Raw genomic sequence first — 144,179 nt, 5'->3', positions numbered from 1 at the left:
ACAGAAAAAAAACCAAGATATGCACCTAGTTTGAACCTTTGATGATTATATAATAGTACAAAATATTTAGTCAGAAAATCAATTTTGATCTTTTGCAATATAATTCTTTTAAGGAATTTTTGTATAATCCGAATTTTCATATTGTCAATTAAAATGTAATGTATCATCTCGTATTTCCATTCCATTTCAGAAAACTAAATCAATGTTTTGTTTGTTGGTGTTGGTCTATATGTTATAATGTCAATGGCATAATGGTATTGGGTATACTGCCCTGACACCAATTTAATCATCTAATGCGTGTTCTAGTACCCAAATGTACAGAGAATGGATTTATGCCCCGATTACAACATATGCACTGACCAATTGACCCCTGACAGTCATTTGTGTAAGGGTGACTTTGGGAGTCCTCTGTACAATAAGGGATGTAACCACGCCAAATACCCTCGATGTCTTATGGGAGTTGCCAGTCACTATGTTGAGGATAAAAACGATAGAAAGCGCAAACAATCTGTTGACTACTTCAACTCCGGCAATTATTTCTCCAACATTCCTTATTTCTATGATTGGATTCTTGAAATTGTGAGCGATCATAATCTGAACGATCAAATGTATCCTTAATTTTTCTCAAAAACATAACTTTTGCGATTTTAAGTATTTGAAATAACTCCACCCACGGATTTGAGTCTCAGAGCGTGTCAGCGCTGAAGCAGCATTTTTCAAGAGTAAAAACTTAATTCAGTTCTGAAACATTGCATCTCCAGAATATTTAAAGTTTCTTTATGTGCAGTTTGTCTTCCTTATGATTATATTGAGGTCATAGCGTTGACCCACGCTAATTTTTTCCTGTAGAGTCTGCTAATTACTCAAGCGCCAATTCAATTTTTATTAACTGCAACTGGTAGTTACTTTAGTAGTATACACGCTCTTTATTCTTAAGCTAGGTGGTAGGTAATTGCTACAAAAACCACTTAGCTCAGTGGTTGCGACTTGCTACGCAAATTAAAGCTAGAAGAACCCATGCGGAAGCTCGAATCACATATGAAGCAAACGTTATTGGCGGGAGTTAAGCTGAAAATATTATTTTTCATGCACTAAATATTACTCAAAATCAACACTATCCTTGTGACATGAGCAGAGTAGTGCCCATCAAGAAAAACAAAATGACTTCAAACTGATTTAGTGCTGATTTGCTCTGCCACCAACCTCCGAGTCGTGAAACCATAAGTGATCAAAAAATGATTATTGCTCAAACAGTACTTGTAATGGGAAATACATTGCAGGCCGACTTTTTTTCTGCAGTCGAAATCGTTTTCTAAACATTCTTGAAAAGAAAAGAGATACCATACCATATGAAAGCTCATTAAGCGTTGAATTAAAATCCGAAAAATATATGATATTAAGAAAATTTCGACACCTATATATATATATATTTATATATATATATATATATATATATATATATATATATAAACATATAAATATACATATATATATATATATATATATATATATATATATATATATATATATATATATATATATATATATCTGCTCTCTTTCTCTCTCTCTCTCTCCATCTCCCTACTTTTTGTCTCAATCTGCTACTTAGACACATACACACAAAAACGCAAAACAAATTATCACCAAGCCGTCATCCCCACCCTCACTAAGAGTTTTCTGTGTTTTGAGATTTGGTATCTATGCAAAGTCTGTCGTAAATCTTGTAGGGGTCATGTAATTTTGAAAACGTTAGAGGAAGGAGTTTGAACGGACTTTAAGGTCAAAGAAAAGACACAAATATGACTATAATTCATGAATTTTCTCAGAAAATCTGATTTTGTTATTATTTCAGTGTCTTGATGTTTGTGTTAACAAAAATTGTAGTTTTTAATGATTCTTAAGAGTTTTGGGATGTTTTGTCATTTCCTAATTTTTTAATTTCAAGGCCGATAAACATATTAAGATTGCGCTATGAAGCAGTGTTAAGCTAAACTCTTGTGACTTTGACTTAACGCATAGAACCGTTAGTGAAACTAAAATAAATTTCATAATTTTCAAATGTTTTCATAGATATTAGTTGTTTTGGCCATACGATGGCCTGCATCATGTTTATCTCTGATTTTCGGCTAGAAATTGTGGCTCTGGAGAACGTTATACAAAAAGAACTGAATGACAAAAGGAATGCTAATGAAATTTGCAAATTTCAAATTTTGAGCTTCTCCACTTGGTTCTAACGGCTCGCGATGATTCCTATGAGCTGATGACATCTGTTGCTTGGCATCAAATCAATGTATTTAACTCAAATTTTTTTGTTGTTAATATTGTTTTTCTGCTTTTTTTCTACTTTTGAAGTCGGTCAGAGTTTTTTTCTACCTAAAAAGTTTTCCTCTATAGAAGCAATTTCTGTAGTAAAACAAATTTATAAAAACAAAATTATATTTTATTTATCAAAAATAGTTTAAAAATTTGCAGGTATCAATATTTTCAGATGGCAAAATCGTTTGAAATTTGGAACATTTTTTAAAAATCGGTGGAACTAAAATGAAACCTTTTTGAATTATTGCAATCTGCGTGGTCTCCATTACTCAATAATGGTTTATCTTGATCTAAAATTTAAATGTTTGCGGATTATTTCTTATTACCAATCTTAAGGTTTTCTCCGATCTTTGATGTTTCTTCCTTTCTCCCTCAGCCTTTTAACTCTCGGTTTTTAATTTCCTCGTGTTAATGAACTGAGCTCAAGTTCCCTCCTGTTAAATGAAATTGCTTAAAAAAACTGTCGTCTCATTGGGTGAGTTCAGTAATAATTGGGGCATGTTTCTAATTCATCAAGAGAATGATTCAGCTCAACACTAGCGTCTAGGAAAAGCTATCTTCACATTGTGTCCTACACAATCGGGTCGCTATTTATCAGACAAGTTCAGTTAATTGCTGCGTTCAACTACGGAGCTCGCGACAACAGCATAGTAGCTGATCCTCGTATAATGACAATAGTAAGTAACTGAACTGCTCTGTCGAAGGCAATAGAATGTCCCACTGACTGATTTTTTCTGCTATCAGCTAACAACGGCAAGCGCATTAAGGCTTTCTTCAGTGTCCTCGACAGACACCCAAAATATCGACTGCCAGAAGGACGAACAAAATTCTTTGTTTAGCACAGCTATTTTCATATTGAGCATATTTTCTATCTTCAGCGGCTTCATTTTCATAGCCAGACTTCTCTGCCGCATGAGAAACAATGTTCGGTTCCAGAAATTACGGTTAAGTCTAGAGCAGCAGATTGGTCAGATTTCCAAGAATGCAGACAGATGTCTCCTGGGCGTTAGTTATTTTCCGCAATGAGATTGCGTTTTTCAATTACTGGAGACAAATTAGCTGAACAGGCGGAAGCTATATGATTGCGAATTTTATCGTGCCTTGATATTGCATCTATCCTTCCATGACAGGCAACTGCATGGTCACCAAATTTTTCCATTGTACCTTTCTTGTTTCTTGATCAAAAACCGCGATCTCGAGCCTGTACTTGACACTGACTTGAAATTCCTTAGCCGGAAGTTGTAGACCTATTGCGGGAATTGGAGGTGCAGCAAGCCACGCGCCGGAATGAGGCAGGCATAGTGATTGGAATTCTGCTTTCTCGCTGGTTGACGTTTGATTTCTTTTTAGGACAGCAAGTTTATCTTTATCAAGTGCTTCTTGGAGCTTCTTTTGCGTGTGCAAAAGTAGATTGAACGGTTCCAGACTCTGGTGTAACTCTTTAAAAGTGTCATTTTCTGAGGGACGCCTACTTGTGATTTTGTTGACCTGTAAAAAATTGCAAAAACAGATAAAAAAGTCGCAATGAAAACAATTTCTTGCTACTTTATCTGAATTTACAATATAAATAAAATATCCCATCTTTTTTTGTAATTTGACAGAATAGAAAAAGTTGACAATAATCACAATTCAAAAGATAAGTAAAGCATCCCATATTTTTTCTAATCTGAAAGAAAAGAATTCGCAAGACATGCAATTAAGTAGAAGATCTGTCCAAAAATAAAATGAGGCAACAGTTGTCTAACATCAATTTTTTTAACCTTTTAAAAAGAATTTAAAAAAATCAACAAGAACAGATATGTATCACAAAAAAAAGTAAAAATTATGGACCATATTGTTCTTATTGGAAACATTTGAAAACAATTGATTACCATACTTATCGCGCATAAGTGAAATTTGGACTCGTTGTCTACTCATGCAGTATTTTAAGAAACAATCGACGCTGTGTTAGCTCAATGTATCGAATCAAGATTAAATGAGAATTTTTCAAAATATAGAACTTCCCCGTATTAGAAGTTCATACTAGGACTTCACTTTTAATTTAATTTCCACTGTATGCAGTGATCAATAAGGTTTGTAGCACACTCTTATTTAATTTGTTTTTGCATCACAAACAACTAAAAACGAAAAAAACGAAAAGAATGGTGCAAGAAAGTGTGTAAAAACACGAATTCAGCTAAAAAGTTTATTATGATGATACAAGGTAGAATAACTTACTGACAAGTTAATTTTGACAGAGAAAAAAGTAAAAGGGTTTCTTAAAGTGTAAACTTAATGCTTTTGTTTCATCCAGTTTATGATCAAAATGTCTCTCCAAAAACATTTTCACATGAATAAGTGTACTAAGATGGTCCTACTGATTAGAAATAAGAATAACTTCAAGTAATGACACCCATTTTAGCTGCATTAGTTTTACACATGAAAACCTAAAACACAATACGCCCCAAAAACCTCAATTAGTATTTAAAAATGCTAACTATTGGCGTCGTGGTAACACGCTTAGTTGGAAAAGGTAGAAAGAACAGAAATAATAAATGGAACGAAATCATTTTAGGGCAAACATTTTGTGCAATTTGATCAGAATTCTTTTAGAATACGAATACGATTTAAATCTTATAATATATGCTTAATTGTTTTTATTCAATTTGCACCGAGTTCACAAAATGATACAAATTTATGCTCAACTATCTTAAATAAAAAGAACGCTTAGAATTATCCTCATTCACTATATTACAGAACACGGTTAAAAGTTCAACGACCTCAAGTCCATGATCAACGTTTATAAATGGACCATTGTCTTTTTTACAATTCCTTCAAAGGTCTTTTTATTGCGTGTCGTTCCTTATTGCATTTTCTGCAGCAAGAGCCGCATTTCTCTCTTGTTTTTTCTCTTGGCCTAAATCTATTAAACTTATGTTTTTGTCACGTTGGAACGTTCTGTTTCTCGCGCAGACTCGAACGAACCGCCTTGATCACATTAGTATAACCAGATTTTCAGAAGTTCAAAGGATAAACAAAACATTAAACTTACAAATTCCCTGGGACATATTGTACCCTTCGTCTTTTACTGATCTCAGAATTTTGCAAAAGTAATAGCAAATTTGTTTCCTATTGTAAATAATTTAGCTGTTCTCAACAGTTTTTTTTTAAATACCATTTTAAACATTTTACGTCAATAACTCTGGTTAGCGCATCTGTGATTTCTATCTTTCGAACTTCAAATTTTCTAGACTCAACAATTCTGCGTCTACGAATCTAAATTGAATTTAAACAGAGAACATTGTGCCGTGCAATGGTTTTCTATCCCTAATTCGCCATATTTAGAAAGCTTAAAAACCATTACCCAAAAAAATGTCTCAAAATTACAACTGTAAGCGTGCCTGGATATTTGTTCACTAAGGAAACTTAGTTCAAGTTTGCCTCAAAACTAAATATATGTGCAAATGTTTTCCAAGGATAGTACACAAAAAATGAAAGATTTGACAGGGTGATTAATTTCAGAAATTTCCCTCTCGACGCCAATTGTGGATTATTACGAAAACTATTAGGTTCGCAATTACCAATAGCACTGTGTAGAAGAACAATTAAATCATTGCATTTATTCCAAGTAATTAAAAACAAAAATTTGCAATATTTTTTGGAATAATTGCTTGCTCAGAAAAGTAAAATTGGGTTACGTTTATCCGAGAATACTAGTTACAAGTGGTAAGTTTTGTATAAGAGAAAGGTAAATTATTTCCACGTTTTTTGTATCTCTACTCTTTTGTGGAAAATCTTTACGATAAAATGAAATACGGTTGCGAAATATGTTCACTCGTTTCCTTAAAACACAAAATTTATTGATGTTTGCTTTTTCTGACATCGGCCGCGTATTGTAAACTTGAGCCGAACGAGAAAAAAAATTAAAATCAAAATACAAGCATAGAACTGATTATCTTGTTGAGCATTTTCACTCTATTCAGACTTAAAGATGAATGCCTTCATCAATTTTGATGCCCTTTTACACACAGGCTCTTTTGGGCAGTAATTAAGTGTGATAATAGAACAAGAGAGCCTGTCCGATGATCAAAGAACCGGTAAAATTTAAGACTGATTCTCCAAAAAAAATAAGCTAGCTAGCAGGTGGTAATAGCCAGATATAAACAACACCTGATTGGGTTTCATTTTCGAATCAACATTGGGTTTCATTTTTTCTCCATCATAAATATTATTCTTGGGAATATTTGATTTGTTGGATAAACAGTACATTTGCAGAAACATAAGGTTAAGAAATTGGGAAGGCCTTTTTTACAACAAAATCAGGATCTTATCCGTTAGTTCCCTCCGTACGTAACCCGTCATCAGCATCATAAAATACAAAATTAGCGTCGTTGCAATTCAAATCGTTATACGTTATTACAGCGAGTACGCTTTTGTTGTTGTAAATAATGTACATTCACTAAGCTGGGGGAGACATCGGAAGGAAAAAAAATCCCGATTTCAAATTTCCTCCTACGAATTCATTTTGAGGGTAGACCAGTATTAACCACAATAAGCGCTGGTAATAATCATCGTTGACCCCGAAGTAGAGTTACTTTTTTCATCAGTCTTTTGGCAGGAATGTGAAAGTGCGTCAAAACCAGTACCAGAATGACAGAGTTGATGAGACTGAACATCCTAGCCAGAGTGTGGAAAGCTTCCATAGCAGTCGAGGCTCTCATCCAGGAAATATGAGTGGTCACTTCTTTGTCAGTTTGTAGAAAGTGTCGATTTCCAGAGAACGAGTCTTAAGTTGAAAAAATCAATGAGCGAACTAATTCAAACTCTATGCAGTGTTGCACTATTATAATGCTGATAGCTATTAAAACTATTAAAACTTGAGAAATGACGTCACTTTTCAGATATAACTCTTAATGTTAAAATTTTTCTTCAATTGAAACTCTTTGCTCAATTAATTTGGTTGAAAATTAACCTGCGCTGAACTATCGAAACGTACTGAAAACATATACTGTTAAATGTTGATACCAACATATTTTGGTATATGGTTTCAGTACGTTTCGGTCTTCAGCTCAGGTTAATTGTTAACAAAATGAACACAACATACAAAATATATACCACTGCTGTTGAAGACTATCATCTCCGGCAAACATGAAACTGGTTCCCAGTTTTCTCATAACTTAAGAAAAAATTGAACAAACTTTTTGTTTGAGACGGTACTTTTTCGGGAAAACAGGAATATAGGAAATCTCAAATAGTTACCAAAACCAGGCGAATGTTTTGTCACTCATTGAGAAATCAACTCACAGATATATGCCTAAACAAAATTTTAAACATTAGCAGATTGTAGCTCAAATAACAGAGAAATCTGATGGAAAATTCTTTTTTTGTAGCAAACCTTATCACTACAGATAATTCTGGAACAAACTTCACAGTGGCCATCAGATTAAGTTATAATAGATTTTAAAACCAAAATTGAATTGTCCTTAAGTGTCTTACAAAACGAAAGACATCGTATCGTAAAGACATTGAAAGCCTTAAACTTTGCTTATTGGAAAAAACCTGAAATCCGATTAAAGCTATAAAGCTACAAAATAAAATACCTTAATTTAAGTTTCATGCAGGTTTTAATATTTTACTCGTACGCAAAATTTGAGGAATATTGTGATCTTGATGCCCAACTCTTTAAATAGGGTTTTTACGACCATGAACTGATACGGCATCTTGGTGACGACAATTGGAAATTAATAATGTGTTAAAAGCGTTTAGTTTTTGCTATTATTTGTGATTCTGACTTACACATGGTTGTTTTTCTATCTGCAAGTCATTCTCAGTTTTGTTTCCTTGTAATTTTCTCAAGTCCTCATTTTCTTATGCACAGTTTTTTTGCATTCTTAAAGGATATGAGGTTTGTGTACAGTAAATCATTATCATTCGCTTTAATGAGTAATAGCATAAGTAAGGTAAGAATTTAGTTGAAGAATCTTTTTTTCGGTTTTATAAATTTTAGCCTGCTTGTTTGAAAAAGTTTTGAGCCTTTTTCACCATGAGATAGGCATTAGCAATTTCATGATCTTTGAGACACATTGTTAAAAATATGTGTGGTTAAACAGCTTATTATTCGTAATAATTGCACGTGCTAATGGGCGGCGTGAAGGATATTTGCCCACTAAGATTAGGTGAAACTTTAAGATTAAGTTTGCCCATTCATTCAAAGGAAGTGTAATAAGTTTGAGGAGAAGCAGGATGAAAGAAAAACATTCAAAGGAAAAAGCTGAAAGTTGATGCCTTTTATGCGCCATATCCAGTTACTTATGGTTACGACAATGCAAACTTAAGTAAGAGAATTAGCGCCTACAAAAGCCCGAGGCAAAAGCAATTGTGGTTTAAATTAGCGGCAAGATGTAATTATAAACTAATTTTGATATCTGTTTAATTTTTAAGTTAAATGATTGAAGTTAATCTCAAAAATCAATATAGATTAAATTTTTCCATATTTGTTCGAATGCAAGCCAGTCAAAACTTCATTTATATAAAATCATATATAAAAAATTTTAAAAAAAATTACGCAAAAGTCAACCGTAAAAATTTATGTAGTTCTGCGAATTTCAATGCTTGGTTTCAAAATTTAAACTGTTAGAAATTGCCGTAAATTGTGTCTAATGCGCCCCGCTACATTATAATTAAGGTTATACAGCATAATACTATGTAAAAGTTGAACCTTTTTCTGAGTTCTGATTGTAAGAAACACAGCGAAGGCAGGCAGCGGATTATGTGTTCTTAACAAAGGCAATATTGAAATTTTACAGTTTTTTTCTTGATATTTTTTAAAGAAAAGAAATGCAAAACTTCACTGCAATTTTTTTTAGAAACAATTCACGGTAAAACAAATCCATTTTTTCAAATGATAAAAAGATGCGCCAAATGGCATCGAATGGGATGAATAAAAAATGAGCATTAACACCATCTCCCTAGGTTGCCCCTTCTTAGTAGTCATACAAAGTTCACATTTGATGTCATACAAATCATAAAGTATTTCCTAGTACAATCCTTGTAAGACTACTAAGAAGTCAAACATGATCCTTGTATGATTACCATATTTGAACCTAGTATCATTACCAAGAATCATTAATGTGTTTTTAATAAACCTTTTTATCCTTTATGTTTTTCAAGATTAGTTCGGTAAGGCATCACGTATGTGATTCCCCGGCATTACTTTGTGATCCAGCAAAAGACCATTTGAATATCATTTGCAAATTAGGCACTAACTAAAAGATTAAGTCCAAAATGATAACTAAAGTTTTTGACATATTCCAAAACCAGTTAATACCTAGAAATGCTCATTTATGAGAAATATTTTTAAAAAAAATTTGCAACCACAAATTCGTTTCACATTCGTGAAATTGTTTTAATTGCATAACTGTTCTTTTAGTGCACGCAAAGAATCAATGGGAGACTGGAAATGTGATATAACCAATTATGTCCTCTGACTCTATTACATGAGAAATTGTGGCATGTTGGGTTATGGACTTTCGCAAGCGGAATAAAAAGCGTTTTTAACTAAGTAAAAGAATTAATTTCTCAAAAATGAGAGAATAACAAAATGATATTTTACAGTAGAATTTAGAGATTTACAGGAGAGATCTGATTATTAGATCAAGATGGTGATTTGAATTTGGGGATGAAAAAGGACTCAAAAATCAGCTGTATATATACCCATTATCAGTGTGAAAAAGTCAAGATACAAAACTAATCTTAGCACCGTGATTTATAGTGGGGGTCGCAAGGGTTACCCAATATGGTTTGCTTCTGCAAATCAGTCGCAAAGGGAACCATAAATGGAATGCATTTGCACTTTTCTAAGAATTCATTCACACTTCTGGAGATATCATCATCATTTAATACGTGCTGGGAAGATTTTACATCAATTAATCTAACTCTAATAATAGTTATCTAGATTCACCAATTTGAACCGAATATTGATTTTCAGCACCATTTATTGACGATTCATTTATATAATTTCTTTGATCAAAATCAAATTGCTTGTCTTTCTAATCTGGTAAGTCAAACTTTCTTTCTAATTCTCACTAAGTTTAAGACTATAGTTTGATCGAAATTCTAACACCCCCACTCAGACTTGAGCTGATTGCGTAGAGTCTGTTCCCATCAAAACTGCTCTGAATAGAAGTTGTTTCAGGTAGAGTGCTTCCTGAACTGCTGCTGCCATGCCCTGATATTCTGCTTCTGATGAAGAAAGAGCAACTGTGGCCTGCTTCTCGACACCCCAGCTGAGTGCTGCGCCACGTCCGTTGAGCTTGAAGTAATAGCCCGTTGTTGATTTTCTGTCGTTCACGTCTCCAGACCAGTCTGCATCACTTTCCCCCACTAAATCATAACTAGCCTCTTTTGTGTAAGTAAGTTTTAAACCTTTTGAACCTTGAAGATATCGCAGAAGTCGTTTTCCGCATATCCAGTGTTGATTGGTAGGTGAATTCATGTGTCTGGACAGAATGTTGACTGTGAACATGATGTCTGGCCTCGTCTGTTTGGCCAGATACAGAAGTGATCCAACCAAGCTTCTGTAGATCCTCTGGTCCACTTCTTCGTCTCCGTTCTGTGCTGTCTGAAGTTTCAAATTCAAATCAGCTGGAATTCTTGAGGGTTTGCATTGATCCATTTGAAACCGCTCAAGCATTGTTTCTATGTAGCGTTCTTGGTCGACTGTGACTTTGCCCTCTTCTCGTCTGATTCTTAGACCCAGAAACCAGTGTAGTCTCCCTCTGTCTTCCATGTGAAAGGTTGCTTCTAGTGCCTTCTTGACATCAGAGATCACTGTCATACTTCTTGATGCTACTATGATGTCGTCAACCCAGACCAAGATGAAGGTGTGATCCTCTGCCTCTGATCTTGCGAACAAGCAGTGATCGTTCCTGCTTCTGGTGAACCCCTGTCTCAGTAGGAAGTTTGCCAGCTCTTTGTACCAGTTGTTAGCAGCCTGTTTCAAACCATAAATTGATTTATTTAGTCGATATACTAACTTCTCCCCATCTGATCCGCGTTTTACAAACTCCTGTGGCTGTTCCAGATACACTTCTTCCTCGATTGGTGAGTGCAGGAAAGCAGTCTTGACATCAAATTGGTGCATCACATGGCCCTGCTTCGCTGATAGTTGAAGTAGAATCCTGAATGTCTCTGGCTTACAGGTAGGCGCAAAAGTCTCAAAGTAGTCCAGTCCTTCCACTTGCTTGAAGCCTTTCGCCACATAGCGCGCTTTGTATTTGTCCACTTGACCACTGGGTCCCAATTTCACTTTGTAAACCCATTTGCCCGGTATGACGTCCCTGTCTGTGGGTTGTCTCACTAGGTTCCAAGTCTCGTTGTCTTGGAGTGCCTTGACCTCGTCCTTCATTTCCCGGTGCCACTGGTCCCAATCGTCACCTTGCTTGGCTTCGTAGACTGTTTTGGGTTCCACATAGTCGCCCTCAGTCAAAGCAAGATGGGTCCTGACTTCTCCAAAAAATTGCGGAACATTCCTTGCTCGTGTCCCTCGTCTGGGCTCCGCTCTGTCCGCGTGTTCCAGTGCATCTTCATTGAAGCCAACTGTCTCTAACTGTGAGAAGTCTTCTGTGTCACTGTCTTCCAGTGAATCTGAGTCTCTGTGACTCCCTCTTGTTGCAGTAGATTCTTCATCTAGTGCTGTTTCTCCAACATCCGAGGCCTCTTGTCTCAGTGTTGTTTCTTGAGTATTCACGCTCCCTGCGTCATGCCACTCCTCCTTTATCGCAGTAGATGTGTCCTGTCGTTCTCTGTTGTCATCGTCTTGATGACCATCATCTGGGTGCCAGATTCCCAGTTCCGACCCATCATCTAGTAGGTCCGCCGTTTCTTTGTTGTCAGGGATTGAGCCCACTTCAGACTCCTTGATGATCACATCTCGAACTGCCATCACCTTGCGTGTGTTGGGTATGTACACCAGGTATCCGTTTTCTCCTTCAGTGTAACCCACAAACTTTCCTTCCAGTGCCTTGGGTTCAAGTTTGCTGACTTCTCTGTCCCTCTTCCTCATGAAGACTGTGCAACCAAAAATAGATAATTTACTAATTGGAAGCTTAGGTTTTATACCTCTCATCAGCTCTGCTGGGCATTTTTCTTCTCCTCGTCTCACAACCAAGTTTCTGATCCTTGCTGCGTGAAGAATTGCTGCTCCCCACATCATCTTTGGAAGTCCTGAGTCAATGAGCAAACATCTTGCCATCTCCAGCAGTGTCCTGTTGCACCTCTCAGCTAACCCATTCTGTTGTGGCGTCTCTGGTATGGTCTTCTCCTGTAGAATGCCTGCATCTAAGCAGTACGTCTCGAACTGCTCTGAGAGAAACTCCTTCGCATTGTCTTGCCTCAGCTTCTTGGGCGTCCCCACACTGAGAACAAATTTCTTCAGGCTGGCCAGTGCTTCACTCTTTGCCTTAAGCAAGTCCGCAAACACAAACTTCGTGTACTGGTCTGCAAACACAATGCAGAACCGGAACCCTGACAGTGACTCTACTCTGAAAGGTCCCATCACGTCTGTGAACACCCTCTCCAGCTTCTCTTCTGCTTGGGTCTCTGCCACTCTTGGTACTGGAGTCTTTGTGATCTTGGCCAATGCACACACATTGCATACATCATCGAGTTCCCCCACTGTCTCTGGTGCATTCCTGACCACATCTGCTTGATTCAAATAACCCAATCGTCTGTGCCACTTCCTTGCACTGTCAAGTTTCACGCTGTTGGAACTCATCTTGAATTCTAGAACGCTGCAGGGTAAGTAAAACAAATTATTTTCTTGTGTTAGTTTTACCCAAGTTCCCTTCTGGAGTTTCATGCAGCTGTTTCCTCTCTCGAAAGTGAAGCTATGTCCCCACTCCGTGCATCTTGAGACTGATAGGAGGTTTGAAGAATAGTCCGGCACACACAGAACATTTTTGAGTTCGCATTGGAATTCCCCTTTGTTTGAGGGTATGCTGATCCTCACACAGCCTCTGCCCACCACTCTGGAAGCCTCTCCGTTGGGATTTCTGACCACTGATTGAATGGGCACAAAGTCCAGGAACGCATCGATGTTCGTCACTATGTGATCTGTACAACCACTGTCCACTAGCATGCCTGCTGTCTTCCACTGGGTAAGAGCTGCCCAGCATTCCTCGTCTGGTGTAGCCAATGTTGGACCCATTGCCACTGACTCATGTTTGCCTTCATCTCTTTGTCTCTTGCATGCCCTGTCTAGGTGACCCTTCTCACCACACTTGCTGCATTGTGCTGTCTCCTTCCTCCTGCAGTCCTTGGCAAAGTGTCCAGGGATCCCACACACAAAGCAGTTTCCTTTCTTGGGTCCCTTCTTGAAGTCACGCTTCACTGCCAGTGCCACTGAACCACTTTGTCCCTTGTGTCTCTGCACCGTGCTCTCATGAAAGTTCTGCAGCCTTTTCCTCAACTCTGTGAAGTTCGTTGCCGGGTTGAAGCTTTCCTGTATAACAAAACTTTCATACCTCATTGGCAGACCATTGAGGACCAAGGCGTTGAAGAGGGTCTCTGAGACTGCTTCCCCTGCTTCTTGTAGCTTTGTGAGCAACTCCTGTCCTCTGATGAAGAAGCTGTCCAAATCCTCAGAATCCTCGAGCTGCAGTCGAGCAAGCTGTGCCACTAAAGTCACCACTGTCGGCGTCGCCACACTCTGAAATCTCTCTTGCAAAAGCTTCCAAGCCTTTGCTCCATCTCCAATGCCGTCATCTCCCACACAGTCATGTCTCATCAGCATGAGGGTTGTTGCATCTAGAGTCAGTGCCAGATGGCACCACACATTGTTCCGTTTCTCCTTGATGTCTGCAACTTCCTTCTCATATGCATCCTTCAGCACCTTGTGGTTCTTCTTTTCATCATTGGTTGCCCCATTGGCCAGTGGCGCAGGCGGCTCCTCTGTCCCCAGTAGTGATTTGTAGAGTCCCTTCGTCTGCATCATCGCCACAAATCTTGTGCTCCAGATTGGAAAGTCCTGTGCCTTTCCTGTGTAGGTCAGCAGCTTCACTGTCTGTTGATCCATTGAAGTTTGAGCAGGCAAAACAGTTGTGAAAAGAAAAGGTACTAAGCAGAAAAGGATTATGACCGTCAACAACAAATTAGTTTTGTTTTGGAAATTAATTTTATGACTTAGAAAATTGCTGGGCCCATAACCTGTTGGGTTATGGACTTTCGCAAGCGGAATAAAAAGCGTTTTTAACTAAGTAGAAGAATTAATTTCTCAAAAATGAGAGAATAACAAAATGATATTTTACAGTAGAATTTAGAGATTTACAGGAGAGATCTGATTATTAGATCAAGATGGTGATTTGAATTTGGGGATGAAAAAGGACTCAAAAATCAGCTGTATATATACCCATTATCAGTGTGAAAAAGTCAAGATACAAAACTAATCTTAGCACCGTGATTTATAGTGGGGGTCGCAAGGGTTACCCAATATGGTTTGCTTCTGCAAATCAGTCGCAAAGGGAACCATAAATGGAATGCATTTGCACTTTTCTAAGAATTCATTCACACTTCTGGAGATATCATCATCATTTAATACGTGCTGGGAAGATTTTACATCAATTAATCTAACTCTAATAATAGTTATCTAGATTCACCAATTTGAACCGAATATTGATTTTCAGCACCATTTCTTGACGATTCATTTATATAATTTCTTTGATCAAAATCAAATTGCTTGTCTTTCTAATCTGGTAAGTCAAACTTTCTTTCTAATTCTCACTAAGTTTAAGACTATAGTTTGATCGAAATTCTAACATGGCACCAGTTAAAGTTTTAGGTGTCATATAAGACATTGAAGTACTTCCAAGAAGTTTCCTCAGCTTAAATAGAAAATTTTACTTTTAGAGTTTTCGGGCTATTAAATTTTTTTTGTTTGATCCCTGTATGATTTCTTGTCGGTATGACAAGAGTTCAGACAAATCATATATGACCTATTATGATTGCTAATGGTCATATATGACCTATCACGACTACTTAGATGAGTTACCCGTGTTGCTTAATTGTAATAATAGCAGTAAAAGACTCAATTCAAAAAAAGGAATACCCAGGTTGATTGTCCGCTCTAACGTCCTCCCATTTTGAAGTAAGAGTGGGTGTATTTTGATGCGCTTTAGTTAGCTGTATCTGGCACTTTTGGCTCTTTTGGCTTTGAAGGGATTTTATCTGGAAGAAAACGTGAAATCGTTCAAAATTTGATTTGTCGCTTCATCTCAATTTCTTCATATTTTTTTCAAAGAATTTCATGGACAGGATTGCGAGAAGATGAGCAGATAATTGATAGTTCACAGCAGTTCCTCTTAATTCTTGGACCACAAACTTTTAATTAACCGAAGTTTTTTGCATCCACTCAAGATTTTGGGTTTAAGTGAGATTTTGCCTATCTCGAACTTTTCAAAAAAATATGAATTATTTTGATTCGTTTCGAAGTCGTATTTAAATTTATTCCGTATATGTATACGTTCTGTTTTCCCTTTTGTGTGAACTTTTTATGCTGCACTGATGTTTTGTTTTTCCTTGTAGTGTATTTGACAATATTGTTGTTAATTTTATTTTAAGCAACAATTTCATCTTCATGTATTGCAAAAATTATTCGCGTTGCTTTAAATTTCTTCCTATACTCTGGTAGCAGTCATTTGCTTTTGTCAAAACTTAAACAGTCAGCTAATTTTGCAGCCAATCCTGCTGAGACGATTTCTTCATTAGCAATTTTCGGTAGTGAAAAATTGCTATTTTTGACAACGGGCCGATAGTTTTTTTCTGAAGTGCTTCGGCATAGGTGAATCGTTCATTTACCTAACTGGTATTCGGTGAAAAAAATAATTCACGATAATTACTTTCACAGCACGGTTTTGCCATTATAATTTAAATACATGTTAACTTCCATCCATAGAATATGAAATTGTTACAATGGAAAAAGATGAGAATTTGATGAAGGCCAAGTCTCGAGTGAAAAAAACTTTCGTAATAATTGTGGATGTTCCAGTGTACGTACATCCTTGAAGGTAAGGTCCACGGCCTCACGTATCCTTGAAGAAGCAAACTTCTTTATTGGTTTATATAATAAACTGAAAAAATATTCCATATCTAAACAGAGCTGAGCGAATTTGAAACAACGTAGGTATAAACTTTTCTACAATAAGTTTTGAATAATTTTCAAAAGAACACACCCTGGTGAATCTTGCACCGACAATTGGAAGCCCCGAGATAATCAGAAAAAAGTTAGTACGGCCAGACTTTCATGGGCTCCCCGTTCAGGCATTCCTGCCATCGCAACTCTACAGAAAACCATGAAGCAATTAAACTTAAACGAATTGATCTTGAATGACAGGTGTGCTGTTACAGCGCTTTTCAAATTTATCTTTGAAGTGAGGACTATCTTGATCGCTCCATTTTCGAAATCAAATTTAAGTTACTTTATCTCCTATTAATCTTACTCTCTGGAATTAAGCGACAAGATTTTTAACTGAATCAATTATAGGATGTTTATAATGCAAAATTTTCAGTGTTAATTGTAATATGTTTTTCAGATAAGGGTGTGAAATCAAACAAGTCAAAATTATTTAAAATAATAAATATATTTTCCTGCTAACAATTAAATTAACAAAAAACTTTAATATAAAATTTCTCTATGAGGGTTTTATTTATCACAAATGGAGTTGAGTGGTCTATGCTTTCAAATTTTAAAGTATCAAATAAACTTTCATCAGAATGAACCAAATCAATTCAAAACAACAGAATTCAAGTTTGGGCGTGTCTAAAATTACGAAAAACGGTTATAAAAGGCCAAGAAAGCTAAAATTAGAAAATTTCGTTTCATATGGTTTTAGCTTTTGATTGTAACTACTTATTGTTTAAGTACCGAAGATATAGAGGTACAATATGTAAATGGTGAAAATTTTTTGCAAGAAAATCGCACTGTAATGCAACAAAATGAACGCAAGTAATGTGTTATGTGAACCGTCAATTATTGGATAATGTGAAAAAACGAGAAAACGGCTTTAAAAGGGATTGAATGCTTTTTAAAAAGTTAAATCTGTTAGTATCACAACCAGAAAACCATAATTTAACGCGTAAAACATAAAAAAGGTTATATTTTATTTCGGAGGAAAGAAGAAGCGTTCTTTCTTTGCTGACATAAATGATTTTAAAAGTCTAAATTACCACCAGCATTTGATTAAAAACTAGCTACAACAACCTGGAAATGTTTAGGAAGCCAATTGGACCTATCACCAGAGAGCTTTGATTTGAATTGTTCTCTTCTTTAATTAACATAAAAAACGACTTGTTTAAATTAAAAAGATCAACTGATTACAATACGAATGAATTGTGGGTAGTAACATTCCAAGATTATTGAAAACTAGCCCTTTTAACCCTCTCGTCCATTAAGGACTATTAATTGTTTCGAATGTTATAGACACAGATAATTTGTTAATAACAAAATCAAAAACAAAAGCTTCGTTTTTTAAAAATCATAGAGAAAATCATAGAAAATCATAAAAGCTTCGTTTTTTTAAAAATCATAGAGAAAATCATTTTTAAAAATCATAGAAAAATCATAGAGACAAAAAAGCACTCTCTTTCAGTGCACTCTCAATAGAAGTGGAAGTGCGACTAGCTCCCTTTGTAGTTTACAAAGATTGTGTTAGTTGATTTTGGGTGTGTACTTCCGGAAAATTTAATCAAAGTGGACTAAAGAAGTTTATTTGGAGCAGTTTTTGATGAAAAAGGCAGACTTTTGAATTACTTGCCCAAAATTTTAGCCAAAAAATCAAATTAGTCAACAATAATTTTTCGTCGTTAAAAAAATCATCTTTACTAGTGCTAAAAATGTTTTACCTAATTCAGCAAAATTGTCGAAATTTTAGGCAAAAAGTCCTGCCGTCGCAAAAACTATGAAGCAGTTAAAATTGAACAAATTAATGTTGAACGACAGATGTTCTGTTACTGCCGTGTTTGGAAATGATCTTTGAAGTTTGGACAGTTTCGCTCAGTTTTCGAAATCAAATTCAAGTTACTATACCTGCTGTTAAGCCTACTCTCTAAAATTATGCAACAAGATTTATAACTGAATCAATTATAGGGAGTGTTTCTTGAACTGTACCTAACGGATGGTTGTCGTTTGAACTTCCTTCATCTAAAATCCTTCTCGCAATGTTGATCTGTTCATACTTTACCTCTCTCGTTCTTAGAGTGATGACAGATCTTCGTTTATCCAAATTTTCCAGATGTGCTTCAATCGTTTTTGCGATACAAAGATGAATTTTTGCTCATCGATGATTGCGACCCAGGTTGAGGTCGCGCTCGAAATCGCCTCTGATCAGACCGTCCCAGACAAGTGGGACCTCTGATCAGACCGTCCCAGACCGAAGTGACCTCTGATCAGACGAGAATGCGCTCGAAGATCATTGTGCGCTCGAAGTACGCTCGAAGCCACCTCTGATCAGGCGAGTTCCAGACCGAAGTGACCCCTGATCAGACAAGTTCCAGACCATTGTCCAGACGAGTTCCAGACCATTGTCCAGACTAAAGTGCGTTCGAAATAGTCTGATCAGAGAATGATTTTAAACATGAACACATCTCTCAATATGGTTATAATATATTCATTTCATCTATCATTTTTATCAATCTTATTTTCAACTAACAAAAAACCAATCCTGAAAGTATTGTTAATGAAAGTAAATCGAAAAAAAAATGATCAAAAAAATTACTGAGTATGCCACTTTTTTCTGCTTTTAACTGAAAAAATGAACTTAGACAGCTCTGCATAAAAACGTCTTGATCTACTTTGATTCAAAATCTTTTCTTGAGGGGACCGGCAGTTGTTATCAGCTGGACCCCTTGGTTCTGATCAAACCCATCAGATTTTCAAATGGAGTTCTGATCAGAATGCTGTTTTATTGTTGACTCTTACGAGAGACAACAAAAGTTGGTAAGAAAACAAAAAAAAAACTTGAAAAAAATGTCGCTCGAATGGGTCTCTGGTCAGACTAGTGTGCGCTCGAATTGGCCTCTGATCAGACTTTTGTGCGCTTGAAACTGCCTCTGATCAGACCGTCCCAGACCAAAGTGACCTCTGATCAGACTGTCCCAGAACAAAGTGGCCTCTGAGCAGGCAAGTTCCAGACCATTGTCCAGACAAAAGTGCGCTCGAAGCCTTTTCCAGACCATGTAATTCGAGCGCACCGGGAACATGTGTGCGCTCGAAACTCGTCTGATCAGGGGTCACTTCGGTCTGGCCACCTCGACCTGGGGAGGCCAAGAAAGATTTGGATCAAAAATGACAGAATTATTGTGCGTTTTTGTTTCTAAGAAATCCATTGCTTAAGTTGTCATTGTTTAATGCTGTAAGTGGGCAGTTAATGAGTTAATGGTCTGTAATACAAATAAGATTAGATACTTTCAGAGACTCTTTGCCTAGAAAATTAACGATTGCTCTCTTTGCGGGCTTAACCTCTTATTTCCAACCTCCATCAAAGTTTGATACTCCAGGATGATTAAAACTCCCACACTTTTCTGTGTTGTGCCAACTTCTTCTCAAATTTCTATTGATCAATTGACGCAAATGCTGCTTTGCTTTCGTTAGTTGAAACAACAACGTGCGTGTAATTATCTGAGATCACTACTTGTGGTTTGCCACGTCTTACTAAAAACTGTATAGCACCTCAACAAAATTGAGAATCCAAAAAATATACAACTTCTAAATCTACAGCTCATACACCTAAGCTCTTAAAGGGAAAAATCTCTGCCTATTGGTTGTTCTTCTGAACAACTATACCGTTGAAGGCGCTAACATGGTCAATCATTACGACGCAGAGGTATACCCCAAAGTTTCCGGCTGAGTAAAATTGGCTCGAAAATTAGATACATACAATGAACGAAATTAGGAGACATCCTTTGTATCTTACTTTTCGCAAAAGGGGTTCCACCAATTTTTCGAAAGAAAAAACATTCGGAAAGAACAGTAGGTTACAAGTCTTGTAGCACGTTTCCGCTCAATTTAGGTATCTATTATTCGCGCGCATTTTGAGCATGCAATAAGCACTTTAATAAAGATTTAATTGAAGCTTTCAAAGCTTTAAAGTGCTTTAAATACATGCAACCACAAAAACTGATTTTTTTCCCGAAAAATCCCTCGCACATCAAAGGCTTTTTATATCAATGTGGGACTGGCAGATTTAAATAATCGTCCAGTCCCAAATTGATAGTAGTAAATCCTTTTTTTCCTCTAAAGCTTTTTTTAAACGTTCTTGAGCCCCTGCTCCTCTTTTCTCATTTGCATTTGTTGTTCAGTTTTTATTTGTCCAGTTTCCATTTCTGTTTTCAAACAACATTTTTCTGTTTGTCTCGGTTTTTAGGTTTGCAGCTTATTAGTCTCTATTTCTTTTTTCCTTCGTTTTTGTTCAACGAAATTTCAGTCTTTCAATTCCACGTATCGATTTTGGATTTTTGGACAGCTCTCGTTGTTACTCAATCTACGCAAGTATCTCTTTCGAAGCAGTGCCTCTGCGCTTTCTTGTGTAATGATCGTTTGTCTTTTTGATCCTTATTCATTCAATGACGACACAAAGACAGTTTTTTAGATGCAAATATTACTTCATCCGGGATTCCTGCCGTCTGTGGTTTTCTGTCCCACAAGATCAACATATTCTGTCGTAATTTCTCAAGCTGTTCACGAGTCACTGCAACGTCGCACTTCAAATCTAAAGTGCTAGCTCTACGACCGCATTTCTTCATTCCATCTACAATATTATAGACTTTAATGAGAGGTAATGCTTCAATTTAGGGTTGATTGATTATGCCCGTGCAACTCAAGAGCGCATATCAGATTATATTGCGTATTTTCTTTCTCTCACATCAAGAACATTAGTTTTGTGTTTCGAAAGTTGACGGCGCCATCGATCGGAAAGTAATGAAATGCTGGCTTCAATCCGCGGTTCAAGACTACCTTCGCCCCTAGAAGTTTTGATTCTTCCCGTTTAATGCTGAAAGAAAAACATTCGCTGGTTCTTTTCTTCTTTTTACCAAACATCTTGTAGGACTTGAACATTCCAGTTGTCTGTGTTGAAGGTGGACCAAAATGAGAGAAATTAAAAGTAGATACTATGGCTTAAAGTTGATTTTGAAAAATGAGCGAACCAGGCTGCCTAAATTTTGAAGATATATTTCGAAAGCGGCAGTAACATTCGGTCTGCCGACTCGGACAACTGGATGTTTTTCTTCTTACCAAACTGTTTGAAAGAATTGAAAATTCCAGTTGTCTGGGTAGGCAAATCAAATGCTAAAGTCACTTTGGGAGGAATTTATCTTCAAATTTTGAGAGAGCCAGGCTCGTTAAAATTTTGAAAATCACTTTTCAGTGACTGTATCTCCTACTCATTCTATTTGTCAGTCAATCAAATTAATGATGCCTATAAAGTTAGGTTTACAGAGTTAATTGTAATATACATTTCAATTATAGTTGTAAAACCAAACAGCTTACTAATAAAGCTATATTTCTTGCCAACAACATTTCTTGCCAAGTTTCACTAAACTTCAGTGTTTGTAAGCGTAGATCTTACATAATTTTGCTTGTTTTTAGCGATAACCTTACCTAAATTTTTTTTCGAATTGTTGTAACTCTTATTTGATTTTTCTTCAATTTTTGTATCTATTTTTCTCTCTTTTCAATTTTTTCCAGTTTCTCTTGCACGCAACGGATTTTTGATTTTTTCTATAATCAATCACAAAAAAATGCCTACGTACTTGGTTCCATCACCCAACTATCCCCTCCCACGTACCTCTTCCCCCATCACTTGAAACCCTACCCCCCTCTATATACCCCGCCCCACCCCACGTACCACCAACCCCTTGTATCCCCCACCCCCACGTTAGCCCCCCCCCGCGTGAACCACCCCCCCCCCCACGGTCCTACCCCGCGAACCCCACTACGTACACCCCCACCACGTACCCCCATCATCCACGTACCCACATACTCACGTACATCCCCCTACTACGTATCCTCCCTCCCCCCCCCCCCCCCCCCCCAAATTTACCCCTCCCCCGTACCTCCCCGTTAAAATTATGTAAGATCTAAGCTAAATTCAAAGCAAAATTATGTAGAGATCGGCGGTGAAGGCGTTCAATTCATGTGAGATCTAGGATAAATTTGACGCAAAAAAGTAACAACTACGCTATATTTATTGCAAAATTATGTAAGATTGGCGACGAATATTGTGAATTTATTTAAGATTTGTGCTAAATTCAACGCAAAATAAGTAAGATCTTTGCTAAATTAATCGCAAAATATCTAAGATCTACACTAACTTGAACACAAAATATGTAAGATCTACGCTAAATTCGAGGGGAAATTAGTAAGATGTACATTAAATTGAACGCAAAGTATGTAAGTTTCGCTTTGAATGCGTTGAATTTATGTAAGAGCTACTCTCAAGCGTTCATTTTACATAATTTCTACTCATTCAACGCCGATTTTCCTTTAGAGTTTAGATTTTTGGGATCTTCTGGTCAGATTTGCAATTTATCACGATATTAGAAAAATTTAGGAAGTTAAAAAATTTAGAAATAAAATGAAGAAGATCTCCACAAAAAAGAATACTGTTTTCAATGACTTAATTGAAAAAGTGAAAATATTTTTCAGGTTAGCTGAGAACCGTATCCAGGAAAAAACGCCCGAAATCTGCAGCTAGCTTGCACCTTAAAAGGAAGAATGAAACCACCTCAAAGTTCAGTAATTAGAATTGAAAAACAAAATGTTTAAAATATTATTGCAAACTTGTCTTTTGTAGCTCAGCACTCGGCATTGAAAGAGAACAGTGACGCACATGGGTTTGTTTTCACTAAATAAAACTGAAAACATAATTACGCAACATTTAAAACTGATAAAATTGAAATAAATGAAAAACTCATAGAAATATAAAAAGTCACTATTTTTTCTCAAACCTTCGTTATTTTGTGAGGTTAAAAATGTCGAAAACGACAAAACAGTTGAAACAATATCATGCAACTATGCCGAAGTTGAAACCCGTTAAATTGAAATAGTCTTGCTAGAAAATCCTATCTTGATAATGTTTAGATTATATCTTATGTTTTCCACGAAAATAAAACTCTGTACATAAAAAGCTCATATATAAATGAAAATCTCTCTTGTCGATGAGTGAAAGCGCTACCGTCAAAAATGAGTAACGATTTTTTTTAAAAAATCCAAAATGACTCTTGGTCATAGATTTTTGAACCTTCGTTGAACTTCATTTCACACCTACTTTTATTGCGTTTTGTGAAAAAAAAATGTCATGAAACAACACACGCTTCTTTTTTCTCCCATTTTGAATCTTTTCCTTTTATTTCTGAGTTGCTCAGCAAAAATATTTTTACGCATTGCTTTCTCATTGCCACTCGAAAACGTGAATAAAAAGAAAACAACTCTAAGTTTAATTTGCACTTCCAAATTTTGTTCACATCAAAACTATTTCAAAAATTATTTACTTCTGAAAAATTAATTACTTCTGAAAACTGGAAACGAGAACAGAACGTTTCTAGGACTAAAATGGAAGCTCCACCAAAACTGTTTTTTGAGTCCCAAAAAACGGATCAGCCTAACGCTTTGGTTCACTCAGGACAACAATGATTGCTTAAAATTTTGTACAAGTGCAATTAATTAACCGTTTACTTTATTGTTTTTGTGCTATTATGATCAGGGTTCCGAGCTTCAAAAAGATACGTTCAATCTCACCTAAAATATTTTCTAATAATTTTTCAGATTTGTTCCGACCCCACTTGTGGGGGGGAGGAACTATATATACTCAAATGGATTTTTTTTGTTCAGTCAATTTTGGCCGATCGATATATTCATGGCAGAGAAATGTGAGTGGTATCATTAAAAAGCTGGTCCAGTGTAGATTTAAAAATTAAAAAGATTTTTTTGATTTTCATTTTGTTCGAGGAGTTATCGAGGATTGAAGTTTTGTGTGAACACGGGGATATTTATTCACTTTTAGTGTGATTTTTATTCAAATTGCGATATTTTCTATAAAAATAGTAGTTCAAACTTAAATTTCTTGCCAAAATTTGAACTAATTTCTTGTTCCTTATAGTCTAAAGGCGATAAAAAAGATTAGTTCTGGTCTCATAGGGAGCTTCAATATCAAAAAAATTCGAAATCTATTTGAGAGTTCTTTTTTTATAAAACATTTCTACTTTTTTGGCTTTTTTAAGTCACCTAGAGACAAGTCACTTTTCATATCGAGGCTCCGTTAATGACAAACCTCCTGTACAGTCAGATGGAGCCCAATGAACAAAAAAATCGTTTTCAAGGAATTGCTCATGTTTTTTTTTTTAAATCGACTCTGAGTTTTCGTAATTTTAAATGAAATTTTGAATTTCAATTTGAGGTATTACTAATTTTTTGGAGTCTTATGGCATGGACTCATTGACTAACAGTGCAATATTTTCCGTAATGAGGTGTAAGTGGGCATATCGAGTGCATTGAGTGGACAGCTAATGGCTGTTAAGACTTTAAAAATATTTTTCCGAAAATTTTTTTGAGCTTTAACCAATCATGAACTTATTATCGTGAACTGTAAGTCAGTCTCTGTGATGACAGCACAATACTGTGATCAATTTTGATCTAGTTGACGGTTTTATCTTCTAAATTTTAGCAATATGACTTCAATGATACAAGAATTCAAAAAGTTTTTAAAGTTTTTTTAGATACTTCCGTATTATTGGTTACTTTTGAAATCTTATCACATTATCCTAAAATTGAATGCTCCTATTGGCTTAAAGAAGATCAGTGGACCGCAGATAAATTTTTCAGAGAAAAGCTTATGGTTTTAAATGGCTTCGACTTTTTGTTCTCGCACTTCTCTACTGAATTTTTGGTTTTTGCCTGATTTTGTTGTTGTTTTCATAGTCATAGGACTTGTTGTGATTTCTTATTGATCACCTATGCATAACAAACATCCTTATACATACTCATTTTGAAACATATTTGAGCGTATTTATTGACTTCCGTTGATGTTTATTGAATTAAATGGCTGTTAAGAATTTAAAAATAATTTTTCGAAAATTTTTTTGTACATTAACCAATCTTAAAATTTTCGTAAACTTTTAGTCATTCTCAGTATTGACTGAACCCACTTGCTTTCTACTGAAACTAAAATAAGTTTCGTTGGCGGTTGTTTTATCTTCTCGCTATTGATTAGATGACTTTAATAACACAAAAATTCAAAATTTTTAAAAAAGTTTTTGGATATTTTCGTATTATTGGTTACTTTTGAAGTCTTATCACATTATCCAAATATTGTACTTATTATCCAAATATTCTTCTAATCCAATTGACTTGGAAAAAGCATTCAGTGGATCACAGATATAGTTTTCAGAGAAAAGCTAATGGCTTAAATGGCTTCAAAATTTTCTTCTCGCACTTTTCTACTGAATTTTGGTTTTCGCCTCTTTGTTGTTGTATTCATAGTCTTTAGACCTATTGTGATCTCCTAATGATTATCAATGCGTGACAAACATCTTTTTCCTGCAATCGAGTTTTTTTAGCGTAGTTTTTGACCTCCGTTTAAAGCTTTTGAGGTTAATGGCTGTTAAGACTTTAAAAATAGTTTTTCGAAATTTTTTGGAACATTAACAAATCCTTAACTTTTTTCCTGAACTGTCAGTCAGTCTTAGTTTTTTTAGGATCCCTTTTTGTTTATAATGCAGCCAAAAATAATCTGGTTAGCCGTTTTGTCTTCTACCTATTAGTTTTAACACTTCAATGCCACTACTTTTCATATATATTTTTTTTTAAATTTTCGGGTTCTTTTTTTTATGTGTGGATCCTTTTGAAATCTTACCACATTATCCTAAAACTGACAGTTCCCAATGTTTTAGCGAAGACTTTCAACGGATCATATATAAAGTGTTCAATGAATTAACAAAAGTGATTTAAATTGCTTCGACACTGTCTTCTGGCACTTTTCTAATGAAAATTTGGTTGTTGCCTGTCTTTGTTGTTGTTTTCATCTTCAATAACGTGTTGTAAGGTCCTATTGACTGAATATGAATGGCCAACAAACTTGTTGTCCCATGGAGGCATAATTTAGCGTATTTAGTGGATTCCGGTGAAAGCTAATGAAACTCATGAAATTCAAGGCGTTGATACTACGAGTTTTCTTAAAAATTTCGTTGCTCTAATGTATTTGTTCATATTTGATTTTTTGAAACAATATTGTTATAGAAGAGAAATTCATTGCTCTTAAAAATTTAATTGAACATAGAATCGTTTTTAGTGGAAAGTTCATTTTTTATTTTGTTTGACAGTTTTCTCGCTCAATTTTTTTCTTTAGGCGGCCGTAAATTGCTGACAAGTCTCTTAAGCTTGTAATTGAGGGTTGAGTTAATGACGTGACCCGAATCAAATAGTCAGTTTATAGCCTTTAGTCTTAAAGTTCATGATATACATTATCAAACATTTTTCAAACTTTTCAGTTTTTGTTGTTCTTTTCGTCAAATTGTAACTTATTTTCATCAATGAGAGGTCACATCCATTTTCTTGTATTCCAAAAAATAACATATCAACCGATATTATCTGTCACCGATGCTTTGTTTGTTGGACAATATGTGTTTTTATAAACGTTTTTTGAGTGGTCATTTTTTGCGCTTCTTTTTCTCTTCTTTCCGAACAATCGCGTAGTAGCAGATCCCAATGGTTTACAAATGTGGCCCGTATAAACTTATTTAATCACTCAGTATAATTCCTGTAGCTGAATAAGTAGAAATAAGAATTGAATTAAAAATACCAAATATTCAGATAATAGCCTATGATTTTAATGGTGGCAATAGTTTGTGTTTTCGAAAATCGTTTCTAATTTTTTAGATTTTTCTTTAGTTCGTTTCTAAGGCTTAAACTACCCAAAGAGAAGGCATTTTGGTTTTTTAGTAACATTTTAGTGATTCATCATGGATAATTTTGTTAAAAGCTAATGATTTTTAAGAATTTTGAAATTTCTTGGTTTAAAAGATGTTTATTAATTTTTGAATTTCGCCTCGTTGATCATTCTTTTTGTTGACTTGTAACATAGTCTCATTCAGAAAACTTTCCATCCGCTTTTTAGTTAGCAGAAATTAAATTTGGGTAGTTAAGGTTTTATCTGACTGCATGTTGACGTTGTTACTATGTGCTTTCAAATTTAGAAATTCATTTTTTGCCGTGAAGTTTTTGTTTTTGCTAATTTTTTTGGTTGTTTTTTTGTCTCGTAGTCTCCTTAAGGTCATATCTCATTGGCGCTGTAATAAGTCATGCCACTATGTAATTTAATTAGTAGATAGGTTGTGTAACAATTGTTTTAAACTCGAACATCTGTTTTTCTTATTTCTTCATTTATTTGACAATTAAGTAAAAAACGTAGATGAGCTCGGGTCGGAACATCTTGTGCGAACGCACATTAACGAGCCGCCTTGTTGTATGGATATTTACAGAAGAAATGTTTACTTATCCAAATTATGTTTAAAAAATCTCAAATTTTTTTCAATGTTTCAGCTTTTTTTTTTCAAAGTTTGCCTGTTGGTGTAATTGTCAGTAAAGACAGAGCTGTGCACAGAAGCATAATAGACATAGACAGCTGCAGAGATAACGTAAGGCGTGTAGCACAGAGAAAATGCAACAGATATCAACCCAAATGCTTTAGCTAGCATCTTTTTTCGCTCCTGCAAATCTGAGGTTCCAGATCCTACCTTCTTGCGCAACTCTTTCCATGTCAATTTGTAAATGTAACTTGACAGTATAATTGTTGGCACGACAGAGAGAAAAAAGAGAACAACAGTCATGTAGAAGCGTTGAAACCAACATGAGGAACATTTTCGGATATTTTCCTGGAAAAAAATGGCAGATGGAAACCAAAGCTGTCATTGCAAAATCCACATTTATTCACTCAATTATTTTGAAATATGTAAACCCAAATTGCAAATTCATCCAGAAAACTACATGCTTCTGAGAACGTTTTCTCTACTTTTATTGATTTACGTTGTTTTGATAATGAAACGACCGGAACGAACAGAATTTTACCTGCTCTAAATTCTGTAAAGATAGAATTTTTACGCAGAAAATCCAGATATAAACCTGCGTTTTCTGTAAATATCAGTAAGCTGTCAAATTTGCAAGGCAGCCTCAAATAGTGGAGGGTCAAAATAGTGGAGGGTTAGAAGAAGGATTAAATTAAACAGATCTCTTGTGGGATCTATATGTAGTTTCTTCATAAGTACTTTTACCATCTTTCCAGAGTTCCTATCGGTTGAATTGGATCGTTCATGCTAAAAAAATCAAATCCAATAATTTGATTGGTTGAATTTTGCTAACCCGGACTGAATAGCCAGTCGATATCAGTACTGGGCACGTCTAACTGCAAGTCTGATATCAGTACTGTATCAAAGATATGATCCTGTCACTTTTTATGCTTGTCAGTCTAAATGCAAGTGTTGGCAAGACCTGCAATTCTAGATGCAAATCTTGGCCAAGAATTGGCAACTCTAAAAGCGTCACAAATAGCTGAAAAAAACTGTTTTAAAAAAATAGAGGAAAAACGTCAAAAAGTCGAAAAAGCATCAAAAATAGTCAAAAGACCGTAAAAAACAGCAAAAAAACGCTAAAAATAGCCAAAACAAAACCTAAAAAATAGTCGAAGGAACGTCAAAAATGACAAAAAACGTCGAAAATCGCCGACTCATATCAAAATTTGAGCCTGAATTATTATTCCAACAAAAATGTTTTAGCGGTTGAGCATTCGGCATGAGCCAATTTTTCGGGGTACAGAGATTGAAATCTTTACTACTTCTCAAAATAATGAACCGATCAAGGCCAGACCTAGCTCATTAGAACCGTCATGAATTAGAATTCAAAACTTTATAAACGACTCTTAATTTTGACCAGTGGTCCACGAAACACAGGCTAGTGAGCAGAGGTCAAGTTGACCCCTGTCAATCGCTAATAACTGCTCGATCGCTAATAACTCAGTATTTTTATTATAACCCATGAAAATAGCACATTATCTTTGACTCCTGAACAAGCTGATATGTTGGCAAAAAAAAGTTTGGACTTAGCTGGTTTGGCGGGAATGGCCGTCCTCTAGTCCAAGATAAGATCTGGCCCCAGGTATACTTGTTAAATTTTGTAGTATGGGATCCAAACTGGGTCGAATAAGATGCCTAGGGATATCAAGGGCACGCTCACGGCGTTTCGCCTATTTTTTATTATATCCCTCGTGGATATGTTCTACATTTTCGCTATCTAAAAATCCCAGAAATGAATTTTTTTGGCTTAAAACGGCTAAAACTGCCTATAAACACCTGAAAACCAATTAGTACTGCCTACTCGAACCCCCTGGCGCACTAGTTGTTAGTTTTGAATGGTTTTGCGATGTTTTTCTGAAGGCAACCGGGGAAAGTGACGTCACTCGTGCTTGCAGGCGGAAGGAGGCGGAAATGACTTTGTATCGACCAGTCAGCACAAACTATAGCACCATTCTACCTGTGTTTGTGATTTGAGCTGGTATGCTGACTTCTCTCTTCACGCGAACTTCTCTTGTCTCCAGGACTAAATATTAACCCCAAAATTGTGGCACGTTTATTTTTTTTTTGAATTCGAAATTTGCGGACGAAATTTTTGAAAAGTTGGTTTTGATTTGAAAATCAACTTGCAAGTGTAATCCAAGTCTCAGCTAAGACTTGTCAATTTTGAAAACTTTCAGTCCGGGAAACGCTTTATTGTTCAGTTTACTCAACGGTCAGATCTGACGTATCCCGTACTTAACGCCAATTCAATATCACTACTGGGCAAATCTAATTCCAAGTCTAGATATAAGTACTGTTTCAGAGCTATGATCATAACATATTAAAGACTTGTCAGACTTGGCAAGTCTTAATACAAGTGCGAAAATGAAGTGCCGTACGGGGATCGAACCCACGCTCTCCATGTCCTTAGGTGTTTGTCCCTCTTACTGTGCCACCGTGACTGTTGAAATTTGTTCTTTTGCGCCGTTAAAGTACGCTTGAAAGAAGCAAATTTCAAGCGAGAAAGCGAGCAAATTATTTTACATGGGAGACTTGCATTTACAATTGCCCAGTACTGATTAACACTTGGAGTTCCGTACGGGATCAGCATTGTTCATAAATAATTAAACTTTTTATTAAAATCTGTTTATTACCCGTCAGTCATAAAAAAGTTCGACATCTCGTTGCGAAATCAATTTTGGGTTATAAATTTCGAGATAAAAAATTTAAAGTAAAAAATGAGGAAACCATGCTTTCATTGTCATACACAGAATGGATCTTTACAATGTTGTTTATCACAAGATGTCTGTCTTTGTGATTAGTACTCTGATCTCTCTTCAGAGCAAAACTAGTAAAATTTGCCGGAAAATTTAGGTAAACTTTAGTTAAAACTACCTGAACTGTTCAAACTACCTGAACTATTTTTTTACAATTTCAGGTAAGTTCAGGTAAAAGTTCAGTCAGTGATACCTGAAATTGTCAGGTAAATTTCAGGTATTTTCAGGTGTGTTCAGGTATGGTTCAAGTGAGACAAATCTACCTAAACATTTCGGATAAATTCAGGTGTTTTTTCAGGTAAACTTACCTGAACTTTTATTTGAGTGTAGACTGTCATTGAAACCTTTTGGGACTCAAATCTTGTATGTGAAAGCTCTGAATGCTTGAACGAGCTGAATGCTGGCGGATTCAGTCCTGCTTTTATTTGAATTATAGTCTGATTTAAATCCGGAAGTGCAGTTTTTTGGTGCCCACTTTTTTCTTATTTTTTATCCATCTCTATGTATTTCCTTGTTTTATCATTACTTCTTAAGTTTCTCGCTCAAATCTTTGCTTTACATTTATAGAAGCAGTTAACACAGTGAAAGAAAAAATGACTTCTTAGTTTCCAAAAATCCATTGCGAAACAGTAACAGGGGACTTACTATAGGTAAAATTAGATCGTTAGGTCACAGCAAAAAATAGGTTTCAACGAAATGGTATAAAACACAAAAACAATGAACTAAAAATTTGTAGAATATTATCCCCAAATTCTCATTATCTTCAATAAGCCAGTAACTCAAATCTCTAACGTTTGTTACCGCAAACATAAAAGTATAGCATCCTTTTTGTCGATGCTAATTTAACTATTACAAACTATTAATTTCGCTGCACAGAAAGTGGTTGACACCGTTTGGGAGGATAAACCGCAAAAAAAGGTTTCATAAAATTTTCAATTTCATGGAATATTATTCACATTTCTACCTTAAGAATATTAAACAAAGCTTGGCAGTAAATTTGAAATCCTGGTGTTTTTTTGAAACTGGAATGTCTACAATTATCGCTCTTTTTACCGTGTTTTAAAGCCTTGTTGGAAAACACAAAAACTAAAATTCTCAAACTTGTTCTTAACTTTCCTTATTGGTTGCGCTTTAAATTTTGCGAATCATCCAATTGGTTGCAGAGATCCGGATAGATTGATGTTTTTATGACTGAAGATTTTCAATATAAGTCGGCGCTTTTTGTTTTTACTCCACTCCTCAGAAGCACGTACTTTAAGAATACATAATGATTTGGTATGTAATGACACGTCCACTATAACTGGGGGTGGTGGGGGGGGGGGGGCACGAGGGAACGAAGAAAAACCCTAATGACCACTTACAAAACGTTTGTGATGAATCAAAACATCAAAAAGCATGCAACCAAACACAACAAGGAAGACCGTCACAATAACAGTATAAAATGTGAAGCGATTTTCTGAACTCAATTTTGTTTTTGCGTCCACGGGTCGACATATTAGGTAGAACCTTTCGATTGCCATTGATAAGACGACAATTCCTCCGAGACATTCACAGCAAATCACAACACAGTATATCAAGTAGTTGTAGTCGGCATTTGTAAGATCTCGCCTGTTGCTATACATAGACAGAAACTGTCCAGCGTTATTCGAATGGCAATCAACTGTGTATAACACTTCCATATACTAACTTTAGTTCTGTTTTACTCGATTACTTTTGCACAAGTCAATGGAGTCGCGAATGCTTTCTGAACTAGTTAGCCAAGGCAATTGCGCCGCATTTGCAAGTATCTTTAAGTTATTTGAATTCTCATTTCGCGAAACGGGTATTCGCGGCGCGAATGGCTCAAAACCAAATGAACAAGCGTATTTGAAAAGCAGTTTACTAATGTTAAATTAGAACTGAATCTTACCAGTGCAAATTGGAGAATGAGAAATAAAATTAAACAAATTGAAATCAAAAGGAAGTAACATTATTTCACAAGTTAATCACATAACAGGAAAAACTCAAGAAATGTTTACAAGCGTGATCAGACAGTTTCCGGTCTAAGATATGAACAAACAATAGAATAAGTAGGATGAACTGAAACAAGAACTAAATTGAATCCTTCAAATGACCAACATGAACTAGAATACGATGATGGATATTCTAAGGGCAATATCGATCCCATACGACATTTCCCCTTGTTAGAGAAGAAAATTAGCAGATAAAATCAGAAAATTAGTACTAATTCACCGGTTAAATACATAGTAATATATTAAATGATAAAGAGATATAAAGTTCAAAGAGTTTTGAGTTTAATCCGACTCAGAATGTTCCTCCGCTTCTAAAACTGTCATTTTTCTAGGTAGATTTGGGTTAGGATCGATGGAGCATCTCTCATTAGGATTCCGTGGCGACAACTCCCCAATAAACGTTGTGTCTGAGATAGGTAACTCAGCTGAATAACCTTCCGTGCTCTGTATATTCTCTACGATTGATGACGATGTTGTTGACTTTTTCTGTTTTTTTTAGTAATCGTTTGCTTCTTTTGAGCGATGATGTGTCCGAATCTGATGTAATGCTCACCGTAATTTTACGCTTCTCTTTGCGCATAATAGGTGTTAGTTGTTTTGATGAAACCACTTGCGGTGCGGATGGTCAAGCTGTTATAGTTTGGGTAGGCGGTGCGGCAAGTGGTACAGGTGGACTGAAATGGAGGATTTGAGTTGTCCTGTCTATTAATAAAAACATCATCGTGTTTTGGATTACGTGTGGGAATTCTCCTTCTGAGTGCGCGTGCAACGTTGATGAGGTTGATAGACAAGATCTTCCTGACGAGATGACACTGACATCTTCCGATTATCGTTTATTTTGCTTGATGTTTTTGCTAACCAGATTATTGCTGACTAAAACTTTTCGATGATTTGTAATTTTCTGCTCGAGTATTTTCTCGTGAATTTTCTGAGGTCTTCGTCCGATGTACTGTCCCAACTCAGTGTCTCGTTCATTCTTTGTTACAAATTTCGCAATATCGGAATTTCTGACTCAAACTTCCGGTCTATTTGGCTCTTTAATTATGCTTGCTGTTGGGCTTATCTTACCAACTTTGCTGCCTAGGTCAAGAACTTCGTATAACCCATCCAAGTTCTTTTTCTCTCTTTGACTTGCGTGAATTTATCGTGCGATTTTGACGTAAAAAATCCGTTTGCTAGGCGGGATTGGTCTCGCTATACCTTCCGACCAAATGAGCCGCGATTCGCCATCCTTCATTTTTCTCCTGTTCGTCGTGGGCTCGACTCTTCGCTGCACAAATCACTTTCTCTTTTTCTGTGTCAGAAAAAAAGGCCGTGTCTGTCCACTGTTCTTCTGTCAAGTATGACCTGCCCGGAATTGTATCTTCATCTAAAAAATGTTTGATTATTTTTTTATATATCAAATTTTTATGTATTGCTTTATTTAATACTTTAGAGTCTTATGCTAATTTTATAGATTGATCTTTTTCACTGTAATTACGATTGGAGATATGAAATGTTCGTCCGAGCTGCTAAATAATTCTTCAAAATGAATTTCATTTTGTAAACGATTTAATTCTACCGTGACCTTAGATTGTAAGCCAATGGGAACGCGTCGACCTTTTCATGCTTTCCTGTAAACTTTTGATGAAATTTGGATTTTGCTACATGTGTCTTTGAAAAACCAATTCTTGAGACTAGATGGGGAAATTGTGCTGCAATTGTGTCTTTATTTTACATGTGGAATTATTAATATTAATAACACATTTAGCGCTTTCGTCTTGTTGTTGGACAATTGCGAGGCCAAGACTAGTGAACACGTCTCTTCCGATGATGATTTTATGTCCGTCTTCCACAACTGTTAGATAGGCTGCTTTGCATGTCCAGTTATTGCATATCACCATTGTTGCGAGTTGTCCAAGCTTTTTGATTGGTTCGTTTGAAATTTTTTAAGTTCCTGTTTTGCTTGGTAGGATCCATTTTACAGAGGGTGTAGTTCGGAGTATTTTGTTTGCAAGCGTTTTAGTGATGAGACTAACTACACTTCCAGAATCAAACATTGCGTTTGCTTGTACTTTCTCAAACTGTATTTTAGCGTTTAAAGGTTTCCGTTGGTTTGCCGAATGACAAGAGATGACAGCCACATAATCATCTGAATCACTATCGTAGTTGGAGTCATAGACTCGATCATCTGGTTTTTGATAGCTAGTTATATAATTGACGGATTCTGCATCATCACTTTTTCAGCCGTTTTGTCGATTTGATTGACATTCGTTTGTGGATATTTAGATGATTGTCCTTTTGGTTTTTTTCGGTTTTCTGCATTTCCTCTCGAGTCTTTGCGCGCTGGTTGGTAATTCGCGTTGCAATTGCGGATTTGAAAACAGCCTTAACTGAGTGTGTGGTGGCTATATTCAAATTTTGATGTATTTTCTGCTGTTTCTGTGCCCCCATTTCCATTTGTATTGCAACCCCGAGTGCCTTTGTAGGTGAAACGGTTTTTTTCAACCATTCTTTTTGAGTATCATGGTCCAACATGTTAAGTATAAATGTGTTTCTGATTAGAGTAGTTTCCTCATCCCCGAGACTGCAGTTTTCGACTTGTTCAATTAAGCGACAGTAAAAAACTTTTAACGGATTCACCCTTTTGTTGCTTAGACGACCAGAATACGAAACAATCAAACGTGATATTCCTAACTTTAGTGAAGGAATCATCCATCGCCCGCCAAAATTCCATGAATGGTTCTTTCTCGATTTGAAAGTGGGGTTGTTTAAATTTAAAGATACGACGTCCTGCTGTTCCGATGCTTAAGTAAAGTAGTGATGCAGATTTCTGCTCGCAATATCCCCAAGGTTTATCCCCGCACAATATGCCAATTTCACTGATCTTTTTACATCGATTTTGCCACTTTACCTTTAATATCTGATTGCGAATTTTTCGGTCCCTTTTTGTTGCTTGTGTATGGTTCTCCACAGGCTCCTCGTATGTCGGTTCGGGCGGGTATGTTACTGTTGAACGTTTTCCATTCAACATGTGTTCCAGTTGAATCCCTATTTTCGCCAACAATGCCAACTTCCATTGTTGCGTCCATTTGTCCAACGAAAGTGGTGGAGTGACCTTTGGTTTCTCCCAGAATGCGTCAACGTGAGGGGGCGTCTTTCTAGACACAGCTGCTGACTGCGTCATGTTATACTCGATTACTTTTGCACAAGTCAATGGAGTCGCGAATGCTTTCTGAACTAGTTAGCCAAGACAATTGCGCCGAGTTTTCCAAGTTTCTTCATGTTATTTGAATTCTCAAACAGTGAAACGGGTATTCGCGGCGCGAATGGCTCATTATCGAAGGAGCAAGTGTATTTGAAAAGCGGTTTACTAATGTTAAATTAGAACTGAATCTTAGCAGTTCAAATGGGAGAATGAGAATTAAAATTAAGTAAATTGAAATCAAAAGGAAGTAACATTATTTCACAAGTTAATCACATAACAAGAAATGCTCAAGAAGTGTTTACAAGCATGATCAGACTGTTTCCTTTATAAGATATGAACAAACATTAGAATAAATAGGATGAACTGAAATAAGAACTAAATTGAATCCTCCAAATTACCAACATGAACTAGAATACGGTGATGGATATCCTGAGGGTAATATCCATCCCGTATAACAAGTTCAAAAAACCCTCAAAAACATTTTCAAATATGGCTCAGAAATTGCATTATGCTCGAAAAGATTTACTCGGACTCAAGCATAAATATTGTCGGACTCAAGCATAAATATTTGTTGGTTTTCGTCGCTTTTCCTTCGCCAAAACCAATCAAAAGCCCTTAAGTTTTTTCGTCGTTTTCATCTGTCTTTTTCCGTATTTAAAGGTAAGAAATGTCTTGTTTTCCACGATAGCTGCTAGCAAAGTGACAATTAAACGAAGAGATTGTACTCCTAATTTGTAAATGAATACAAAATGCCCTAAGTTGAATTTTCTTTGATTTCAAACAAGGATCATATCTGATTTCATACTGCCCATGCTTGATATTTTAGTACAATCCTATTGTATGAAACCAGGAATCATTCTTGTTTTTTACCTTTAATCGATAGGGATCACTTGTGTGATTCCCGGCATCACTATATGATCCGCAAAAGACCCCGGAGTGCAACATTTTTTTGCAAAGGTGGTTGCTATATTAAATAATAAGTCTAACTATCTGACTAAAGTTGTGAAATTTTTCTAAGTCAGTTTTTAATTATATAAGCTCCTTTATAAGAAATATACAAAAAAAACTTGGAGAGGAGATAACAATAATTTTCTAAATATTTATAATTAAATGACATGTGACTACATTATATGGGAATTTGTACCAGCAGTCCAAGTTTTGCGAGTAATAAATGACCCTGTATGAATTCCTCTTGTTTGATAACTAAAAATCTTATATGACCTGGTGTGAAAGAAAGTTGTATTTTGGGTGACCCGGGGTCCTCCCATTACTAATTAAGGGCAAGGCAGATGATTATCACTTTTTAAAGCCATCAATATGATGGCCATTGAGATAACTAACAGTTTGTCTTCGAACACGAAATTGCCTATTCTTTCCAGCTCTACGGCTTATGGATAGGGTGTTACAACCTCTCGTTTATCAATGCCAGCATAGTTTCAAAAGTTGGTACATGAAAATGATCTACTTGGTTTACCGACATGGTTAAGCAGAATTCAAGCAACAAATGATCGTTCTCCTATATCCTCTGCGGATGAAAGATACAGCATCAACCTCTCCTTATCGGAGAAGGCACAGCCTTGGTTGATTTATCTTTGTATTTCAGTCCCAGACTCACCTGGAGGAAAGCTTTGTCAATCGAAAACATAATTAAAACTCATTTACAGAAAAATATCTTAATTGAGCTCAAAATTTTTTTCAAATCAGAAAAGCTATACATAGTTTTCAGCATTTCTCTTAACACTCCTAGACAGATTCGATCAACTCAGTTTCAATCATGTTAACCCCTCTACAGCATGAATTAAGCTTTGATCAAATTCTCGACGAGAATGCAATTGAAATGGTAAAAGTTTGTTCTTGGAAAAAACACTGGCTCCAACTATCTCTTAACGCTTCGCCAGATTGGCTCCTCAACCCAAAAATATGCAGCCCACCCAGTGGCAACGCTCCTCTATTGTTTTGCTCCCCAGTGTTTTTATGCCCCCCGTTATAAATTATATGTTGTTATATATCACGTTACCATGTGAAAAATTAGCACATGCGTCTGGAGGGCGTAAAAGATATATGCCCACAAAGCTGGGGGGGCAAAACAGAAAAGATCCGATTTCGGTAAGATTTCCAGGAAATCATATATAATCTTTTTATGAGTAATGAGAAGTCATACGACTGATATATGACATTGTTTGATAACTGAAAATCTCATTTGACCTGGTGTGAAAGAAAGTTGTATGATGGGTGACCGGGGCCCTCCCATTTCTAATTAAGGGCAAGGCAGATGATTATCACATTTTAAAGCTATCAATTTGATGGCGATTGAGATATTTAACAGTTTATCTTTGAATACGAAAATGACAACTCTTTTCCGGCTCTACCGCTTATGGAGAGAGTGTTACAACCTCTCGTTTATCAATGCCAGCATAGTTTCAAAAGTTGGTACATGAAAATGATCTACTTGGTTTACCGACATGGTTAAGCAGAACTCAAGCAACAAATGATCGTTCTCCTATATCCTCTGCGGATGAAAGATACAGCATCAACCTCTCCTTATCGGAGAAGGCACAGCCTTGGTTGATTTTATCTTCGTATTTCAGTCCCAGACTCACCTGGAGGAAAGCTTTGTCAATCGAAAACATAATTAAAACTCATTTACAGAAAAATATCTTACTTGAGCTCAAAATTTTTTTCAAATCAGAAAAGCTATATATAGTTTTCAGCATTTCTCTTAACACTCCTAGACACATTCGATCAACTCAGTTTCAATCATGTTATCCCCTCTACAGCATGAATTAAGCTTTGATCAAATTCTCAACGAGAATGCAATTGAAATGGTAAAAGTTTGTTCTTGGAAAAAACACTGGCTCCAACTATCTCTTAACGCTTCGCCAGATTGGCTCCTCACCCCAAAAATATGCAGCCCACCCAGTGGCAAGGCTCCTCTATTGTTTTGCTCCCCAGTGTTTTTTATGCCCCCCGTTATAAATTATATGTTGTTTTATATCACTTTACCATGTGAAAAATTAGCACATGCGTCTGGAGGGCGTAAAAGATATATGCCCACAAAGCTGGGGGGGGCAAAACAGAAAAGATCCGATTTCGGTAAGATTTCCAGGAAATCATATATAATCTTTTTATGAGTAATGAGAAGTCATACAACTGATATATGACATTGTTCGATAACTAAAAATCTTATATGACCTGGTGTGAAAGAAAGTTGTATGATGGGTGACCCGGGGCCCTCCCATTTCTAATTAAGGGCAAGGCAGATGATTATCACATTTTAAAGCTATCAACATGATGGCGATTGAGATGTATAACAGTTTGTCTTCAAACACGAAAATGACAATTCTTTCCAGCTCTACAGCTTATGGAGAGAGTGTTACAACCTCTCGTTTATCAATGCCAGCATAGTTTAAAAAGTTGGTACATGAAAATGATCTACTTGGTTTACCGACATGGTTCAGCAACTTTCATGCAACAAATGATCGTTCTCCTATATCCTCAAAGATACAGCTTCAACCGCTCCTTGTCGGAGAGGGCACATCCTTGGTTGATTATTATCTTTGTATTTCAGTCCCAGACTCACCTGGAAGAAAGCTTTGTCAATCCAAAACATAATTAAATCTCATTTACAGAAAAAATATCTTACTTTAGCTCAAAAATTTTTTCAAATCAGAAAAGCTATACATAGTTTTCAGCATTTCTCTTAACACTCCTAGACACATTCGATCAAAAGTTTTCAATCATGTTATCCCCTCTACAGCATGAATTAAGTTTCGATCAAATTCTCAATGAGAGTGCTATTGAAATGGTGCAGTTTGTTCTTGGAAAAAAACTGGCTCCAACTGTCTCAACGATTCGCCAGATTGGCTCCTCACCCCAAAAACATGCAGCCCACAAAAATGGCAACGCTTCTGTGTCATCACAAAATTTTTTGGCATTTAATCTTGGATGCTTCAACGAAAGCAAAATCAGAAATATTTTCGTAAATAGAACAAACTTCCATTGATATGGTATCTCCTCTACCGATATAGTCAGTCCCATAAAGTTACAACGCTATTGCTCGTTCAAATGTCAAATTCAGGACATAACGCCATCAGCTTTTCGATTTTCATTTGCATATCTGTTGTTTTTCGAACGCTCGCTTGCGTTGCAGCTTTATGGGACTTACTATACTGACAAACAAGCTTGATTCATCAATGTTTGTTGTTTGTTTAATCATTGAAGCATTTTAATAACTGCATTAGAATTCTTGTTTTCGAAACCTCTCAGCTTTTGAAAGAATAGAATGAATATGCAAGAAAACTGAAGCTCAGCTCCAAATGATTTGGTAGGCACTATATTCAAAAAATTTCAGAAACGTCTGCTGTACAGTAAATTGAGCTCAAAAATATCACACCTTATTCCATGAAAATTTTGACGCAAACAATGAAACAGTCACAATCTCGTCATTGGTGAAAACAGTTCTATTGCATGGTGAAGGACAAGGCAATTTTGTCACTTCTGTGAGCCCTCCAGTTTTCCTTTAAAAAACTGGACAATGGAAGTTATCACAGTTTGTTGCCACAGTCTGCAGCATCATGTCTTGGCGGCGTAAGAGTTATGCGCTAAACTTTATGTAATCAAATCATTTAAAGATATCTTCTAATTTGATTGTTTTCCATCAGTTGTCACAACAAGGTTTTTTAAGCTAATCACAAAAATGATATGATTTAGAAATTAGAAATACACATTTTTCAACAGTTCTCCACGTTGTATTAGTGTTTTCAAACTATTTAGCTTGGTTAAAATGATAATAAATAATATTTAGTAATCAATCAATAAAACGGAAGTGCACGCTAACTAAAAGAAGGCGCCCATAATCTGCTCGAGTTACAAGCAAAGCCAGTTTGTTCAGATATAAATTTTATTTTGTTTTCCGATTCTAATGTGTCGCAGCAAAATTTAATTAGATATAGGGACCAACAATGATCCCTGTTAATGTTTGTCCGAGCAAACTGGCCGTTTCATTTCTGTGGGTGAAGTAGTTGTTGTATTGACTGAAAAAATTAGTTGAAAGATAAAATAAACATTTTTTTCATTTTTTACAAAAAAAATGCGGGTCGGATTCAAAAGACTTGATCAACCAAAGCGCCTCTTGTGGCAAATTGAAGAATTTGAGGAGGTCTTCACCGCTACGAGCAGTTTGATCCTAGAGGTATACGACAGTCAGAATCAAATCTCCTCCTGCTTCTCGAAGCGTGTGAAACGCATTCCCGGGTGGATTTTTCCCGCCGAAAATATGTAAGAGTGGGGTTGCAATGGGAAGACTTTTTAAGAAATGCAGCTTAAACCTTTTACATCTTTTGCGCTGCAACGGGCTGCCAAGGGTTAGAATGATGTAAGATTAAGGGGTAAAAGATCAACTAAGCCCCCCCCCCCCCCACTCTTACATCATTTTTGGTGTGTCAAGGGGAATAAAATGATTTAAAATTGAGGGGTATAAGCATCTGATTCGTACATCATTTTTGGTGTGTCAAGGGGAATAAAATGATTTAAAATTGAGGGGTATAAGCATCTGATTCGGTAACTGATTTGTCAAAAACATCAAGGGGTTCCATGTGAACTGAATTTTTTTAAATTCAGGGAAAAGTGCTTGCCAAGTAAAAAAGAAATATTGAGCGCCTACCAGAACAATAGCACGCATAAAGGCTCGTATTTTTTGACTGATGGCTCTCTGTGGAATTCAAAGTACTCCATAATACCTAGAACTTCGATAACATCACGCTATGTTATGTGAGACATAACTAGATGTCTAATCATGTTGTCTACACATTCTATATTCTCCTGATTATGTCCGATGACTTCTTCGCCCTTAGGATTTCTACGTGGGTATTGTCGTTTTTGTTTAGCATTTAACATTACGGATAATCGGTATGGCCGTTTTTGATGTCTTGGAATCGCTCCGACGAAAAGTTTAAAGATAAGACTAATATCTTAGAGCTGAGTTACAATGAAAGCTTGAATTAAAGCTTAAGATTAAATTTAAATCCCAACAGATTACAAATCCGACCGAGGATGTGTCACTAAGTAACACAAGATTCCTCCAATAACATATGCAACGATCGCAATAAAGCATACTGGACAGATGTTTCATATACAAGATATTTTCACGGAAAAGGTTTCTCTCTGAAAGTTTGATTAACGCAAGCTATTTTAATCTATAGAATTATTTGTTTCAGTCAAACATGCTGTAAAATTTTTCAATTACATTTTGCGGTAGTTGTGAAACATCTGTATGAAACCCCGTTTAGCGATAGTGGCTTAACTGATAGAACTAAGATTGATAACCTGACTATTTAAATAAGTGTACAGAAGTAAGTTTTTTGTTTTGTGTAGCTGAGCATCTAAGATATTGTTTTTAAACAACTGTGTCAAGAAGCAGTCTGCGCTCGTATCTGTTTTAAAACTCTTTTTTGTGGTTCGGGGCAACACGGCTGACACGTGATGGTATCTGTTGTCTGTAACCAGACTAGGATCTTGAATGAAAACCGCGTGTGTCGAGAACATATGAACGCATGAGGTAGGTCAGAGAAAAACTTGAAAAAAAAAGGATTTTTTCTGTTTCATCACACATCAGTGTTTTCACGCCCGACCCAGTTACAAACTACTCAGTGTTGTATAGCACGCTTTTATGTAGGAAACGAGAAGGTGTGCTTGGAGGCCGAAAACGATATATGCCTATCAACCGAGGAGAGGCGAAACAGAATAGATCTGAAAAATAAAGGGAGGCAATTCGATTGTTCAGTATACCCTATGTTACGAAAAAGCAACGTACAGAAAGTATGCTCAGTAGATTATATTTTTGCTCAAGATTTTGCTCAGTTAGTTTGATTTGCGAAAAGGCGTGAAAATATGTGAGAAATCATAGGGTTGTAATGGAAATTTTGCTCTCTTTTTCTCTGCTCACAGAGAAGAGATCTTTAGGCTGATTTGTTTTTGTACAGATTGCAGCTGTTGCAATTCGAAATCTCCAAAAAAGTACATAAAGAGCTGATCTTAAAATCAAAATCTAATGAGCAGCTTAAACTCAAACGATACCAAAAGAATCGCAGGTTCAAAGCACCAGAAGTGACTGAAATGTGGAGGTTTATCGAAGAAACTGACCAAAACCTATTGATAAAAACGTTAAATATTTTTTAAAAAGAAGGAGAAGCAGTTTATATTTTTTGGAGTGCACCACAATCATATGTCTTGGAATTGCTTATCAAAAAAATACAAATTGTTTGTCTAATTGTAGGTTCTAAGAAATGGCTACAAAAAAAATTTGAAAAAGTTTTTCTTTCGAAGATTAGTTATTTGACGAGATAATTGCACTGTGCATAACAATAAAACGATTCGGAGCTGCTACAGTGGTTAGCATATAGTACAAATTTGAATCCAATTGGAGGTGTAGATGCGATGATAAAGCAGCAATTACGGAAAACGACAAATTTTTTAGAAGAAACACAGCAAAATATGCTCCAATTTTGGAAGAAAATTCGATGCCAATATCTTGAGAAACTTGTATTAAAATCATACATGTATTTAATAGATGTCAGGGAAATAGTGATTCTTTTCTAGAGAACTGATTTCAGCTAAACTTGTTGATTTACTGCTTGTTATTGAATCTCTTGAAAAAATTAAGTTATACGGCACCAATTAATTTATTTTTAGCACTACAGTTTTTGAGTTCTGTAAACTGATTTTCTGACGATTAAATTGAAAAATGATGAGTGTAAAATGTTGATTAACTGTCCGGTGAAGAACTCATGAAATTGTGCAGACTAGCAATTTCAATCACAAACAGCCCGGGCGTAGAGCCTTTATCATCATGTACGGACTGGACGTACCGATTTCGCTCTGGGACTTCAACTTTGTTATTAAATTTAAGCTGAAAATTTTGAAAGCATCAAGGGATCAGTCGTGTAAAACGACAGACAAAACACGGAATAAATGATGTATGATCACGAAAATAGCAATTGCCACTTTTGATATGGCAATAGAGAGCATAGAAAAACCAAAAAAGAGCGCAGCTAAATATTGTATTTTGGAAGAATTCTGAAGCACAGCACAGTTAAAAGAATCCACATGATTGGTCAAAGAAGATAAAAACAAAAAATGTATAACAATGGCGCTGACCAATGCTCTTTTTGACCAATATTTTTCTAAGCTAAATACTTACTTCTTTGAAATGTATCAGTGTTGTTGTCTGAAGCAAACTCTCTGTCGACTAAAAAGCATTATGGATACATTGGTTAAGGCTTGAAAATTTTTGTTTTCATTGCCAATACTGCGGTGAGTTCGTTCAATTAGTGTTTCCCTTGACTCTGACCTTTGTCAAAGGTTTGACGTTTGTAATAGAAAAAAACCCTTATTGGACGTAAATATTTCACGTATTATGTTAGAGGAATCCTATTAAGAAATGATTCAGTTTATTAAGAAGTTACTACATATTGTTTTTCTGAAACTGTGATTTACACCTGAATCCTTTTTCTACTATTATATATTAATTTAAACCTTCATTCAAAGCAACACATTTCTTATTAGGATGATGCAATTGCACCACGCTAATAAGCATCAAGTTATAGTACCTACGAGATCTTCCCCAAATAACAGAAGTCCTAATCAACTTTGTTCATGGCATTTAAACGTATTTGGAAAATCTTGCTCGGATAATCTTACAAGACATTTACAACTTCGACGCTTCGTCTTCCCATCAAAAAATATTATGTCATAACCTGCTTTTAAATTTTTCTGTTCAGGTTGAATTTTTTTTGTGTCATTACATTAAACTCGACGACCTTGTGGTACAGGGCTCTACAACATTGCGGTACAGAGTGTTGTGAACAACACTTACCACTTTGTGATCTACGCTGGCAATATTTCGTCAGCACTTTTCACATTAAAGTTTTCTCGCTGTTATATTTCAAGCAAACATATGTAATCCAATTTCACATTTAACTCGTGTGAACAACACTTACACTATCTTGCTGCTAAACTTTTTAACAAATGTAGTTCACGAGGTAATTAAGAATACACGTATAAACATAGGCCGTGATCTTTAGCTACACATAAGTGCAAATTTGCACGAATCGGATCTTCGCGCGTGTTGCCAAGAACTGTAATGGTACACAGAATTCTTCTGGATTTTTTATTTGGCGCAAGTTTGAAGAGTTGTACTTCCACTTCGTAAAAAAAGTGGCTGACATAAAATCCATATTCCGATGCTTTAAAGAGTGTCTCGGGAACATTGGTTGAGATTTACACGGAATCATTATTGCTACATTTTTTGTCAGATTCGTTGTTATTGAAAATCTTAAATCTTATTAAAACTTGATATTGGATCTCTTGGATTATAACGATGTCAACAAAAAGTTTTGAAAACAATTTTCGTTAGACTCATATAAGCTCAAAACAAAAGATTAACTTGGGGTTAAATTTCCGCTTGCGCAGTAATTAGTGCACATGTTTTTCACTGCTCATTGATATTGGAGTTGATTCAAATTCTATCTAACACAATGATTGATACTGATATAACGCAAGTGTTATTATCACAATTGTTTGCTTTTTTACAAAAAAAAAACGATCTTCTCTCTTTCTATCTCTCTCTCTCTCTCTCTCTCTCTCTGTGTGTGTGTGTGTGTGTGTGTGTGTGTGTGTGTGTGTGTGTGTGTATGTATGTACGTATGTATGTATTTATGTAAGTTAATAACTTCAAATTAGAGTTCTCAATTCATGAAACTGCTTTTGTTAATGGGAAAAACCTACCATACTGAAGCAATAAAATTGACAGCTGAAAAAATATGAACGAGGTGTTAGGCACCGTATTGTACTATTAATGTTCGATGTACTAATGTTCAACAAAAATATATTAAAATTGAGATATAAACTTCAATGCATTTGCTTCAAATCAATGGTACAATTCTATTGCTTATTAATTGAATTTCAAAAAATATCATTTATTAGTTCAGAGATATTTCTAAATCCAACGAATCGGTTGGCAGAAATCGTTATCAAGGAATTTCTTGTCCGATCAAAAAACGTTGTGACATAGGCACACGTCTGTCTGTCGCTAAATTTATGTCTTTTTGTTCACAACTCTACGTTGACCAAATTATTAAGCCAGTGTTTCTGTCATGATAAACAATTTTACTTCGTTTTGTTTTCGATAAAAGAATCTTGCTTGTTTATATTATTCTTTAGTGCTATTCGGAATGATGCCTTGGTGGCCGCGCTATGCTACTCACATCAGTTAGGGCAGGGGAAGGGGCCCCGCCCGCTCGTTCATTTCAGATCGTTAGATCTGTTGCCTATATAACCCTCTCGGAAATTCTGAACGGGTTCTCGAAATCGACCCGATAGAATTTTCTAATTCTTTGCATGCGGCTTGGTTTTGGCGAGAAAATGACAAATTTTTTGGTCCCATGTCGATTGAACTTCGCGTTCATGACTTTTTGGCCGGTTGGGGGGGTCAAAAACCGACTTTTTTGGAAAAGTCATCCCCGCGCGAACTTTTTTGAACTTTTTTTGATTTTTTCCAGAAGGAGCATTGGTCAGGCACAGGTGGGGCTGTTATTGCCCGCATAGAAGTCAGAAGTCATAAAAGTCAAAATTTTTTGAAAAGTCATGATTTTTGATGAAATTTTTGGATTTTTTAATTTTTCTCCGAAATGGTTGACTTTTGACCTTTTTTGCCCATGATAAAAATTGTCTGCCGTTGAAAAATAATGGGGGTCATAGAAGTATAGTTTTAGCATAGGAGCACTTGAAAAGTGGTTTTTGAGCTAATTTTTTTGGACGGTTGGGGGGCTCAAACGCAGTTTTCAAAAGACTTTTGCTGCTAACCTAATCTAGATTTTGGTGTTCTGCAAAGCCCAGGCAGTCAACCAAGTAGTTACAAAAGCACCCAGGGAGAAAAAACAACGGAAAAAATGAAAGTTTTTTGAAAAACTTGATAAAAATTTTTCAATTTTTGACCTATTTTTTTGAAAAATTTTTGAAATTTTTCTAAGTTCGAAAATCGAAAAATTTTAAAACCGTTTTTTGGGCTCGAAAACCATTTCCCGCTCCCCCTGGGCTGATATTAGAACAATCTGTATAGTTTTTAAGTCAAAATTCGAAAATTAAAATTTTTCATTTTTTGGACTTGTAATTTTTTTTGAAAATTTTTTTGTTTTGATATCAACTAGGGCATGTTTTGCGGGGCTTGCCCCCAAAACATGCCCTTTCTAAAGGCTTAAAACAAGAATGTGACTCTGTGATGATCAGCATAGTCCCAAAGAAAAAAACATTCATTTAATGGCTATACACTGCGGTTCCTGACAGTGCCCAAATAGCACTACCAGATATCAATTATATCAGACATCACAGAAAAAGCGAATAAAAACTGACTACTAAAAGATCAACGCCTGACCAGAGACAAAACTCCTGACTAGGGGGCCACGCCTGCCCCCTAGGTGGTCGTGCATCTTTTCACACAGTAATACTTTAAGGTTGGGGTAGGGGCCCCAGCCGCTGGAAAACATACAAGTAAAAATCGAAAAATTTTGCACGTTCTCGAAACCGGCCTGGTAGAATGTCGTGAATTTTTGCATGCGGCCATGTTTTGGCGAGAAAATGAAAAGTCCTTTTGTGACTTTTGCTCTTGAATCACTCTTTGTTGACCTTTTTGACAGGTTGGGGGGGTCAAAAATCACTTTTTTCAAAATTTGCCCTGAAAATCATATTTATGTTGAATTATGTTTCTGGTTCACTAAAGGACATTTGCCTGACACTGTCGGACATGTTAAAAAAACCTGAGAAGTCAGAAGTCACAGAAGTCAACTTTTTACAAAAAGTCATGATTTTTGACATTTTTTGCAATTTTTTTGCTTTTTCTTCCAAACGGTTGACTTTTGACTCCTGCCGATGATGAAACAAAAGATCTGGCGTGCTAAAATATGTTTATAATTTTAAGGGTAATTATATGAAAAAATCACTCAAAATGAAGATATTTGAGAAAAATTGTCAAAAAAAATCGAAAAAATGTGGAATTTTGGTAAGCTTTATCTTCTCATCTAATCGCGATAGGTATGTGCTGTAAAGGCCAAATGAGAGACCAAGTAGTAGCAATTGGATGCCGGTTCAAAAAAACCTGAAAAAATTTTAATTTTTTACAAAAAATTTAAACAAATTTTGGAAAATTTTTCCAAAAAAAAACGAAAAATTTTGAAATTTTTCTAAGTCCAAAAATCGAAAAATTTGAAAAAATTTTTTTCGACCAAAAACGTGTTTTTTATTCACCCAGGGTCCAAATTAGGCCATTTTGAAAAATTTCCGGGCCAAAAATCACAATTTAAAAATTTTGATTTTTTTAACTTAGAAAAAATTTGGAAATTAGGTGTACCCCTGAAAGAGACAACCGTGGCATGTTTTTTGGGGCTTGCCCCAAAAACATGCCACCTTCTAAGTCATGGGATTGAAGAACCAGCCTGTGGGATGCCTTCGCACGAACACCATCTTTAACGAATTGTGGTAAGAAAGCTGAATACATGCTGAGCTCATGTTTCAGACCTGATGGCAGTGCCCGAAGGGCGCTGCCATGAGGCATTCAAGATTGATAAGACATGAATAATAAACACTCCTGAAGTTAACACAGGCAACGCCTGACGAAATGACCAAACACTTGCCGAGCGGCAAAACACCTGACATCTAGATGGCCGCTGCTTGTGCATCCCGTCTCAGTTAGGACAGGGGGAGGGGCCCCGTCCGCTCGTCGTTCTAAGTACGGAGTACTTCTATACGTATTCAGAATGAAGACTCCGCGACAGGTTCTCGAAACCCCTCCGTTAGAATTGGCTGAATTTTTGCATGCGGCCATGAATCGCGATTCTATGAAATAGTCCTTTAGTGATTTTGGCCGTTGAATCGCTATAAGTTGGACTTTTGGCCAGGTTGGGGGGGTCAAAAATTCAAAAATTTTCACTTTTTTATTTTTTGGAGCTTTTTATGACAACATGAAAACCGAACTTTCCCCCCACCGCCCGTAGGAATTACCAGGAACAGCCGGCGGGGAAAGCCTACGAGAAAAAATTGGCCAAAAAAAGACCTTTTCTATGTCGGTTGGGGAAAAGTCGTTTTCGCGCAATATTGTTTTTTCATCCCCGCAGCCAACTTTTTGTAGTTTTTTATAGTACATTCATAGGGAGCAAAAAGTTCAGCATCCACGTGCATGTCTGAAAACACAAAAAAATTAGAAGTCACAGAAGTCAAAATTTTTCAAAAAGTCAATTTTTTTGGTCATTTTTTGCCCCCCAACCACCATTTACCGCAATTCCTCTCATTTTTGATGGGTGTTGATCATGATTAAAAACATCTGGCGTCAAAAAATAGGGTTTTAATAGTAAGGCCATATTGCTGAAATCATATGTAAAAAATTGCACAAAATTGAGTTTTTTGCTTTTTTTTACCCAATTTTTGTACCGTTTTCTATAACTCATAAATCATGAACCAAACCTTTTTTTTGAGGTCTGTAAAGTCCAACCTCGTGATAAGTGAGTTAAAAAACTGATGTAAATAAAAATATTGGATAAACTGAAGTTTTTTACAAGTAAAATTGTTAATAAAGTCTAAGCTGAGGCCGCCTATTTTTTTGGTATTTGACAAAAAATGCCTAAGTCCGAAAAAATTCAAAGTTGAAAAAAAGTGATTTTTGATGCTAAAAATTACAAATACAGGCCCCCTGACCTATATAGACGGATTTTGCAGCTCAAATGTCAAGAAAAATGACATTTTTTTTGAAAAAAAAATTCCGACAATTGTATTTTTTTTGAACAGATAACTTTATTGGGACTGTCTAGGCAGCGGCATTTGTCTTTATAATTCAAAAAATTCTTTCCAAAGTTATCTAATTTTTGCATGTGGTTTTTATTTGCTGCGCCTAACAAATATCCTTTTATGAAGTTGGCGCTTGAATTTTTATTTGTTGCACTTTAAGCAAGGTTGGGGAGGTCAAAAAACAATTTTTTTGCAACTTTTTGGTATTTTTTGTCGATATTTTGATAGAATTCCATAATAAAGAGAGTTTCAACCGTCGTAGTGATCTCAAGTAGTGGGATTCTAATATTCACAACTCTTCAAGAAATCCGACAGAATGAGTCAAAAATCACAAAAAAATTTTTTTTGGTCGGGGAACTTTGGGGCCTATTTCAAAAGGGTCTTTCGCTAAGTACAAAGCACTTAGACACCTTCTGTGAAGCCCAGGTGATCACCAAGTGAGTTAGTAATTGGCTCGAAACAAAAAAGTATGCAAGAAATTAACCAAAAAATTCAGAATTTTTGCAAGTAAAACTCTCGATAAAACAGTCAACATTTTAAACTTTTTAAAATTTTTTCGAAGATCGAGTGTTAAAACATCTCTTTTGATCAAAATCTTTGATTTCTTGTCCCAGTGTTGTTAAATGCAGTCAGTTTTATACCATACCTTTGAGTGAGAAAAAAAATTTCTAAGTTTTTATTGCGTCAGTTCTTCTGTTTTTTTAAAATTTTTTGCACGACTTTAATGTCTCCATTAAGTTTCAAAGTTTCACTGTTGTGAGCACTATTTTTCCTGATAAATCATGAGTTTTGATTTTACTTGGCCTATTTTTGAGTTCTGTAACCATAGCTATAATTTACACATCGACGGTCAAACAATAAAATCTCTGGGTTGTTTAAATTCGTTTACAACACTTATCGTAACTTCTAATACTTAGAGCCAGATAGGTGTGTTGTTTTTTGAATCTGCTGCTTTCATGTTAATAAAATCTAGTATTTTTTGTGACCTGTTCTTCCAACTAACAATTTGAAAACTTTGTTCTCGAGGAGTTGAACAAAATAGCTTAAAAAAATAATTGAAAAATATTAAATTAAACAGACAACAAATAAAAAAAATAACGCACTACCCAATTCGCAACTTGATGAAAACAAAGGAAGATGACATTGATTTGATTTATTTTTATTGGAAAACATAACCTTAAAATTCAAAATGATTCCCTTTCAATTTATTGTCCCAGAATGAGTTGTGTCCTGTGAGCGCAAAAGATGTTACGCAATCATTTTTATCATTTGACTGCATTTATTTTCAAAGAACTATCATTTCTTTTTAAAAAAAAAAATGATGCGAATTTTAAATTCTTTTCACGCTGCTAATTATATTACATTGAAAGAGAAAATATTTTCAACAAGATATGTTATTTTTTTCAACCAAAATGGTTTACTAAATGAAATTTGTTTTGTCTTCTTGCTCACATATGAAATATAAGATAATCAAACTAACGCCATACCCGTCCGTTAGCAATCAAAAACAAGAGAAAATTTAGTTCCCAAAAATCATATTAAAAGTACAATTCGCAATAGACTCCTCTAGCGAGTGTTGGTACGCGTCTTTTGTAAAACGACTTGCAAGCTTGTTCTGATGATAGTACCGTTTATATATTTTTTTATATATTTTACTGCTATTAATCACTTATTTCTTCTCTAACACATGGGAAAAGATAACGGGAAAAAGATCTTGACTCCTTTCCGTACATCAGCTAGTTTTGTGACAAAGAATGTCCCCGTTTTTCAATGTTTTGCCTATCTTCAACAATAATATACTGAAAGATGTAAACCAAAAATTGAGTTTTTCATGTTTCCGTGGAGGTTGTAGCAACTGAAATAAATTGAAAAAACGCGTTAATGTAATCTACAAATATTTTGAGGTAGTGCACAATAATTTGTTACGAAAAAATTGATCTCTATTACCATATGTGTTTTCCTAAGTAACGGGCTGCTTTTTTACATTCTCTTTTCTTCTATAAACTTCTCTAAGTTTTTTTAATGTTCATATTTTTAGTCAAGCAATGCTAGCAAGCGTCTACAGCAAGTTTTACTTCATTTCAAAATCCACTCTGATAATGTTTGCATTATTTTGTTCGGAAACGCTGAATGTGGGACAATTTTTTTTTCAGCATAAATTATATTAGAAATAACTCAGCATTAATTTCTTTTACCCATTAATTCTATTGGAGAATTTATCGTTTTCAGATGTTTTGATAACACTCTGTTCATAGTTTTCGTTAGGTTGTCTTTCCAATCATTATATTGGCTGATATATATCTTTTGAAGATTGGTGTGGTAGAGACCAAAGACTCTTGATTACTTTCTTCTAAGCAGATTTGTACTTGAAAGAAATTGTTGGACTTTAAGCTAACAAAAAGACAACGACTGGAGGCTATTATATTAACAGGTAACCGAACAGTTTGGATTACAATATTGTCAGGCTTATTTCTCTTTGAACATTGAAAATTGTTTTGCGCTGCACTTATTACTGTTGAATTATGTCAATCATTTACCGGTTCCTTGATGTTGTCCACCCTTGCAAATTATGCAATGACAGGCTAAATTTTATTTAAAGTTCTATTAGTTATCTCACTCCACATGTCTAAAAGATTGTGTGCAATTTCCAGATAAAGTCCTCTTTGACTCATATTTGTTCGAGTTTAGTCTTTTTAAAAAAACACGCAATGGATCAAACTTTTAATGTCATATGTTTTGCAAGATCTACAATGATACGTCTGTTTACCAAGGTTTCAATTTTTTAGTCAATAGAAGCAACGTTTTGAAATAACATCTGATGATATTTCCATTCAACTAAAAAGCACATTTTTTGCTCTCAAATATCAAGAGTTTGCGCTCAAGAAGAAATAAGTAAACAAAACAATTTGCTATTGTCTTCCGGAAGTCCCTGAACTTTAAAAAATTTTTTTTCGGCTCTAAAAAGCTCTATTCGGAACTCGATTTAGAAAAAACAAAAATGATTTTTGTCTGTTTGGCAAAACTCAACCACATAATTTTATTCCCAGCCAAATTATGTTTGTGGAAACTTTTTTTGTTCATGAATAATCACTGTTAATGACAAGGTTTACTTCTAATTTTTGGATGTTGACCTTTTTAATCAGATAATCAGATGACAAGAATTCATGGAAAAAGAGCTACAATTTGAACTTTTGATACCTCTTAGTAGAAGTCCTAATCTTTACACATAAATCAGGCTGCTCTCAAAGCCAAAAGGTTGTCATCAGGGGTTTCTTTTTAAAAATTTCAGAGCACATCTATGTTTGTGTTCTCAAAATTTGCAGTTCCAAATAAGTTTAGAGACAAGCGTGACTGAAATTCTGAAAATTATTTAAGATTCTGATGAAAACAGAAAACACATTGTGAAGGTTGAGAAGGATAATCGATATTAGTATTACTTTGCTTATTGATCAAAATATTTGCCTCTAAATTAGCCAAGGATTGATTTGACAAAAATTGAGGAACCAGACAGCTGAGACAATTCTTTTAAAGATTCAAAGACACATGATCTAAAAATTTAAATAGCAGTTTATTAATGTTTAATCTAAACAATGTGTTAAGTTTCTTGGAAAGAGAGATCAAAGATAATTTAGTTGAATTCATTGGCTTGTTATGTCGGATCTTAAAGATACCAATAGTGTCAGTTTTTCTGGGCACTTATTAAAAGAATAATGTCGAGTTCACAAATAAAGTGAAAAAGAGATGTAACAGTTTATACGTTTTTTTTCTTTTAAGCGATATCATATAGCTACAAAGACTCAGCAGCTGGCGCAAAGCTAATCAAAGATTTTGTGGGTGTGAATGAGAGTTTGGGAGCTTTCGAAAATTTTTGTAGGCGATTGAAAAAGGGCTGAAAAAATTGGCCAAACATTTGTTTTTAAATCCGCAGTACCAGAGATTAAAAAAGCTTAACGTGTTAAAAAATATCTAACACAAAATTGAATGGAAAGTAACGATTTTCGGGGTGATTTGCTTCATTTATCTGACATCATGTAAGTTTCTATGATAATTTGATATGATCAAGTTGTCAGAGCTCTGAAAAATATAAGGTTTTTGCATAACTTCAGTGTAATGCTCTCATTGGCCGACTTCTTGCTTGCAATCTCGGCAAAATGCTCGTATAAACTGTCAAAACAATTGCACTGTTTTCTTTTTTTTTCATTACTAAATTTTTCCGAGAGTTTTATTGATTAAAGTTGTATCCATTGTTAAAAGAAAATTTGAGGCAAACAATAATGACAAGCGATAGTACTTCTTAATACAGTTTGTTGATCGCGCTATTGTTTTCCAAAAGTACCGGCTAATTTTTTTATCGGTTAAAATTTTCATAAATCTTTCTTATACTCTTATCTTGATGAGTTAAAGTGTTGAACATCGCTGAAGAATCTACAGAAATTCATTGTTTATGTTTTTCTGTCTGCCTAGTCAAAGTCTTACAGAAAGGGGGCTGTCGAGGGGGCTTGTCCCCCGAGAAACAGCCCTTCGAGAGTATCAGAAAAAAAGATGTTGTTTTAGTCCTTTATTTTTAGCCGGAACGACTAGTTTCAAAACCACGTAATCAAGAACTAGGACATAGAGAAAAAAATTGAGGCAGATTTCATTTTCTTTAAAGATGACAGACGTTCTTCGGAACACAAGAGAAGCAATGTGAGCATTAAATCTTCCTTGAGAATGTTAGAGGACATCATTTAACCAATAACACGAAGGTTTGGCTTTGAGAATCGTACAATCGGATTCTTGTTCATTTAAGTTATACATACTGTTTTTACTTAAAATTTTAAAATGTAAGCCTGTAAAAATTTGTATTACATGTAAACACTGTATTGGTAGATTGATTTGCCTCTTAGTGAATATTGAGTGAATAATATGAACGACGAGTAAAATCTGGGGTATACCAGAACAAAAACTCCGATGAAATTTACTGACAACAATAGTAAATGGAGCTCTGCTACCGGATCTGTCGCTGCAGAATTTTTTGAGTAGCATTTGATTTTGAAACCTCCTTGTTAATCAGCACAAAGTTGACAAGATAAAAATTGTCTGTCGTCAAAAAATTTGGGTCATAGAAGTCTCCTTTTATCATACGCGCGCTTAAAAGACAATGTTGAGAAGATTTGTTGTTGAAAAATCAATAAATGTTTTCAAAAAATGTTTGCTGGTAGACTAGAAAAATTTTGATGTTCTGTAAAACACAGGCAGTAAACAAACTTGTTAAAAATCCATGCAAATGTTAGAATTAAAAAAATGAAAGTTTTCAAGAGAGTAGATTATTATTTTCTGATTTCATCTCAGCTTTTTGAAAGTTTTTCACAAAAAACATAATTTTTTCATACCATTTTTGCCCCAAAATTGTTTCTGATTCCTCTTGGGATAACAATATTTCAATTTGATTAGTTTTTGAGACTAAATATTTTGACTGGTATGTTTTTTACTTTTAAAATGTGCTACGCCTTGTTCTCCGGGACCTGCTCCCTCTAAACGCCGTCTACTGATGACGAAAGCGAGGCTACGATTATGTGATGAGCAGCAATGTTCAAGGTTAATTTTGGAAGAGCTAATCGCTAAAGAGCAAACGAATCAGACTTCACAAAAATTAACAGTAAGAACTCGTCGATAAAAGAGAAAAACCTGACCAGAGGCAAACACCTGACCCAGGGCCACGCCTGCCCCCTAGGTGGTCGTGCATCTTTTCACACAGTAATACTTTAAGGTTGGGTTAGGGGCCCCAGCCGCTGGAAAACATACAAGTAAAAATCGAAAAATTTTGCACGTTCTCGAAACCGGCCTGGTAGAATGTCGTGAATTTTTGCATGCAGCCAGGTTTTGGCGAGAAAATGAAAAGTCCTTTAGTGACTTTTGCTCTTGAATCACTCTTTGTTGACCTTTTTGACAGGTTGGGGGGGTCAAAAATCACTTTTTTCAAATTTTGCCCTAAAAATCATATTTATGTTGAATTATGTTTCTTGTTCACTAAAGGACATTTGCCTGACACTGTCGGACATGTTAAAAAAACCTGAGAAGTCAAAAGTCACAGAAGTCAACTTTTTACAAAAAGTCATGATTTTTGACATTTTTTGCAATTTTTTTGCTTTTTCTCTCAAATGGTTGACTTTTGACTCCTGCCGATGATGAAACAAAATATCTGGCGTGTTAAAATAGGTTTGTAATATTAAGGGTAAGTATATGAAAAAATCACTCAAAATGAAGATATTTGAGAAAAATTGTCAAAAAGAATCGAAAAAATGCGGAATTTTGGTTTGTATTCTCTTCTGATCTAATCACAATAGACATGTGATGTAAAGGCCAGTTGGGAGACCATGTAGTAGCAATTCGATGCCAGTTAAAAAAAACTGAAAAAAAATTCAGCTTTTTTCAAAAAATTTAATCAAAATTTGAAAAATTTTACCAAAAAATGAAAAAATTTTGAAATTTTTCTAAGTCCAAAAATCAAAAAATCTGAAAATTTTTTTTTCGGCACAAAACCTATTTTTTATTCATCCAGGGTCCAAATTAGGCCATTTTGAACACTTTCTGGGGCGAAAATCACAATTTAAAAATTTTCAATTTTTTAACTTAGAAAAAATTTGGAAATCAGGTTTACCCTTCAGAAAAATCTTCTATGGCATGGTTTTGTGCAAAATCAAACCTCTTGGAGTTTTTTGCCCTCTATCTATGAAAGGACGTTGACCAGACAAAATAGGGACCTCCGAAAATGCGGAGAAATTGGATGTCACAGATATCAAAGTTTTCTAAAGATTTATGATTTTCGACAATTTTTGGTGATTTTTGACATTATCACCAGAATGGTTGACTATTGACTCATGTTTCCAATGATATGAAATGGATATCATCAAAATATAAAGAGGTTGACTTTTGATAAAACGAAGGGAAAAGGAGTTTTTTTGAAAAAAATATGTCAAAATATTTTAATTTCTGTCCATTTTTAGTTGGTGTTTTCTCCTGAACTAAAAGCATGAGCGAGGTTCTGTGAAAGCCAATTGGGGCTCAAATGAGTTGCAATTGTTAGGCTGTGAAAGAAATTCGCAAAAGTTGGCAACATTGTTGAATAAAATTGTTAAAAAATTCCAAATTTTGACCTCAATTTTGAAAAGTTTCTGAAATTTTTCTAAATTCAAAAATCGAAAAATTTCAAAATTGATTTTTCGGCTCAAAAAATGTTCTCTGTTCCCCCTGTGGTGGACATAGGTCAATCTGTATAGTTTTTTGGGCAAAAGTCAAGTCTAAGATTTTTTCAGTTTTTTAACTTGTACTTTTTTGAACTTGAAATTTTTCTTGTAATTTTGGTGAGTTTTCATCATAGTTTTAAATAATAAATATTGTTTTTATTGGCAGATCCTTGAGTTCGGCCAAAATAATGCCAAATAAAAAATCTCTGGCTGGCCGCCATTCGTTTACACAACTTATCGTAATTTTTAATATTTTCAACCAAATTGAAGTGTCGTTTTTCGTATTAGTTGCTTTCTTGTTGATAAAATTGAGCAAGTCCGCTTGAATGCTTCTTCCAAATAAAAATCTGGAAACTTATTTCTCGAAGAGATAGCTAATGTATCTGTAGGGAAGAGTAAAATCTAAAAAATGTAAAAATAAGATTAAGAAGACAACTAGCTAATTCAAAAAAAAACTGAACGCTACACACTTTGATGAAATTCATAGAAAAGTTAAATTGATTTGATATGATTTTATAAGAAAAACGCGAGTTTAAAAAGAAAAATGATTTTTTAGGTGTTTGTCTCAGCAGTAGCTCAGAAGAAACTCTGAGCGCAAAATTTTTCTCAATCATTACTACCATTTGAATGCAGTTTTTTTGAACAACCTCTCCTTTATTCCTTTACAATAAAAGAAGACAATTTTAAAGTTTGCTTCCGGCTTCTGATTATATCTGGCTGAAAAGGAAAACACTTTTTTTGACAAAATAATTTGACTTTTTCCACCACAGTTTTTCACTGTTTCTAATATGTATTGCTTCCTTGCAATCAGATAACTTTTACAATAGGCAAATTGAAACCATCACTGCCTATTAGCAACAAAAACAAGACAAAGTATTGGTTCTGAAAGTTTGCTTTAAATGCAAATTATACCATGCACTGATCTATTGATAAACACCTTCTGCAGAATTACTTGGCAAGCTTGTTCACAAGCAAGGTGATTTCTTTTAAATAACATAATAGGTAATATTCATGTATCTCTTCTCTAACAATTGAGAAAAAGAGACTGGTTAATTTATCCTTTGATCGTTATCTATTTTTGTTGTAAATAAGCCAAACATATGGCAATATTCTGACTGTTCTTTGTCTTGCCAATCTTCAACCATTAAACTCTGGGAGAAGTATTTCAAAATATAATGGTTTTTCTTGTTTTTGTGAAGGGTTTACGACCATTCGTTTGCAAAAACTCTGCCTTAAAAAACCTAATTCTTTGTATAATCCAGAACATAAAAAGTGGCGCGAAGCAATTGAGAACAATTGTTATACGCAACTTTTTTTTTAGTTTTTATAGTACTTTTTTTAACATTTTTATTTGTTCTTTAGGCCAGCTAAGCAATGTTAGCAGGTGTCTACACCATGTGTCGACAAAAATTTTCCTTGCAGCAATAATTTTTTTGCGCATTCATTTTATTAGACATTTCACCAGTTTAGATATTTTGATAAAATTTTTAATAATTTTGATTTGGTTGACTTTTAATTTTTACATTATTAAAATTTTTAATGGGTGGTTGAGTATAAACCAAAACAATCCGATTAATTTCTTCCGAACAGATTTGTAATTGGCAGCAGTAGCCTCAAAAGTAACCAATAAGCAACGGTTGAAATCAATAAATGTAGGTGGCAACCCAGCAGTAATTTTGACAAAATCCTTATGTTTACATCAGATTGAACATTGAAAAACCTTTCGCCTTGATTTTACTTCTTAATTATGCCAATCATTCGCCAGTTTTTTAGTTATGTCAATCATTTGCAAATTTCTGGTACTCGGCAACCCTCTCAAGTGACATGTTGGAGTTTGTTTTTAGTTATTTTCCCTCCCACAATTAATAGGTTGTGTCATTTAAGTAAAAAAATTGCTGTGACCCATGCTAGGCCGACTTTAAGCTGTTATAGAAAATTAAAACCGTGCAACCAAAATTTAAGTTCTTTATTTACGAAAAAGTCGTTATCTAAATTCCTGGAAACACATATGTCAAATTAGAGTCTGTTGAACTTCGAGTGTCATCTGTTTTGAAAGATCTTTATCGCTAAGACTGTTTTGAAATAATCACCTGACGAAAAAGCGTCTGATGGTATTTCCAATCAACTCTATTATCAGAAGTTTGCGCTCTAGCGGAATCAAACGAACAAAGAATTTTGCTACTGTTTTTCAAAAGTCCATGAAATGTAAATAGCCTTAATTAGGTTCAAAACATTTTTGACTGAAAAAATAGGCACTTTTGTTGATTAAGATGAAGATAAAAAAATTTGCCAGATGAATGTCGTCGGTCTGCTGAAATGGAACTCAACCAAACATCTTCATTCCCAGCCAAGCGCTTTTTTCGGATATATTTTTTATGTTTATCAATGAGCAATTGTAATGACAGAAATCTCAGATAACCATATTAAAAAAATAATGCCAGACAACTTCAACGAAAAATAAACTAATGTTCAAATTTTAATAGAGTAAAATTCCTTTGTCAGCTTTGGACTGTATTTCCACAAAAATATAGGTGCTATCAAAGGCAACAGATTGTCAACTGGTTGTAAAGTATGGTAACAAAAACTCCGAGTAAATAATGAAAATAATTACAGATTTTTTTACAACGGCAAGCGTTCTGCGAGGGGTTCAGAAGATGAATCAGAACTAGTAGTGCTTTGATATGAGAGTAGAAATTATGTACCCCTAAGTTAGCCAAGGACTATTTTCACAAATGGCTGAGAAACCAGACAGCTTCGAGCCGACAAAAGTTTTGTAGGTTTCCAATAAAGATGGAGCAAAGATAAATTAGTTGGATCTAGTGGCTTGCTGCGTTGAATATTAAAAAAACCACGACTGTTTCGTCTTTTTGGGATCTTTCCAGGAAGGTATGTTGGCTTTGCAGTAAAAGTAAGACGCTGCAACGGTTCAACTGTTATTAATTTTCAGCGTTATCAAATGTTCAGCTAAGATTTCGAAGGTGGCTCAATAAATTTTTAAATTTTGTAAGTATGTGAAACTGAGAATGGGCACTTTTCTAGATTGTTATAAAGATTGTTTATTTTGAGAGTAGCCGCAAAAAAACTCCAACATTTGGTTTCACATCCACATCAACTCATTAAAGATTAGAAGTTCAAAGTAAGCTTGACAAAAACTTATTTTGATTGTAGGGAAATACCAAAAGTTCTTTTGTTGCCGTAATTCACTCTGTTTCATCTGAGATCATGTGAGTTTTTATGAACATTTGTCATAATCAAGTTTTAGAGAGGTAAATAATATGATGTCTTAAGTTAATTTCAAGTTCTTTTTCACTATTTTTGCAATTACGGCGACCAAAAATTTGGATCAACTGTTAACAATTGCTAAATATACACTCATTTCATTCCTAAATTGTTTCGACAAGTTAATCAACCAATATTTGTGGTACAATTATTACAATTAAATTATGACAAGCGCTAGAGTTTCTCTATCTAGGTACTTTGTAACATAACTGTTCAAAGGTTGAAAATTCAATTATGTTGTTTTCTTTTTAAGATGGGTCAATATTTTAAACGCCGTAGAAGAAAAAAATGTATTTTCTTTTATGTTTTTGTTGAAAAAACGAGATCTACATTGTACATAAATGGGGCTGTCGAGGGGGCTTGCCCCCCGAGGCAGCCCATCAAGAACCTCAGATAAAATGGTTGTTCTGATCCTTTTTTGTAGCCGGAACGGCTAGTTTCAAAATAGAAAAAAAATCAAGGACTAGTGAAGGAATGAGAAGTCTACTAGGCTACATCCTCCAAATATGCTTGTGAGAAAAGATTTTGCAGGTTGAGGGGGGGTCAAAAAGCGACTTTTTGAGAAAAGTCATACCCGCTCGCAATTTTTTGAAATTTTTTCACCTTTTGTGTTGTGCAATTCGATCAACCACAGGTAGGAGTGTTATAGCGCGCAGAGATGTCGTATGTGACAGAAGTCAAAATTTTTCAAAAAATTGTGATCTTTGACAATTTTTTCGTGATTTATGACGTTTCTCGGAAATGATTGACTTTGACCTTTGACCTCCACCATAAAAGTTTTCTGCCGTTGAAAAGTAGTTCGGGTCGCAGAAGTGTAGTTTTGGCGTAGGGGCACTCTAAACGTCCTTTTAGATCAATATTGGTTTGACGGTTGGGGACACAAGAGCCCTCTTCATAAAGAGTTTACTGCTAATCTAATTGAGCTATTGATGTTCTGTAAGGTCGAGCAGGTGATCCAAGTAGTTTCTAATGCACGCGAGTAAAAAAATTCTGAAAAAAATATAAGTTTTTGAAAAAAAACTGAAATTAAATTTTTGAATTCTTGACCCAATTTTTCGAAAGTTTGACAAAAAAACGCTTATGATTTTTGATGTCAAAAAAAGAGTTCTCGGGCAAAAATTACTACTGGTTGATATTTTTTCGGCCACAAATTAAAGAAAAAACACTTTTTTGAAAAATTTTAAAATTTTGCGATGTTATGATTTTTTCAGCATTAGTCAAAATCTGGGCTGGCTGAGGGGCTTGTCCCTTAAGACAGTCTTCACATTAAACAGAAGGATATGATGATGCTGCCCCTTGAAAATTCATTCCGAGCCGGAACGGCTCGGACAGGTAGACTTTGATGATATTACAAAGAGAGCGAATTTTGTGCTTTCCTGTCTTTACTTTGAGTGAAAAGCATAGCAGATTTTTTGTTTTAGAGCCGACAGTAACTACAATTTGGCAAACGCGTGGCACTACTGTGAGCGGCAAACACCTGATTTGTTTGACCACTTGCCGAGAGGGGAAACTCCTGACCTGCTAGGTGGTCGCTGTTTGTGCATTCGTTATCATTGAGGGCGGGGTAGGGGCCCTGCCCGGTTCTAGTAGTTGTTACATATATAAACCCGGAAAAAATTCTGATACCTTTCTCGCGATCGGCGCATACGATTTCCCTGAATTTTTGCATGCGACCTGGAATCGGCGAGATTAAGAAAAATCCTTTAGTCAACTTTTTGATTGAATCAAGCTTTGTTGCACTTTTGGCCAAGGTTGGGGGGGTCAAAACGGTGAAAATTTGGATTTTTTGACTTTTTGGTCAACTTTTATTGCGAATTTCGAACCCAACCCTAGTACCTTTTTTGAAGGCCTCCTGTAGACAAGTCTGTGCGCAAAAAGTGCCCAAGTAAAAAATTTTACCAAAATTGAGATATTGACAAATTTTTTCCCGCAAAAACGATTTTTTTTTGAAAAGTAAGGTTTACATTGATTTTTTTGGGGTAGTTATCAGGGACAAAAAAGACTGACGTTGAAAAATAATGGGGGTCATAGGAGCAAAATTTTTCGCAAAAATCAACAGAAAAGTCAAAAAAATCAAATTTTTACATTTTTTTATATGAATTTGGGGCCTATTTTAAAAGAGTGCAACGCCTATTCCAATCAACTTAGAGACCTTCTGTAAAGCCCAGTAGACATCCAAGTGAGTTAATAATGGGATCCGTGTCTAAAAACCTGCAATAAATAATTAAAAAATGAAAAATTTTGAAAAAAAAAATTGAAAAAATTTGACAATTTTTTCAAAAATTTTTGAAATTTTTCAAAGTCCAAAAATCGAAAAATTTTAAAAATTTTTTTTGGTCGCAAAAATTGTTTTTCTGTACTTCTGAGACCAAAATACGACGATATGAATGTTTTTTTGACTCAAAATTGGAAATTAAAATTTTCAGTATTTGGACATAGAATTTTTTCAAAATTTTCAAAATTTTTGTGAGCATTTTTTGTGGGGCTTGACCCCACAAAATGCTCACACTGAGAAACTAAGGTTAGATAGATTTACTGTCCCCGTACCTTTGTTGCTCGGGCCAAATGGAAAAAAAACAAGAAAATTGAATGCATATGAAAGTGTCATTAACATATCCAGTGCCCGAAGGGCACTGCCAGATAACGATCAAACATACAAAGTGATGAAAAAAAGTACAACGGAATGAAACTAAGTTGCAAACTCCTGAATCAGGACCAACACCTGACTGGGGGCCACGCCTGCCCCCTAGGTGGCCGCTGTTTGTGCGTTTTTAATCATTGAGGGCGGGGTAGGGGCCCTGCCCGGTTCTAGTAGTCGTTACCTATATATCCGGACCTCTTCAAAAACTCACGATCTCGTAACCCTCTCAATGAATTTTTCTAATTTTTTGCATGCGGCTCTGAATGACAATTGTAAGCAAAAGTCCTTTAGTGCACTTTGTGATTGAAATTCTCCTTCATTGACTTTTTGCCAGGTTGGGGGGCAAAAATTGACTCTTTTTTTCAATTTTGTGACTTTTTGACCCATTTTTTGAACTCCTACTTTCCCCAACCCCCGGACAACTTTATTGGACTCGTCGAGGGGAGTGTGCATGCAAAAAATTGTTCTAGAAAAATGTTTACCCAAGTTGAGATCTCGGTGACCAATTTTCCCGCAAAATTGAATTTTTGGGCAAAACACCGTTTTCTTTTGATTTTTTTGGGGTGGTTATCAGGGACAAAAATGACTGTCGGCGGAAAATAATGGGGGTCTATGAAGTGAAACTTTTCATAAAAATCAAAGGAAAACTCAAAAATCAAAAATTTTTTTCTTTTTTTTGTGACTTTTGGGCATATTTCAAAAGGCTCCCACGTCAAGTGCAAAGAACTTAGAGCCGTTCTGTAAAGCCCAGGAGACCTCCAAGTGAGTTATTAATGGGTTCACACAATAAAAATTGGCAAAAAAGAACAAAAAATTTAAAAATTTTGAAAAAAAAAATTGAAAAAATTTGACAAATTTTTCAAAATTTTTCGAAAATTTTCTAAGTCCGAAAACCGAAAATTTTTAAAGTTTTTTTTTGGTCAAAAAAACTGTTTTCCCGTAACTCTGAGGTCAAATTACATCGATCCGCATAGTTTTTTGACCCAAAATCGAAAGAAAAAATTTTCGATATTTTGGACATAGAATTTTTTCCAAAAATTCGAAAAATTTTGTGAGCAATTTTTGTGGGGCCCGACCCCACAAAATGCTCACACTGAGAAAATAAAGTTAGGTTGATATACTGTCCTCATTCACTGAGTTCCAAGGGGCATATTGAACAAACAAAAAATGAGTAAACTTACAAATGTCATGAACAAATGCAGTGCCCGAAGGGCACTGCCAGATAACGATAAAAAAAGTACAAGTGATTCGAAACACTCCAACGGAACATATCAAGTTAAAAAAACTCCTGATTCAGGGCAAACACCTGACAGTGGCCACGCCTGCCCCCTAGATGGCCGCTGCTTGTGCATCCCGTCTCAGTTAGGACAGGGGGAGGGGCCCCGTCCGCTCGTCGTTCTAAGTACGGAGTACTTCTATACGTATTCAGAATGAAGACTCCGCGACGGGTTCTCGAAACCCCTCCGTTAGAAATGGCTGAATTTTTGCATGCGGCCATGAATCGCGATTCTAAGAAATAGTCCTTTAGTGACTTTGGCCGTTGAATCGCTATAAGTTGGACTTTTGGCCAGGTTGGGGGGGTCAAAAATTAAAAAATTTTCACTTTTTTGTTTTTCGGAGCTTTTAATGACAACATTAAAACCGAACTTTCCCCCCACCGCCCATAGGAATTACCAGGAACAGTCGGCGGGGAAAGCCTACGAGAAAAAATTGGCCAAAAAAAGACCTTTTCTATGTCGGTTGGGGAAAAGCCGTTTTCGCGCAATATTGTTTTTTCATCCCCGCAGCCAACTTTTTGTAGTTTTTTATAGCACATTCATAGGGAACAAAAAGTTTAGCTTCCATGGGAACATCTAAAAATGCAAAAAAATCAGAAGTCACAGAAGTCAAATTTTTTCAAAAAGTCAATTTTTTTGATCAATTTTTGCCCCCCAACCACTATTTTTTATTGTTCCTCTCATTTTTCCTGGGTATTGGCTTGGATGAAAAGTATTTGTCGTCAAAAAATAGGGTTATAATAGTAAGGCCAATTTTTTGAAAACATTAGTAAAAAATTGCACAAAATTAAATTTTTTGCGTTTTTTACTCAATTTTGGTACCGTTTTCTATAACTCATAAATCATGAAACAAAAAACTTTTTTGAGGTCTGTAAAATCCAACCTCGTGGTAAGTGACTTACAGACTGAACCAAATAAAAATATCGGACAAAAAAAGTTTTTTAACAAGAAAAATTGTTAATAAAACACGAGCTGTGGCAGCCAAAATTTTGGTTTTTGACAAAAAAAATCGTCTAAGTCCGAAAAAACCAAAGTTGAGAAAAAGTGATTTTTGACGCCAAAAACCAAAAATTCAGACCCCCTGACCTATGTAAACGTATTTTAGAGCTCAGATGTCAAAAGAAATGGCATTTTTTGAAAAAAAAAAATTTCCGACACGTAATTTTTTTGAACTGATAACTTTATCGGGAACGTCAAGGGAGCTGCGTTTTTTTTTATATTTCAAAAAATTCCATTCAAAATTGGCTAATTTTTTGTATGTGGTTCTTACTTGCTGCGCTAAACAAATTTCTTTTTATGAAGTTTGCGCCTGAAATTTTCTTTGATGCGCTTTTAGCAAGGTCGGGGAGGTCAAAAAACAATTTTTCTTATTTTTTGGGATTTTTTGTGGATATTTTGTTGGATTTACATAAGAATAAAAGTTACTGCCGTCGTGGGAGTCTTAAGTAGAGGGAGTCTAATAAGCACAACTCTTCAAGAAACCGGACAGAATGAATCAAAAGTAACAAAATAATTTTTTGGTCTGGGAACTTAGGGGCCTATTTCAAAAGGGTCTTACTCTAAGCACAAAGCACTTTGAGACCTTCTGTGAAGCGAAGGTGATTCCCAAGTGAGTTAGTAAACGGCCCAAACCAAGAAGTATGCGGGAAATTAACTAAAAAAATAGAAAATTTGCAAGAAAAACTTCCAATAATCATCAAAATTTTGAATATTTAAAAAAAATTTTCTAAGATTGAGTGTTAAAACATAATTTTTGTTCAAAATCGTTGATTTCTTGTACCAATGACGTTAATTGGAGTTAGTTTTATAGTTTTTAGTACAAACAAAAATTTCTCTGGATTTTCATTGCATCAGTACTTCCGTTTTTTAAATTTTTTGGAAGGTTTTAATGTCACTTCTTTAAGTTTCTATGTTTCACCGTTATGAATACAACTTTTCTTGATAAAGCATGAGTTATGGTTTTACTTGGCATATTTTTGAGTTCGGTAGCAATAGTTATAATTTAAGTTGCGATGGTCAAAGAAAGAAATCTCTGGGTTTGTAAAATTCGTTTACAACACCTCTCGTAACTTCTAATACGTAGAAACAGATAGATGTGTTGTTTATTGAGTTTGCTGCTTTTTTGTTAATAAAATTGAATATTTTTTTGTGACTTGTTCTTCCAACTAACAATTTGGGAACTGAGGAATCGGATGAAGGATCTTTAAAAAAATAAAAAAGAACAAAATTGAAAATAAACAGACAACAAATAACATAACGCCCTACCCATTTCGCAACTTGATGAATACAAAGGAAGATGAAATTGATTTGATTTGTTTTTGTTATTGGAAAACATAATCCTTAAGATCAAACTGATTGCTTTCCAAGCTTTTGTCTTTTAATGAAATGTGACCTGTGAGTGCAAAATTTGTTAATCAATCATTTTCACCATTTGACTGCATTTCTCTAGAAATTTTTTTTTAAAGAGCTACCATTTGTTTTTTTTTAAAAAGTTGATCAAAACTTTAAATTTCCTTCAAGTTCCCAATTATATCACTTTTAAATATTCGTGAAATATATCATTGAAATTTTACTTTGAAATATATCTTTGAAATTGTATTATATCATATTGAAAATATTCGTTTTATCAAAATATGTTAATGGTTCGAACCAGAATTATTTACCAATAGCAATATGTTTTGCCTTCTTGCACACAGATGACATTTACGATAAGCGAACTAAAACCATATCCGTCCGTTAGCAATCCAAAACAAGCAAAAGAATTAGTTGTTAAAAATTGTTTTAAAGTTACAAACAACCATACACTCCTCTAGCGAGAGTTGTAAGCCTCTTCTGCAAAATAATATGCAAGCTTGTTCTGATGATAGTACTTTTTATTAAATGCTAACTTAACTGCTAAAAATCACTTGTTTCTTCTCTAACGCTCGGCAAAAGATAATGGTAAAAAGATCTTCTCTCCTTTCTGTACATCAGCTAGATTTGTGACAAATAATTTCCCAATTTTTCAATGTTTTGCCTATCCTTAACAATAATAATCGGAAAAACGTGACTCAAAATTTGAGTGTTTCATATTTCAAAATGGATTTTAAAAAGAGCATTAATGTAGTCTACGTGGTCTTTTTGAGGCAGGGGCACAATAATTTGTTGCGAAACAATTGATAACTATTATCATACATGTTTTCCAAAGTAAACAGAAAATTTTTTGGATTCCTTTTTTTTCTTTTTTACATTTTTTAAAGTTTTCTTAATAATCATATTTTTAACAGCTAAGTAATGTTAGCAAGCGTATACAGCATGCGTCGACAGAAGTTTTCCTTATTCCGAAGTCGACCTTGATAAAGTAAAGATTGCATTATTTTGTTTGAAAACGCTGAATCCAGGACAATAATTTTTCTTTCGGCATAAAATATTACTTTTTGATGAAACTCTGTTAATTATTTTCCTTGAATTGTCTTTACAATTATTATATTGGCTGGTAGAAGTCTTTGAAGGACTGGTTGGGCACAAACCAAAGACTCTTTTATTACTTTCTTCTAAACAGATTTGTAGTTGACAGAAATTAGCTACCAAAAAGGCAACAGTTGGAGTCAAATAAATTAACAGGTAGCCGAACTTTTTTTTACATTATTGTCAGGCCTTACTCAGTTTGAACATTAAAAATTGTTTTGCCTTGCACTTATTTCTGTTTATTTTTTTCAATCGTTTGCATTTCCTTGTCCAACCTTGCAAAGTATCAAATGACAGGCTGAGTTGAAATTATAGTTCTTTTCCACTCCACATCTCTGATTTATTGTGTGCGATTTACTGAAAAAGACCGCTTTGCCTCATAATTTTTAAACTTTAAGCTGTTTTAAGAAACTTACAATGAAAGATGCTCCTAGCGTCATCTGTTTTGGAAGATCAACAATGATATGACTGTTTACTAATGTTTCAAAATTTTCATTTCAAAATGAGCAAAGTTTAAAATCAAGATCTGATGAAAGCACATTTATCTCTCTAAACTATCAATAGGTTGTACTCAAGAAGAAATAATTAAACAAAACCCGAGTTCCTGAAGTCCATGAACTGAAAATAATTTTCATTCGGTTCAAAAAAGTTGTTTGGAACCGATTTGGGCCTGCCTCGACTTTTAAAAAAACCACGAAATGGATTTCCGAAGGTTTGGTAGAAGGAACTCAACCAAACAGCTTTATTAACAGCCAAAGGATGTTTGTGAGAATTTTTTTCTGTTTATCAATAATCATTGTTCATGACAGAAGATTTTTTTCTGTGTTTTTGACACGTTTTTACTCAGATAATCATGTGTCAAGATTTCTTGAAAAAAGTAGCTATTTTTCAAATTTTTGATAAGTCTCAGTAAAAGACTTAGCTCTATGTTTCCTCATAAATCTGTCTGCTATCAAAGCCAATTAATTATCATCCGGGGTTTTCTTTTTAAAATGTTAAAAACATCAACGTTTGTGTTCAGTCAGTTGCAATCAGTTTTAAATAATGTCAGATACAAGCGATAATGAAAAATTATTTTTAAAATCATTTTTAAAGGTTTTGTTGAAAACGGAAAACAGTGTGAAAATTGAGAATGATAATCAAAATTAGTAGTGCTTTGCGTTTTGATCTGGAAATATTTACTCATGTTGCCCATATTTACAAAAATTTAGCCACGCATTGATTTGGATTAAAAAAACTGAGAAACCAGACAGCTGAGGCAGGACAAAATTATTAAGGACTCCAAAACAATTGATTTCAGAATTTAAATTACATTTAAAGAATGTTTTGTCTAAACATTGTGTTCAGTTTCTTGGTTAGAATTAGCAAAGGCAATTTAGGTAATAGGTAAATTCAATGGATCGTTAAGGCGGATCCTAAGGAGACCAAAACTGTTTGATTTATTTGGGTACTTTTTTAGAAAATAACGTCGGTTTCACAAACAAAATGACAACGAGATCTTGTTACAGTTCATTCGTTTTTTAAAGCGATATCATATAGCTGCAACGGTTCAGCAGGCGGAGCAAAATTAGTCAAAGCCTTTTGAGGATGTGAATTAGACAATGAGAACTTCGAAGAGTTTTTAGGAGTTTGAAGAGCTTCTGAAAACATCGGCCCTACTTTTGCTTTCATATCCACAGCAACAGAGAATAAAATAGAACTATGCTGAAAAAAATCATCTAACATAAGAGAAACAAGGTAAAGATTTTTGCGGTTATTTGCTCTATGTATATGACAGCAAGTGAGTTTCTATGATAACTTCTATGATAACTCTACGTTTAACTTCAAGGTAATTCTCTCATTGTCGCAGTTATTTCTTGCAACTTTGGCAAAACAGTTTGCAGAGACTGTCACAACAATTGCTAAGTGCTCGTTTATTTTATTCGTAAATGTTTACGTGAGCTTAATAAAATAAAATTGTATCAATAGCCTAAATCATGTCTTAGGAAAACTAATATGAAAAGCGATAGCGCTTTGTAATCCAGTTTCCATGATCTCGTTCAATACTATTGTTTTCCAAATAAACTGGCTGATCTTTTTGAAAAAAAAACTTAAACGAGTAAAACATGCATAAATCTTTCTCATTCTCTTATCTCAATTTGTCACAAATTTGAACACCGTAGAAAGTTCTAAGAATATCATCCTTTATGGTTTTTTACTAGTCAATTTCTTACAAAAAGGGGGCTGTCGAGGGGGCTTGTCCCCCGAGAAACAGCCCATCGAGGATATCAGATAAAAAATACGTTGTTTTAGTTCTTTATTTGTAGCCGGTACGGCTAGTTTCAAAACCACATAATCGAGAACTGGAACGTTGGGAGAGATTTCTTTCTCTTTAAAGGTGATAGACGTTCTTTGGAACACAAGAGAAACAATGAAATCATTAAATCTTCCCCATGAGAATCTTAGAAGACAGTATACAACAAATACCATGAAATTTTGGCTTAAGGAATTGTTCAATCGGATACGTAATCATTTAAGTTATACTGCTTGTTTTTACTTAATATCTTCTGAGCGTGTAAATATTTGTATTGCAAAGAGAAACTGTTTTGGTAGATTGATATGCTTCTCAACGGCCATTTTGATAGTAACTGGAAATGAATAGTGATATCTCAGATACACCAGAACAAACACTCTCTGATAAAATTTAGTGACAACAGTAGGAAATGAAGCTCTGCTACTGGATCTGCCGTTGCAGGATTTTTAGGGGAACATTTGATTTTAAAACTTCCCTGTTAATCAGCAATGTGCTCAAGATAGAATTTGTCTGTCGTAAAAAAGATATGGGTCATTGAATTCTCATTTTAGCATGCGGGCACCTCAAAAGACTTTATGTTGGGGCTCGAATAAAGTCTTCAAAAATTTTTACTGGTAATGTAGAAACAATTATAGGATTCTGAAAAACCCAGTTGGTCAACGAATTTGTTACAAAAGCAGGCAAATGACAGAAACAAAAACTCCAATAAAACTAAGTTCCGAAAAGTTTTTTTATGACAAAAATCTAAAATTCAGACCCCCTAACGTATGTATACAGATTTTGGACCTCAAATTCAAAAAGATTTATGTCAAAATTCAAAAAAAAATTTTTCATTTTTCGCACTAGTATTTTTTTTTGAAATACTTTTTTCTTTTTATAAGAATTAGGGCATGTTTTCTGGTGCTTGCACACACAACATTCCCCCCATAACGCTAAAAGGACGAATAAGGTTATGTGATGAGGAGCAGGGTTCAAATGATAATTGGTTTCCTTCTGAAAGATTGGCTACTGTATACAACTGCTGTCAGTGCCCGAAGTGCACTGCCAGATAAAAAATATTGATCCGACATAACAAAATTTAGAAAATTGCCTCGCCGATGAAAGAGAAACACCTGACCAGAGGTAAACACCTGACAGTGGCCACGCCTGCCCCCTAGATGGCCGCTGCTTGTGCATCCCGTCTCAGTTAGGACAGGGGGAGGGGCCCCGTCCGCTCGTCGTTCTAAGTACGGAGTACTTCTATACGTATTCAGAATGAAGACTCCGCGACGGGTTCTCGAAACCCCTCCGTTAGAATTGGCTAAATTTTTGCATGCGGCCATGAATCGCGATTCTAAGAAATAGTCCTTTAGTGACTTTGGCCGTTGAATAGCTATAAGTTGGACTTTTGGCCAGGTTGGGGGGGTCAAAAATTCAAAAATTTTCACTTTTTTATTTTTCGGAGCTTTTAATGACAACATTAAAACCGAACTTTCCCCCCACCGCCCGTAGGAAATACCAGGAACAGCCGGCGGGGAAAGCCTGCGAGAAAAAAATGGCCAAAAAAAGACCTTTTCTATGTCGGTTGGGGAAAAGCCGTTTTCGCGCAATATTGTTTTTTCATCCCCGCAGCCAACTTTTTGTAGTTTTTTATAGTACATTCATAGGGAGCAAAAAGATCAGCATCCACGTGCACGTCTGAAAACACAAAAAAAAATCAGAAGTCACATAAGTCAAAATTTTTCAAAAAGTCAATTTTTTTGGTCATTTTTTGCCCCCCAACCACCATTTACCGCAATTCCTCTCTTTTTTGATGGATTTTGACCATGATGAAAAACATCTGGCGTCAAAAAATAGGGTTATAATAGTAAGGCCAATTTGTTGAAATCATTTGTAAAAAATTGCACAAAATTGAATTTTTTGCTTTTTTGACTCAATTTTGGTACCGTTTTCTATAACTCATAAATCATGAACCAAACCTTATTTTTGAGGTCTGTAAAGTCCAACCTCGTGATAAGTGAGTTATAAAACTGATGTAAATAAAAATATCGCGAAAAGTGAAGTTTTTTTACCAATAAGATTGTTAATAAACTCAAGCTGAGGCGGCCTATTTTTTTGGTTTTTGACAAAAAATTGCCTAAGTCCGAAAAAATTCAAAGTTGAAAAAAAGTGATTTTTGATGCTAAAAATCAAAAATAGAGGCCCCCTGACCTATATAGACTAATTTTGCAGCTCAAATTTCAAGAAAAGTGACATTTTTTTGAAAAAAAAATTTCCGACACTTGTATTTTTTTTGAACAGATAACTTTATTGGGACTCTCTAGGCAGCGGCATTTGTCTTTATAATTCAAAAGATTCCTACCAAAGTTGTCTAATTTTTTGCATGTGGTCTTTATTTGCTGCGCCTTACAAACATCCTTTTATGAAGTTGGCGCTTGAATTTTTATTTGTTGCACTTTTAGCAAGGTCGGGGAGGTCAAAAAACAATTTTTTGCAATTTTTGGTATTTTTAGTCGATATTTCAGTGGAATTGCAGAATAAAGAAAGCTACAACCGTCGTGGTGATCTCAAGTTGTGGGAGTCTAATAGGCACAACTTTTCAAGAAAACCGACAGAATTAGTCAAAAATCACAAAAAATTTTTTTTTTGGTCGGGGAACTTTGGGGCCTATTTCAAAAGGGTCTTTAGTTAAGTACAAAGTACTTAGACACCTTCTGTGAAGCCCAAGTGATCACCAAGTGAGTTAGTAATCGGCCCGAACCAAAAAAGTATGCAAGAAATTAACCAAAGTTTAGAACTTTTGAAAGAAAAACTCTCAAAAAATCAGTAAAAATTTTAAACATTTTAAAAATTTTTCGAAGATTGAGTGTTAAAACATATCTTTCAATCAAAATCTTTGATTTCCTGTCCCAGTGTCGTAAAATGCAGTCAGTTTTATACCTTTGAATTAGAACAAAAAAATTTCTAAGTATTTATTGCGTCACTTCTTCTGTTTTTTTAGAATTTTTTGCACGACTTTAATGTCTCCATTAAGTTTTAAAGTTTCATTGTTTTGAACACGACTTTTCCTGATAAATCATGAGTTTTGATTTTACTTGGCCTATTTTTGAGTTCTGTAACCATAGCTATAATTTACACATCGACGGTCAAACAATAAAATCTCTGGGTTGTTTAAATTCGTTTACAACACTAATGGTAACTTCTAATACTTAGAGCCAGATAGGTGTGTTGTTTTTCGAATCTGCTGCTTTCATGTTAATAAAATCGAGTATTTTTTGTGACCTTTTCTTCCAACTAACAATTTGGAAATTTAGTTCTCGAGGAGTTGAACAAAGGAGCTGAAGAAAATAATTAAAAAATATTAAATTAAAAAGACAACAAATAAAAAAAACGCCCTACCCAATTCGCAACTTGATGAAAACAAAGGAAGATAACATTGATTTGATTTATTCTTAATGGAAAACATAGCCTTAAAAATCAAAATGATTCCTTTTCAATTTATTGTCTCAGAATGTGTTGTGTCCTGGGAGCGCAAAAGATGTTACGCAGTCATTTTTACCATTTGACTGCATTTATTTTCAAAGAACTATCATTTGTTTTAAAAAAAATGATGCGAATTTTAAATTGCTTTCACGGTCCTAATTATATTACATTGAAAGAGAAAATATTTTCAACAAAATATGTTATTATTTTCAACCAAAACGATTTACTAAATGAAATTTGTTTTGTCTTCTTGCGCACATATGAAATACACGATAATAAAACTAAAGCCATACCCGTCCGTTAGCAATCAAAAACAAGAGAAAACTTAGTTCCCAAAAATCATATTAAAAGTACAATTCGCATTACACTCCTCTAGCGAGTGTTGGTACGCGTCTTTTGTAAAACGATTTGCAAGCTTGTTCTGATGATAGTACCTTTTATATATTTTTTATATATTTTTTAACTTTACTGCTAATAATCACTTATTTCTTCTCTAACACATGGGAAAAGATAATTGCAAAAAGATTTTGACTCCTTTCCGTACATCAGCTAGCTTTTTGACAAAGAATTTCCCCGTTTTTCAAGGTTTTGCCTATCTTCAACTATAATATACTGAAAGATGTAAAACAAAATTTGAGTTTTTCATGTTTCTGCGGAGGTTGTAGAAATTGAAATACATTGAAAAAAGCGCGTTAATGTAATATACAATCTTTTTGAGGTAGAGCAGAAAAATTTGTTACGAAATAATTGATATCTATTATCATACACGTTTTCCTAAGTAACGGGCTGCTTTTTTACTTTCTATTTTTTTTCTTCTATAAACTTCTCTAAATTTTTTCATTGTTCATATTTTTAGTCAAGCAATGCTAGCAAGCGTCTGCAGCAAGTTTTCCTTCATTTGAAATCCACTCTGATAATGTTTGCCTTATTTTGTTCGAAAACGCTGAATGTGGGACAAGTTTTTTTTCAGCATAAATTATATTAGATATAATTCAGCATTAATTTCTTTACCATTAATTCTATTGGAGAATTTATCGTGTTCAGATATTTTGATAACACTCTGCTCATAGTTTTCGTTAGGTTGTCTTTCCAATCAATATATTGGCTGATAGGTATCTTTTGAAGATTGGTGTGGTAGAGACCAAAGACTCTTGATTACTTTCCTCTAAGCAGATTTGTACTTGACAGAAATTGTTAGAATTGAAGCTAACAAAAAGGCAACGACTTGAGGCTATTATATTAACAGGTAACCAAACAGTTTTGATTACAATATTGTCAGGCTTATGTCTCTTTGAACATTGAAAATTGTTTTGCCCTTCACTTATTACTGTTGAATTATGTCAATCATTTACCGATTCCTTGATGTTGTCCACCCTTGCAAATTATCAAATGACAGGCTAAGGTTTATTTAAAGTTCTATTTAATGTCTAAAAGATTGTGTGCGATTTCCAGATAAAGTCCTCTTTGACTCATATTTGTTCAAGTTTAGGCTTTTTAAAAAAACACACAATGGATCAAACTATTATTGTCATATGTTTTGCAAGATTTACAATGATATGTCTCTTTACCAAGATTTCAATTTTTCAGTCAATAGAAGCAACGTTTTGAAATAACATCTGATGATATTTCCATTCAACTAAAAAGCACATTTATTGCTCTCAAATATCAAGAGTTTGCGCTCAAGAAGAAATAAGTAAACAAAACTATTTGCTATTGTCTTCCGGAAGTCCCCGAACATTAAAAAAAATTTATTCGGCTCAAAAAAACTCTATTCGCAACAAATTGGAGTTAATCTCGACTTTTAAAAAAAAACGAATACGATTTTTGTCTGTTTGGCGAAACTCAACCAAATAATTTTATTCCCAGCCAAATTATGTTTGTGAAAACTTTTTTTTTGTTCATGAATAACCACTGTTATTGACAAGGTTTACTTCTTAATTTTGGATGTTGACCTTTTTAATCAGGCGACAAGATTTCAAGGAAAAAGAGTTACAATTTAAACTTTTGATACCTCTTAGTACAAGTCTTAATCTTTACACATAAATCAGGCTGCTCTCAAAGCCAAAAGGTTGTCATCAGGGGTTTCTTTTTAAAAATTTCAGAGCACGTCGACGTTTGTGTTCTCAAAATTTGTAGTTCCAAATAAATTTAGAGACAAGCCTGAATGACATATTGAAAATTATTTAAGATTCTGATGAAAAAGAAAAACACAATGTGAAGGTTGAGAAGTAAAACTTTTCTTATTGATCAAAATATTTACCTCGAAATTAGCCAAAGATTGATTTGACAAAAACTGAGGAACCAGACAGCTGAGAAAATTCTTTTAAAGATTCAAAGATATATGATCTAAAAAGTTAAATTGCATTTAATGAATGTTTAATCTAAACAATGTGTTAAGATTCTTGGAAAGAGAGATCAAAGATAATTTAGTTGAATTCATTGGCTTGTTATGTTGTTCTTAAAGATACCAATAATGTTAGATTTTTTGGGCACTTATAAAAAGAATAATGTCGGTTTCACAAATAAAGTGAAAAAGAGATGTTGTAACAGTTCATACGTTTTTTTTTCTTTTAAGCGATATCATATAGCTACAAAGACTCAGCAGCTGGCGCAAAGCTAATCAAAGATTTTGTGGGTGTGAATGAGAGTTTGCAAGCTTTCGAAGATTTTTGTAGGCGATTGAAAAAGTGCTGACAAAATGGGCCCTACATTTGTTTTTAAATCCGCAGTAGCAGAGATTAAATATCTTAACTTGTTAAAAATATCTAACACAAAATTGAATGGAAAGTACCGATTTTCGGGGTGATTTGCTTCATTTATCTGACATCATGTGAGTTTCTATGATAATCTGATATGATCAAGTTGTCAGAGCTGTGAAAAATATAAGATTTTTGCATAACTTCAGGGTAATGCTCTCATTGGCCGACTTCTTGCTTGCAATCTCGGCAAAATGCTCGGATAAACTGTCAAAACAATTGCTTTGTTTTCTTTTATTTCATTACTAAATTTTTCCAAGAGTTTTGTTGATTAAAGTTGTATCCATTGTTAAAAGAAAATTTGAGGCAATCAATAATGTCAAGCGATAGTAATTCTTATTACAGTTTCCTTGATCGCGCTATTGTTTTCCAAAAGTACCGGCTAATTTTTTTATCGGTTAAAATTTTCATAAATCTTTCTTATACTCTTATCTTGATGAGTTAAAGTGTTGAACATCGCTGAAGAATCTACAGAAATTCATTGTTTATGTTTTTCTGTCTGCCTAGTCAAAGTCTTACAGAAAGGGGGCTGTCGAGGGGGCTTGTCCCCCGAGAAACAGCCCTTCGAGAGTATCAGAAAAAAAGATGTTGTTTTAGTCCTTTATTTTTAGCCGGAACGACTAGTTTCAAAACCACGTAATCAAGAACTAGGACATAGAGAAAAAAATTGAGGCAGATTTCATTTTCTTTAAAGATGACAGACGTTCTTCGGAACACAAGAGAAGCAATGTGAGCATTAAATCTTCCTTGAGAATGTTAGAGGACATCATTTAACCAATAACACGAAGGTTTGGCTTTGAGAATCGTACAATCGGATTCTTGTTCATTTAAGTTATACATACTGTTTTTACTTAAAATTTTAAAATGTAAGCCTGTAAAAATTTGTATTACATGTAAACACTGTATTGGTAGATTGATTTGCCTCTTAGTGAATATTGAGTGAATAATATGAACGACGAGTAAAATCTGGGGTATACCAGAACAAAAACTCCGATGAAATTTACTGACAACAATAGTAAATGGAGCTCTGCTACCGGATCTGTCGCTGCAGAATTTTTTGAGGAGCATTTGATTTTGAAACCTCCTTGTTAATCAGCACAAAGTTGACAAGATAAAAATTGTCTGTCGTCAAAAAATTTGGGTCATAGAAGTCTCCTTTTATCATACGAGCGCTTAAAAGACAATGTTGAGAAGATTTATTGTTGAAAAATCAAACACTTCAAAAAATTTTTGCTGGTAGACTAGAAAAATTTTGATGTTCGGTAAAACACAGGCGGTAAACAAACTTGTTAAAAATCCATGCAAATGTTAGAATTTAAAAAATGAAAGTTTTCAAAAGAATAGATTATAATTTTTTGATTTCACCCCAGCTTTTTGAAAGTTTTTCACAAAAACATAATTTTTTCACACCATTTTTGCCCCAAAATTGTTTCTGATTCCTCTTGGGATAATAATATTTCAATTTGTTTAGTTTTTGAGACTAAATATATTGACTGTTTTGTTTTTTGCTTATAAAATTTGCTACGCCATGTTCTCCGGGACCTGCTCCCTCTAAACGCAATCTACTGATGACGAAAGCGAGGCTACGATTATGTGATGAGCAGCAGTGTTCAAAAAGGTTAATTTTGGTAGAGCTAATCGCTATATTGCAAACGAATCAGACTTCACAAATAATAACAGTAAGGACTCGTCGATAAAAGAGAAACACCTGACCAGAGGCAAACACCTGACAGTGGCCACGCCTGCCCCCTAGATGGCCGCTGCTTGTGCATCCCGTCTCAGTTAGGACAGGGGGAGGGGCCCCGTCCGCTCGTCGTTCTAAGTACGGAGTACTTCTATACGTATTCAGAATGAAGACTCCGCGACGGGTTCTCAAAACCCCTCCGTTAGAATTGGCTGAATTTTTGCATGCGGCCATGAATCGCGATTCTAAGAAATAGTCCTTTAGTGACTTTGGCCGTTGAATCGCTATAAGTTGGACTTTTGGCCAGGTTGGGGGGGTCAAAAAATCAAAAATTTTCACTTTTTTATTTTTCGGAGCTTTTAATGACAACATTAAAACCGAACTTTCCCCCCACCGCCCGTAGGAATTACCAGGAACAGCCGGCGGGGAAAGCCTACGAGAAAAAATTGGCCAAAAAAAGACCTTTTCTATGTCGGTTGGGGAAAAGCCGTTTTCGCGCAATATTGTTTTTTCATCCCCGCAGCCAACTTCTTGTGGTTTTTTATAGTACATTCACAGGGAACAAAAAGTTCAGCATCCATGGACACTTCTAAAAACGCAAAAAAATCAGAAGTCACAGAAGTTAAATTTTTTCAAAAAGTCAATTTTTTTGGTCAATTTTTGCCCCCCAACCACCATTTTCCGCAATTCCTCTCATTTTTGATTGGTGTTGACCATGATTAAAAACATCTGGCGTCAAAAAATAGAGTTATAATAGTAAGGCCAATTTGTTGAAATCATATGTAAAAAATTGCACAAAATTGAATTTTTTGCTTTTTTGACCCAATTTTGGTACCGTTTTCTATAACTCATAAATCATGAACCAAACCTTATTTTTGAGGTCTGTAAAGTCCAACCTCGTAATAAGTGAGTTAAAAAATTAATGTAAATAAAAATATCGCATAAAATGAAGTTTTTCTACCAATAAGATTGATAATAAACTCAAGCTGAGGTAGCCTATTTTTTTTGGTTTTTGACAAAAAATCGCCTAAGTCCGAAAAAATTCAAAGTTGAAAAAAAGTGATTTTTGATGCTAAAAATCAAAAATACAGGCCCTCTGACCTAAATAGACGGATTTTGGAGCTCAAATTTCAAGAAAAATGATTTTTTTTTTAAAAAAAAATTTCCGACACTTGTATTTTTTTTTTGAACAGATAACTTTATTGGGACTGTCTAGGCAGCGGCATTTGCCTTTATAATTCAAAAGATTCTTCACAAAGTTGTCTAATTTTTGCATGTGGTTTTTATTTGCTGCGCCTAACAAATATCTTTTTATGAAGTTGGCGCTTGAATTTTTGTTTGTTGCACTTTTAGCAAGGTCGGGGAGGTCAAAAAACAATTTTTTGCAATTTTTGGTATTTTTTGTCAATATTTTGGTGGAATTCCATAATAAAGAAAGTTTCAACCGTCATGGTGATCTCAAGTAGTGGGAGTCTAATAGGCACAACTCTTCAAGAAAACCGACAGAATAAGTCAAAAATGACAAAAAATTTTTTTTGGTCGGGGAACTTTGGGGCCTATTTCAAAAGGGTTTTTCGCTAAGTACAAAATATTTAGACACCTTCTGTTAAGCCCAGGTGATCACCAAGTGAGTTAGTAATTGGCTCGAACCAAAAAAGTATGCAAGAAATCAACCAAAAATTTAGAACTTTTGCAAGAAAAACTCTCAAAAAAGCAGTAAAAATTTTAAACTTTATAAAAATTTTTCGAAGATTGAGTGTTAAATCATATCTTTTAATCAAAATTTTTGATTTCTTGTCCCAGTGTCGTTAAATGCAGTCAGTTTTATACCTTTCAGTTAGAACAAAAAAAATTTCTAAGTTTTTATTGCGTCAGTTCTTCTGTTTTTTTTTAGAATTTTTTGCACGACTTTAATGTCTCCATTAAGTTTCAAAGTTTCACTGTTGTGAACACAATTTTTCCTGATAAATCATGAGTTTTGATTTTACTTGGCCTCTTTTTGAGTTCCGTGACCATTGCTATAGTTTACACATCGACGGTCAAACAATAAAATTTCTGGGATGTTTAAATTCGTTTACAACTCTTATCGTAACTTCTAATAGTTAGAGCCAGATAGGTGTGCTGTTTTTTGAATCTGCTGCTTTCATGTTAATTAAATCGAGTATTTTTTGTGACCTGTTCTTCCAACTAACAATTTGGAAACTTAGTTCTCGAGGAGTTGAACAAAGGAGCTGAAAAAAATAATTAAAAAATATTAAATAAACAGACAACAAATAAAAAAAAACGCCCTACCCAATTCGCAAATTGATGAAAACAAAGAAAGATGACATTGATTTGATTCACTTTTATTGGAAAACATAACCTTAAAAATCAAAATGATTCGTTTTCAATTTATTGTCTCAGAATGAGTTGTTTCCTGCGAGCGCAAAAGATGGTACTCAATCATTTATACCATTTGACTGCACTTATTTTCAAAGAACTATCATTTGTTTGTAAAAAAAAATGACGCGAACTTTAATTTTCCTTCACGATCCTAATTATATCACATTGAAAGAGAAAATATTTTCAACAAATTATGTTATTGTTTTCAACCAAAATGATTTACTAAATGAAATTTGTTTTGTCTTCTTGCGCACATATGAAATATACGATATTCAATCTAACGACCTACCCGTCCGTTAGCAATCAAAAACACGAGAAAAATTAGTTCCCAAAAATCATATTAAAAGTACAATTCGCAATACACTCCTCTAGCGAGTGTTGGTAAGCGTCATTTGTAAAACGATTTGCAAGCTTCTTCTGATGATAGTACCTTAAAATATTTTTTACTTTAACTGCTAATAATCACTTATTTCTTCTCTAACACATTGGAAAAGATAACAGGAAAAAGATCTGGACTCCTTTCCGTACATCATCGAGTTTTGTGACAAAGAATTTCCCCGTTTTTCAAGGTTTTGCCTATCTTCAACAATAATATACTGAAAGATGTAAACCAAAATTTGAGTTTTTTATGTTTCTATGGAGGTTGTAGAAATTGAATACATTGAAAAAAACGCGTTAACGTAATATTCAATCTTTTTGAGGTAGAGCACAATAGTTTGTTACGAAACAATTGATATCTATTATCATACATGTTTTCCTAAGTAACGGGCTGCCTTTTTAGTTTCTCTTTTTTCTTCTATAAACTTCTCTAAATTTTTTATTGTTCAAATTTTTAGTCAAACAATGCTAGCAAGCGTCTACAGCAAGTTTTCTTTCATTTCGAAATCCACTCTGATAATGTTTGCATTATTTTGTTCGAAAACGCTGAATGTGGGACAAGTTTTGTTTCAGCATAAATTATATTAGATATAACTCAGCATTAGTTTCTATTACCCATTAATTCTATTGGAAAATTTATGGGGTTCAGATATTTTGATAACAATCTGTTCATAGATTTCGTTAGGTTGTCTTTCCAATCATTATATTGGCTGATAGATATCTTTTGAAGATTGGTGTGGTAGAGATCAAAGACTCTTGATTACTTTCTTCTAAGCAGATTTGTACTTGACAGAAATTGTTAGACTTTAAGCTAACAAAAAGGCAATGACTGGAGCCTATTATAATAACAGGTAACAGTTTTGATTACAATTTTGTCAGGCTTATTTCTCTTTGAACATTGAAAATTGTTTTGCCCTGCACTTATTACTGTTGAATTATGTCAATCATTTACCGATTCTTTGATGTTGTCTACCCTTGCAAATTATCAAATGCAAGGCTAAGGTTTATTTAAAGTTCTATTATTTATTTCACTCCACATGTCTAAAAGATTGTGTGCGATTTTCAGATAAAGTCCTCTTTGACTCATATTTGTTCGAGTTTAGGCTTTTTTAAAAAAACACACAATGGATCAAACTTTTACTGTCATATGTTTTGCAAGATCTACAATGATATGTCTGTTTACCAAGGTTTCAATTTTTCAATAGAAGCAACGTTTTGAAATAACATCTGATGATATTTCCATTCAATTAAAAAGCATTTTAATGCTCTCAAATATCAAGAGTTTGCGCTCAAGAAGAAATAAGTAAACAAAACTATTTGCTATTGTCTTCCGGAAGTTTCTGAACTCTGAAAATTTTTTATTAGGCTCAAAAAAGCTCTATTCGGAACAACTTGGAGTTAATCTCGATTTAAAAAAAAACTAAAATGATTTTTGTCTGTTTGGCGAAACTGAACCAAAAAAATTTATTCCAAGCCAAATCATGTTTGTGAAAACTTTTTTTTGTTCATGAATAATCACTGTTAATGGCAAGGTTTAGTTCTAATTTTTAGATGTTGACCTTTTTAATCAGATAGTCAGGCGACAAGAATTCATGGAAAAAGAGCTACAGTTTAAACATTTGATAGTAGAAGTCTTAATCTTTACACATAAATCAGGCTGCTCTCAAAGCCAAAAGGTTGTCATCAGTGGTTACTTTTTAAAAATTTCAGAGCACATCGATGATTGTGTTCTCAAAATTTGCAGTTCCAAATAAATTTAGAGACAAGCAAGAATGAAATATTGAAAATTATTTAAGATTCTGATGAAAACTGAAAACACATTGTGAAGGTTGAGAAGGATAATCGATATTAGTAATACTTTGCTTATTGATCAAAATATTTGCCTCTAAATTAGCCAAGGATTGATTTGACAAAAATTTGAGGAACCAGAGAGCTGAGACAAGTCCTTTAAAGATTCAAAGACATATGATCTAAAAATTTAAGTTGCATTTATTGAATATTTAATCTAAACAATGTGTTAAGTTTCTTGGAAAAGAGATCAAAGATAATTTAGTTGAATTCATTGGCTGGTTATGTTCGATGTTAAGGATACCGATAGAGTTAGATTTTTTGGGCACTTATTAAAAGAATAATGTCGGTTTCACAAATAACGTGAAAAAGAGATGTTGTAACAGTTCATACGTTTTTTTTAAGCGATATCATATAGCTACAAAGACTCAGCTGCTGGCGCAAAGCTAATCGAAAATTTTGTGGGTGTGAATGAGAGTTTGGGAGCTTTCGAAGATTTTTGTAGGCGATTGAAAATGTGCTGAAAAAATTGGCCCTATATTTGTTTTTAAATCCGCAGTAGCAGGGATTAAAAAAGCTTAACGTGTTAAAAAGTATCTAACAGAAAATTGAATGGAGGGTAACAATTTTCGGGGTGATTTGCTTCATTTATCTGACATCATGTGAGTTTCTATGATAATCTGATATGATCAAGTTGTCAGAGCTCTGAAAAATATAAGATTTTTCATAACTTCAGGGTAATGCTGTCATTGGCCGACTTCTTGCTTGCAATCTCGGCAAAAAGCTCGGATAAACTGTCAAAACAATTGCTTTGTTTTCGTTTGTTTCATTACTAAATATTTCCGAGAGTTATATTGATTAAATTTGTATCCATTGTTAAAAGAAAACTAGAGGCAATCAATAATGACAAGCGATAGTACTTCATAATACAGTTTCCTTGATCGCGCTCTTGTTTTCCAAAAGTACCGGCTATTTTTTTTATCGGTTAAAAATTCATAAATCTTTCTTATTCACTTATCTTGATGAGTTAAAGTGTTGAACATCACTGAAAATTCTAATGAAACTCATTGTTTATGCTTTTCTGTCTGACTAGTCGAAGTCTTACAGAAAGGGGGCTGTCGAGGGGGCTTGTCCCCCGAGAAACAGCCCCTCGAGAGTATCAGGAAAAAAAGATGTTGTTTTATTCCTTTATTTTTAGCCGGAAGGGCTAGTTTCAATACCACGTAATCAAAAACTAGAACATAGAGAAACAAAAATTGAGTTAGATTTCATTTTCTTTAAAGATGACAGACGTTCTTCGGAACACAAGAGAAGCAATGTGAGCATTACATCTTCCTTGAGACAGTTGTAGGACGACGTTTAACCAATAACACGATGGTTTGGCTTTGAGAATCGTACAATCACATTCTTGTTCATTTAAGTTATACATACTGTTTTACCTTAAAAATTTAAAATTTAAGCCTGTAAAAATTTGTATTACATGTAAACACTGTATTGGTAGATTGATTTGCCTCTTAGTGAATATTGAATGAAGAATATGAACGAAGAGCGAAATCTGGAGTATACCAGAACAAAAACTCTGATGAAATTTACTGACAACAATAGGAAATGGAGCTCTGCTACCGGATCTGTCGCTGCAGAATTTTTTGAGGAGCATTTGATTTTGAAACCTCCTTGTTAATCAGCAAAAAATTGACAAGATAAAAACTGTCTGTCGTCAAAAAATGTGGGTCATAGAAGTCTCCTTTTATCATACGAGCGCATAAAAGTCAATGTTGAGAAGATTTGTTGTTGAAAAATCAAATACTTCAAAATTTTTTTGCTGGTAGACTAGAAAAATTTTGATGTTCGGTAAAACACAGTCGGTAAACAAACTTGTTAAAAATCCATGCAAATGTTAGAATTAAAAAAATGAAAATTTTCAAAAGAGTAGATTATAATTTTTTGATTTCACCTCAGCTTTTTGAAAGTTTTTCACAAAAACATAAATTTTTCATACCATTTTTGCCCCAAAATTGTTTCTGATTCCTCTTGGGATAATATTATTTCAAATTGTTTAGTTTTTGAGATTAAATATTTTGACTGGTATGTTTTTTGTGGTTTTAAAATGTGCTGCGCCATGTTCTCCGGGACCTGCTCCCTCTAAACGCCGTCTACTGATGACGAAAGCGAGGCCACGATTATGTGATGAGCAGCAGTGTTCAAAAAGGTTAATTTTGGTAGAGCTAATCGCTATATAGCAAACGAATCAGACTTCACACAAATTAACAGTAGGAACTCGTCGATAAAAGCGAAACACCTGACCAGAGGCAAACACCTGCCCCTGGCCACGCCTGCCCCCTAGATGGCCGCTGCTTGTGCATCCCGTCTCAGTTAGGACAGGGGGAGGGGCCCCGTCCGCTCGTCGTTCTAAGTACGGAGTACTTCTATACGTATTCAGAATGAAGACTCCGCGACGGGTTCTCGAAAACCTTCCGTTAGAATTAGCTGAATTTTTGCATGCGGCCATGAATCGCGATTCTAAGAAATAGTCCTTTAGTGACTTTGGCCGTTGAATCGCTATAAGTTGGACTTTTGGCCAGGTTGGGGGGGTCAAAAATTCAAAAAATTTCACTTTTTTATTTTTCGGAGCTTTTAATGACAACATTAAAACCGAACTTTCCCCCCACCGCCCGTAGGAATTAACAGGAACAGCCGGCGGGGAAAGCCTACGAGAAAAAATTGGCCAAAAAAAGACCTTTTCTATGTCGGTTGGGGAAAAGCGGTTTTCGCGCAATATTGTTTTTTCGTCCCCGCAGCCAACTTTTTGTAGTTTTTTATAGTACATTCATAGGGAGCAAAAAGTTCAGCATCCACGTGCACGTCTGAAAACACAAAAAAATCAGAAGTCACAGAAGTCAAATTTTTTCAAAAAGTCAATTTTTTTGGTCATTTTTTGCCCCCCAACCACCATTTACCGCATTTCCTCTCATTTTTGATGGATGTTGACCATGATAAAAAACATCTGGCGTCAAAAATTAGGGTTATAATAGTAAGGCCAATTTGTTGAAATCATATGTAAAAAATTGCACAAAATTGAATTTTTTGCTTTTTTGACCCAATTTTGGTACCGTTTTCTATAACCCATAAATCATGAACCAAACCTTATTTTTGAGGTCTGTAAAGTCCAACCTCGTGATAAGTGAGTTATAAAACTGATGTAAATAAAAATATTGCAAAAAGTGAAGTTTTTTACCAATAAGATTGTTAATAAACTCAAGCTGAGGCAGCCTATTTTTTTGGTTTTTGACAAAAAATCGCCTAAGTTCGAAAAAATTCAAAGTTGAAAAAAAGTGATTTTTGATGCTAAAAATCAAAAATACAGGCCCCCTGACCTATATAGACGGATTTTGCAGCTCAAATTTCAAGAAAAATGACATTTTTTAAAAAAAAAAAATTTCCGACACTTGTATTTTTTTTTGAACAGATAACTTTATTGGGACTGTCTAGGCAGCGGCATTTGTCTTTATAATTCAAAAGATTCCTATCAAAGTTGTCTAATTTTTTGCTTGAGGTTTTTATTTGCTGCGCCTAACAAATATCCTTTTATGAAGTTGGCGCTTGAATTTTTATTTGTTGCACTTTTAGCAAGGTCGGGGAGGTCAAAAAACAATTTTTGCAATTTTTGGTATTTTTTGTCGTTATTTCGGTGGAATTCCAGAATAAAGAAAGTTACAACCGTCGTGGTGATCTCAAGTAGTGGGAGTTTAATAGGCACAACTTTTCAAGAAAACCGACAGATTTAGTCAAAAATCACAAAAAATTTTTTTTTGGTCGGGGAACTTTGGGGCCTATTTCAAAAGGGTCTTTCGCTAAATACAAAGTACTTAGACACCTTCTGTGAAGCCCAGGTGATCACCAAGTGAGTTAGTAATCGGCCCGAACCAAAAAAGTATGCAAGAAATTAACCAAAAATTTAGAACTTTTGCAAGAAAAACTCTCACAAAACCAGTATAAATTTTAAAATTTTTAAATTTTTTCGAAGATTGAGTGTTAAAACATATCTTTTATTCAAAATCTTTGATTTCCTGTCTCAGTGTCGTTAAATGCAGTCAGTTTTATTCCTTTGAGTTAGAACCAAAAAATTTCTAACGTTTTATTGTGTCAGTTCTTCTGTTTTTTTTAGAATTTTTTGCACGACTTTAATGTCTCCATTAAGTTTCAAAGTTTCACTGTTGTGAACACAATTTTTCCTGATAAATCATGAGTTTTGATTTTACTTGGCCTATTTTTGAGTTCTGTAACCATAGCTATAATTTACACATCGACGGTCAAACAATAAAATCTCTGGGTTGCTTAAATTCGTTTACAACACTTATCTTAACTTCTAATACTTAGAGCCAGATAGGTGTGTTGTTTTTTGAATCTGCTGCTTTCATGTTAATAAAATTGAGTGTTTTTTATGACCTGTTCTTCCAACTAACAATTTGGAAATTTAGTTCTCGAGGAGTTGAACAAAGGAGCTGAAGAAGATAATTAAAAATTTTTAAATTAAAAAGACAACAAATAAAAAAAAACGCCCTACCCAATTGGCAACTTGATGAAAACAAAGAAAGATGACATTGATTTGATTTATTTTTATTGGAAAACATAGCCTTAAAAATAAAAATGATTCCTTTTCAATTTATTGTCTCAGAATGAGTTGTGTCCTGCGAGCGCAAAAGATGTTACGCAATCATTTTTACCATTTGACTGCATTTATTTTTTAAGAACTATCATTTGTTTTAAAAAACAAAATGATGCGAATTTTAAATTCCTTTCACCGTCCTAATTATATTACATTGAAAGAGAAAATATTTTCAACAAAATATGTTATTTTTTTCAACCAAAATGATTTACTAATTCAAATTTGTTTTGTCTTCTTGCGCACATATGAAATATACGATAATCAAACTAACGCCATACCCGTCCGTTAGCAATCAAAAACAAGAGAAAATTTAGATCCCAAAAATCATATTAAAAGTAAAATTCGCAATACACTCCTCTAGCGAGTGTTGCTACGCGTCTTTTTTAAAACGATTTGCAAGCTTGTTCTGATGATAGTACCTTTTATATATTTTTTATATTTTTTAACTTAACTGCTAAAAATCACTTGTTTCTTCTCTAACACATGGAAAAAGATAAAGGCAAAAAGATCTTGACTCCTTTCCGTACATCAGCAAGCTTTTTGACAAAGAATTTCCCCGTTTTTCAAGGTTTTGCCTATCTTCAACAATAATATACTGAAAGATGAAAACCAAAATTTGAGTTTCTCATGTTTCTGTGGAGGTTGTAGAAATTGAAATGCATTGAAAAAAGCGCGTTAATGTAATATACATCCTTTTTGAGGTGGAGCACAATAATTTGTTACGAAATAATTGATATCTATTTTCATACATGTTTTCCTAAGTAACTGGCTGCTTTTTTACTTTCACTTTTTTCTTCTATAATCTTCTCTAAATTTTTTTATTGTTCATATTTTTAGTCAAGCAATGCTAGCAAGCGTCTACAGCAAGTTTTCCTTCATTTCGAAATCCACTCTGATAATGTTTGCATTATTTTGTTCGAAAACGCTGAATGTGGGACAAGTTTTGTTTCAGCATATATTAGATATAACTCAGCATTAATTTCTTTTACCCATTAATTCTATTGGAGAATTTATCGTGTTCAGATATTTTGATAACACTCTGTTCAAAGTTTTCGTTAGGTTGTCTTTCCAACCATTATAAAGGCTGATAGATATCTTTTGAACATTGGTGTGGTAGAGACCAAAGACTCTTGATTACTTTCTTCTAAGCAGATTTGTACTTGACAGAAATTGTTAGACTTTAAGCTAACAAAAAGGCAACGACTGGAGGCTATTATATTAACAGGTAACCGAACAGTTTTGATTACAATATTGTCAGGCTTTTTTCTCTTTGAACATTGAAAATTGTTTTGCCCTGCACTTATTACTGAATTATGTCAATCATTTACCGATTCCTTGATGTTGTCCACTCTTGCGAATTATCAAATGACATGCTAAGGTTTATTTAAAGTTCTCTTATTTATTTCACTCCACATGTCTAAGAGATTGTGTGCGATTTCCAGATAAAGTCCTCTTTGACTCATATTTGTTCGAGTTTAGGCTTTTTAAAAAAAACACACAATGGATCAAGCTTTTATTTTCATATGTTTTGCTAGATCTACAATGATATGTCTGTTTACCAAGGTTTCAATTTTTCAGTCAATAGAAGCAACGTTTTGAAATAACGGCTGATGATATTTCCATTCAACTAAAAAGCACATTTATTGCTCTCAAGTATCAAGAGTTTGCGCTCAAGAAGAAAAAGGTAAATAAAACTATTTGCTATTGTCTTCCGGAAGTCCCTGAACTCTAAAACAAATTATTCAGCTCAAAAAAGCTCTATTCGCAACAACTTATGGTTAATCTCGATTTAAAAAAGAAAACGAAAATGATTTTCGTCTGTTTGGCGAAACTATACCAAAAAATTTTATTCCCAGCCAAATTATGTTTGTGAAAACTTTTTTTTGTTCATGAATAAACACTGTTATTGACAAGGTTTACTTCTAATTTTTTGATGTTGACCTTTTTAATCAGATAATCAGGTGACAAGATTTCATGGAAAAAAGCTACAATTTAAACTTTTGATACCTCTTAGTAGAAGTCTTAATCTTTCCACATAAATCAGGCTGCTATCAAAGCCGAAAGATTTTCATCAGGGTTTTCTTTTTAAAAATTTCAGAGCACATCGATGTTTGTGTTCTCAAAATTTTCGGTTCCAAATAAATTTAGAGACAAGCGTGAATGAAATATTGAAAATTATTTAAGATTCTCATGAAAACGGAAAACACATTGTGAAGGTTGAGAAGGATAATCGATATTAGTAATACTTTGCTTTTTGATCAAAATTTTTACCTCTAAATTAGCCAAGGATTGATTTGACAAAAACTGAGGAACCAGACAGCTGAGACAAGTCTTTTAAAGATTCAAAGACATATGATCTAAAAATTTAATTTGCATTTAATGAATGTTTAATCTGAACAAGGTGTTAAGTTTCATGGAGAGAGAGATCAAAGATAAATTAGTTGAATTCTTTGGCTTGTTATGTTGGATCTTAAAGATACCAATAGTGTTAGATTCTTTGGGCACTTATTAAAAGAATAATGTCGGTTTCACAAATAAAGTGAAGAAGAGATGTTGTAACAGTTCATGCGTTTATTTTCTTTTAAGCGATATCATATAGCTACAAAGACTCAGCAGCTGGCGCAAAGCTAATCAAAGATTTTGTGGGTGTGAATAAGAGTTTGGGAGCTTTTGAAGATTTTTGTAGACGATTGAAAAAGTGCTGAAAAAATTGGCCCTACATTTGTTTTTAAATCCGCAGTAGCAGAGATTAAAAAAGCTTAACGTGTTAAAAAATATCTAACACAAAATTGAAAGGAAAGTAACGATTTTCGGGGCGATTTGCTTCATTTATCTGACATCATGTGAGTTTTGATGATAATCTGATATGATCAAGTTGTCAGAGCTAAATAAAATTTTTGCATAACTTAAGGGTAATGCTCACATTGGCCGACCTCTTGCTTGCAATCTTGGCAAATAGCTCGGATAAACTGTCAAAACAATTGCTTTGTTTTCGTTTATTTCAATACTAAACATTTCCGAGAGTTTTATTGATTAAAGTTGTATCCATTGTTATAAAAAATTTGAGGCAATCAATAATGACAGGCGATAGTACTTCTTAATACAGTTCCCTTGATTGCGCTATTGTTTTCCAAAAGTACCGGCTAATTTTTTTATCGGGTAAAATGTTCATAAATCTTTCTTATTCTCTTATCTTGATGAGTTAAAGTGTTGAACATCGCTGAAGATTCTAAAGAAATTCATTGTTTATGTTTTTCTGTCTGACTAGTCGAAGTCTTACAGAAAGGGGGCTTTCGAGGGGGCTTGTCCCCCGAGAAACAGCCCCTCAAGAGTATCAGAAAAAAATATGATGTTTTAGTCCTTTATTCTTAGCCGGAACGGCTAGTTTCAAAACCACGTAATCAAGAACTAGAAAATAGAGAAAAAATTGGGGCAGATTTCATTTTCTTTAAAGATGACAGACGTTCATCGGAACACAAGAGAAGCAATGTGAGCATTACATCTTCCTTGAGACTGTTAGAGGACAACGTTTTAGCAATAACACCAAGTTTAGGCATTGAGAATTGTACAATCAGATTCTTGTTCATTTAAGTTATACATACTGTTTTTACTTAATATTTTGAAATTTAAGCCTGTAAAAATTTGTATTAAATGTAAACACTGCATTGGTAGATTGATTTGCCTCTTAGTGAATATTGAGTGAAGAATATGAACGAAGAGTGAAATCTGGGGTACACCACAACAAAAACTCTGATGAAATTTACTGACAACAATAGGAAATGGAGCTCTGCTACCGGATCTACGGCTGCAGAATTTTTTGAGGAGCATTTGATTTTGAAACCTCCTTGTTAATCAACACAAAGTTTACAAGATAAAAATTGTCTGTCGTCAAAAAATGTGGGTCATAGAAGTCTCCTTTTATCATACGAGCGCCTAAAAGACAATGTTGAGAAGATTTGTTGTTGGAAAATCAAATACTTCAAAAAAATATTGCTGGTAGACTAGAAAAATTTTGATGATCGGTAAAACACAGGCGGTAAACAAACTTCTTAAAAATCCATGCAAATGTTAGAATTAAAAAAATGAAAGTTTTCGAAAGAGTAGATTATAATTTTTTGATTTCACCTCAGCTTTTTGAAAGTTTTTCACATAAACATAAATTTTTCATACCATTTTTTCCCCAAAATTGTTTCTGATTCATCTTGGGATAATAATATTTCAATTTGTTTAGTTTTAGAGACTAAATATTTTGACTGGTATGTTTTTTGCTTTGTAAATGTGCTACCCCATGTTCTCCTGCTCGGGACCTGCTCCCTCTAAACGCAGTCTACCGATGACGAAAGCGAGGCTACGATTATGTGATGCGCAGCAGTGTTCAAAAAGGTTAATTTTGGTAGAGCTAATCGCTATATAGCAAATGAATCAGACTTCACACAAATTAACAGTAAGAAGTCGTCGATAAAAGAGAAACATCTGACCAGAGGCAAACACCTGACCCAGGGCCACGCCTGCCCCCTAGGTGGCCGTGCAATGTATCACAGTAAAGTCTTTTAGGCTGGGGTAGGGGCCTCAGCCGCTCGAAAAAGTAGCAAGTCAAAAGTGGTATCTCGACTCGAGATCTCGGAACCGGCACGTTAAAAAGTGCTGAATTTTTGCATGCGGCCACGTTTTGGCGAGAAAATCAAAAGTCCTTTAGTGAACTTTGTGCTTGAATCACTCTTTCTTGACCTTTTTGACAGGTTGGGGGGGTCAAAAATGACTTTTTTTCATTTTTTAGCAAAAAAATCCCGTTTATGTTGATTTTTGTTCCCTGTCCACTTGGGGACTTTTGCCTGGCACTGTCTGGGGTGTTTAAAAATCCTGTGAAGTCAAAAGTCATAGAAGTCAACTTTTTGCAAAAAGTCATGAATTTTGACATTTTTTGCTAATTTTTTGCTTTTTCTCCACAATGGTTGACTTTTGACTCTTGTTGATGATAGAACAAAATGTCTGGCGTGTTGAAATACGTTTATAATAGTAAGGGCGACTTCTCAAAAAAATCACTCAAAATAAAGATATTTGAGAAAAATTGTCAAAAAAAATCGAAATAATGTGGAATTTTGGTACGCTTTATCTTCTCATCTAATAACAATTGGCATGTGCTGTAAAGGCCAATTGGAAGACCAAGTAGTAGCAATTTGATGCCGGTTCAAAAAAACTAGAAAAAGTTTCAACTTTTTTCAAAAAACTTAAACAAATTTTGTAAATTTTCACCAAAAAAATGAAAAATTTTTGAAATTTTACTAAGTCCAAAAATCGAAAATTTTGAAAAATTTTTTTTGGGCCTAAAATGTGTTGTTTATTTCCCCAGGGACCAAATTAAGCCATTTTGAACACTTTTTGGGCCAAAAATCACACTTTAAAAATTTTCATTTTTTAACATGGAAAAAAATTCGAAATTATGTGTACCCCTGTGAAAAGACATCCATGGCTTGTTTTTTGGGGCTTGCCCCAAAAACATGCCACCTTATAAGTCATGGGATTGAAGAACCAGCTTGATAGATGCCTTCGCAAGAATAATCTTTTTGACTAATTGTACTAAAAAGCCTTATACATGCTGAACTCATGTCTCAGACATGATGGCAGTGCCCGAAGGGCGCTGCCATCAGACATTCAAACTTGACAAGGCATGACTAATCATGCGCGTTGCTACCTCAGGCAACGCCTGACCTATTGACCAAACACTTGCCGAGCGGCAAAACACCTGACATCTAGGTGGCCGTGCAATGAATCACAGTAAAATCCTTTAGGCTGGGGTAGGGGCCTCAGCCGCTCGAAAAAATAGCAAGTAGAGAGGGTGCATCTCGACTCGAGATCTCGGAACTGGCACGTTAAAAAGTGCTGAATTTTTGCATGCGGCCATGATTTGGCGAGAAAATAATAAGTCCTTTAGTGACCTTTGGGCTTGAATCACTCTTTGTTGACCTTTTTGACAGGTTGGGGTGGTCAAAAATGACTTTTTTTCATTTTTTTGCAAAAAAATCCCGTTTATGTTGATTTTTGTTCCCTGTCTACTTGGGGACTTTTGCCTGGCACTGTCTGGGGTGTTTAAAAATCCTGAGAAGTCAAAAGTCACAGAAGTCAATTTTTTCCAAAAAGTCATGATTTTTGACATTTTTTGCAATATTTTTGCTTTTTCTCCAAAATGGTTGACTTTTGACTCATGTTGATGATGGAACAAAATGACTGGCGTGTTAAAATAGGTTTATAATAGTAAGGGTAACTACTTGAAAAAAACACTTAAAACAAAGATATTTGAGAAAAATTGTCAAAAAAAATCGAAAAAATGTGGAATTTTTGTACGCGTTATCTTCTCATCTAATCACGATATACGTGTGCTGTAAAGGCCAATTGGGAGACCAAGTAGTAGCAATTCGACGCCAGTTCAAAAAAACTGGAATAAAATTAAACTTTTTTCAAAATATTAAAACAAATTTTGGAAACTTTTTACCAAAAAATGAAAAATTTTTGAAATTTTTCCAAGTTCAAAAATCGAAAATTTTGAAAATTTTTTTTTGGGCCTAAAACGTATTTTTTAGTTCCCCAGGGACCAAATTAGGCCATTTTGAACAATTTCTGTGCCAAAAATCACACTTTAAAAATTTATATTTTTTAACATGGAAAAAAATTCGAAATTATGTACACCCCTGTGAAAAGACATCCATGGCTTGTTTTTTGGGGCTTGCCCCAAAAACATGCCACCTTATAAGTCATGGGATTAAAGAACCAGCTTGACTGACGCCTTCGCAAGAATAATCATTTTACCTAATTGTACTAAAAAGCTTTATACATGCTGAACTCATGTCTCAGACATGATGGCAGTGCCCGAAGGGCGCTGCCATCAGACATTCAAACTTGACAAGGCATGACTAATCATGCGCGTTGCTAACTCAGGCAACGCCTGACCTATTGACCAAACACTTGCCGAGCGGCAAAACACCTGACATCTAGATGGCCGCTGCTTGTGCATCCCGTCTCAGTTAGGACAGGGGAAGGGGCCCCGTCCGCTCGTCGTTCTAAGTACGGAGTACTTCTATACGTATTCAGAATGAAGACTCCGCGACGGGTTCTCGAAACCCCTCCGTTAGAATTGGCTGAATTTTTGCATGCGGCCATGAATTGCGATTCTAAGAAATAGTCCTTTAGTGACTTTGGCCCTTGAATCGCTATAAGTTGGACTTTTGGGCAGGTTGGGGGGGTCAAAAATTCAAAAAATTTCACTTTTTTATTTTTCGGAGCTTTTAATGACAACATTAAAACCGAACTTTCCCCCCACCGCCCGTAGGAATTACCAGGAACAGCCGGCGGGGAAAGCCTACGAGAAAAAATTGGCCAAAAAAAGACCTTTTCTATGTCGGTTGGGGAAAAGCCGTTTTCGCGCAATGTTGTTTTTTCATCCCCGCAGCCAACTTTTTGTAGTTTTTTATAGTACTTTCATAGGGAACAAAAAGTTTAGCCGTCATGGGCACGTCTAAAAACGCAAAAAAAATCAGAAGTCACAGAAGTCAAATTTTTTCAAAAAGTCACTTTTTTTGGTCAATTTTTGCCCCCCAACCACTGTTTTTCGCTGTTCCTCTCATTTTTCCTGGGTATTGGCCATGATGAAAAGTATCTGTCGTCAAAAAATAGGGTTATAATAGTTAGGCCAATTTTTTTAAAACATAAGTAAAAAATTGCACAAAATTGAAATTTTTGCTTTTTTTACTCAATTTTGGTACCATTTTGTATAGCTCATAAATCACGAACCAAACCTTATTTTTGAGGTCTGTAAAGTCCAACCTCGTGACAAGTGAGTTATAAAACTGATGTAAATAAAAAAATCGCAAGAAGTGAAGTTTTTTTACCAATAAGATTGTTAATAAACTCAAGCTGAGGCAGCCTATTTTTTGGTTTTTGAAAAGAAAAGTCCGAAAAAATTCAAAGTTGAAAAAAACTGATTTTTGATGCTAAAATTCAAAAATACAGAACCCATGACCTTTATTGACGGATTTTGGAGCTCGAATTGCAAGAAAACTGACATTTTTTTGAAAAAAAAAATTCCGACACTTGTAATTTTTTTTGAACAGATAACTTTATCGGGAACATCTAGGGAGCTGCATTTGTCTTTCTATTTCAAAAAATTCCATTCAAAATTGGCTAAATTTTTGCATTTGGTTTTTACTGGCTGCGCTAAACAAATGTCTTTTTTATGAAGTCGGCGCTTGAAATGTTTTTTGATGCGTTTCCAGCAAGGTAGGGGAGGTCAAAAAACAGTGTTTCTTAATTTTTGGGATTTTTTGCTGATAATTTGGTGGATTTCGATAAGAATAAAAGTTACTGCCGTCGTGGGGTTCTCATGGAGTGAGAGTCTAATATGCATAACTTTTCAAGAAACCCGACAGAATGAATCAAAAGTAACAAAATATTTTATTGGTCGGGGAACTCAGGGGCCTATTTCAAAAGGGTCTTACTCAAACTACAAAGCACTTAAATACCTTCTGTGAAGCCAAGTTGATTCCCAAGTGAGTTGGTAAACGGCCCGAATCAAAAAGTATGCGCAAAATTATCTAGAAAAATAGAAATTTTGCAGGAAAAACTCCCAAAAATCAATAAAATTTTAATTTTTTAAAAAATTTTTCAAAGATTGAGTGTTAAAACATAATTTTTGCTCAAAATCTTTGATTTCCTGTACCAATGTCGTTAATTGGAGTTAGTTTTATACTTCTTAGTTTGAACAAAAAATTTCACTAGTTGCACTTATTGCATCCATTCTTGTGTTTTTTTTGATTTTTTGAAAGGTTTTGATGTCACTTCATTAAGTTTCTAAGTTTCACCGTTATGATTACAACTTTTCTTGATAAATAATGAGTTTTAATTTTACTTGGCATGTTAATGAGTTCGGTAACAATAGTTATCTTTGAGCTTGCGATGGTCAAAGGATGAAATCTCTTGGTTTGTAAAATTCGTTTAAAACACTTATCGTATTATCTTATACTTAGAACCAGATAGGTGTGTTGGTTTTTGAGTCTGCTGCTTTTTTGTTACAATTGAGTACTTTTTGTGACTTGTTCTTCCAACTAACAATTTGGAAACTGAGTTCTTGAGGAGTAGGACGAAGGATCTGAAAAAAAAGAAAAAAAAACAAAATTAAAAATAAACAGAAAACGAATAAAGTAACGCCCAACCCAATTCGCAATTTGATGAATACAAAGGAAGATGAAAGGATTTGAATTGTTTGTTTTTAAATTTAAAAACATCACCCTCAAGGTCAAATTGATTGCTTTTCAAGCTATTGACTTAGTATGAAATGTCACTTGCGAGCGCAAATTATGTTAATCAATCACTTTTACTATTTGACTGCATTTATTTGTAAAGAACTATCATTTATTCTTTTTTACAGAAGTTGATGAAAACTTTAAATTTCCTTCGGGCTCCTGGTTATATCACTTTGAAATATTCGTGAAATGTATCGCTGAAATATCATTTTGAAATATATCTTTGAAAATATATTATATCATATTGAAAATTTTCTCTTATGTGTTAATGGTTTCAACCGGAATGATTTACCAATTACAATATGCTTTGCCTTCTTGCACACAGATGAAATTTACGATAAGCAAAATAAAACCATATCCGTCCAGTAGCAATCAAAAACAAGCAAAAGAATTAGTCCGTAAAGATTGTTTTAAAGATACAAACGGCCATACACACACCTCTAGCGAGAGTTGGTAAGCTTCTGCACAATAAAATGCAAGCTTCTTCTGATGATAGTACTTTTTATTAATTACTAACTTAACTGCTAAAATTAACTCATTCCTTCTCTAACGCCTGGCGAAAGATAATGGTGAAAAATATATTTTCTTTTCCGTACATCAGCTAGATTTCTGACAAATAATTTCCCCTTTTTTCAAAAATTTTTTTCTAAAATATTTAACAATAATACTCGTAAATATGTGAATCAGAATTTGAGTGTTTCATTAATGTAATCTACGGTCTTTTTGAGGCCGTCCACAATCATACAAGTTTTCCTAAGTAAAAAGATAATTTTTTAGACTTTTTTTTCTTTTTTACAATACTTTTTTTAAGTTTTCTTATTCTTCATATCTTTAACAGCTAAGTAATGTTAGCAAGCGTACACATCATGTGTCGACAGATCTTTTCCTTATTCCGAAATCTACCCTGATAAAGACTGCATTATTTTGTTCGAAAAGGCTGAATGTTGGACAATAGTTTTTCTTTCGGCATAAAACATCACTTTTTGATAAAACTCTGTTAATAATTTTCATTAGAATCTCCTTACAATCATTATTTTGCTGATAAATATTTGAAAGACTGGTTCGGTACAAACCAAAGACTCTTGATTACTTTCTTCTAAACAGATTTATAGTTGACAGAAATTAGCGGACATTAAAGCTACCAAAAAGGCAACAGTTTGAGTCAATTAAATTAACAGGTAACCGAACAATTTTTTTACAATATTGTCAGGCCTAACTCAGTTTGAGTAATTAATTTGCCTTGCACTTATTTCTGTTTATTTATGTCAATCGTTTGCATTTCCTCGTCCAACCTTAAATAGTATCAAATGACAAGCTGAGATTAAATTATAGTTCTATTCCACTCCACTTGTCTAAATGATTGTGTGCGATTGAAAGAAAAAGACCGCTCTGCCTCATTATTTTTAAACTTTAAGCTGTTTTAAAAAACTCACAATGGAACATACTCTTTGTGTCATCTGTTTTGGAAGATCTTCAATGATATGACTGTTCAATAATGTTTCAAAATTTTGATTTCAAAATGAGCAAGGTTTAGAAACAAGATCTGATAAACGGACATTTATCGATCTCAACTATTAATAGTTTGCACTCAAGAAGAAAAAATTAAACAAAACACGAGTTCCAGAAGTCCATGAACTCAAAATAATTTTCATTCGGCTCAAAAAAAGCCTATTCGGAACATCATTGGGCTACCTCGAATTTAAAAACAATACGAAATTGATTTTTGAAGGCTTGAAGCAATGGAATTCAGCCAAAAAGCTTTATTCCCGGCCAAAGTATGTTTGTGAGAATTTTTTGTTGTTTATCAATAATGATCGTTCATGGCAGAATGTTTACTTCTGTTTTTTGACACGTTTTTACTCAGATAATCATGTATCGAAATTTCATGAAAAAAGTAACTATTTTTTGAATTTTTCATAAGTCTCAGTAAAAGTCTTAGCACTATGTTTCCTCATAAATCCGGCTGCTATCAAAGCCAATAAATTATCATGCGGGGTTTTCGTTTTTAAAATCTCAAAAGCAACAATGTTTGTGTTCAGTCAGTTGCAATCAGTTTTATACAATGTTAATGAAATGTTAATGTTAACAATGTTAGAGACAAGCGTTAATGAAATATTATTTTTAAAATTATTTTTGAAGGTTTTGTTGAAAACGGATAATCAAATTTAGTAGTGCTTTGATTTTTGATCAGGAAATTTTTACCTCCAAGTTAGCCAAGCATTGATTTGGACTAAACAACCAGATTGCTGAGACAGGAAAAAAAAATTAAGGACTCCAAAACAAATGATTTAAAATTTTTAATAACATTTAAAAAATCATTTATCAAAATATTCTGTTAAGTTTCTTAGTTAGACTTCGCAAAGGCAATATAGATATTAGGTAAATTGAATGGATTGTTAAGGTGGATCTTAAAGAGACCAACACTGTTTGATTTTTTTTGGGTACCTATTAAAAAATAACGTCGGTTTCACAATCAAAATGAAAACGAGATCTTGTTACAGTTCATTCGATTTTGAAAGCGATATCATTTAGCCACAACGATTCAGCAGGTGGAGCAAAATTAGTCAAAGCCTTTTGAGGATTTGAATTAGACAATGAGAACTTTCAAAGATTTTTTAGGAAATTGAAAAGCTTCTGAAAACATCGTCCATACATTTGCTTTCATATCCACAGCAGATTAAAATAGAAGTATGCTGAAAAAAATCATCCAACAAACGGAAAACAAAGTAAAAAATTTCGCGGTTATTTGCTCTATGTATCTGACGGCAAGTGAGTTTCTATAATGACTTCTATGATAACTCAACGTTTAACTTCAAGGTAATTTTCACATTGTCCCAGTTGTTTCTTGCATTTTTGGCAAAAGGATCGGATAAACTCTCACAAAAATTGCTTACTGTTCGTTCATTTTATTCCTAAATGTTTCCTTGAGTTTAGTTAAATAAAATTGTATCCATAGTTTAAATAACGTGTTAGGAAAACAAATATGATAGCGATAGCGCTTCTAAATCTATTTTCCATGATCTTGTTTCATACTATTGTTTTCCAGATCAACTAGCTGAATTTTTTTGAAAAAAAATTTCAACAGGCAAAACATGCATACATATTTCTCATTCTCTTATCTCTATGCGTAACAATGTTCAACACCGTAGAAGGTTCTAAAAATATCATCGTCTATGCTTCGTTGCTTGACTGGTCAAATTCTTACAGAAAGAGGGCTGTCGAGGGGGCTTGTCCCCCGAGTAACAGCCCCTCGGGGATATCAGATAAAAATGTTGTTTTAGTCCTCTTCTCTAGCTGGATCGGCTGGTTTGAAAAGCACATAATCAAGAATTGGAACATTGGGGAGATTTCTCTCTCTTTAAAGGTGATAGACGTTCTTCGGAACACAAGAGAAAAGCCGTCTTATGTCGGTTGGGGAAAAGCCATTTTCGCGCAATGTTGTTTTTTCATCCCCGCAGCCAACTTTTTGTAGTTTCTTATATCAGATTCAGAGGGAAAAAAATTTAGCCTCCATGGGCACGTCTAAAAACGCAAAAAAATCAGAAGTCACAGAAGTCAAAATTTTTCGAAAAGTCAATTTTTTTTGGGCAATTTTTGCCCCCAAACACTTTTTTCCGATGTTCCACTCATTTTTCCTGGGTATTGGCCATAATGGAAAGTATCTGTCGTTAAAAAATAGGGTTATAATAGGAAGGTCAATCTTTCGAAAACATAAGTAAAAAATTGCACAAAATTAAGTTTTTTGCTTTTTTTACTCAATTTTGGTACCGTTTTCTATAACTTTTAAATCATGAACCAAACAACCTTAATGAGGTCTGTAAAATCCACTCGCGTGGTAAGTGACTGACAAACTGAAATAAATAAAAATATCGGATAAAAAAGTTTTTTAACAAGAAAAATTGTTAATAAAACACGAGCTGTGGCAGCCTAAATTTTGGTTTTTGACAAAAAGATCGCCTAAGTGCGAAAAAAAATTAGCCCAAGTTGAAAAAAGTGATATTTGATGCCAGAAACCAAAAATTCAGACCCCCTGATTTATATAAACTGATTTTGAAGCTCAAATTTCAAGAAAACTGGCATTTTTTTGAAAAAAAAATTTTCGGACATTTGTAATTTTTTTTGTACAGATAACCTTATCGGGACTGTCTAGGGGGCTTGTCCCCCTTTAGACAGTCCCATTTTGAAACACAATTCCATAGTATTTGTCTTTGTCTGACAAGATTTACGTATTACTTGAGTTAATCAAAATAATAAATAAATTGATTTTTTCAGCCTTACGCAGTAACATTACTGGCGGAGCCCAAAATGACGAATTAAATTTCGTATAGTCTAGTGAGTGTCCATATTTTAACACTTTGTCAACTACATGACGTGAATAGCAACACGTAACCTACTGAGGCAACAACTGCCAAGCGAGAAAACTCCTGACCTGCTAGGTGGTCGCTGTTTTTGCGTTATTTATCCGCTAGGGCGGGGTAGGGGCCCTGCCCGGTTCTAGTAGTTGTTCCATATATCACCGGACCGGGACCTCCGTGCATGTTCTCGAAAACTATCCAGTAACTTTTTCTAATTTTTTGCATGCGGCCATGAATTGGCGAGAAAATGAAAAGTCCTTTAGTGACTTTCTTGATTGAAGCACTCCTTCATTGACTTTTGAGCAGGTTGGGGGGGTCAATTTTTGAGATTTTCAGAAAAATGGCCAAAAAACCCAATTTTCTGAACTTTTTTGGCCCCCATTAAGAAAGAGTCATTTATCAAGCACAGATGGGGGTCTCTAAAAATGTAAAAAAATCAGAAGTCACAGAAGTCAAATTTTTTTGAAAAGTCATGATTTTTGTCAAAATTTTCATATTTTTGCTGTTTTCTCAAATATGTTTGACTTTTGACCCTTCTCTGTCATGGAACAAAATGTCTGGCGTCAAAAAATACGTTTATAATAGTAAGGGTGACTAGGTCTAAAAACGACTCAAAAAAGAGTTATTTGAGAAAATTTGTCAAAAAAAGTTGAATTTTTGTTGATTTTTGAAACCTTTTATCTCCTCGACCAATAACGCTAGACATGTTCTGTAAGGTCCAGTAGAGCTCCAAGTGAGTTAATAATTGGTGCAGATTATAAAAAATTGCAAAAAACCGGCAAAAATTCAAAAAATTTGAAAAAAAATCGAAAAAAAATCGAGAATTTTTTCAAAAAATTTTGAAATTTTTCTAAGTCCAAAAATCGAAAAATTATAAAATTGGTTTTTGGTCAAAAAAACTTTTTTAACGTACCCCTGAGACCAAGTTACATCGATCTGCATAGTTTTTTGTCCCAAAATCGGAAAAATAATTTTCGATTTTTTTGGACTTAGAATTTTTTCCAAAATTTGAAAAAACTTTGTGAGCAATTTTTGTGGGGCTTGTTCCCACAAAATGCTCACACTGATGGACCAAAGTCCGATGGATTTTCTTATCCTCAGTCTTGAAGTCCTCTGGAAAACCGGATGAACTGAAATAGAATTGAAATGTAAAAGTTCATCACCAAATCCAGTGCCCGAAGGGCACTGCCAGATAACGATCAAATGTACTAACTATTTTAAAACACTCAAAGTACGTAACAAATTGAGCTGCAAACTCCTGAATCAGGACCAACTCCTGCCTTTGGCCACGCCTGCCCCCTAGGTGGCCGCTGTTTGTGCGTTTTTAATCATTGAGGGCGGGGTAGGGGCCCTGCCCGTTTCTAGTAGTCGTTACCTATATATCCGGACCTCTTCAAAAACTCACGATCTCGTAACCCTCTCAACGAATTTTTCTAATTTTTTGCATGCGGCTCTGAATGACAATTGTAAGCAAAAGTCCTTTTGTGAACTTTGTGATTGAAATTCTCCTTCGTTGACTTTTTGCCAGGTTGGGGGGCAAAAATTGACTCTTTTTTTCAATTTTGTGACATTTTGACCCATTTTTTGAACTCTTACATTCCCCAACCCCCGGACAACTTTATTGGACTCGTCGAGGGGAGTGTGCATGCAAAAAATTGTTCTAGAAAAATGTTTACACAAGTTGAGATCTCGTTGACCAATTTTCCCGCAAAATTGAATTTTTGGACAAAACACCGTTTTCTTTTGATTTTTTTGGGGTGATTATCAAGGACAAAATTGACTGTCGGCGGAAAGTAATGGGGGTCTATGAAGTGAAACTTTTCATAAAAATCAAAGGAAAAGTCAAAAATCAAAATTTTTTTTCTGTTTTTTTGTGACTTTGGGGCATATTTCAAAAGGCTCCCACGGCAAGTGCAAAAAACTTAGAGACGTTCTGTAAAGCCCAGGAGACCTCCAAGTGAGTTATTAATGGGTTCACACACTAAAAATTTGCAAAAAAGAACAAAAAATTTGAAAATTTTGAAAAAAAAAATTGAAAAAATTTGACAAATTTTTCAAAATTTTTTGAAAATTTTCTAAGTCCGAAAATCGAAAATTTCTAAAATTTTTTTTTGATCAAAAAAACTGTTTCTCCGTAACTCTGAGGTCAAATTACATCGATCCGCATAGTTTTTTGACCCAAAATCGAAAGAAAAAATTTTCGATTTTTTGGACATAGAATTTTTTCCCAAAATTCGAAAAATTTTGTGAGCAATTTTTGTGGGGCCCGGCCCCACAAAATGCTCACACTGAGAAACTAAAGTTAGGTTGATATACTGTCCTCATTCACTCAGTTCCACGGGGCAAATTAAAAAAACAAAAAAGTTAAGTAAATTTATAAATGTCATGAACAAATGCAGTGCCCGAAGGGCACTGCCAGATAACGATTAAAAAAGTATAAGTGGTTCGAAACACTCCAACGGAACATATCAAGTTAAAAACTCCTGATTCAGGGCAAACACCTGCTCCTGGCCACGCCTGCCCCCTAGGTGGCCGCTGTTTGTGCGTTTTTAATCATTGAGGGCGGGGTAGGGGCCCTGCCCGGTTCTAGTAGTCTTTACCTATATATCCGGACCTCTTCCAAAACTCACGATCTCGTAACCCTCTCAATAGATTTTTCTAATTTTTTGCATGCGGCTCTGAATGACAATTGTAAGCAAAAGTCCTTTAGTGAACTTTGTGATTGAAATTCTCCTTCATTGACTTTTTGCCAGGTTGGGGGGCAAAAATTGACTCTTTTTTTCAATTTTTTGACTTTTTGACCCATTTTTTGAACTCCGTCTTTCCCCAACCCCCGGACAATTTTATTGGACTCGTCGAGGGGAGTGTGCATGCAAAAAATTGTTCTAGAAAAATGTTTACCCAAGTTGAGTTCTCGGTGACCAATTTTCCCGCAAAATTGAATTTTTTGGTAAAACAACGTTTTCTTTTGATTTTTTTGGGGTAATTATCAGGGACAAAATTGACTGTCGGCGGAAAGTAATGGGGGTCTATGAAGTGAAACTTTTCATAAAAATCAAAGGAAAAGTCAAAAATCAAAAATTTTTTTCTTTTTTTTTGTGACTTTGGGGCATATTTCAAAAGGCTCCCACGTCAAGTGCAAAGAACTTAGAGCCGTTCTGTAAAGCCCAGGAGACCTCCAAGTGAGTTATTAATGGGTTCACACACTAAAAACTTGCAAAAAAGTACAAAAAATTTAAAAATTTTGAAAAAAAAAATTGAAAAAATTTGACAAATTTTTCAAAATTTTTCGAAAATTTTCTAAGTCCAAAAATCGAAAATTTTTAAAATTTGTTTTTGGTCAAAAAAACTGTTTTCCCGTACCCCTGAGACCAAATTACATCGATCTGCGTAGTTTTTCGACCCAAAATCGAAAAAATATTTTTCGATTTTTTTGGACTTAGAATTTTTTCCAAAAATTAAAAAAAAATTGTGAGCAAATTTTGTGGGGCTCGTCCCCACAAATTGCTCACACTGATGAACTGAAATTCGATATACTTCTTTGGCCTCAGTCCTGAAGTCCTCTGGAAAACCGAATGAACTGAAAAAAAATTGAATTGTACAATGTTATCTCCAAATTCAGTGCCCGAAGGGCACTGCCAGATAACGTGCAAATGTACTAAGTGAATAAAAAAACACAAATACGGAACAAACTAAGTTGAAAACTCCTGATTCAGGGCAAACACCTGACCCAGGGCCACGCCTGCCCCCTAGGTGGTCGCTGTTTTTGCATTAGTTATCCGGTAGGGCGGGGTAGGGGCCCTGCCCGGTTCTAGTAGTTGTTCCATATATCACCGGACCGGGACCTCCGTGCATGTTCTCGAAATCTATCCAGTAACTTTTTCTAATTTTTTGCATGCGGCCATGAATTGGCGAGAAAATGAAAAGTCTCTTAGTGACTTTCTTGATTGAAGCACTCCTTCATTGACTTTTGAGCAGGTTGGGGGGGTCAATTTTCGACTTTTTCAAAAAAATGGCCAAAAAGTCCAATTTTTTGAACTTTTTTGGCCCCCATCAATAAAGGGTCATTTATCAGGCACAGATAGGGGTCTCTAAAAAGGCAAGAAAATCAGAAGTCACAAAAGTCAAAATTTTTTGAAAAGTCATGATTTTTGTCAAAATTTTCACATTTTTGGCGTTTTCTCAAAAACAGTTGACTTTTGAACTTTCTTTATCATGGAAAATAATGTCTGGCGTCAACAAATACGTTTATAATAGTAAGAGTAAGTAGGTCCAAAAACGACTCAAAAGAGAGTTATTTGAGAAAATTTGTCCAAAAAAGTTGAATTTTTGTTGATTTTTGAAACCTTTTATCTCCTCAAACAATAACGCTAGACATGTTCTGTAAGGTCCAGCAGAGCTCCAAGTGAGTTAATAATTGGTGCAGATTATAAAAAATTGCAAAAAACGGGCAAAAATTTGAAAAATTTGAAAAAAAAATCGAAAAAAATTCGAGAATTTTTTCAAAAAATTTTGAAATTTTTCTAAGTCCAAAAATCGAAAATTTTAAAAATCAGTTTTTGGTCAAAAAAACTAGTTTCCCGTACTCCTGAGACCAAATTACATCGATCTGAATAGTTTTTTGACCCAAAATCGAAAAAAATTTCATTGACTTTTTTTGACTTGGAATTTTTTTCCAAAATTTTAAAAAACTTTGTGAGCAATTTTTGTGGGGCTCGTCCCCACAAAATGCTCACACTGATAAACCAAAATTCGATGTATTTTTCTCTCCTCAGTCCTGAAGTCCTCTGGGAAACCGGATGAAGTGAAAAAGAAATAAATTTTAAAGTGTTATCAACAACTGTAGTGCCCGATGGGCACTGCCAGATAAAGATCAAATGTACTAAGTGAATCAAAACACTCAAATTGGGAACAAATTGAGCTGAAAGCGCCTGATTCAGGACCAACTCCTGCCTTTGGCCACGCCTGCCCCCTAGGTGGTCGCGTTTTCTTTTATAAGTCAATTCACCCGTTTGGCAGGGGTAGGGGCCCCTGTCCGTAGATCTCCCATTAACATGGGACCCAAGGCCCAAAATCTCGCGCGATTTTCTAACCTACCCATTAAAAATTGCTAAAAACTTGCATGCGGGCCCGAATCGCTGAGAAACTGACAAAATTTTTGGTCTCATCTTGATTAAAGTGTTCTTTGTTGCACTTTTTGCCAGTTGGGGGGGTAAAATCGCGACTTTTTGGAAAAAGTCATCCCCGCACGAACTTTTTTGAAATTTTTTCACTTTTTTTCAGAAGAAACTTTGATCAAGCACAGGTAGGGGTGTTATACCGCGCAATGAAGTCAGAAGTCACAGAAGTCAAAAATTTTCAAAAAATCACAATTTTTGGCTTTTTTTGCATTTTTTTTGAATTTTCTCACAAATGGTTGACTTTTGACTTGTGACTTCTATGATAAAAGTTGTCTGTCGTCGATAAATAATGGGGGTCACAGAAGTGTAGTTTTCGTGCAGGAGCACTCTAAACCTCATTTTTGATCAAATTTTTTTTGGCGGTTGGGGGGCAAAAGTGCACTTTTCTTAAAGGGTTTAGTGCTAACCTAATTGAGCTATTGATGTTCTGTAAAGTCCTGTCGGTCATCCAAGTAGTTAATAATGCACGCGAGTAATAAAAAACGGGAATCAATTAAAATTTTTTGAAAAAATTGAAATTTACTTTTTGAGTTTTTGACCCAATTTTTCGAAAATTTGACCAAAAAACGCTTAAGTCCGAAAAAATTCAAAGTTTCAAAAAAGTGATTTTTGATGCCAAAAACGTGCTTCTCGGGCAAAAATTACTACTGGCTGCTATTTTTTGGCCAAAAATCAAAGAAAAAACGATTTTTTTAAAATATCGAAATTTTTGCGAACTTCTGATTTTTTCAATATAAGGCAAAATCGGGACTGGCTGAGGGGCTTGCCCCTGAAGACAGTCCCCACGTGTTATAGAAGGACATGACAGTGCTGCTCCCTTAAAATTTTATCCGAGCCGGAACGGCTCGGCTTAGAAAACATTGCTGAAATTACGTTAAGATATAACACTGATTCTGTCATTTTTGTTACTTTTTGTCAAAAAGTCAAGTGAGACATCATAACTAATGATCAGTCAGCAACTGCAAAAGAGATGCGCAAACAATTGTTAGCAACAAACACCTGACACACTGACCGAACACCTGCTCCTGGCCACGCCTGCCCCCTAGGTGGCCGCTGTTTGTGCGTTTTTAATCATTGAGGGCGGGGTAGGGGCCCTGCCCGGTTCTAGTAGTCTTTACCTATATATCCGGACCTCTTCCAAAACTCACGATCTCGTAACCCTCTCAATAGATTTTTCTAATTTTTTGCATGCGGCTCTGAATGACAATTGTAAGCAAAAGTCCTTTAGTGAACTTTGTGATTGAAATTCTCCTTCATTGACTTTTTGCCAGGTTGGGGGGCAAAAATTGACTCTTTTTTTCAATTTTTTGACTTTTTGACCCATTTTTTGAACTCCGTCTTTCCCCAACCCAAGTCCAATGTTATTGGACTCGCCGAGGGGAGTTTGCATGCAAAAAATCGTTCTAGAAAAATGTTTACCCAATTTGAGATCTCGGTGACCAATTTTCCCGCAAAAATGAATTTTTGGACAAAACACCGTTTTCTTTTGATTTTTTGGGGGTTGTTATCAGGGACAAAAATGACTGCCGGCAGAAAGTAATGGGGGTCAATGAAGTAAAATTTTTCATAAAAATCAAAGGAAAAGTCAAAAATCAAAATTTTTTTTCTTTTTTTTCGTGACTTTTGGGCCTATTTCAGAAGGCTCCCACGTCAAGTGCAAAGAACTTAGAGACGTTCTGTAAAGACCAGGAGACCTCCAAGTGAGTTAATAATGGGCTCAAGTAATAAAAATTTGCAAAAAATGACAAAAAATTTAAAAATTTTGAAATAGAAAATTGAAAAAAATGACAAATTTTTCAAAATTTTTTGAAATTTTTCAAGTCCAAAAATCGAAAAATTTGAAAAAATTTTTTTTCGACCCAAAACGTGTTTTTTATTCCCCCAGGGTCCAAATTAGGCCATTTTGAACACTTTCCGGACCAAAAATCACAATTTAAAATTTTCGATTTTTTTAACTTAGAAAAAATTTGGAAATTAGGTGTACCCCTGAGAAGAGACATCCGTGGCATGTTTTTTGGAGCTTGCCCCAAAAACATGACACCTTATAAATCATGGGTTTGAAGAACCAGCCTGGGAGATGCCTTCTCAAGAATAATATCTTCAACGAATTGTAGTAAAAATGCTTAATAAATGCTGAACTCATGCTTCAGACCTGATGGCAGTGCCCGAAGGGCGCTGCCATGAGACATTGAAGTTTGATAGGACATGAATAATAAACACTCCTGAAGTTAACACAAGCAACGCCTGACGAATTGACCAAACACTTGCCGAGCGGCAAAACACCTGACATCTAGGTGGCCGCTGTATGTGCATATTTAATCCGTTAGGGCGGGGTAGGGGCCCTGCCCGGTTCCTAGTATTTGTTACCTATATATACCTTCCTTTGCACACGACCCTGTTCTCGGAATCCCTCCAATAGATTTTTCTAATTTTTTGCATGTGGCCTGGAATCGGCGAGATTAAGAAAAGTCCTTTAGTGAACTTTTTGATTGAATCACTCCTTCATTGACTTTTTGGCCAAGTTGGGGGGGGTCAAAATGGTAAAAATTTCGATTTTTTGACTTTTTCGTCAACTTTTTGGAATTTTTGCGTCCCCCAACCCTGGTAAAAGTTTTTAAACTCCCCGAGGGGGGAACACTGGCAAAAAATTGCACTAGAAAAATATTAACCCAATTTGAGATCTGGGTGACCAATTTTCCCGCAAAAACGACTTTTTTTCCAAAACATCACTTTCCTTTGATTTTTTGGGGGTAGTTATCAGGGACGAAATTGATTGTCGGCGAAAAATAATGGGGGTCTATGAAGCATAACTTTTCACAAAAATCAAAATAAAAGGTGGAAAATGACAAAAATTTACATTTTTTGGGTGATTTTGGGGCCTATTTCAAAGGGTTACCACGCCAAGTGGAGAGAACTTAGAGACCTTCTGTAAGTCCCAGGAGCTCTCCAAGTGAGTTAATAATGGGTTCGAGATCTAAAATTTTGCAAAAATTAACTTAAAATTCAAAATTTTTGAAAAAAAAATTGAAAAAAATTAACATTTTTTCGAAAAATTTTTGAAAATTTTCTAAGTCCAAAAATCGAAATTTTTTAAAATTTATTTTTGGACAAAAAAACTATTTTGCCGTACTCCTGAGACCAAATTACATCGATCTGCATAATTTTTTGACCCAAAATCGAAAAAAAAAATTTTCGATTTTTTTGGACTTAGAATTTTTTCTAAAAATTAAAAAAAATTTGTGAGCAAATTTTGTGGGACTCGTCCCCACAAAATGCTCACACTGATGAACTGAAATTCGATATACTTCTTTGGCCTCAGTCCTGAAGTCCTCTGGAAAACCGAATGAACTGAAAAAAAAATTGAATTGTACAATGTTATCACCAAATTCAGTGCCCGAAGGGCACTGACAGATAACGAGCAAATGTACTAAGTGAATAAAAACACTCAAATTACCGAACAAACTGAGCTGAAAGCGCCTGATTCAGGACCAACTCCTGCCTTTGGCCACGCCTGCCCCCTAGGTGGCCGTGCAATGTATCACAGTAAAGTCTTTTAGGCTGGGGTAGGGGCCTCAGCCGCTCGAAAAAGTAGCAAGTCAAAAGTGGTATCTCGACTCGAGATCTCGGAACTGGCACGTTAAAAAGTGCTGAATTTTTGCATGCGGCCATGATTTGGTGAGAAAATCAAAAGTCCTTTAGTGACCTTTGGGCTTGAATCACTCTTTGTTGACCTTTTTGACAGGTTGGGGGGGTCAAAAATGACTTTTTTTCATTTTTTTGCAAAAAAATCCCGTTTATGTTGATTTTTGTTCCCTGTCCACTTGGGGACTTTTGCCTGGCACTGTCTGGGGTGTTTAAAAATCCTGAGAAGTCAAAAGTCATAGAAGTCAACTTTTTGCAAAAATTCATGAATTTTGACATTTTTTGCTAATTTTTTGCTTTTTCTCCAAAATGGTTGACTTTTGACTCTTGTTGATGACAGAATAAAATGTCTGGCGTGTTGAAATACGTTTATAATAGTAAGGGTGACTTCTCAAAAAAATCACTCAAAATAAAGATATTTGAGAAAAATTGTCAAAAAAAATCGAAAAAATGTGGAATTTTGGTACGCTTTATCTTCTCATCTAATAACAATTGGCATGTGCTGTAAAGGCCAATTGGAAGACCAAGCAGTAGCAATTTGATGCCGGTTCAAAAAAACTAGAAAAAGTTTCAACTTTTTTCAAAAAACTTAAACAAATTTTGTAAATTTTCACCAAAAAAATGAAAAATTTTTGAAATTTTTCTAAGTCCAAAAATCGAAAATTTTGAAAAATTTTTTTTGGGCCTAAAACGTGTTGTTTATTTCCCCAGGGACCAAATTAAGCCATTTTGAACACTTTTTGGGCCAAAAATCACACTTTAAAAATTTTGATTTTTTAACATGGAAAAAAATTCGAAATTATGTGTACCCCTGAGAAAAGACATCCATGGCTTGTTTTTTGGGGCTTGCCCCAAAAACATGCCACCTTATAAGTCATGGGATTGAAGAACCAGCTTGATAGATGCCTTCGCAAGAATAATCATTTTAACTAATTGTACTAAAAAGTCTTATACATGCTGAACTCATGTCTCAGACATGATGGCAGTGCCCGAAGGGCGCTGCCATCAGACATTCAAACTTGACAAGGCATGACTAATCATGCGCGTTGCTAACTCAGGCAACGCCTGACCTATTGACCAAACACTTGCCGAGCGGCAAAACACCTGATCACTAGGTGGCCGTGCAATGTATCACAGTAAAGTCTTTTAGGCTGGGGTAGGGGCCTCAGCCGCTCGAAAAAGTAGCAAGTCAAAAGTGGTATCTCGACTCGAGATCTCGGAACCGGCACGTTAAAAAGTGCTGAATTTTTGCATGCGGCCACGTTTTGGCGAGAAAATCAAAAGTCCTTTGGTGAACTTTGTGCTTGAATCACTCTTTGTTGACCTTTTTGACAGGTTGGGGGGGTCAAAAATGACTTTTTTTCAATTTTTTGCAAAAAAATCCCGTTTATGTTGATTTTTGTTCCCTGTCCACTTGGGGACTTTTGCCTGGCACTGTCTGGGGTGTTTAAAAATCCTGAGAAGTCAAAAGTCATAGAAGTCAACTTTTTGCAAAAAGTCATGAATTTTGACATTTTTTTCTAATTTTTTGCTTTTTCGCCAAAATGGTTGACTTTTGACTCTTGTTGATGATAGAACAAAATGTCTGGCGTGTTGAAATACGTTTATAATACTAAGGGTGACTTCTCAAAAAAATCACTCAAAATAAAGTTATTTGAGAAAAATTGTCAAAAAAAATCGAAAAAATGTGGAATTTTGGTACGCTTTATCTTCTCATCTAATAACAATTGGCATGTGCTGTAAAGGCCAATTGGAAGACCAAGTAGTAGCAATTTGATGCCGGTTCAAAAAAACTAGAAAAAGTTTCAACTTTTTTCAAAAAACTTAAACAATTTTTGTAAATTTTCACCAAAAAAATGAAAAATTTTTGAAATTTTTCAAAGTCCAAAAATCGAAAATTTTGAAAAATTTTTTTTGGGCCTAAAATGTGTTTTTTATTTTCCCAGGGACCAAATTAAGCCATTTTGAACAATTTCTGGGCCAAAAATCACACTTTAAAAATTTTCATTTTTTAACATGGAAAAAATTCGAAATTATGTACACCCCTGTGAGAAGACATCCATGGCTTGTTTTTTGGGGCTTGCCCCAAAAACATGCCACCTTATAAGTCCTGGAATTAAAGAACCAGCTTGATTGATGCCTTCGCAAGAATAATCATTTTACCTAATTGTACTAAAAAGCTTTATACCTGCTGAACTCATGTCTCAGACATGATGGCAGTGCCCGAAGGGCGCTGCCATCAGATATTCAAACTTGACAAGGCATGACTAATCATGCGCGTTGCTAACTCAGGCAACGCCTGACCTATTGACCAAACACTTGCCGAGCGGCAAAACACCTGACATCTAGGTGGCCGTGCACTATATCACATCTAAGTCTTTTAGGCTGGGGTAGGGGCCACAGCCGTTCTAAAGTATAACATATAAAAAATGAAGGTTTTATGCGAGATCTCGTGACTGGCCCGTTAGGATTGGCTGAATTTTTGCATGCGGCCATGATTTGGCGAAAAAATAATAAGTCCCTTAGTGAACTTTGCTCTTGAATCACTCTTTGTTGACCTTTTTGACAGGTTGGGGGGGTCAAAAATGACTTTTTTCAAATTTTGCCCTAAAAATCATATTTATGTTGAATTATGTTTCTTGTTCACTAAGGGACATTTGCCTGACAATGTCGGACATGTTTAAAAAACCTCAGAAGTCAAAAGTCACAGAAGTCAACTTTTTTAAAAAAGTCATGATTTTTGACATTTTTTGCAATTTTGTTGCTTTTTCTCCCAAATGGTTGACTTTTGACTCCTGTCGATGATAGAACAAAATATCTGTCGTGTGAAAATAGGTTTATATTAGTAAGGGTAACTATATGAAAAAAACACTCAAAACAAAGATATTTGAGAAAAGTTGTCAACAAAAATCGAAAAAATGTGGAATTTTGATGCGCTTTATCTTCTAATCTAATCACAATAGACATGTGCTGTAAAGGCTAATTAGCAGATCAAGTAGTAGCAATTGGATGCCGGTTCAAAAAAACGAGAAAAAATTTCAACTTTTTTAAAAAAATTTAATCAAAATTTTGAAAATTTTAACAAAAAATGAAAAAATTTTGAAATTTTTCTAAGTCCAAAAATCGAAAAATTTCAAAATTTTTGTTTGGGCCCAAAACATATTTTTTATTGCCCCAGGGACCAAATTAGGCCATTTTGAACACTTTCTGGACCAAAAAAATCACAATTTAAAAATTTTCGTTTTTTTAACATAGAAAAATTTTGGATATCAGGTGTACGCCTGATAAAAAACATCCCTTGTTAACTTTTTCTGAAAAATTGCCAAAAAACCAAATTTCTTGAACTTTTTTACCCTATAGATATTAAAGGACCCAAGGCAGGCGCTAAAATAGATCTCCAGAAATGCGGAGAAGGTGAAGTCAGAAAAGTCAAATTTTTCTAAAATGTCATGATTTTTGACAAATTTTTTTGTGATTTTTGACTTTTTTCTCCAAAACGGATAAATTTTGACACGTGTTCACCATGGCTGACGTCAAAGAATAAGGGAGGTCTATTATGGTTGATTTTTGATAAAAACCAATCAAAAAATTTTTTGAAAAAAAATGTCAAAGAAATCTTTTTTGCCCGTTTTCAGCAGATCTTTTCTCCTGAGCTAAAAGCGTTAGCGAGGTTCTGTAAAAACCAATTGAGGCACCAACGAATTGCAAATGACAGAAAACTATAAAAACGCGTAAGAAATTTCAACTTTTTAAAAAAAATTTTAATAAAATTTCAAAATTTTGACTCAATTTTGAGAAATTTTTGAAAAAACTCAAAACCCGATTCATTTTAAAATTCAATTTTTGGCCTGAAAATTGATTTGTGCTCCCCCTGTGGTGGAAATTGGTCAATATGTAGTTTTTTGGCAAATATTCAAAAGTAAAATTTTTCAGTATTTGTTGGAAATCATAACTTGATCATGATTTTTCGTCGTTGTTGGAAATCATAACTTGATCATGATTCTATTTGACAGATTATGGAGTTCTGTCAAAATAGTTATAACTTCAACGTTCGATTGCCAAATAAACAAGTCTCTATCTGCAATTCCTTACAACACTTATCTTAACATGTAATGTTTTCAGCCAAATGGGTGTGTTGGTTTTGGATCTGTTGCTTTTTTGTTTAAAAAAAGGAGGAGTTATTTTTGACCAATTTTTCCAATCAAAAATCTGGAGGCTGAGTTCTCAAATAAATTATCTGAAAAAAAGTTAAATGAAAAATGAGATATGTGATAAAAAAGACAACAAAACACGAAAAAAATAGCTTACATTACTTGATGAATTATAACGGCAGATGAAATTGATTTGTTACGCTTTTATAGGAAAATCATATCTTTTTAAAAAACAAACTGATTTCTTTTAAAATTAATGTCCCAGAATTAAGTGTAACCTAGAAGCGCAATATATGTTCCTCGATACTTATTACCATTTGACTGCCGTTATTTTTAAAGAAATGCCTTTTGTTCCTTTACAAAAAGTCAAGAGAATCTTAAATTTCTTTCCGTCTCCTGATTATATCACGAGCTTATAACTGATTTTGTTCACAAAATAAATAGATTGTTTCCTCCCACAGGTTTTCTTTAATTGCAATATATATTTGGCCTCCATGAAAAGAGATGACTTTTACGATCAGCAAACTAGAACAATCGCTGTCCGTTAGCAATTAATATTAAAAAATATTAGTTCCGAAAATTTGTTCTAATACACAAAAGTTCTAGCACTCCTCATGCAAAAGAGTTTTTGCAAGAAAGAGTTGGTAAACCTCTTCTGCAGAATTATTTGCAAGTATATCCTCATGTAAATTTTAAAGTTACCAATTTAAATGATAATATTCACTTATTTGTTCTCTAACACTTGTAAAAAAAGATTGGCCTATTAATTTCGACTCCGTTCCGCGCATAAGCTAGATTTGTGACACTTTTCTTGCATTCTTCTAAATTTTGCCTATTTTCAACAACAAAACACTGGAACATATAGATCAAAATTTAATTTTTTTCCTGTTTCTTTGGAGGTTATAGCAAACGAAAATGATTCAAAAACTTTGCACTAAGGAAATCTTTGTTTTTTTCAGGATCGAGTACAGTATAAATAAACTTGAAACTTTTGTTCAGAATTATCATACATATTTTCTAGCTACATTCACTTTTGTACGCTTTACAGTACTTTTTTACGTGTATTTTTATTATTCACATTTTTTCCAGCTAAGCAATGTTGACAGATGTCTACACCATGCGTCGACAGAAGTTTTCCTTTATTTCAAATTTTAGAATGATAAGGCTTGCATTCTTTTGTTCAAAAAGTCTAAATATAGGACAATACTTTATCTTTTGGGCATTAAAAATTCGGCAGTAACTTTTTTTTACACATTCATTCGATTAGAAGATTCATCGGGATTATGTCTTTAGTGATTTTTCGTTTTAGGTTTTTATAAGATTGATTAGGTTGTCCTTCCAATCATTATATTGGCTAAAAAATATTTGAAGAATGATTGATTATAAACCAAAACAATCTGATTATTTTCTTCTGGAGAGATTTGTAATTGTAGAAAACATTTTATTTAAGAGCAGCCAAAAAAAGCATTTGCTGACGGGTAAAATTAAGGGAAGTAATTGCCTATTATTATGTATTTTTTACAATGTCATTAGGCCTACATCAAATTGAGCATGGAAATATTTTTGCCTTTTACATATTCCTATTTATTGATGACAATCATTTGCGGTTCCTTGTTCTCATCAACCCCGTCAAATGACATGCTAAAATTTGCTTTAGTGCTTTTCTACAACCCAAGTTAAATTAACTGTGTGTCCTTCAGAGAATTAGAACGCTTTGACTCATGTTAATCTGACTTTAGGCTGTTCTAGAGAATCGAAGAGTAAAACAAAAATTATAATTTCATTTTCACAATCAAACTGTTGTTTTCTAAAAGCCTGAAAATATGTGTCTCAACAGATTCTATTGGACTTTTAGTGTCATCTATTTCAATTTATCTTTATTGCCATGTCTGTTTTCCAAAGTTTTAACTCTATAGCATGCACGCTGCCCTCGGTTATCAAAAGTTTACGCTTAAGAAGAAACAAATATGAAAAACAGTTTGCTACTTTCTTTCAAAAATCAATGGATTCTAAATAGTTTTCATTCCGTTAAAAAGAATTCTGTGGTACACATTTGAACTCCTCTTGCTAAAAAAGTAGCAAAATGAATGTCGTCGTTTTGGTGGAATGGAACTCAACCAAACAGCTTTTTTCAAAGCCAAAGGTTTTCAAACCTTTTATTGGTTATCAATAAACCTTAGTGACGACAGAAGAGCAACTAGTGAATTCTGTATGATGAAAAAACACTTATACTTTGTCAGACAAACTTTAACGAGAAATGAAACTAAATATTTTTAAATAAGTAAGTTTTCTTTCTCATGTCTTGACTCTGTTTCCACACTAATCTAGGTACTATCAAAACCTAGAGAGATTCTTCTTGTTTTTCTTTTTAGGTGTTGGACAAGCATCAAAGTTTTGGTTTCATAAAATTTTGCAAGGATTGTAAAGTATGTCAGAGACAACGGTTATTTATAATTTGAAGTTATTTCAAGAGTTTTCTGAAACAGAAAACGTAGTGTGAACATTAAAGGGTCAGAAAAATAACCAAAACTCGTTTTGTTGGCCTAATGAGCTGCATTTTTTACTTTTGATTTAGCCAATGAGTGTTTGAATAAATAGTTGAGGAACCAGAGAGCTGAAAGCCGACAAAAGTATCGTATGCTTTAAAGACAAATGATTTCGTTTTATTTTGAATTTCATTTAGTGAATACATAATTCGAGTAAAACAAATTGGTAAATGTATTCGTGAGGGTGAGCAAAGTTAATTTAATTATGTCCATAGGCTGATTACGGTTGTTATTCAGGATACCAATATTTGAATTTTCGGTGCACTTTTCAAAAGAGGTATGTTGGTTACGGTATAAAGTGACAGCGACATGCAGTAATTGTTCATTCGTTAATTTTTTTTATTTAGCGTTATTGTATATCAACAAAAACTCAGCAGCTGGCTCAAAACTAACTTAGGTATGTGAAATGGAATTGGTAATTTTGAAGAGTATTTTAAAGAGTTTGATTAAATTGGTTGAAAAATTGGTTCTATATTTGATTTCCAGGCCACAGCTACATAGAGATTCCAAAAAACAAAATAAGCGAAGAAAAATTAAGCAACAGAAAATGTAGGGGAAATTTTTCTGTTTTGCATTATTTTTCTCTATGTATCTGAGGTCGTATGAGCGTCTATGATCAATTGCTATGATGAAGTTTAAGAGTGGTAAATAAAAAACTATTTCAGTATATTTTTATAAGTATGATGTTTATTTATTGCTATTTTGGTTATGAAATAGAGATAAATAGTTAGCAATCAATTCGAATAAACTGTTAACAATTGCTATGTGTTCACTTTTTTATTCCTAAATGTTGTCTGGATGCTAATCAGCTAATTTGTTTTCGTTAAGGAAATACGAGCTTTTAGGAAAATATTTAGGACAAGTGATAGGGATTCTTTACCTAATTGATCTTCTTTATCTTGATCTTGCTTGATCTAATTACTTTTTAAATCAGCGGGTTGATTTTTTTCAGACCAAACTATTTGAAGTAAGAACATATTCAAGAATTCTTTTCTCTTATCATAATGAGTCAGAATTTTAAACGCCATAGAAGAAATAAAAATCATCTCCTCTTATGTTTTTGCTTTTGTTTGAAGAGTCAGGTTTTGAATGTTTTTGTTCAAATGATCAGGTTCACACAGCATAGAATTGGGGCTGTCGAGGGGGCTTGTCCCCCGAGAAACAGCCCCTCGAAAATGTGAGAAAAAATAGTTGTTCTGATCCTTTTTTTTGCAGCCGGACGGCTAGTTTTAAAATCCCAGAATCAGGAACTAGAAAATAGAGAAAAGGATTGAAAGGGATTTCCTTTCAATTTTGAGATAATATCAGCATATTGGATAGAACAGAATTAATAAAGTAATTACATATTCCAAGGGAGATACAAAGGGGACTATATATAGAGGAGCAATAACACAAAGTTTTGGCTTTGCCAATTGTTCAATCGGATTCATGTTCATTGAAGTTTTTCAGTTTGTTTTGACCTAAAATATTTTGAGCTTGTAAACAGTTGTTTTACTTCGCACCACTGTTCTGATAGATACATATGTTTCCACTTGACCCTTTTTGCAGTGGCTACAGTTGAAAAGTGAAATCTAGGCTATAGAACAGAACAAGACTGTTTGATAAGATTTCCTGATAGCAAAAGGAAACGAAGCTTTGCTAACGGATCTGCGGCTGCAGGGTTTTTAGGGAAGCGTTTGAATTTTGGATTTTTTTGTGAATCACCACAATATGTCTTAAGATAAAAATTGCATGCCATCAAAAATATGTGGGTCACAGAAGTGTGATTTTAGCATAAAACACCTTAGAAATTAACTTTGAGCAGTTTTTTGACGGTTGTAAGCCCAAATACCGTTTTCAGAAGACTACTGCTGATAATCTGTTTTCTTGTTTTGTGAGACCCTTGTAGTCGACGAAGTTGTTACAAAAGTAGACAAACGTAAGAAAACAACAAAATAAAATTTTCAGTTATTTGAAACTAATTTCCGGAAAGCTCAAAAACCGAAACTTTTTCGAACCATTTTTGGCCCAAAAACTACTTACCATTCTCTTTGGGATGACAGTATGTCAGTTTGTATAATAATGGATACAAAAATATTTCCATAATTGGAACTTGCACTTGTTTTGCTTAAAGTCTTTTTTTATATCAAACTTATCTAGAGCATGTTTTGCGGGGTTTGCCCTTACTAATTGCCCTCATATAATGCAAAAGCAAGACTGCGTGTTTGTTATCAGCAACATGATCCAAAATAAATTATGGAAGATCTTATTGCTACAAGCTGCAATCTCCGACATTGTCCGATGGAGACTGTCATATAGCAAACGAATCAGAAATCAAATAAATTAAAAGTAGACGACAAAAAAGAGAAACACCTGACCAGAGGCAAACACCTGACCCAGGGCCACGCCTGCCCCCTAGATGGCCGCTGCTTGTGCATCCCGTCTCAGTTAGGACAGGGGGAGGGGCCCCGTCCGCTCGTCGTTCTAAGTACGGAGTACTTCTATACGTATTCAGAATGAAGACTCCGCGACGGGTTCTCGAAACCCCTCCGTTAGAATTGGCTGAATTTTTGCATGCGGCCATGAATCGCGATTCTAAGAAATAGTCCTTTAGTGACTTTGGCCGTTGAATCGCTATAAATTGGACTTTTGGCCAGGTTGGGGGGTTCAAAAATTCAAAAATTTTCACTTTTTTATTTTTCGGAGCTTTTAATGACAACAATAAAACCGAACTTTCCCCCCACCGCCCGTAGGAATTACCAGGAACAGCCGGCGGGGAAAGCCTACGAGAAAAAATTGGCCAAAAAAAGACCTTTTCTATGTCGGTTAGGGAAAAGCCGTTTTCGCGCAATATTGTTTTTTCATCCCCGCAGCCAACTTTTTGTAGTTTTTTATAGTACATTCATAGGGAGCAAAAAAATCAGCATCCACGTGCACGTCTGAAAACACAAAGAAATCAGAAGCCTCAGAAGTCAAAATTTTTCAAAAAGTCAATTTTTTTGGTCATTTTTTGCCCCCCAACCACCATTTACCGCAATTCCTCTCATTTTTGATGGATTTTGACCATGATGAAAAACATCTGGCGTCAAAAAATAGGGTTATAATAGTAAGGCCAATTTGTTGAAATCATTCGTAAAAAATTGCACAAAATTGAATTTTTTGCTTTTTTGACTCAATTTTGGTACCGTTTTCTATAACTCATAAATCATGAATCAAACCTTATTTTTGAGGTCTGTAAAGTCCAACTTCGTGATAAGTGAGTTATAAAACTGATGTAAATAAAAATATCGCGAAAAGTGAAGTTTTTTTACCAATAAGATTGTTAATAAACTCAAGCTGAGGCAGCCTATTTTTTTGGTTTTTGACAAAAAATCGCCTAAGTCCGAAAAAATTCAAAGATGAAAAAAAGTGATTTTTGATGCTAAAAATCAAAAATACAGGCCCCCTGACCTATATAAACAGATTTTGCAGCCCAAATTTTAAGAAAAGTGACATTTTTTTTTTGAAAAAAAATTTCCGACACTTGTATTTTTTTTTGAACAGATAACTTTATTGGGACTGTCTAGGCAGCGGCATTTGTCTTTATAATTCAAAAGATTGCTACCAAAGTTGTCTAATTTTTTGCATGTGGTCTTTATTTGCTGCGCCTTACAAATATCCTTTTATGAAGTTGGCGCTTGAATTTTTATTTGTTGCACTTTTAGCAAGGTCTGGGAGGTCAAAAAACAATTTTTTGCAATTTTTGGTATTTTTAGTCGATATTTCGGTGGAAATGCAGAATAAAGAAAGTTACAACCGTCGTGGTGATCTCAAGTAGTGGGAGTCTAATAGGCACAACTTTTCAAGAAAACTGACAGAATGAGTCAAAAATCACAAAAAACTTTTTTTTTGGTCGGGGAACTTTGGGGGCTATTTCAAAAGGGTCTTTCGCTAAGTACAAAGTACTTAGACACCTTCTGTGAAGCCCAGGTGTTCACCAAGTGCGTTAGTAATCGGCCCAAACCAAAAAAGTATGCAAGAAATTAACCAAAAATTTAGAACTTTTGAAAGAAAAACTCTCAAAAAATCTGTAAAAATTTTAAACATTTTAAAAATTTTTCGAAGATTGAGTATTAACACATATCTTTCAATCAAAATCTTTGATTTCCTGTCCCAGTGTCGTAAAATGCAGTCAGTTTTATACCTTTGAATTAGAACAAAAAAATTTCTAAGTATTTATTGCGTCACTTCTTCTGTTTTTTTAGAATTTTTTGCACGACTTTAATGTCTCCATTAAGTTTCAAAGTTTCATTGTTTCGAACACGATTTTTCCTGATAAATCATGAGTTTTGATTTTACTTGGCATATTTTGGAGTTCTGTATCCATAGCTATAGTTTACATATCAACGGTCAAACAATAAAATCTCTGGGTTGTTTAAATTCGTTTACAACACTTATGGTAACTTCTAATACTTAGAGCCAGATAGGTGTGTTGTTTTTCGAATCTGCTGCTTTCATGTTAATAAAATTGAGTATTTTTTGTGACCTGTTCTTCCAACTAACAATTTGGAAATTTAGTTCTCGAGGAGTTGAACAAAGGAGCTGAAGAAAATAATTAAAAAATATTAAATTAAAAAGACAACAAATAAAAAAAACGCCCTACCCAATTCGCAACTTGACGAAAACAAAGGAAGATGACATTGATTTGATTTATTTTTATTGCAAAACATAGCCCTAAAAATCAAAATGATTCTTTTTCAATTTATTGTCTCAGAATGTGTTGTGTCCTGGGAGCGCAAAAGATGTTACGCAGTCATTTTTACCATTTGACTGCATTTATTTTCAAAGAACTATCATTTGTTTTAAAAAAAATGATGCGAATTCTAAATTCTTTTCACGGTCCTAATTATATTACATTGAAAGAGAAAATATTTTCAACAAAATATGTTTTTTTTTCAACCAAAAAGATTTACTAAATGAAATTTGTTTTGTCTTCTTGCGCACATATGAAATATACGATAAACAAACTAACGCCATACCTGTCCGTTAGCAATCAAAAACAAGAGAAAATTTAGCTCCCAAAAATCATACTAAAAGTACAATTCGCAATACACTCCTCTAGCGAGTGTTGGTACGCGTCTTTTGTAAAACGGTTTGCAAGCTTGTTCTGATGATAGTATTTTTTATAAATTTCTTATATATTTTTTAATTTAACTGCTAATAATCACTTATTTCTTCTCTAACACATGGGAAAAGATAACGGGAAAAAATATCTTGACTCCTTTTCGTACATCAGCTAGTTTTGTGACAAAAAATTTCCCCGTTTTTCAAGGTTTTGCCTATCTTCAACAATAATATACTGAAAGATAAAAACCAAAATTTGAGTTTTTCATGTTTCTGTGGAGGTTGTAGAAAATGAAATGCTTTGAAAAAACGCGTTAATGTAATATACAATCTTTTTGAGGTAGATCACAATAATTTTTTACGAAATAATTGATATCTATTATCATACATATTTTCCTAAGTAACGGGCTGCTTTTTTACTTTCTATTTTTTTCTTCTATAAACTTTTCTACATTTTTTATTGTTCATATTTTTAGCCAAGCAATGCTAGCAAGCGTCTGCAGCAAGTTTTCCTTCATTTTGAAATCCACTCTGATAATGTTTGCATTATTTTGTTCGAAAACGCTGAATGTGGGACAAGTTTTTTTTTCAGCATAAATTATATTAGATATAACTCAGCATTAATTTCTTTACCATTAATTCTACTGGAGAATTTATCGTGTTCAGGTAGTTTGATAACACTCTGTTCATAGTTTTCGTTAGGTTGTCTTTCCAATCATTATATTGGCTGATGGATATCTTTTGAAGATTGGTGTGGTAGAGACCAAAGACTCTTGATTACTTTCCTCTAAGCAGATTTGTACTCGACAGAAATTGTTAGAATTGAAGCTAACAAAAAGGCAACGACTTGAGGCTATTATATTAACAGGTAATCAAACAGTTTTGATTACAACTTTGTCAGGCTTATTTCTCTTTGAACATTGAAAATTGTTTTGCCCTGCACTTAATACTGTTAAATTGTGTCAATCATTTACCAATTCCCTGATGTTGTCCACCCTTGCAAATTAACAAATGACATGCTAAGGTTTATTTAAAGTTCTATTTAATGCTTAAAAGATTGTGTGCGATTTCCAGATAAAGTCCTCTTTGACTCATATTTGTTTGAGATTAGGCTTTTTTAAAAAAAAAAACACACATTGGATCAAACTATTGTTGTCATATGTTTTGCAAGATCTACAATGATATGTCTGTTTAGCAAGGTTTCAATTTTTCAGTCAATAGAAGCAACGTTTTGAAATAACATCTGATGGTATTTCCATTCAACTAAAAAGCACATTTATTGCTCTCAAAAATCAAGAGTTTGCGCTCAAGAAGAAATAAGTAAACAAAACTATTTGCTATTGTCTTCCGGAAGTCCCCGAACATTAAAAAATTTTTATTCGGCTCAAAAAAACTCTATTTGCAACAAATTGGAGTTAATCTCGACTTTTAAAAAAACGAATATGATTTTTGTCTGTTTGGCGAAACTCAACCAAATAATTTTATTCCCAGCCAAATTATGTTTGTGAAAACTTTTTTTTGTTCATGAGTAATCACTGTTATTGACAAGGTTTACTTGTAATTTTTGGATGTTGACCTTTTTAATCAGGTGACAAGATTTCAAGGAAAAAGAGCTACAATTTAAACTTTTGATACCTCTTAGTACAAGTCTTAATCTTTACACATAAATCAGGCTGCTCTCAAAGCCAAAAGGTTGTCATCAGGGGTTTCTTTTTAAAAATTTCAGAGCACATCGATGTTTGTGTTCTCAAAATTTGTAGTTCCAAATAAATGAAGAGACAAGCCTGAATGACATATTCAAATTTATTTAAGATTCTGATGAAAACGGAAAACACAATGTGAAGGTTGAGAAGTAAAACTTTGCTTATTGATCAAAATATTTACCTCTAAATTAGCCAAAGATTGATTTGACAAATACTGAGGAACCAGACAGCTGAGACAATTCTTTTAAAGATTCAAAGACATATGATCTAAAAATTTAAATTGCATTAAATGAATGTTTAATCTAAACAATGTGTTAAGTTTCTTGGAAAGAGAGATCAAAGATAATTTAGTTGACTTCAATGGCTTGTTATGTTGGATCTTAATGATACCAATAGTGTTAGATTTTTTGGGCACTTATTAAAAGAATAATGTCGGTTTCACAAATAAAGTGAAAGAGAGATGTTGTAACAGTTCATGCGTTTTTTTTCTTTTAAGCGATATCATATAGCTACAAAAACTCAGCAGCTGGCGCAAAGCTAATCAAAGATTTTGTGGGTGTGAATGAGAGTTTGGGAGCTTTCGAAGATTTTTGTAGGCGATTGAAAAAGTGCTGACAAAATTGGCCCTACATTTGTTTTTAAATCCGCAGTAGCAGAGATTAAAAATCTTAACGTGTTAAAAAATATCTAACACAAAATTGAATTGAAAGTACCGATTTTCGGGGTGATTTGCTTCATTTATCTGACATCATGTGAGTTTCTATTATAATCTGATATGATCAAGTTGTCAGAGCTCTGAAAAATATAAGATTTTTGCATAACTTCAGGGTAATGCTCTCATTGGCCGACTTCTTGCTTGCAATCTCGGCAAAATGCTCGGATAAAGTGTCAAAACAATTGCTTTGTTTTCTTTTATTTCATTACTCAATTTTTCCAAGAGTTTTTTTGATTAAAGTTGTATCCATTGTTAAAAGAAAATTTGAGGCAATCAATAATGTCAAGCGATAGTACTTCTTATTACAGTTTCCTTGATCGCGCTATTGTTTTCCAAAAGTACCGGCTAATTTTTTTATCGGTTAAAATATTCATAAATTTTTCTTATTCTCTTTTCTTGATGAGTTAAAGTGTTGAACATCGCTGAAGATTCTAAAGAAATTCATTGTTTATGTTTTTCTGTCTGACTAGTCGAAGTCTTACAGAAAGGGGGCTGTCGAGGGGGCTTGTCCCCCGAGAAACAGCCCCTCGAGAGCATCAGAAAAAAAGATGTAGTTTTGGTCCTTTATTTTTAGCTGAAACGGCTAGTTTCAAAACCACGTAATGGAGAACTAGAACATAGAGAAAAAAATTGAGGCAGATTTCATTTTCTTTAAAGATGACAGACGTTCTTCGAACACAAGAGAAGCAAGGTGAGCATTACATCTTCCTTGAGACTGTTAGAGGACAACGTTTAACCAATAACACGAAGGTTTGGCTTTGAGAATCGTAAAGTCAGATTCTTGTTCATTCAAGTTATACATACTGTTTTTACTTAAAATTTTAAAATTTGAGCCTGTAAAAATTTGTAATACATGTAAACACTGCATTGGTAGATTGATTTGCCTCTTAGTGAATATTGACTGAAGAATATGAACAAAGAATGAAATCTGGGGTATACCAGAACAAAAACGCTGATGAAATTTACTGACAACAATAGGAAATGGAGCTCTGCTACCGGATCTGTCGCTGCAGAATTTTTTGAGGAGCATTTGATTTTGAAACCTCCTTGTTAATCAGCACAAAGTTGACAAGATAAAAATTGTCGGTTGTCAAAAAACGTGGGTCATAGAAGTCTCCTTTTATCATAAGAATGCTTAAAAGACAATGTTGAGAAGATTTGTTTTTGAAAAATCAAACACTTCAAAAAATTTTTGCTGGTAGACTAGAAAAATTTTGATGTTCGGTAAAACACAGGCGGTAAACAAACTTGTTAAAAATCCATGCAAATGTTAGAATTTAAAAAATGAAAGTTTTCAAAAGAATAGATTATAATTTTTTGTTTTCACCCCAGCTTTTTGAAAGTTTTTCACAAAAACATAATTTTTTCACACCATTTTTGCCCCAAAATTGTTTCTGATTCCTCTTGGGATAATAATATTTCAATTTGTTTAGTTTTTGAGACTAAATATTTTGACTGTTTTGTTTTTTGCTTTTAAAATATGCTACGCCATGTTCTCCGGGACCTGCTCCCTCTAAACGCCGTCTACTGATGACGAAAGCGAGGCTACGATTATGTGATGAGCAGCGGTGTTCAAAAAGGTTAATTTTGGAAGAGCTAATCGCTAAATAGCAAACGAATCAGACTTCAGACAAAATAACAGTAAGAACTCGTCGATAAAAGAGAAACACCTGACCAGAGGCAAACACCTGACCCAGGGCCACGCCTGCCCCCTAGGTGGTCGCTGTTTGTGCATTCGTTATCATTGAGGGCGGGGTAGGGGCCCTGCCCGGTTCTAGTAGTAGTTACATATATAAACCCGGAAAAAATTCTGATACCTTTCTCGCGATCGGCGCATACGATTTCCCTGAATTTTTGCATGCGGCCTGGAATTGGCGAGATTAAGAAAAGTCCTTTAGTCAACTTCTTGATTGAATCAAGCTTTGTTGCACTTTTGGCCAAGGTTGGGGGGGGTCAAAACGGTGAAAATTTGGATTTTTTGACTTTTTGGTCAACTTTTAGTGCGAATTTCGAACCCAACCCTAGTACCTTTTTTGGAGGCCTTCTGTAGACAAGTCTGTGCGCAAAAAGTGCCCAAGTAAAAAATTTTACCAAAATTGAGATATTGACAAATTTTTTCCCGCAAAAACGATTTTTTTTTGAAAAGTAAGGTTTACATTGATTTTTTTGGGGTAGTTATCAGGGACAAAAAAGACTGACGTTGAAAAACAATGGGGGTCATAGGATTAAAATTTTTCGCAAAAATCAACAGAAAAGTCAAAAAAATCAAATTTTTACATTTTTTTATATGAATTTGGGGCCTATTTTAAAAGAGTGTAACGCCTATTACAATCAACTTAGAGACCTTCTGTAAAGCCCAGTAGACATCCAAGTGAGTTAATAATGTGATCCGTGTCTAAAAACCGGCAATAAATAATTAAAAAATGAAAAATTTTGAAAAAAAAAATTGAAAAAATTTGACAAATTTTTCAAAAATTTTTGAAAATTTTCAAAGTCCAAAAATCGAAAAAAATTAAAAATTTTTTTTGGTCGCAAAAATTGTTTTTCTGTACTTCTGAGACCAAAATACGACGATTTGAATGTTTTTTTGACCCAAAATTGGAAATTAAAATTTTCAGTATTTGGACATAGAATTTTTTTCAAAATTTTCAAAATTTTTGTGAGCATTTTTTGTGGGGCCTGACCCCACAAAATGCTCACACTGAGAAGCTAAAGTTAGATAGATCTACTGTCCCCGTACCTTTGTTGCTCGGGACAAATGGAAAAAAAAGAAAATTGAATGCATATGAAAGTGTCATTAACATATCCAGTGCCCGAAGGGCACTGCCAGATAACGATCAAACATACAAAGTATTGAAAAAAAGTACAACGGAATGAAACTAAGTTGCAAACTCCTGAATCAGGACCAACACCTGACTGGGGGCCACGCCTGCCCCCTAGGTGGTCGCTGTTTGTGCATTCGTTATCATTGAGGGCGGGGTAGGGGCCCTGCCCGGTTCTAGTAGTAGTTACATATATAAACCCGGAAAAAATTCTGATACCTTTCTCGCGATCGGCGCATACGATTTCCCTGAATTTTTGCATGCGGCCTGGAATCGGCGAGATTAAGAAAAGTCCTTTAGTCAACTTTTTGATTGAATCAAGCTTTGTTGCACTTTTGGCCAAGGTTGGGGGGGTCAAAACGGTGAAAATTTGGATTTTTTGACCTTTTGGTCAACTTTTAGTGCGAATTTCGAACCCAACCCTAGTACCTTTTTTGAAGGCCTCCTGTAGACAAGTCTGTGCGCAAAAAGTGCCCAATTAAAAAATTTTACCAAAATTGAGATATTGACAAATTTTTTCCCGCAAAAACGATTTTTTTTTGAAAAGTAAGGGTTACATTGATTTTTTTGGGGTAGTTATCAGGGACAAAAAAGACTGACGTTGAAAAATAATGGGGGTCATAGGAGCAAAATTTTTCGCAAAAATCAACAGAAAAGTCAAAAAAATCAAATTTTAACATTTTTTTATATGAATTTGGGGCCTATTTTAAAAGAGTGTAACGCCTATTACAATCAACTTAGAGACCTTCTGTAAAGCCCAGTAGACATCCAAGTGAGTTAATAATGTGATCCGTGTCTAAAAACCGGCAATAAATAATTAAAAAATGAAAAATTTTGAAAAAAAAAATCGAAAAAATTTGACAAATTTTTCAAAAATTTTTGAAATTTTTCTAAGTCCAAAAATCGAAAAATTTTAAAAATTTTTTTTGGTCGCAAAAATTATTTTTCTGTACTTCTGAGACCAAAATACGACGATTTGAATGTTTTTTTGACCCAAAATTGGAAATTAAAATTTTCACTATTTGGACATAGAATTTTTTTCAAAATTTTCAAACTTTTTGTGAGCATTTTTTGTGGGGCCTGACCCCACAAAATGCTCACACTGAGAAACTAAAGTTAGATAGATTTACTATCCCCGTCCCTTTGTTGCTCGGGACAAATGGAATAAAAAAGAAAATTGAATGCATATGAAAGTGTCATTAACATATCCAGTGCCCGAAGGGCACTGCCAGATAACGATCAAAACATACAAAGTGATGAAAAAAAGTACAACGGAATGAAACTAAGTTGCAAACTCCTGAATCAGGACCAACACCTGCCGTGGGGCCACGCCTGCCCCCTAGGTGGTCGTGCATCTTTTCACACAGTAATACTTTAAGGTTGGGGTAGGGGCCCCAGCCGCTGGAAAACATACAAGTAAAAATCGAAAAATTTTGCACGTTCTCGAAACCGGCCTGGTAGAATGGCGTGATTTTTTGCATGCGGCCATGTTTTGGCGAGAAAATGAAAAGTCTTTTAGTGACTTTTGCTCTTGAATCACTCTTTGTTGACCTTTTTGACAGGTTGGGGGGGTCAAAAATCACTTTTTTCAAATTTTGCCCTAGAAATCATATTTATGTTGAATTATGTTTCTTGTTCACTAAAAGACATTTGCCTGACACTGTCGGACATGTTAAAAAAACCTGAGAAATCAAAAGTTACAGAAGTCAACTTTTTTCAAAAAGTCATGATTTTTGACATTTTTTGCAATTTTTTTGCTTTTTCTTCCAAACGTTTGACTTTTGACTCCTGCCGATGATGGAACAAAATGTTTGGCGTGTTAAAATAGGTTTATAATAGTAAGGGCAACTATGTGAAAAAAACACTCAAAATAAAGATATTTGTGAAAAATTGTCAAAAAAAATCGAAAAAATGTGGAATTTTGGTTTGTATTATCTTCTGATCTAATCACAATAGACATGTGCTGTAAAGGCCAGTTGGGAGACCATGTAGTAGCAATTCGAAGCCAGTTAAAAAAAAAAACTGGAAAAAAATTCAGTTTTTTTCAAAAATTTTAATCAAAATTTGAAAAATTTTACCAAAAAATGAAAAAATTTTGAAATTTTCTAAGTCCAAAAATCAAAAAATTTGAAAATTTTTTTTTCGGCCCAAAACCTATTTTTTACTCATCCAGGGTCCAAATTAGGCCATTTTAAACACTTTCTGCGGCAAAAATCACAATTTAAAAATTTTCAATTTTTGAACTTAGAAAAAATTTGGAATCGGGTGTACCCTTGAGAATAATCTTCCATGGCATGGTTTTGTGCAAAATCGAACTTCTTGGAGTTTTTTGGCCTCTTGCTATGAAAGGACGTTGACCAGACAAAATAGGGACCTCCAAAAATGCGGAGAAATTAGATGTCACAGATGTCAAAATTTTCTAAAGATTTATGATTTTCGACAATTTTTGGTGATTTTTGACATTATCTCCAAAATGGTTGACTATTGACTCATGTTTCCATTGATATGAAATGGATATCATCAACATATAATGGGGGTCTACAGAAGTTGACTTTGATAAAAACCAAGGGAAAAAGAGATTTTTTGAAAAAAAAATGTCAAAATATTTTAATTTCTGTCAATTTATAGTTGGTGTTTTCTCCTGAACTAAAAGCATGAGCCAGGTTCTGTGAAAACCAATTGGGGATCAAATGAGTTGCAATTGTTAGGCCATAAAAGAATGTCGCAAAATTTGACAACATTGTTAAAAAAAATTGTTAAAAAATTCCAAATTTTGACCGCAATTATGAAAAATTTCTGAAATTTTTCTGAGTCCAAAAATCGAAAAACTTCAAAATTGATTTTTCGGCTCAAAAAAACTTCTGCGCCCCCCCTGTGGTGGATTTAGGTCAATCTGCATAGTTTTTTGGGCAAACATCAAAACTAAGATTTTTTCAGTTTTTTAACTTGTACTTTTTTCGAACTTGAAGTTTTTCTTGTAATTTTGGTGAGTTTTCATCATAGTTTTAAATAATAAATATTGCTTTTGTTGGCAGATCATTGAGTTCGGTCAAAATAAAGCCAAATAAAAAATCTCTGGCTTGGCGTAATTCGTTTACACTACTTATCGTGATTTTTAATATTTTCAACCAAATTGAAGTGTTGGTTTTTGTATTAGTTGCTTTCTTGTTGATAAAATTGAGCAAGTCCGCTTGAATGATTCTTCAAAATAAAAATCTGGAAAATTATTTCTCGAGGAGATAGCTAATGTATCTGTAGGGAAGAGTAAAATCGAAAAAATGTAAAAAGAAGATTAAGAAGACAAATAGCTAATTGAAAAAAAAAACTGAACGCGACACACTTTGATGAAATTCAAAGAAAAGTTAAATTGATTTGATATGATTTTATAAGAAAAACGCGAGTTTAAAAAGCAAAATGATTTTTTTAGGTGTTTGTCTCAGCAGTAGCTCAGAAGTAACCTGTGAGCGCAAATGTTTCTCAATCATTACTACCATTTGAATGCAGTTTTTAAACAACCTCTCCTTTATTCCTTTACGTTAAAAGAAGACAATTTTAAAGTTTGCTTCCGGCTTCTGATTATATCTGGCTGAAAAGGAAAACACTTTTTCGACAAAATATTTTGACTCTTTCCACCACAATTTATCACTGTTTCTAATATGTATTGCCTCCTTGCAATCAGATAACTGTTACAATAAGCAAATTGAAACCATCACTGCCAATTAGCAAGAAAAACAAGAAAAAGTATTGGTTCTGAAAGTTTGTGTTTAATGCAAATTATGCCATGCACTGCTCTATTGATAAACACCTTCTGCAAAATTACTTTGCAAGCTTGTTCACAAGCAAGGAGATTTCTTTTAAATAACATTATAGGTAATATTCATGTATCTCTTCTCTAACAATTGGGAAAAGAGATTGCTTAATTTATCCTTTGATCGTTATCTATTTTTGTTGTAAATAAGCCAGATATATGGCATATTCTTACTGTTCTTTGTCTTGCCAATCTTCAACCCTTACACTCTGGGAGAAGTATATCAAAATATAATGGTTTTTCTTGTTTTTGTGAAGGTTTTACGACCATTCGTTTGCAAAAACTCTGCCTTAAAAAACGTACTTCTTTGTATAATCCAGAAACAATAACTGTCGCGAAGCAATTGAGACCAATTGTTATACCTAACTTCTAGTTTTTTAGTTTTTATAGTACTTTTTTTAACATTTTTATTTGTTCTTTCGGCCAGCGAAGCAATGTTAGCAAGTGTCTACACCATGTGTCGACAAAAATTTTGCTTGAGTTTGAATTATGCATTGGTAAGGCTTGCATTCCAAAGATTGCTTTTGTTGCACTCCTTTGTTGTTCAAAATGCTGAATGTTGTACAATACTTTCTATTCGGGCATTATAAAACTCAGATAAATTTCAGCAATAATTTTTTTGCGCATTCATTTTATTAGACAATTCACCTAGTTTAGATATTTTGATAAAGTTTTTGTTCAATATTTTGATTAGGTTGTCTTTTTAATTATTATCTTAGTAAAATTTTTAAAGTGTGGTTGGTTATAAACCAAAACAATCCGATTAATTTCTTCCAAACAGATTTGTAATTGGCAGAGATCAGTAGCATCAAAAGTTACAAATAAGCAACGGTTGAAATCAAATAATGTAGGTGGTAACCCAACAGTAATTTTTTAAATGTCCTTATGTTTACATCAGATTGAACGCTGAAAAACGTTTCGCCTTGATTTTACTTTTTAATTATGCCAATCATTCGCCAGTTTCTTAGTTAAGTCAATCATTTGCAAATTTCTTGTACTCGTCAATTCTCTCAAGTGCAAGTGACATGTTGGAGTTTGTTTTTAGTTATTTCCCCTCCCAAAATTAAAAGGTTCTGTCATTTAATTAAAAAAACTGCTGTGACCCATGCTAGGCCGACTTTAAGCTGTTATAGAAAATTCAAACCGTGCAACCAAACTTTAAGTTTCTTTATTTACGATAAAGTCGTTATCTAAATACCTGAAAACACATATGTCAAATTAGAGTCTGTTGAACTTCGGGTGTCATCTGTTTTTGAAAGATCTTGATCGCTAAGACTGTTTTGAAATAATCACTTGACGAAAAAGCGTCTGATGATATTTCCAATCAACTCTATTATCAGAAGTTTGCACTCGAGCGGAATCAAACGAACAGAACAGTTTGCTACTGTTGCAAAAGTCCATGAAATGTAAATAGCCTTTTTTAGGTTCAAAACAATTTCGACGGAAAAAAATAGGCACTTTTTTGATTAAAAACTTTGCCAGATGAATGTCCTCAGTCTGGTGAAATGAACTCAACCAAACATCATCATTCCAGCCAAGCGCTTTTTTTCGGAAAATGTTTTTATTGTTTATCAATGAACAATTGTAATGACAGAAAACTCAGATAACCATATTAAAAAAAATACCAGACAACTTCAACGAAAAATAAACTATTGTTCAAATTTTAATAGAGTAAATTTCCTTTGTCAGCTTTGGACTGTATTTCCACAATAATATAGGTGGTATCAAAGCCAACGGGATTGTCAACTGGTTGTAAAGTATGGTAAGAAAAACTTCGATTAAATAATGAGAACAATTACAGATTTTTTTACAACGGCAAGCGTACTGCGAAGGTTCAGAAGATGAATCAGAACTTGTAGTGCTTTGATATGAGAGTAGAAATTACGTACCCCTAAGTTAGCCAAAGACTATTTGCACAAATGACTGAGAAACCAGATAGCGTCGAGCCGACAAAAGTTTTGTAGGGTTCCAATAAAGATGGAGCAAAGATAAATTAGTTAGATCCAGTGGCTTGCTGCGTTGGATATTAAAAAAAAGCCACGACTGTTTCGTCTTTTTCGGGATGTTCCAAGAAAGGTATGTTGGCTTCGCAGTTAAAGTCAGACGCTGCAACGGTTCAACTGTTATTAATTTTCAGCGTTATCATACAGGTACAAAGATTTCGAAGGTGAGTCAATAAAATCTAAAACTTGTGAGTATGTGAAACAGAGATTGGGCACTTTTCAATATTGTTTTAAAGATTGTTTATTTTGAGAGTAGCTGCAAAAAAGCACCTATATTTGGTTTCACATCCCCATCAAGATTAGAATTTCAAAATAAGCTTGACAAAAACTTATAATGGTTGTAGAGAAATAACAAAAGTTCTTTTGTTGCCGTAATTCGCTCTGTTTCATCTAAGATCATGTGAGTTTTTATGAACATTTGTCATAATCAAGTTTTAGAGCTGTAAATAATATGATGTCTTAAGTTAATTTCAAGTTCTTTTTCAACTTTTTTGGCTATTTTGGCGACCAAAAATTTGGATTAACTGTTAACAATTGCTAAATATACACTCATTTCTTTCCTAAATTGTTTTGACAAGTTAATCAACCAATATTTGCCGTACAATTATGACAATAAAATTATGACAAGCGCTAGAGTTTCGCTATCTAGTTACTTTGTAACATAACTATTCAAAGGTTGACAAATTCAATCATGTTGTTTTCTTCTTAAGATGGGTCAATATATTAAACGCCGTAGAAGAGAAAAGTGTATTTTCTTTTATGTTTTTGTTGAAAAAACGGGATCTACATTGTACATAACTGGGGCTGTCGAGGGGGCTTGCCCCCCGAGACAGCCCATCGAGAACCTCAGATAAAATGGTTGTTCTGATCTTTTTTTGTAGCCGGAACGGCTAGTTTCAAAATAGAGAAAAATCAAGGACTAGTAAAGAAATGAGAAATCAACTAGGCCACATCCTCCAAATATGCTTCTGAGAAAAGATTTTGCAGGTTGGGGGGGGGGGGGGGGTCAAAAAGCGACTTTTGAGAAAAGTCATACCCGCTCGCAATTTTTTGAAATATTTTCAATTTTTGTGTTGTGCAATTTGGTCAACCACAGGTAGGAGTGTTATAGCGCGCAGAGATGTCGGAAGTGACAGAAGTCAAAATTTTTCAAAAAAATGTGATCTCTGACAATTTTTTTTTTGTGATTTTTGACGTTTCTCGGAAATGATTGACTTTGACCTCTGACCTCCACCATAAAAGTTGTCTGCCGTTGAAAAATAGTTCGGTTCGCAGAAGTGTAGTTTTGGCGTAGGGGCACTCTAAACGTCCTGTTCGATCAATATTGTTTTGAAGGTTGGGGCACAAGAGGCCTTTTCATAAAGAGTTTACTGCTAATCTAATTGAGCTATTGATGTTTTGTAAGGTCGAGCAGGCGATTCAAGTAGTTACTAATGCACGCGAGTAAAAAAAGTTCGGAGAAAAATATAAGTTTTTGAAAAAAAAAACTGAAATTAAATTTTTGAATTCTTGACCCAATTTTTCGAAAATTTGACCAAAAAACGCTTATGTCCCAAAAAAAATCAAATTTTTGAAAAAGTGGGTTTTGATGTCAAAAACGGGGTTCTCGCGCGAAAATTGCTACTGGCTGATATTTTTTCGGCCACAAATTAAAGAAAAAACGCTTTTTTGAAAAATTTTAAAATTTTGCGATCTTATAATTTTTTCAGCATAAGGCAAAATCCGGGCTGGCTGAGGGGCTTGTCCCTTAAGACAGTCTCCACATTAAACAGACGGACATGATGATGTTGCCCCTTGAAAATTCATTCCGAGCCGGAACGTCTCGGCCAGGTAGACTTTGATGATATGACAAAGAGAGCGAATTTTTTGCTTTCCTGTCTTTACTTTGAGTGAAAAGCATAGCAGATTTTTGTTTTAGAGCCGACAGTAACTACAATTTGGCAAACGCGTGGCACTACTGTGAGCGGCAAACACCTGATTTGTTTGACCACTTTCCGAGAGGGGAAACTCCTGACCTGCTAGGTGGCCGTGCATCTCTTCACACCCTTTTCGATTAAGGCGGGGTAGGGGCCCTGCCGCTGGAAATATACTTATACCTATAAAAAAGCTCGGTTTTGTATGCGATCTCGAAAATGGCCCGTGAGAAATGGCTAATTTTTTGCATGCGGGCTGGAATCGGCGAGAATATGAAAAGTCCTAAGTGGCATTTTTTGATTGAAACACCCCTTCTATGACTTTTGGCCAAAGTTGGGGGGGTCGGGGAAGAAATTTTTGCTTTCCGACCAAATTTTCGACAATTTTTTGATCGAATTGGCTCCCCATCCAAACTAACTTTTTGTAGAGCACTCGAAGCTTGGTCTTCATGCCAAAAATCGTCCTACATAAAGTTTTACCAAAATCGAGATTTTGAAAAATTTTTTCCCGCCAAAATTCTTTTTTGCCCCAAAAAGTTGTTTTCTGGTGGTTTTTTTGGGCAAACTGATAAAGAGGAAAATGACTGCCGCCTTAAGATAGGTTTACAATAGTAAGGGTCACTATTCAAAAAAATCAACAAAAAACGCAAATTTTGTCAATTTTTTAAATTTTTTCGACTTTTTTTTTCTGCTTTTTTCTTTATATTTCAAAAACTTTCCGTCAGAATTGGCTAATTTTTTGCATGCAGGTTTTACTTACCGAGCTTGACAAAAGTCTTTTTATGAAGTTGGAGATTAAATTTTCTTTGTTGCACTTTTAGCAAGGTCGGGGAAGTCAAAAATCAGTTTTTGGCAATTTTTGGGCTTTTCTGCTTATTTTTTGGTGGGGTTGCATAAGAACAAAAATAGCTGCCGTAAAAAAGTAGCGGGGGTCTAAAAAGCATAACTTCTCATAAAAATTAACAAAAGTAGTCGAAAATCTCAAAAATTGATTTTTTGGTCTGGGAACATTGGCCCCTATTTCAAAAGGGTCTTGCACTAAGTACAAAATACATAGAGACCTTCTGCAAAGCCCAAGTGATTTCCAAGTGCGTTAATAATTGGACCAGAGCCCAAACCTATGCAAGAAAAGATTAAAAAAGAGGGAAATTTTGCGTTAAAAACTCTAAAAAATCAATAAAAATTCGAAAACTGATTTGAAATTTTCTGAAATCCGTGTATTAAAACCTAATTTATGCTGAGCAAAATTGATATCCTGTCCCCTTGCAGCCAAGTGGAGTCATTAGGGACCTTTTGAGTCTACTATGGTTTTTTGTTGCTGCTCTTCTTAAGTTTTTTGCATGTTTTTCGAGTTTTGAAGGTCACATCTTTAAATTTCACTGTTTTTGATTGTTTTCATACACTGTTTTCAATCAATTTTGCACGATATATCATTTGATCTGTTTGAGCTTTAAATTAATTGGCAGATTGTTGAATTCTGTCACAACAGCTGCACTTTATTTTCCCACTCTCAAAGACAAAAATCCTCAGCTTGCTAAACTTGGTTAATACACTTTTCGTAACTTCCAATATTTTCACCCAATTAGATGTGTTGGTCTTTGGATTTGTTGCTTTTTTGTTAATGGAATTCCGTATCTCTTCATGACTGATTCTTCCAAAAAAAGATCTGGAACCTGAGTTCTGGAAGAGACAACTAAAGGCTATAATAAACAAAGTGGAATAAAGAAAAAAATAAAAAATTGAAAAGATAACGAATTAATTTACATCCCACACAAATTTATGAAATACAAAGGAAAATAAAACTAAGTTGATACATTTTTGCTAGAAAAGAATAACATAAAGGCACAAATTGACTGCTTTTTAAGTAATATTTTGCTACTCATTCATCTTTACCATTTGACTGCAGTTATTTTTAACGATCTATCATTTGTTCATTTGAAAAATTTGGGACAGTTCAAATTTGTCTTCGGGCTCCTCATTATATCACTTTTAAAAGGAAAAAAACATATATAAACAAAACATCTTAATAGTTTCAACCGAAATGTTTCAGTAATTGCATTAATTGCACTTTGTCTGCTTTCAGATTACATTTACGATAAGCGTTCTAAAACAATAACCTTCCGTTGGCGATGAAAAACTAGAAACAGTATAAACTCTGAAATTTTGTTTTAAAAACACAAAAGGTCATAAACTCCTCCAGCAAGAGTTGTTAAAACTCTTCTGCAATTTATTTGCAAGCGTGTTCTTATTTATGTAAATTTTATTGTTTACTATTTTAACTGGTAGTGTTCAATAATTTCATCTCGAATACCTGGGAAAAGATATTGGCAGAGTTATCTTGGCTCCATTCCGTCCATAAGCTAGTATTGTGACAATTTTTATCCCCATTTCTCCATCATTTGCATATCTTCAACAACAAAAGTCTGCATTATGTAAATCAAAATTTGATTTTTTATATTGTGTTGAGGTCATAGAGAACGAAAATGATTTAAAAGTGCGCTTTAATGCAATCTACAGTTTCTAAATTTAATTGGAAACAATTGATAACAATTACCATACATAGTTTCCTAAAAACATTTACATGGTTTGCATATCTTAAACAATAAAAATCTGAGTTATGTAAATCAAAATTCGATTTTTTTTCATTTTTGCGTGGAGTTCATAGAGCACAAAAAGGATTTAAAAGAGCTCATTATCGCAATCTACATTTTTTAAGGTTAAGCACAATACAAAAAAATTGTTTGGAAAAAATTGATTTGAATTACCATACATAGTTTTCTAAAACAATTACTTAAGTAAAAGCTACACTTACTTTTTCTCTCTTTTTTTTTTACTTTTTTACATTTTATTTTCACTTTTGGTGATTTAAATTCTACAAGCTCAGCAATGTTAGCAAGCGTCTACGACATGTTTTGACAAAAGTTTTCCTCCATTTGGAAAACTACCCTGATAAGGCTGTCATATTTTGTTCGAAGTCGCCGTATGTTTCCCCAGGTTTGAATTTTTCGATAAAATTTTGTTCATAACCTTGATTAGCTTGTCTTTTCATTCCTTGTATTAGTTGACAGGAGAACATTGAAAAGTGGTTGCCTCCAAACGAAAAACTCTTGATTACTTTCTTCTCAACAGATTTGTAACTGTCATAAATCAGTAGATTTCGAAGCTACCAAAAAAGCGACAGTTGAAGTAAATTAAAACAAACGGTAACCGAACAGTATTTTACAATGTTGTGAGGCTTTCGTCAGATTGGACCTTGAAAACTAATTTGCCCTGCACTTACGGCTGTTTAGATATTTCAATCATATGCCGGTTCCATGGTAACATCACATTCAGCAAATGATCGAATGACAGGCTGAGATTTGTTTTATTGTTTGTTCCACTCCGCGTGTTTAGCTTATTGTGTGTGATTTACAGAACTAGACCACTTTGACTCATATTAGACCAGCATTAGGCTGTTTTTAAAAGCGCATAATGAAAAGAACGTTTAATGTCATCTGCTTTGAAAAACCAACAGTGATATGACTGTTTTGCAAGGTTTTGAAAAAACAATTTCAAAATAAAAAGTATTCCCAAACATATCTGATTCTCTTTCCAATCAGATGAAAACTGTTTGCTACTGTTTTCCGGAACTTCATAAACTCTATATAACTTTTATTTCGCGCAAAAAAGTTGCTACTATGTGACACGTATTTTGATACAAAATTATTAGCAAAATGACTGTCGTCTGCTTTGGAACACAACCAAACAGAATTATTCCCAGGCAAATTTTTTAATGTAATTTTGTTATTGTTTATCAAAAACCATTAGTAATCACAGAAGGTTTGCATCGGTTTTTTGTATAAAGACAAGAATTTTTTCTATTTTGGCTAACTTTCACGAAAAAGTAATTTCGTTTTAAATTTCAGAGAACTAAGTTTCATGGTCCGCTTAGGACTATGTTTCCACATTAACCTGACTGCTATCAAATCCAACAGATTATTATCCCTGGTTTCCCTTTAGAAAGAATTGGGACAAACATCATATCTGTTTTCATAGAATTATGCAATCTGTTTGAAAGAGACAGGCGTAAATTACATGCTGAAAAAAATTTATGGTACTGTGGAAACGGGAAACGCAGAGTGAAATTTCAGGAGGATAATCAAAGTTGGCATTGGTTAGCTTAATCAGCTAAAAAATTTTACCTAATTTAGTCGTGGATTGGCTTGGACAAAAAACTGAGAAGCCAGACAGCTGGGACCAGACAAAAGTATTAGAAGGTTCCATGACAGATGATTTAATTTTTTTCAATAAATTTAATAAACATAAATTTCGAACAACTAAACAGTGTGTTAGGTTTTTTGGTAAGAGTTAGTCAGGATAATTTAGTGGTATTTCAGGATATTTTAGAGCTTTTATGTTAATTTTGTTCGTGGGTTTCATATGAACAAAAATCACTGCCGTCAAAAAGTAGTGGGGATGTAATAAGCATAACTTTTGACAGGAAGAGTCAAAAACCAGAGAAGTTATTTGGTCGGGGAACTTTGGGTCCTATTTCAAAGGGGTCTTACGCCAAGTACAAAATACTTAGAGACCCTATATAAAGCTCAAGGGATTTCCAAGTGCGTTAATAAATGGGTTGGAGACAAAAGTATGCAGGAAACGGGTAAAAGAGATTTTTTGCATTAAACAATACAAAAAATCAATAAAAGTTCAAAAACTGCTTTGAAATTATTTGAAATTCGGGTGTTAAAACCTAATTTATGCTAAACAACTTTGATATCATGTCCCACTTTTTCAAGATTTGAAGGTGACTTCTTTAAGTTTCACTGTGTTTGATTGTTTTTATACACTGTTTTCAAACAATTTTGCTCGATAAATTATTTGATTTCATTTGGAGTTTAACTTATTCGGCAGACTATTGAGTTACACTTTAATTTTCTACTTTAAAGAAAAAAACGTCGAGCTTGTTAAATTTGGTTTTCTACACTTATTGTAACTTCCAATATTTCCACCTAAACAGATGCGTTGGTTTTTGGATATGTTGCTTTTTGTTAATGAAATTGAATATCTTTTCTTGACTGATTCTTCCAAATATAAAACTAGAACATGAGTTGAATAAAAGATATATTAAACAAAGTGAACTAAAAAAGAAAGGTAATAATATTAAAAAGATAACTAATTAAAAAGAAGTTTTCAAACTACACAAATCTATGAAATACAAAGGAAAATAATACTAAAATGATACAATTTTGCTAGAAAAGAATAACATAAAGTCACAAATTGACTGCTTTTTAAGTAATAGTTTATAAAATTGAACTGTGAGCGCAGAATTTGCTACTCATTCACCTTTACCATTTGACTGCAGTTATTTTTAACGATCTATAATTTGTTCATTTGAAAAGTTTGAGACAGTTTTAATCAGCCTTCCGGCTCCTTATTATATCACTTTGAGAAGGAAAAAAATATAAACAAAATATTTTGACGGCTTCAAACGAATTATTCCACCAATTGCAATGTTTTGCCTTCTTTTAGATCACATTCACGATTAGCAAAATGAAAACATAGATGTGCGTTAAAGATGAAAAACTACTAAAAGTATTAACTCTGAAATTTTGTTTTAAGAAAAGAAAAGATCATACACTCCTCTAGCAAGAGTTGGTAAAACTCTTCTGCAAATTTTTTGCAAGCGTGTTCTAATTTAAGTAACGTTTAGTGTTTACTAATTTAACTTGTAATGTTCACTTATTTTTCTCGATTAAATGGAAAAAGATTTTGAGAAATTCATATTTTTCTCCTTTCCGTCCATAAGCTGGATTTGTGAGAAACAAATTCCCCATTCTTCCATGATTTGCCTGTCTTCATCAATAAAATTCTGATTTATGTAAATCAAAATTTGAGTTTTTCATGTTCCTCTGCAGGTTGCAGAGAACAAGATAGCATTAATTCATCTTTTTGAGGTCGAGCACCATAATTCGTTGCGAAGTAATTGAAAACTATTACTATACAAGTTTTCCTAAGTAAAATCCTACTACTTTACTTTCTTTTTTTCTTTTTATAATACTTTTGTGTTTTTGATATTTTCAACAGCTAAGGAATGTTAACAAGCATCTACAGCATTTTTCGACAAAAATTTTCCTTGACTCAGCAATATACCCCGATAAGGATTGCATTATTTTGTTCGAAAACTCTGAATGAGTGACAGTAAATTTTCTTTCGGCATAAAACAATTCAGACATAATTCAGTATGAACTTCTTTTAACCGTTTATCTGATGGGACATTTCACCAGGTTTCAATTTTTTGATAAAAATGTGTTCATGAACTTGATTAGATTCTCTTTTCATCCATTGTATTAGTTGATGGAAGATTACTGAAGGGTGGTTGCGTCCAAATCAAAAACTAATGATTACTTTCTTCTAGACAGATTTGTAACGGGCAGAAATCAATAGATTTCGAAGCTACCAAAAAGGCGACAGTTGAAGGTAATTAAATTAGCCGGTAACCAGGAAGTAACTTACAATGTTGTTAGGCTTACGTCAGTATTAATACCGAATATTATTTTGCATTGCACTTACTCCTGTTTAGATTTTTCAAATTTTTGCCGATTCCATGGTAACGTCACATCCTGCAAATGATCAAATGACAGGCTGACATTTGTTTTCTTGTCTTTTTTTATTCCGCGTGTTAATTTATAGTGTGCGATTTACAGAAATAGACCGATTTGACTCATATTAAACCAACTTTAGACTGTTTTAAAAAGCACATAATGAACAAACGTTTAATTTCATCTGCTTTGAAAGATCTACCGTGATATGACTGTTCTCAAAGGTTTAGTAGAAACATCTCAATATAAGCTAGTTTTCGAAAAAAAATCTGATTATAATTCCAATCGACTCAAAAGCACGTACATTGGTATCAATTAGCAAAATTTTGTGCTCACAAAAAATTAAAGAAGCAAAACTGTTTGCTACTGTTTTCCGGAACTCCATGAACTCTAAATAACCTTTATTTTGGCTCAAAAAAGTTTCTGTTTTGAACTATGTGATATTTACCTTGATAAAAAAAATTTAATAGCAAAATGACTGTCATGGGTATGGGAACGCAAACCAAACAGCTTTATTCCCCACCAAATGATTTTTATGCATTCTTTATTCTTTATCAATAATTATTATTAATCACAGAATTTTCGCTTCGGATTTCTGTATAAATACAGGATACTTATTTCATAATTTCTCAAACTTTCACAAAAAATAACTATGTTTGAAATTTTAGAGAACTAAGTTTCTTGGCCCGCTTAGGACTATGTTTCCATACTGACCTGGCTGCTATCAAAGCCAACAGATTATTATCCTGGGTTTCCTTTTTGGGACAAACATCAATATTTGTTTTCATAAAATTATACAATCGGTTTCAAAGAGACAGGCGTCAATTACATGCTGAAAGTAATGTATGGTGCTGTGGAAAGGGGAAACGCAGAGTAAAAGTTCAGAAGGATAATCAAAATTGGCTTTGCTTTGCTCAATGAGCTAGAAATTTTTTACCTAATTTAGCCGTGGATTGGCTTGGGCAAAAAAACGAGAAACCAGACAGCTGGGACCCAAAAAATGTATTATAGGGTTCCATGACAGATGATTTCGTTTTTTAAATACATTTAATGGATATAAATTTCAAACAACTAAACATTGTGTTAGGATATTTGGTAAGAATTAGCTAGGATAATTTATTTAGTTTCATTCGCTTTATGCAGTGGATTTTAACAAGACCAATATTGCTCAAATTTTGGGGTGATTTTCAAATGCGTACTTTTAAGGGTATTTTAAAATGCGTTAAATTTTTTGGTATAAAAAGATAAGTTTGGTAATAAAGATAATGTCGCTGGATCCAGTATTGTGTTGCAGTAGATGTTGGAGAGACCGATACGGTTCAATTTTTGGAGTGCTTTGTAAGAGAAGTTCCACAAATAAAGTGATGTCGGTTCCACAAATAAAGTGATGCTGTAACACTTCCTTTGCTATTTTTTTTCTCTTTTAAGCAATATCGTTTAACTAGATATATTCAGCAAGTAATTCAGAACTAACCTAGGACTTTTGAATATGTGAAACAGAGAATAGGAGGGTTTGAATATTATTACTAACAGTTTCCTTAATTTGCGAGCAGCTGGAAAAATTGGTCCTACTTTTGGTTTCGAATCCACGGCAACACATTGGAGAATAAGAATTCAAATATACACAGAAAAAATTATTGAAGAAATCGTAGAGAAATCAATTGTTGATTTCTGCAGTAATTCATTTCGTTTACCTGAGGTCAAGTAAGCTTCCATGATCATTTTCTGTAATCAATTTTTTAGAGCGTTGAGTTATATATAGTATTAATTTAAATTCAAGGTATTTGGCTCTTTATGAAGTTTACCTCTTGAAAATTTAACTTTGAAAACTGGAGTTAACTGTCAAATCATCTGCTAAGTATTAGTTTATTTTAGTCCTAAATGTTTCTGATAGTTTTGTTAACTAAATTTTGGTCTTAAATTAACATAACAATTTAGAAAAAAACAATTATGACAAGCTATAGAGCTCTTTACCTAGTTACGTTCATCTCGCTAGATATTTTGCGAATCAGTCGACTGAATTTTTTCAAACGAAACGTATTTAACGATAAAAAAAAACATCCAGCGTATTCTGTTATCATGATGTTATTCTCATTCGAATAGTCGGGTTCTCACACAAATGGGGCTGTCCGAGGGGGCTTGCCCCCGAGTGACAGTCCCTCCCAGATCTCAGACTCAAGAGGTTGTTTTTTATCTTTTTTTAGACGGAACGGCTAGTTTTGAAACAACTTAGTTTTCAAGAATATCATATAGCTAAAATGGCTGAGCAGGTGGCGGAGAACTGAAATAAACGATTCAAGGATGTGCATTAGAGAAAGAGAACTGTCGAAGGATTTTAAAATTTTAATTCTTCATTAGCTGCTGGAAAAACTGGCCCCAATTTTGGTTTCAAATACACCGCAATAGAGAGAAAGTATACCATGCTGAGAAAAATAATCTAACTTAAAATTGGAGGGAAAACGAAGTAAAGACGAGCGTGGTAATTTGCTCCATTTACTTTATGTCATGTGAGTTTCTATATTCTGCTATAATCAAGTTTTCAGAGCTGTAAGAAGTATAAGGTTTTTAAAATGCAAGGTAATTCTCTCATTGCCCTATTTGTTTCATGCATTTTAGCTCGGATAAATTGCCACAACAATTGATTAGTGCTCGTTTATTTCATTTCTAAACGTTTCCGAGAGGTTATTTAAATAAAGTTGTATCCATAGCTAAAATAAAGTTTTACGAAAACAATTATGAGAGGCAGAAGAGCTTCTTTATCTAGTTTCCCTGATCTTGCTTGATAATATTGTTTTCCAAATAAATCGGCTGTTTAAAATTATTTTAACTACAAAAACTAAAAATTACAATTGTCTTTTTGTGTTTGACTAGTCAGTTTCTCTCACAAAAGGGTGCTGTAGAGGGGGCTTGTCCCCCGAGAAAGAACCCCTCAAGAGTATCAGATAGAAGAGGTTGTTATGGTTCTTTATTTGTTGCCAGAACGGCTTGTATCAAAACCGTATATCCAAGAACCAGAACATAGAGAAAAAAAATCTTTTGAGGGAGATTTCTTTCTCTTTAAAGACGATAGACATTCTTCGGAACACAAGAGAAGCAATGAGATCATTACATCTTCCCCGCGGTTCTCTTAGAGGACAATATATAACCAATTGCACAAAGTTTTGGCTTTGTCAATTTTTCAATCGGATTCACATTCATTGAAGTTTTATAACCTGTTTTGACTTAGGTTTTGAGCGTGTAAACAATTGTATTAGAACGAAACCTTGTTTTCGTAGTTTGGCATGCCTCTCAGCAATCATTTTCATTGTAACTACAAGTGAAGAGTGAAATCTGGGGTATACCAAAACAATAAATCTCAGATTAATATTACTGACGACAAAGGGAAATGAAGCTGTGCTACCGGATTTTCCGCTGC

The sequence above is a fragment of the Convolutriloba macropyga genome, chromosome 13 (assembly GCF_964194025.1).
Source record: "Convolutriloba macropyga chromosome 13, txConMacr16.3, whole genome shotgun sequence".
Lineage (NCBI taxonomy): Eukaryota > Metazoa > Xenacoelomorpha > Acoela > Convolutidae > Convolutriloba > Convolutriloba macropyga.
Note: the sequence above shows the minus strand (reverse complement) of the source record.